This window comes from Hemiscyllium ocellatum, chromosome 4, assembly GCF_020745735.1.
Source record: "Hemiscyllium ocellatum isolate sHemOce1 chromosome 4, sHemOce1.pat.X.cur, whole genome shotgun sequence".
NCBI classification, from domain to species: domain Eukaryota; kingdom Metazoa; phylum Chordata; class Chondrichthyes; order Orectolobiformes; family Hemiscylliidae; genus Hemiscyllium; species Hemiscyllium ocellatum.
Genome location: NC_083404.1, coordinates 5,043,520 through 5,187,698, shown reverse-complemented (window position 1 = coordinate 5,187,698; position 144,179 = coordinate 5,043,520). Strand labels below are relative to the sequence as shown.

Genomic DNA, 144,179 nt, shown 5'->3' with positions numbered 1-144,179 from the left:
GATAGGATTTATAATCATCTAGAGAGGAATAAGTTGATTAGAGATCATCAATGCAGTTTCATGAAGGATAGAATGTGCCTCATAAACCTTATTGAGTTCTTTGAGAAGGTGACCAAACAGGTAAAGAGGTTGGTGTGGTATATATGGATTTCAGTAAGGTGTTTGATAAGGTTCCCCATGGTAGGCTATTGCACAAAACGCAAAGGCATGGGATTGTGGGTGATTTAGAGATTTGGATCAGAAATTGGCTAACTGAAAGAAGACAGAGGATGGTGGTTGATGGGAAATGTTCATCCTGGAGTTCAGTTACTAGTGGGGTACAACAAGGATCTGTTTTGGGTTGAGTGCTGTTTGTCGTTTTTATAAATGACCTGAATGAGGGCATAGAAGGATGGGTTAGTAATTTTGCAGATGACACTAAGGTCGGTGGAGGTGTGGACAATGCTGTAGGATGCTGCAGGCTATAGAGGGATATAGATAAGCTGCAGAGCTGGGCTGAGAGGTGGCAAATAGAGTTCAATGCAGAAAAGTGTGAGGTGATCCACTTTGAAAGGAGCAACAGGAATAAAGAGTATTGGGCTAATGGTAAGATTCTTGGCAGTATAGATGAGCAGAGAGATCTCGGTTTCCATGTATATAGATCCCTGAAAGTTGCCGCCCAGGTTGATAGGATTGTTAAGAAGGCATATGGTATGTTAGTTTTTGTTAGTAGAGGGATTGAGTTTCGGAGCCATGAGATCATGCTGCAGTTGTACAAAACTCTGGTGTGACCGCACTTGGAGTATTGTGTACAGTTCTGGTCACTGCATTATAGGAAGGTTGTGGAAGCTTTGAAAAGGGTTCGAAGGAGATTTACTAGGATGTTGCCTGGTATGGAAGGAAGGTCTTATGAGGAAAGGTTGAGGGGCTTTGGGCTGTTTTCGTTAGAGAGAAGAAGGTGACTTGATTGAGACAAATAAGATGATCAGAGGGTTAGATAGGGTGGACAGGGAGAGCCTTTTTCCTTGGATGGTGATGGCTAGCATGAGGGGACATAGCTTTAAATTAAGGGGTAATAGATATATGACAGATGTTAGAGGTAGTTTCTTTACTCAGGGAAGTAAAGTAGGGGTGTGGAATGACCTGTCTGCAACAGTAGACTCGTTAACTTTAAGGGCATTTAAATGGGCATTGGATAGACATATGGATGAAAATGGAATAGTGTAGGTTAGATGGGCTTCAGATTGGTTTCACAGGTCAGCCCAACATCGAGGGTGCTGGAATGTTCTATGTTCTATTAAAAACAGTAAATGTTGAAACACTCAGCAGGTCTGGCAGCTCCTGTAAAGAGAAAACAAAAAGAACCGTGGATGCTGAAGATCTGACTCAAAACAGGAAATGCCAGAGAAACTCAGTAGGACTGGTAAGATTTACGCGGGGAAAGCAGAGTTAATATTTCAGGTCTAGTGACCCTTCTTCAAGAGTTATTTGAAGAAGTGACATTTTCTATTCAAAATGTTAACACTGCTCCTCTCTGTAGCTGCTGTCAAATCTACTGCGTTTCTCCAGCATTTTCTGTTTTTATTCTACACGTTAATGTATTTGTTAAATTACTGCAACACTAATAGGAGAATGGAACAATATAGTGACAGCAGTATCTCACTTCAAGATGGTTTCCAATTAAAGTCATTATGATCTAATTCTGCATCCAGTTTAAAAATAAAAAATTCCAATCTATTATCAGAACAGGGAACAAAATAGGATATAAAGCAAAGATCTCTGGATGTTGAAGATCTGAAAGAAAAACAGAAATTGCTGGAGAAACTCAGCAGGTCTGGCAGCATCTGTGGATAGGAGATTAGGAAAAGCCATTGTAAAACAGACAGGTTAGTGAACAGGACATGAACTGTATGAGTACCATGTGCATGAGATTGAGGGAACAATTCCTACTAGGTCATTGTTATGTTCATCCTGGAATGAAGTTTGACTTATACTGACGACTTCATCTTACAAATATACTAAGAATTTACAAATTCATTATTGGGATGTTCCAAAGATGTTAGACTCTTCCAAGCAGCATTTGGCACATTCTAATGGTAATTGTCCACTCTACACTCACCTTTCTGAGCATGATGGGCACATTATTCAATCTGGATAAATGTGAGGTATTGCATTTTGGTGCAACACATAAAAGTAGGTATTGTACAGATAATGATAAGGTCTTGGGTAGTGTTGTAGAACAGAAAGACTTAGGAGTGCAGGTACATAATTTTTAAAGTTTGTGTCACATGTTGACGGAGTGGTCAAAAAGTTGTTTGGCACATTTGCCTTCATTGCTCAGTCCTTTTGCGTGTAGGAGTTGGGATGTCATGTTGAGGTTGTATTGGATATTGGTGAGGCCTCTTCTGGAGTATTGTGGCCAGTTCTGGTCGCCCAGTTATAGGAAGGATATTATTAAGCTGCAGAAGGTTCAGAAGAGATTTACCAGGATGTTGCCGGGTATGGAAGGTTTCAGTTATAAAGAAAGGTTGGATAGGCTGGGACTTTTTTCACTGGAGCGTAGGAGGTTGAGAGGTAACCTGATAGGAGTTTATAAAATAATGAGAGGTATTGATAGAAGTAATGGTGGGTGTCTTTTCCCTTGGATGGGGGATTTCCAGATTAGGGGGTACATTTTTAAGATGAGAGGAGGAAGATTTTGAAAAGACATAAGAAGCATTTTTTTTACACAGAGGGTGGTTTGTGTGTGAAATGAACTTCCTGAGGAAGGTGGTGGATGTGGGTACAATTACAATGTTTAACAGATATTTGGATAAACACATGACGAGGAAAGGTTTGGAAGATATGGACCGGGAGCAGGCAGATGGGACTAGTTTAGTTTGGGATTATGTTCAGCATGGACTGGATGGATCGAAGGGTCTGTTTCTGTGCTGTATGAATCTATGACTCTATTAACAGTACATGCTATCAACTTTTAGGAAATACTATTAATTTGTAGAAGAATGTAAATAAGTCATTATCAGTGAATGATGAAATTGCACATTAACACACAATCTGATAATTATTTTAGACTTTCTTCTGAATAATGAACATCTTTCCTCTTGTTTTGTACATTGTCAGAAACAAACCTAAGTATAAATACCATATATTATCAATGTAACCTAGACAGGATGTGAACCTATGTAGAAAAATTCTCAATTTCTCCGAATCACCCGAATATCTTTCTAAAAGAGATATGTTTCAGAACTAATCGACCATAGTTTTCCATTTGGAGACATCAGTCATTTTCATTTCATTCATTTTATTCATTTATATCAGATCAGAATGCTTTTAGAATTTTATGCACAACAAGTTTTTTTTTAATTCTGTCACTGGGACATGAAGAGCATTTCTCCTTTTACTCATTGTCAGGATGTAGTTGTCATTGACAGCTTTAACACACATTGCCCATGACTAGCTGCTCTGAGAAAATGCTAATACTATTAATGGTTTGATGGGTCAATTCATAGGGCAGCTAAGAGTTAACACATGTATCTGAAAAACAACTCAGACATACATTAGATCCTAAAGGCCATCCATGAACTAATTACGCATTTGTTACAATCCAAAAGCTCCACGATCACTGATGTGAGTTTTTTATTTTCAGATTTTTCTCAATTGCTTTTGAATATCTTCTGGAATAATTAATCCGAATCTCAGGATTTCTAGCCCTAATCACTGGACCTTTGTAAACTTCTTCTCTACTGGTGTAACTGGTTGGATATTTAATGTGTGCATTCATTACCTTGAATATGTTTCAACAACAAGTTGTATACATTTTTCAATATGACCTGTGCCTTTTTGATTTGTGTTTAGATAAGTTTCTGGAAAAAAAATTTTTGTGCATACCGTGACTGGGGAATGGAACATTATTTTATATTTGGTGTTCTATGTCAGCTTCAGTCCCTCTCTGCTCATGAATAGCATTGGTACATGTAGGATTGAGTTTCCTCTGTTTCTCTGCAAATAATGTAACTAACCACTTGCCGTGATTAGAACCAAGGGTCTAGATTAGAGTCATGCTGGAAAAGCACAGCAGTTCAGGCAGCATCTGAGGAGCAGTAAAATTGACGTTTCGGGCAAAAGCCCTTCATCAGGAATCCAGAGACCTGAAGGTTGGAGAGATAAGTGAGAGGAGGGTGGGGGTGGGGAGAAAGTAGCATAGAGTACAATGGGTGAGTGGGGAAGGGGATGAAGGTGATAGGTCAGGGGGAAGGTGGAGTGAATAGGTGGAAAAGAAGATAGGCAGGTAGGACAAGTCATGGGGACAGTGCTGAGCTGGAAGTTTGGAGCTGGGGTGAGGTGGGGGAAGGGGAAATGAGGAAACTGTTGAAGTCCACATTGATACCCTGGGGTTGAAGTGTTCTGAGGCGAAAGATGAAGCGTTCTTCCTCCAGGCGTCTGGTGGTGAGGGAGCGGTGGTGAAGGAGGCCCAGGACCTCCATGTCCTCGGCTGAGTGGGCGAGGAAGTTGAAATGTTGGGGAACAGGGCAGTGTGGTTGATTGGTGCGGGTGTCCCGGAGATGTTCCCTAAAGCGGTCTGCTAGGAGGCGTCCAGTCTCCCCAATGTAGAGGAGACAGCATAGGGAGCAACGGATGCAATAAATAATTAGAACCACTATCTACCCCCATCAGCTGCATAATTACAGACCCTTATTTTCGATGTAAGGAATTACCATGTGACATTATTCTTTCTTAAATAATCAGACTCATTTTATAGAGAGTAAATTTACATTTTGCAGGTGTAGATGACTGACTCTATACCTAGTGATATAACAATGTTTAAAAATATCCAAGCTCTCCTTTTAGATACCTGGATGTGTACATGTAGAGTTGACAAAGCGTAAAGCAAAGCAGATCAGGCAACATCCAAGGAGCAAGAGAGTCGACATTTCGGGGAGGACCCTCCTACAGGATCCTTGAGATCCTTGTTTGGGATTGTTAACCCAGGCCAATCAGGGGGCCCTGGCTGACAGATATAAACCAGAGATTCAGAAGATCTCCTCAGTCTAAGGATTGGCTTGGAGCTGGCTGTTCAGAGCCAGTGTGCCACGCACATGTAAATAAAGGGTGACTAGGTGATGGGATACCGTCCTCTGTGCAGTTATTTCATCACTGATTTCAGAAGAATATCACACAGTTTGACATTTTATAGTATCCAAGATTATAAGTTGCACAAATTATTGAAATATTGTAATAGAAAGAAGCCATTCCTTTGTTAGCTGTTACAGTTACACCATTTCAGGTGCATATTCATACTTTGTCTTCAGGTCTCTACCCTTTCACAAGGTTTGTTTCAGAACCCCAGCATCCTCCATGTGAAAGAATTCATCCTCTGCTCCCTTCTCATCTTCTGCCACTTTGTTCAAATCAAAGCTCTTGGAAATGAAAACAGATCTTTCCTAATCATTCCACCCCTCTGAGACTGTACCAAAGCGCATTCCATAAACCAAACAGAGAAGACATTATGAAATCGGACAATGTTTAAATGTGAGCATTTGAAGTGAAATACATTGCAGGGTGCCTAATTGTATGGCCATATTTATTTCTTGGCAAGCTTGCTGGAGATACACCACCTCCTCCTTCTCTCATCGTGGCAGTTTTTTTTACATTCTTCATAACTGGATGGTTATGGAGGATCTCCATCTGTACACAATTCAAACCAGGATTATGCATGCTCTTTGACACAAAACACCTTTTGGCACAATTGTTCAAAACATATCAAACACATAGCATCACTTCCAGATTATTTTCATAATTCAGCATCCTTGTGAGATCGAGCTCATTCCCAAGAAAAGTAGTGATCAGAGTTAGCTACAATCCACAAAGATTTAATCTTGAGGCTGTGTCATTTGTCAAACCATAATATTCCCATTATCCTTTCATGAACATGTATTTTGTCCTGACTGTCACCTGAGGCAAATATGAAGAGATTTTGGGCTACAGATCTGTTTTACTCTCCTATGCAATGTTCCAGTTTATAACTGTTATTGAAGAAATGCTTACAAAGAAGTTATCAGCAAGATAAACTCAATGAGATATTCAAAACTGATATTTTGGGTCGGTGTTGGAGATAACTAAAGCTAATTGGAAATGTAATTAACTTAATTAAATTATTTAATCTTCTCAACTTAATTAATGATCAACATATTTTGTATTCACTTCCTGGGCTTCCTGTGTTCCCATAGCACCTACCTCCAATCAGCTGCATAATTGCAGACCCTTATTCTCAATGTAAGGAATTTCCATGTGACATTATTTTTTTCTTAAGTAATTAGACTCATTTATAGACTGTAAGTTTACCTTGTTCATGTGCAAATGACTGACTTTATACCTAGTGAGATAACAATGTTTAAAAATATCCAAGTTTTATTTGTAGGTGCCTGGTCAGGTACATGTAGAGTTGATAAAGCGTGGTGCTGGAAAACACACAGCAGGTCAGGCAACATCTGAGAAGCAAGACAGTTGCTGGTTTGGGCAGGACCCTTCTTCAGGCTATGCTTCTACAAGCAACAAAGATAAAGACTATATGATTATGCTCACATTTACCCACATGTATTCATCTGAGCTGAATACTCCCACGTCTTTTTTTGGAAGTGTTTTTCCTACTTCAGCACAAGGACTTGTCAAAACCATTCATGATGACACATCTCGATTTTTCTCACACAATCTTCCCTTCTTCAGCTCATTATTGACATGACCCACCACAGATCCATAAAACCAGGAAGTAAGACGTGCTCTATTGTTTGCTGCTGCTGGGACTTTGAGATGTTGGTGTCGCAAGCATCTTATTTAAACCTTAGTTCCACTGCACTTCAGACACTGAAAGCCAGGACATGTAACTCACTTGATGCTTTAATGTTGTCGCTGAAGATGTGGCCCACAAAGGAAAGTTCACAATGATGATGGGGACCTGGAGGTACTGATGGATGAGGTGGTGGAAAGGAAGCCTATCCTTTTACCAGCTGACTGCCAATGGGGGTCCATACCCATCTGACACAGCCAGTGTTGTCAGAAATACCAGCCCAGTGTCAGCACAGTGTTCCCAGGAGAAACATAACACCCAACAGTGCAGAAAGAAGCTTAATGACCCAACTTTCACTACTGCTTGCAGCATTTCCACTCAATGGCCCAAATTCACCTCAACCACCCTTCCTGCCCTCTGCACTTCCTAAAAACACATTGGGAACACATCATCATTTCTCGTGCTCCTGCATCATCTGTAGCAGCTCTCCAACTCACTTTTATCATATTCAGTCACTCCTTTGTTTCGTTGCATAGACAAGTATCTTATAACTGGGCCAAGAGGGTGAACAATAAGTATAGAGTTGGGAGGTCATCTTGCAGCTGTTCAGCCACTTTTGGAATCTGCATTCAGTTCTGGTCTCCCTGCTATAGGAAAGATGTTGTTAACCTGAAGAGGTTTAGAAGGGATGTACAAGGATGTTACCAAGGTTTGAGCTAGAGGGAGAGGCTGAATAGGCTAGGGCTATTTTCAAGTGGAACATCAGAAGCTGAGGGGTGACTTTATAGGGATTTATAAAATCATAAAGGGCATGCATAGGGTAAATAACTAATGGCTTTTTTTCAGGTAGGGGAGTCCTAAACTGGAAGACATAGGTTTAGGGTGAAAGGGTTAAGATTTAAAAGGGACTTAAGGGACAATGTTTTCACACAGATAGTGGTGCATGGATGGAATGAGCCACCAGAGGAAGTGGTGCTGGCTAGTACAATTACAATATTTAATGCACCTGGGTGGGTACATGAATAGGAAAGGTTTAGAGGGATATGGGCCAGATGCTGGCAAATGGGACTAGAGTAATTTAGGATATCTGATCAGCATAGATGAGTTGGACCGAAGGGTCTGTTTCAGTGCTGGACAATTCATAGAATCCCTACAGTGTGGAAACGAGCCCTTCAGCTCAACAAGTCCACACCGACCCTCCAAAGAGTATCCCACCTAGACCCAGTCCCCTACCCTATTACTCTACATTTCCCTAACTAATGCACCTAACCAGAAAAACCCCTGAAAACTATGGGCAATTTAGCACGGCCAATTCATCCTAACCTGCACATCTTTGGATTGTGGGAGGAAACCAGACCACCCAGCGGAAACCTACACAGATACAGGGAGAATGGGCAAACTCCACACAGCCAGTCACCTGACACTGGAATAGAACCTAGGTCTCTGGCACTGTGAGGCAGCAGTGCTAACCACTGAGCCACCATGCCACCCAGATTATATGACTCTATGACTCTATAAAACCAGGAGTGGGCAATAGTCTCCTCATCCTAGATGAAGAGAAATGCTGAGTTTGGCTGGGGTGCAAGCATTGTATGTGGGGATACAGAGAGGTTCACAATGACCAGCTTTACTGGGCTGAATTGTGCTGCTTTTCCATTAAAACCAGAGCTAACGCGTCCATCACCTCTACAAGGTTCTCGTCCTTTCATAGACTCATACCCTCTCTACTCTTATGCAGGTCCTTGTCACACCTAGTGAGCCTCTGCCAAGTACAGACCAGCATCATCAGCCTGCACTGTCCCTGTTTTCTCCTGCAGCCTCCCCTAGATCAGCATCTTTCACCCTCTCAGTGAGGTCTCTTTCTAGGTGAGGCTCAGGAACACCATCCAGTCAGGATATCCCTGACACACCTTCGCAGCTGGTTAAGGAAGAAGTGCCCAGGTCCCTGTCACTCAGGGAGCTGCTGGATACCAGGCATCTGCTCAGCAAGAGGCAGAGCTAATCACCATAGTCTTGGCTATTAGTGACTTGTCTAAAATACAAATGCAGGCAAAATGAGACCAGGCAAGTTTCTCAAAGGCATCGATAGATTGGATTAAATGGTGGAGGAGTTCACCAGTGTTATCATGCCAACTCTGGCATGCATTCATCTGGATACTGGCATGGACAGGGTAGTGACCATCACATTAAGCCAAGCCTGGCACTCAGTATCTGCCAGTTATGTGCTTTGATTGATGTGCACTCCATTGCTGAAAACATCAGCATCAATGATAGGGCAAGATGGGTACAAGGGACCTTGACCTCACTCTAGGTGTCCCTTCCTTTCAGGAAGACAGGATGGTGTCAATGGCAGCCCAGAGGGAAGAGGAGCCTCCCACAGGACCTCCAGACAATTCCTCTCAGAACACTCCAGAAGTCCCTAGCCACTCCACCATTTCCCGCCTATGATACTACAGCCTGCAGATGTCCAAGACTGGACCTTGCAGAGGACAGGGTTTGAGATCCAAATTTCTCCAGGGATGACTAGCCAAGGCCAATATGGTCAACTACAGAATAAGCCCCTTCCACCACAGCAGCAGACATCAGGACGAATGGAAATGCAGAGTAGACAAAACTTGCGTATGGCACACAGGTGGCAAGTGACAGGTCATTGTAGGTAACTGTACAGTTATGTAAATCTATGTTCACTTACATTCTTAACATATGTTTACTTTTGTGGTATTGTCACTGTCAGACCTGATGAAGCTGAGATATGAACAGATTTGTTTAGACATCCCAAGGTTGAAATAATGACCAAGCACCTGTCGTCTCTCAGAACTGACTGATTCCTTGACTGCAGATAGCCTCCGACATCAGGGATTCTTGAATTTTAATATTATAGAGTCATAGCATCACAGAGATGTACAGCATGGAAATAGACCCTTCAGTCCAACTCACTCCAATATCCTAACCTAACTTAGTTCCATTTGTCAGCACTTGGTCCATATCCCTCTGAACTCTTCATCTACATATACCTATCCAGATGACTTTTAAATGTTGCAATTGTACCAGCCTCCACCACTTCCTCTGGCAGCTAATTCCATACATGCACCACCCTCTGTGTAGAAAGGTTGCCCCTAAGGTCCCTTTTGAATCTTTCCCCTCTCACCCCAAACTTCTGTCCCTCCAGTTCTGGACTCACCCACCCCAGGGAAGAGACTTTGTCTATTTACCCTATCCATGCCCCTCATGATTTTATAAGCCTCTATAAGGTCACCCCTCAGCCTCTGGCATTCCAGGGAAAACAGCCCCAAGCCTATTGACTTGCAGCATCTTTAATTTGGAAAATACTGATGCTAAAGGCAATGTTGGGCGATAGTGCCAGGCACTGACCTGTCCAACCATCTCCCACACTTGCACCAATCTTGTGACTGAGAAGATAGATTGATATAGAGTGATAATTCCAAACATCTTTGTAAGCAAACATCTATTCTATTTTCAAGAAAGTGAATGCCATTTAAGGCTAGGCGATAGATTTAGCTTATCATGCTGCTGAAGGCAATGACCATACCTGTCAGGTTCCTTCCTGCCTGGTGAAGACCTCCTGAGGTGACTTTTCTGCAACTTAGATGAGTCATTGCCATACACATCCAGGGAAACTATAAACTTGACAGCCACTGAGTTGGGAGAACCACCCAGCCTTTCTGAGCACAAGTCCTGCTCCAGTAGATGATACAGTTTAGTGATGAGGGTCAAGGAAATCCTTTCTGGTCTGATCACTCTCCTCTGCTTCCTTGGAGGATCCTTGCCCTGTTGTTTCTCCCTCTGCAGACTGTGCAGTAGCTGCTGGAGATTACTGGATCTGGCTAGGCTTTGAAATGATGGGATTGCTTTGACCTTTGACACTGTTGTCAGAGATGTACCAATGCCACAAGGAAACTTCCAACACCAGGGTCAATCTCAGATGCATGACCTGATAATCTGTGAGGAATTGAACATAGAACATAGAAAAATACAGCGCAGTACAGGCCCTTCGATGTTGCGCCGATCCAAGCCCACCTAACCTACACTAGCCCACTATCATCCATATGTCTATCCAATGCCCGTTTAAATGCCCATAAAGAGGGAGAGTCCACCACTGCTACTGGCAGGGCATTCCATGAACTCACAACTCGCTGAGTAAAGAATCTACCCCTAACATCTGTCCTATACCTACCACCCCTTAATTTAAAGCTATGCCCCCTCGTAATAGCTGATTTCATACGTGGAAAAAGGTTTTCATGGTCAACCCTATCTAAATGTCAGAGATAAAAGCACATCATCCTGATTACTCATGTCAATTGCAGTGAAACCCCATTTTACATCCTGACACAACCAATGTCATGCCTCAATAAGGAGTTCTGAGGTATATAACCTGTATTTTGCAGAATCAAAATGTTCATGCTTCATTGGGGCGTGACATTTAAGCATTCATCTACAGCGATGCTACCCTTTCCTAAAAAAAATGCCATCTTCCAACATTGCAGACCATGTCTTAGATTAGATTAGATTAGATTACTTACAGTGTGGAAACAGGCCCTTCGGCCCAACAAGTCCACACCGACCCGCCGAAGCGCAACCCACCCATACCTCTACATTTACCCCTTACCTAACACTACGGGCAATTTAGCATGGCCAATTCACCTGACCCGCACATCTTTGGACTATGGGAGGAAACTGGAGCACCCGGAGGAAACTCACGCAGACACGGGGAGAACGTGCAAACTCCACACAGTCACTCGCCAGAGTCGGGAATTGAACCCGGGTCTCAGGCGCTGTGAGGCAGCAGTGCTAACCACTGTGCCACCGTGCCGCCCCCTTGTAAGCATGTCCTGGCATGCTTACAATTCAATGTGAGAATATGGCAAGTCTCAAGTATTGTCTTCCTGTGTAAGGCATGAAAATGAGGCAGAATGGCAAACCAGACTAATATCTGCATAGGTCAGCTTCTCTAACATCTCATGTCCTTTAGGGAAGGAAATTGCCATCCTTACCTGGTCTGGCCTACATGTGACTCCAGACCCACAGCAATGTGGTTACCTCTAAACTACACTCTGGGCCATGAGGGTTGGGTAATAAATGCTGGCCGAGCCAGTGACGCCCACAGTCCATGAAGGCAAGAACGCAATTGAAGCAAATTATACATTGATTATGATTGCTTCATTAATTTTAATTTTCAATCTTGCAAAAAGAATAGCCTGCCAACAAATTGCATTCTGATACCAGGTGGGTAATGTCATGGAATTAGTGGGCGAATGATTAATACAATAGCCCCCAGCACAGACTCACATTCAAAGAATTGTACCCCACTCCCAAAGTGAAAACAGTACTCTCATCACTGTGTGTGCGGTGGAAGACATTTTCGCTAGTTATTGCACACTTGACTTTTGTTTGAAGATGGGAAGGTTTCAGCTTCTTTCCCCCTGAATGACTTGCAGTCAAGTTACAGAATGATTCTCCCACTCCTCATACGACATGTTCTCTTTTGTGTTGTTGTCCCTGCATCCCAGATGACCTTTCCACTCTTTAAATGTTCTTTAATGTCCCTAATTTACCTACTGAGACCATGTTTTTGAGAATTGCCAGAGTCTGGTTGACCCAGCAGTCTCCCCATGTAGATACCAGAGTGATTGAGACTTGTGAAAACCCCCTTTCAGCACCTCCCCGTTCCCTGCTATGCCCTGTAAAAGTTTATCCTTTGGTCCCTCCCTTTCAACATTGGCCTTCTCTTAGGAATCAGTCCAATGAACCCCATCATCAGATTTGAGTTTCCCATTTTCCCTCAGATGCCATTGTCTTCCCCCCATAAACACCTCCCACATTAATGTCCCCAACAGCTTCATCACTTCCCCCCCCCCTCCCCCACAAGACTGACCATGGGCCATATCCTACATTGACCTATAAAGATACTTGACTGAACATGGCTCAGCCCCCAGGCTGAGATCTCTACAGTACCCTGACCAATGTACCTGTAATCCCGAACTGCATGCTCTTTACCTGTAGCACTGAGTAAAAAGTGAGGTCTGCAGATGCTGGAGATCAGAGCTGAAAATGTGTTGCTGGTTAAAGCGCAGCAGGTCAGGCAGCATCCAAGGAACAGGAAATTCGACGTTTCGGGCCAGAGCCCTTCATCAGGATTCCTGATGAAGGGCTCTGGCCCGAAACGTCGAATTTCCTGTTCCTTGGATGCTGCCTGACCTGCTGTGCTTTAACCAGCAACACATTTTCAGACCTGTAGGACTGAGCAAAGTCTAATCCCCGGATTGCAAGGACACTGGAATCTGGCATGACCAAGCACTTCCTTAACCATGGCCAACTCCTTGGGATCATTATCAGACAAGCTCTTTGACTGAGTACGGTGGCACCCTCAAGTGAGCAAAGTCCACCTTGACCCCCCCCCTCTCCCCAGGATTAGTACCCTTTGCCTTTCAGACATGGTTATTTGGCTGAAGCACATTGCAACATTGATTGCTGTAGACATGACATTGATATAGCATCGAAGTTTACAACAGCATGTCCACCCTATTTCCTGTTCAGTGCTCTGTACCCTGACAAGCTGCCTGTTTCACCCTCTACATTAAAAATCAAAGTGAGTCACAAAGACTGGTAACCTCCATGTTGGCACAAAGTGAGTACACTGAAGAAGCAAGTTCAGATGCAGGTGAGGTATAAACACCATAGAATCCCTACAGTGTGCAAACAAGCCATTTGGCCCACCAAGTCCTCATCAACTCAGCCGTCTATCCTATCATCCTGAATTTTCTATGGTTAATCCACCTGACCTACACAATTCTGAACATTATGGGCAATTTAATATGGTCAATCCACCTAACCTGCACATCTTTGGACTATGGGAGGAAACTGGAGCACCGGAGGAAATCCACGAGGACACGAGGAGAAAGTGCAAACTCTGCACAGACAATCACCCAAGGGTGGAATTGAACCCGAGTCCCTGCTGCTGTGAGGCAGTAGTGCTAACCACTGAGCCAGCGAGCTGCCCAGGTGTCCCTGTATACACAGTGAGCTGGTGGAAGCATGCAAGTCATAAGTGACTCTGAGCTTCAAGATGAAATCCTGAAGGATCAAATTAGTGTTTGAGTTGATCACAGAGAAACCATGATAATGTGGTGAGGGTGGTGGTTTGGTGATACCCAAAAGAAGGATGGGCTGTTCTATGTATGGTGTCCATGGAACTAGTGGGACTAATGGTGATGGTAGAGTCTCAGAAATGCATGCAAGGAGCTGCTGTTGCCAGGTAACTGCTCTGCCTTTCATTTCAGGCATCGCTGCTGTCTAGTTTCTTGGGGAACGAGGGGAGAATTGGGAGTAGGGAATCGAAATGAGGCGAGATCAACTAATCATGAGATGCAAATGACTGGAAATAAGGTAATTGCTACTTATTAGTGAGATTCAGAACTTACTGTTTAAATCCGAAAGGGGAAATCAGAACTTTTTTCCTTAACATCAAGAATTGGATTTTTCCAATTTTCCCATCGGCATTGCTCACAACATTCAAAGGAGCAGAAAATATCACCCAACTTACTGTTAGAGGAGAAAGGGCAGAGTTGAATGACAGGGTGTACCATAGACGATATTTTACTGTATTGACTATATTTATGCTTGCTTGGCAGTCACTTATTTTCTACCTGGAATGACAAATAATAAAACACATAAAGAAATAGATATGTTTTTAAAGTAGAGAAATGTGTATCAACTTTCTGCCACCCACAAAACTATGCAGAAAGGATAATAGAAATCCCAGTTGTGAATAGATGGAGTGTTTCTGTCAACTTTCAGCAGTGAAGTGGGAGCAGTTCTGAGTAAATTCACAATCCAGAACACTCATCTAAATAACCTACAGTAAATGTAATGATGATGATGATGAAACTGAGAGTGAAAGAGCAGATTTTACTCCGTACAGTTAAAGCATGTCAGCAGAGTTTGACTGTTAGCTCTTTTTTGGGTTTTGAAGAACAAAGCAAATTGTATTGGAACTGTAAGCGTCCAGCTGAGAGCCACACTGTTTCGTGAGCCTGGTTCCTTAGCATACTACAGTCAGAATGCTGATGGTAACATATTCAAGGTTTATGAGTTACCATCTTCACCACACTGTTTATGAAGAGCACCTGGTACCTACCATCCTATCTAATGAGCTCACATCTGTGCCTGACACTCGTCTAATGACCAACTAATGACTGTTCTATTTGGACAAATTTATTTTTATTCCTTAATTTTGTGGGATGTGGGTGCCACTGGCTGGCCAGCATTTCTTGCCTGTCCCTAGTTGCCCCTTAAGAAGGTGGGGATGAGCTGCCTTCTTGAACTGTTGCAGTGCACCTGCTGTGCGTTGACCCACAATGCCATTAGGGAGGGAATTCTGGAATTCCGACCCAGCAACAGTGAAGGAATGGCGATATATTTCCAAGTCAAGATGGTGAATGGCTTGGAGGGGAATTCGAAGGTGGTGGTGATCGTGTATATCTGCTATTGGCCTTCTGGATGGACGTGGTCGTGGGTTTGGAAGGTGCTGGCTGAGGGTCTTTGGTGAGATTTGAGTGTTGACTGATGATTGGGATTGAGTTAGTTCCAAGATGGCATATGTCATGATGAAATATTTGAAAATAATTGACAGACTTGGTCATCCAAAACCTGGGGCATGTAGATCTGTACTATTTCAGGATAATATTGATAATTGATCAATGGATGTAATTAACGTGATTGAAAGAATAGATTTATTCTGGAGCCAGAGATTTTGCCCCTTGGCTTTACAGAATCTAATGTAATAAATGGGTAATGTTGTCCTAATTAAATATTATTTACAGTTTATACATTTTCGAGGCAAATTGCTTCATAACAGTGAAGATAAAAACATAGATTGGTCAGATGAGCAGATCGGTAGCAGATGGAATTTAACCCTGATCAATGTGAGCTGATAGACTTAGGGAGAAGGAATGAGATAAGGGAGCCACTCAATCAGTGGCCGGGTCACAGGAAGCTCAGAGGAACAGATAGTTTTTGGGGTGCTGTCCACAGATCCCTGTTAGTGCCAGGACAGGTTAATAGGGTAACTCAGACACATGGGACACTTGGGTTTTGATCAGTAGTTACACAGATTATGAGAGCAGGAAGGTTATATTGGAGTTGTACGGGATTTCGGTTCGGTCACAGCTGGAGTACTGTGTGTGATTCTGGTCATTGCACTACAGGAAGGATGTGACTGCACTGGAGGAGATGCAGAGGAGATTTGCCAGGATGCTGCCTGGGGGATAGAACTTTACAGCGATGAAGAAAAGCTGGATAAGCTCAGGTTGTTTTCTTTAAAGCTGAATAGGATGCTGACAGAGGTGTATAAGATTATGAGGGGCATGGACAGCATGGATAGAAAGCAGCTGTTCCCTTTAGTTGCAGGGTCAATAACAAGAGGCATAATTTTATGAGAGGTGTTTTTTCACCCAGAGGAAGGTGGAGGTCTGGAATCCACTACCTGGGAAAGTGACTGAGACGGAAAACCTCGCAACCTTTAAAAAATACTTGGAGGAGCACTTAAAGTGTCATAACATTCAAGGCTATGGATCTTGTGCTGGGAAATGAGAGTAGTGTAGGAAAGTGGGCGCAGTGTAGACAAGATGGAGTAGTAGCAAACTATTTTTGGCTATACGGACTCAATGGCCAACAGGCCTCTCCTGTATTATAAGATTCTATGATGGACCTGCAGGAATTTTGTCATTGATATAAATGATTTGGATGTAAGCTTAAGAGGCATAGTTAGTAAGTTTGCTGGTGACACCAAAATTGGAGGCATTGTGGATAATGAAGAAGTTTACCTCAGATTACAACGGGATCTTGATCAGATCGGCCAATGGGCTAAGGAGTGGCAGATGAAGTTTAATTTAGATAAATGTGAGGTGCTGCATTTTGGAAAGGCAAATCTTAGCAGGACTTATACACTTAATGGCAAGGTCCTGGGGAGTGTTGCTGAACAAAGAGACCTTGGAGTGCAGGTTCATAGCTCCTTGAAAGTAGAGTCGCAGGTAGATAGGATAGTGAAGAAGGCGTTTGCTATGCTTTCTTTTATTGATTTGGAGATGCTGGTGTTGGACTGGGGTGTATAAAGTTAAAAATCACAGAACACCAGGTTATAGTCCAACAGGTTTAATCAGAAGCACTAGCTTTCGGAGCGACGCTCCTTCATCAGGTGGAAGCTAGGATTCCTAATCCAACCTGGTGTTGTGTGATTTTTAACTTTCTTTTTGGTCAGAGTATTGAGTACAGGAGTTGGGAGGTCATGTTGCGGCTGTACTGTAATACTGCGTGCAATTCTGGTCTCCTTCCTATCAGAAATATGTTGTGAAACTTGGAAGGGTTCGGAAAAGATTTACAAGGATGTTGCCAGGGTTGGAGGGTTTGAGCTATAGGGAGAGGCTGAACAGGCTGGGGCTGTTTTCCCTGGAGCATCGGAGGCTGAGGGGTGACCTTATAGAGATTTATGAAATCATGAGGGGCATGGATAGGGTCAATAGACAAGTCTTTTCGCTATAGCGGTGGGGGGTGGGCAGGGTCCAGAACTAGCGGGCATAGGTTTAGGGTGAGAGGGGAAAGATATAAAAGAAACCTAAGGGGCAACTTTTTCATGCAGAAAGTAGTGCATGTGTCGAATGAGCTGCCAGAGGATGTGGGGGAGGCTGGTACAATTACAGCATTTAAAAGGGATCTGGATGGAAATATGAATAGGAAGGGTTTGGAGGGATATGTGGCAGGTGCTGGCAGGTGGGACTAGATTGGGTTGAGGACAAGTTGGACCGAAGGTTCTGTTTCCATATTGTACGTCTCTATGACTCTATGAATTATCAGCCATGCTCCATCAGGTAAACTATACAGTTTTGACAATTAAACACCAGCCAACATTACACATACTTGGGAAGTCACTTGAATTTTGACTAAGTTCCCTGTAAAATAACCTGAGCACTTGGCAGCAGGCAAACAGAAGCCGGTGATATGGATTCATCAGTAGTTTGGGTGTGAGGCTTTGATATATGGCTTCTGAAAGTATCAGACTGTTGCAAAAGGTTCCTCTATCCTTTTTCTTATAGCTCAATTCTTTCAACTAGAAATTCACACTGTTTAAGTCATCACTTTTCTATGCTCAAGTCTTTTTTTTTAGATTAGGATTACACAAGTATAAACTCAGGCTTGTTTCAAATATTCAATTGTGTAAAGTAATGTAAATAGACATAAAATGCGATAGAGTTTCCCTTGTCCTCCCTTCCCCCCCTACCTCGAAGGGTCATCATCTGCCATTTCTGCCACCTCCTTCTGAATGCCACCAAAAACAATCTTCCCCTTCAATCCTACGTCAACTTTCTCTCTGTAACACTCTGGTCCACTCCTCCATTATTCCCAACCCTTCCCCACTCCCCTGACACCTTTCCAAGCAATCTTGACATCAAGGGGTTATTTGGCCGGGTGTGGCATGAAGAAGTTCTGGCAAAGCTGATGGCAATGGGTATCAAGAGAACATCGCTCCACTGGTTGGGGTCATACTTGCTATATAGAAAAATGGTTGTGGTTGTTGGAGGTCAGCCTTCTCAGCCCCAGGACATCTCTGCAGGAATTTCTCAGGGTAGTGTCCTTTGCCCAGTCATCTTCAGCTGCATTGTCAATGACCTTTCCTCCATCATAAATAGGGATGGTTGCTCTGCAGTCCATATGCAAATGCAGCAAGACCTGATAATACCCAGCTTGGGCTGAAAAGTGGAAAGTAACTTCATGTTACACAAATGCCAGGCAATGACCATCTCCAATAAGAAACAAATTAGCCATTGCCCTTTAAGATCCAGTGGTGTTACCATTGCTGAATCCCCCACGAACTGATTGCCATACAGTGGCTGCAGAAACAATCCACATGTTAGGAATACTGTGGCAAGTAGCTCACCTCCTGACTCCCCAAAGCCTGCTCACCATCCACATGTCAGGAATGTATTGGACCACTCCTCACTTGCCCTGGATGGGGGCAGCTCCAACAACACTCAAGAAGCTTGACACCATCCAGGGCAAAGCAACTGCTTGATTGGCACCACATCCACAAACACCCACTCCCTCCAACACCAATGCTCAGTAGCAGCAGTGTGCACTATCTACTAAATGCTCTGCAGAAATTTATCAACAATCTTTAAACTGACCCTTTTAAACCCAGGATCACTATCATCTCGAAAGATGAGCAGAAATGTGCAAAAACCACTGTCTGCAATTTCCTCGCCAAGCCACTTACCGTCCTGACTTGGAAATATATCACTTTTCCTTCACTACCATTGGCTCAAAATCCTAGACTTCCCTCCCTAATGGCATTATGGCTCAACCTGCAGTTTATCAAAAAGACAGCTCACCACCACCTTCTCAAGGACAATTAGGGATGGGCAGTAAGTACTGGCCCAGCCAGTGAAGCCCATCTCTCACTAATGAATATAAAAATACAATGGCAGACGATGTAACGCTTGTCCACTCACCTCCCCCCTCACTCTCCAAGGCCCCAAACATTCCTTACAGACGGTTTCGTTTATACTTCTTTCAATCTAGTCTAGTATATTCACTGCTGCCTCCTCTACGCCAGAGATGACCATCTCCAATTAGACCATCTCCTTGCCATAGGAAAGATATTATTAAACTGGAGATGTTTCAAGAGAGATTTACCGGGATGTTGTTGCTGGGACTGAAGGGCTTGAGTTATAAGGAGAGGTGGTATTGGCTGGGATATTTTTCATTGGAGAATAGAAGGCTGAGAGGTGACTTTGTAGAGGTTTATAAAATCATGAGGGGTATAGATAAGGTGAATAACAAGTGTTTTTTTTCTTTAGTGTGGGGGACTAGGAGCATATTTTAAAGGTGAAAGGAGAAAGATTTGAAAAGGACATGAGGGGCAATTTTTTTTTACACAGAGAATAGTTCGTGTGTGGAATGAACTTCCAGAGGAAGTGGTGCACGTGCGTACAGTTCCAATGTTTAAAATACATTTACATAAGTACATGAACAAGAAAGGTTGGAAGGGAAAGGGGCCAAGTGCAGGCAGATGGGACTAGTTTAGTTTGGGGTTATAGTCAGCATGGACAGGTTGGATCGAAAGGTCTGTTTCCATGCTGTATGACTCCATGACTCCAAGAAACAACCTAACAATTGTCCCTTAACATTCGGTAGTGTTACCATCGCTGAATCATGCACGATCAACAGCCTGGGGGTCATCACTGACCAGACGACTAATGACCCTGACTTTCCCATTGCTTGCCATTTCAAAACAAAACCATCTTGCTCTCAATCTAACATTTTTGTTGCTGGGCCTACTGCGATGCTCCGGCAAACAAGCTCAGCGAACAACACTGTACCTCATCGTTTTCACTTCAGCACCTTACAGCTTCACTGACCCAGTACTGAATTCCACAACTTTAGAGCCTGGCCCCATAGCATCTTTCCCCATTTTACTTACATGCTTCACCACCCCATGCTCCACCCCCCACCCCCCATCTGTCATCAGTTTGTTAATGTGCCTTTACTTTGCTGATTGCTTAGACATCTCATTTTCATCTTTCTGCACCTTAATTTACACCAGTTTTTACATCTCTATTTCTCTTTCACCATAATTAGCAATTCTTTTGAGTTTTGCACTGGGCCTCTGTAGTAATTGTTACATTGGCTCCTGATCCACCTCTGTCTGTCGTATAAAAAAACCCCTTTTTCCATTCCTTTCAGTTCTGAAGAACTCTGAACATTAATTTTATTTCTCTCTCTACAAATGCAGCCAGATGTGGTGAGCCTCTCCAGCTTTTTTTCTGTAAAATAAAACAAAGGACTACAGATACTGGAAATCTGAAACATAAACAGAAATCCTTCAGCAATGACTTCTGACAAGTCAAAATGACTTCTGAAATGGGCAAAGTCTACTCAGGCTGATGCCAGTGTCTGTATTATACTCATAACTGCTTTATTTTGCCCACTTACCCATTGAATATATTTATGAATCATTATTTTTTGTAATCGTATTGATGTTATCATCTTAGTAAACATTCAGTAAAAAGCATACTTTAACAAAAATCATTTGATTTAAGCACCTAGAGTATAATTTCTTTGTTTTGACAATAATATATTGTGTTTTTTTTTGATCAGGGTTAATTTGGAAGATATTCCAGCTTGAATTTATGTAGTATTTTGGAGATCCATATCAAAATTCCAGAGCTTTTATGTACCTGACAAATGAAACGTTCTGCCACAGATAGGAATCGGACATTTTAACTGCAAATAAACTGCTGGGAGTGAGTATTGAACGACACAGAATGAATGAATATTTAAAAAATTGTGAGTAAAAAGTGTTATATGAACCAATTCAACTAGATTGGAGCAGGAAATATTTCTTTGCAACCTTCCTTAACTAGCAACAAATACCCTCAATAGATTTTTTTTGTACAAACACAAAGGAACATACGGAACCAATTACTTCAGTCTTTTTCTGTTATATCATCTTCAAATATTTACATTGTATAACAAATGTTATAATAGTATGTTGATGCCGTAAAGTTGTGTTGTGTTAGAGGAACATAACACTGAGATAGCCATCATGTGAAATTATAAATGAATAATGATGGATTACAATATTTTGTGAAATATTCAAGGTGTGTCAAGGAGCTAGCTTACAAACCTGTGATTAGTGAAAAATTATAGCATTTGCTGTCCTAAATTTAATAACAGAATTGCTAACCATTATTAGCCAGTATATGCTATTAACTGATAAAATAAGGCCTGTGCTTGTAAGACTATTTAACCAGTTTAAGTCCAATCTTTAACTGTACTTGGTAATTGGTTATAGATCTATAGCTGTAATGATTCATTTTATGCTTCAGTGAACCAATAGTTTTAGAAATTGTTACAGGGATTTGACTATTTAGGAGACTTGACAGAGATAGTTTTTTCATGTAAGTTAATAAGTGGTTATTACTGGCCCTATTAATGAACTGAATTAAAATATCATATAATGTTACTTTGAACGTATTATCTAAATATCTACATCACTTGTGCTACATTCTGTGTTTGAGCGAGGCGTGTTCGATTATCAAGTATCTAATTTTAAAAATGTCACAATAAAATGCTTGCCACAGATCATAAACTTCAGCTTTGTATTTCCCATAACGTGTCAGCCTTTCTGATTGGCTATTAATAAAAAGAATTAACAGATGTAAGACTGACTGGGTACATGTGAATGTATATTTGGCGGGCTAACAACGGTTCATAATACAGTGGTTAAGACTGAAATGGAACTGGGGGAAATAGACATATTGTACAGTCAGAATGACAGCAACTAGAGTAATCTCTCTATCATTCCAGTAAACGAAAACCGGTTGGCAAGTCATATGGCTTACCGAGAAATTAAAATCAATTGTAAATAATGTGAATGCAGTCTTTTCAGCCTTACTTTTAAAATGACACGATCTCAGTAGAATCTATGTTTTGTGTAGTGGCTGCAATAGTCTCTGGACATACTTCCTAAGCTGGTGTTTCAGATGCCTTCTTATTGAGAAATAATGTTTCTCAAGAAGAAACTTCTCTCCACTTGACATAAAATGTTACCCAATCTGTTTGGCTAAGGGATAGGATTTGTAGGCGGGGAAGTTTAAAAAAACCGTTTAGCCTTATGAAATGTATCATGCTTTAAGTAAATGTGTCCTTGAACGAACCCACAAATACAATGAGCGCCGTCTCACATATTCTACAGGAGCCTATACAACAGTTTAAAATGAGCTTTGCCCCAAAGAATTTTACCTGTGAGGTTATGTATCCTCTATTATATAATTCTAGAGGCAGACAGAAATGTACTTTTTGCACTGTCCAGTAAATGCACTGAATTGAATTAGCCTTTTTGTCCTGTGTGTGGAAGTCTATGGGAGTAAACAATGGTGTGTTATGTAGTCTGCTTTCATCTGGAGGTCATGAAGCCAATCTCCCATTCATTACCACAACATGAAAGTATATCCTCCAGGATATACACATTAACACCCGTTATCCTATCGTACAGTGTAAACCTAACACGGATGGTGGTAACTGTAGCTCGTGAATTCTGGTCATTATTTCTCAAAGTCTGAAAGTGCATTATCGCCTCTTTTTTTCCCCAGCAGTAGAGTAATTAGTTACCATAGCATCTAATACGTAAATGTGCCCTGAGCACACCATTAACAGTTAAACGGAGGATTCAATTTAACACATGATTATATCTTTCATAAGTCATTACATTATGAAAGTCAATGTCACTCACGCTGGGACATGCAAAGGATTACAGTTCCTCTCCGGCCAGGAATTCTATCGTATCCTCGAAGGAATAACAGGCTTAAATATTTTCGTGACTTAAATTAAATAGAAAAAAAGTGTTAAAAGTAATAAAGCACAACAGTAGAAAAATAAATATTGTCTAAGCCACATTTAGATGCAGCCGTTTTTTGGTGTAATGATCCGATAACCCAGTTGTGTCTCCTAAACACTCATTTGAAGCCCATTCATTGTTGCTGTCTTGATGAAGCAGTGAAGCGAGCGCTTGCGGACCTAACGCTCAGGAGAAAGTCAGTTTCAGATTATGAAAGGTCGCAAAATTTATCTAAAACTTGTTTTCTTTTTATTCCAGTTTGAAATCTAGCTCTATCCAAGCATCTGGTGCTTGAAACTTTAAGCTTGGCAGTTTTAACAGTTGAAGAGATAAATAATCGATTGACCTATGAGTTCTGTTGCAGTGTAATAGAATGTTCTGTATATTACTGCCCCCTCGTTACTTGTGCCAATTCTCCACGGTATTGGCTGAATCTACATGTAACGACTGCGGTCAAACACAAGGATCTTACCACAGTCCAATCAGCTGTGTTCAAACCTGTAACACACGCGACTGATGGTCGACCTACACAATCTGTATTGATTTGAAATGTTTTGAGGACTTGACACCACCCATTGTAATACAGTAATGCGGTTCTTCATGTATCGTTGAAGCCAAACTGTCCAGGGAGCGAATAAAGACACACGAATCCCCTTTCGAAGATTGATCCATTTTGACTCAACTGAAATTTCTAAAACAAAACGACAATTATTCAGGGTTGGGTACATCAATAAAATACTGGGTAGCAAATTTCACTATAATATTATCCAATTACGTTATTATGCGAAAGAAAAGTCTGGTGGCTGGGACTAATTCAGAGTGATGGACGGCAGAGTGAAGACAATACAATGTTGCTCCTCAGTATACCCCTTGATTAAAGACACCCAATTATAGCAGTGAACAGTGTAGCAATTATGTTCCTTAATCACATCCAGGAGGTTTAATTGCCTTAACGATGTGTTTCATTAAATGAATTTAGGTATTATAGTCGACAGTTTTCATACACAGTTGTTTTCAAATTAACATAATATTAGACATCGTCATGGAAATTGTTTTAATAATCATAATTAGGTGTACCGAGGCTTTGTAATCTAAATGCTGAGAGACATTTCATTTGGCCTTGGGCTAGTGAACCCTTCTGTGTCGGCTGCCGTGGCATTGTTGTGTGGTGGAGCTATGTTTCCTGAAAACTTACAGCTTCTGATTAATCTTTTGACAGTAAGCGGAGCAAACAAACAAAAAAAAATCATTCCAGTCCCACCACGTTAAGTGCTGTCTCAGGCATACAGCCGGGGACTGAGCACACACACTGCTACGCTGAATGTTCAAACAGTATTTCGAAGTACCATTTAAAAGCTAGTCAAGCCGACACTACTATCTGAAGCATATTCTCCAGTCTTTGTGTGGCGCCAGGGCAGTTTAAAGGGTTGTTACATTTCTAACGTAACTAGTTCTAAGCATTTATAAATAGCTGGGAAAATGGGAATTATGCAAATTTCCATCGAGAGGCAGAGTACAATTCAATACCACGCCATATGCCGTTATTCGAAATTTGGTTCAGCCACGCCATCCAATATTTCCCTTTTCAAGATGTTTCTTTTTTTGTTAGAAGTGAGAGATTTAAAGGGATAGCCTGCCCTCGATAATCTTTAAGTATGTCTTGGTTTTGTACTAGTGATGACCATTCTGTCCTGACTTACCCCTTCCAGTCACCGTTTCAATCAGAAAGACTTTAAAAACCTTTCACGTGACTTGTGTCAGTTCTGTTACCTTCTTAAATTAGTTATGGGACAAAAAAAAATGACTAGGTGCCGTTTGTTCAAAATATGTTTAATAAATTTGTTTTCCAACACGGATGACACATAGAAATGGTTATATATTATAATCTGGGGCAGGCTGGTACATAATCACCTTCATACATCATCAGCTGCCAACAGACCCTTTAAAGAGGCAGTGCTACCAACTTATCAGCAGAGTTCACACAAACTGCAAATCAAACACACCACATCAGTAAAAACATGGCAAGTCCCTTTTATACATACTTTATATGAGATTTATATATTTATATATTGCAGATGGACAGATGCTGCCGCCATGCAAACTAAAAACTCACTTTGGGTAAATAGCGTTTTTTTTGTCATAAGAAACGTAACAAAAATATTTGAACACATCTTAATCTGTACAGTAACCTGAAACACAAAGAAAACCGCGTCATGTTAAACAGTTTCATAAACTCCTTCTCCTATAAAGCCCAACTCTGAAGGAACAAATTGACATCTAATTGCATTGTCACAATAACCGATTTCCGGCTCTCCTCTACCCTTTGCATTCTGATGATCGTGTCTAGAAAACACACACAAAAAAAGGGAACAAGTTTATGGCCATTTGTAGCTTGATCTTTACCTCTGGAGGACACTTTAGAGAGAGGTTAACGGACGCAGTCTGTAACGCAGTCGCAATCACAGAAGACAAGAGTTTTTGTTTTTAAAAAAGCATCAGATGAAACTAATATGAATAATCCATAGTAGCTAGTGACACTGATGGAATCTCTGAGATCACAAATATCGCCGGGGCTGGACAGCTGCTCAAAAACAGAAAGATACATTTCTCCAAAAAGAAAACAAAAAATAAACTTTCTTTTGTTGATCGTCTCCCCCGGTTCCTGGCCCAGGGAAAAAAAACTTTTCCAACGATAGTTACGCACAAACCATCAGTTCTTAGACACAACTTCCAAACAAAAAATAAACACAACAAAGTCCATTCCTGGGGTCGTGTTCAGATTTTGATTTTGTTTGTCGATGTTGTTTTGTCACTTGCCCTGGGTGGGTTATTATTATTATTGTGTCTGTGTGTGTGTCGGTTGGCTTAAGGCTTGTCGCTACACTGTTTGCAGAGACTGGATGTGACATTGTTGTAGAGGGAGCCGCTGTTGCTGGCGGTACACTTGTCCGGACAGTTCGCTCCGGCCGCCGCCGCCGCCGCTGCCGCCGCCGCCGCCAAGCCTCCGGCGGGGAACGGGTAGCCTCCCGCCGCTGTTGGGTCGTAGGCTCCCAGGCTGGGGGTGAGGGAGGCGGCGGCTGAGGGCAGGGCAGTGGGGAGGCTTTGCCCCTGGTTGAGGTAGGCTACCAGCCTCCGCATCTCATCCAGAGCCTGGGCTTGCATCAGGATGTAGTTCTTGGCGAGCAGCAGCGTGGCGATTTTGGAGAGTTTCCTGACCGACGGACTGTGGGCGTAAGGGATGACGGACCTCAGCTCGTCCAGGGCATCGTTGAGGTCGTGCATTCTCCTCCTCTCCCGGGCGTTGATGCTGAGCCGGAGGGCCCGCTGCTCCTTGTTCTTCTTGCTGCTGGAGTGACCCTCCGCCCGGGCGCTGGTGCTGAGAGAGACCGCTCTGTCCGCAGCTCCCTGCCGGACCAGCATTAACTCACAGCGCTCGTCGCTGTCATCATCCAAGCTCTGGTCCCCGCCGCTGCCCTCCCGGTGCTGCTTCCCTTCTGCTCCCGCCTGCTGGGCCACTCCGTCCGGCTCGCCGGCGGCCCCCTCGAAGCAGCCCAGCGGCGAGCGGGGCTCGGCCAGCGAGAGTTCGAGAGCGGCCGCCGCTGCCGCCGCCGCCGGACGGAAGGTGCTGTCCAGCCTTTTGGCCGGAGCGCTGAGAGCCGGGTGTAACAGCTCCTGCTCCTGGTGCGGTCCATTCAGGTGGACGCTGCTCCTTTCCATTCTCGCGATTCCCTCCTCCTCCTCTTCCTTCTCGTCGTTGTGGCATAAACTATTTGGTAATTTCTCAACTTGTCCCTCACTTTGATTTTCGCCGCTGGATGGTGATGCCTGCTCTCCCTCTCTCTCTCTCTCTCTCTCTGTTTTTGTGTGTGTGTGTGAACCCCCTTGCTCTGTCCTGATGATGGTGAACACCCCCGTTCGCGTTTATCTGGTTGGATTCACCTTCAAGATATTTCCGTGCCGATCAGCAGACGGGAATGTTTTTTACATCATTATATCAGAGCAGGTTATTATGAAGGGTTGCCTATTGGGACCGTGCGTCCACCAATCAGGTTAACGTTTTAATTAATAGGATTAAAACGGTAACAAACAATTCCAGCCGGCCAGATCCCCCACCCACCCCCAACAACCCACCCTCTCTCCCTAACTGCAGGGCTCCCCAGCCGTGTATCACTGAATATATACATCCACTTTCTACAGATAAGAAAACACAGCTCTTGCTCAGAGACGTGGCGCCTGCTCTATTATTCCTCCAGCCATCTGTACACACAACTTAACGCATATGTTTTCCAGGGCTTTTATTTTAGCTCCCGTTAGAAATCGAACAAACGCCCTTTGCTGACATGTGTGGCGACTTGAACGCACTTAATGCTCCAGCTCTCTGCTCCCCCTCTCTCAGCCCAGGGAAGGCAGAGGCGGCCAGTATAAAACCGGAGGAGGATACATGTCGATGTGTATTTATGTCGCACCCCACCCTCCCTCCCGTGTGAACAGAAGCAGTGCAAAACCATTTCACATTTCGGGTTTATTCTGTTTGACTTTCATATTCCTTGATGGAACTGAAAGTTTAGTAACTGGTTTCCCTTCTTGTGACATCAGTCGCAACCAATATCCTACTACACCTTACAGCAAATCAATCTGTATCAGAGGTACCAGTGTATTTGTTCCCCCCGCTTTCATTAAAACCCTTTTAATTGTGTCTTTCAGAGTTGGCCCCAGGTGTTCGACTCTTTTCATTACATTTTGCGCTAATGTGATGAAATTCTAATTCTCGCCTTCCATATGGTTAAATTTTTCCGCTGAGAATTGGAGGAAAAGAGAGAATTTATTAATCTTCCTAATCTATTCCATAACGCGGAATTCTTGCCTGTTGTTGGAAGATACGGTAACTGTTTGATATATCACTGATCTGAGTAACCAGCAAGAATATTGAAAGTTTGTCATTTGAAGTTGCAAATGGCTATTGTAACCTGTATGAGTTCAAACCAGACACAAATATAATATTTGCACGATTTGAATATTAAACATCGAAATCATTAACTATCCATCTGTCTATCTGTGCAGGAACTTATTTAATTGTCTTCATTTATAGGAACTTGCTATTTTATATCAATATGTTGATTAATCAGTGACAGTTATTGAGACATTTGAAGCACACTATACAATGATCCATTAAATCCCAGAATTAAATCTTTTTGCAATGTATGGCGCTATTTTTCTGTACTATTTAAAAAAATGTCTTTTTTTGTCTCTGGATTTCACTGTCCCACTCCCTGTACTTAAATGCTTGCTGTCCCAGAGCGACCGAGACAGATCCTACAATTATTTCCAGTCATCATGAGCTTTGATGGGCTGATTATATAAATAATAAAAAACTAAAGCATCGGGGGCAAACCTTGGTTATAAAGAAGGAGAAACTGCGTGCCAGCTCTTGCGGGGCAATACCTGCAGAAAATTCTAGAATCGAGTGAGCATTTGTTCAGGATTAATCACAGCAGAAACTCCTCTGAATTTTGATGTCAAGTGGCTAATTCATCAGTAATAAGAGATCAGGAGAAAAACAAACAAAACGTGGAAGAGGGCAACAATACAATAAAAATTATTTTACAAACAACAGTGTAGTCTCCATATTGTGAAATAATTGGAGAGATTCTCCTAGCAACTTTGAGAAAAAGTTGGATTGGATTTTGAAGAAAGTGCAAGGAAATGTATAGGAGAAGTCGAGGAGTTTTTTAAAATGCTTTTATGTTTTTCCTTACTCATGTCTGTTTAAGTCAGTCGGGATCGGTGATGCAATTCGATATTTTCAACAGATTTGTTCTCTAGATTCTTCCCTTTTGATTTTTATCTCAGGTTTCCAGCCTTTTCACTTGTTTTAGCTTATTGTTTGATTAATGTACTCTTCTATATTAACCAGTGTCTCTGACTGGGACAGACCTGTTTGCTGCTAAAGAGTGCCATAGTCCAATAAAAATGTGACAGCTGCTATTGTGATTGATTTGCAGATATTTGGCCATTTCCGTTCGGTTCAGCGGGAACTTTCCATCGTGATATTTGTTCTCTCATTCGGCTGAAACAGAAGTTGCCCCCTGTGTTCCGTATGAGTCTGAAGATGAGAAGATATGTCACTAAATGAAATTAATTGAGAACATAATCGGAAGAAGATGTGCTGTCTGTTAACCAGATCTAATTGCCAGCTAGTTATCACGTTATCTTTGATCTTTGCTTAAACTGAAATAGTTGCGAGTTAACCGACCTTGCACATCGTAGTGACAATGGATTAAAATTGTTATTGATTCACTTAAACTTCGTTATTATTCGTCATTAATACAAGGACATTTTGTAATATTGGGTAGTTTCCTTCCATGTTCCAGATGTCTCAAACAATACCTTTTATCTTCCTCGCATGGAATGCAGTAGTTGAACAGTTTTTTTGAATCTTTATTTTCGTGTGCCCTATGATTATTTCCAAAACAACGCGGTAGCGTTTTATAATTATAATCAGTTGTTGCTCTAATTTAAAGTCAAGTGATGTAACCTTTGGGACTGTGATAGCCAACATGGAAAATAGGCCGATTTGAGTTAAAGGGGTGGACCTGACGCCCCGAGCTGGATTGTGAAATGACCGTGTACTTTAACAATTCTTCAGGAACACAGGGAATTCCAGGGGAACTCTCACCCCGCGTAATATAAACGACTTACTTAAATTTGCGCTACATCCCTTGTACCATTGACAACTTGTCTCGAATTTGTGCATTTGGATAAAAACGGGGAAAAAATCTATCCCATCATAGAATGCCTACGAATGCAAATATCATGAATACTAAGCTATTAACTCTTTACTAATTCTCTGCTTTTTTGTATCTATTCTATGGTAACATTCTGTAACAATCATTACATGTTGTCTAAACATCAAGTTCTAATGAGAACCTTTAGCCTGTAGTAATTGGGAAGTAGATTTGAACAGTACTGTTAGTGTTTATAGTCTTCTGACATGCAATGCAGGAAAGACCATGTTTAAATAAGTCCCCCAGGAAAGCAACAGTAATCAGCTCAAGTTTGGCCACCATTCCTGGATATATTTGCACGAAGGAGTTTATACTTCACTAAGCAGCCCCTAAGTTAACACCTGATGAAGGAACACCGCTCCGAAAGCTAGTGCTTCCAAATAAACCTGTTGGCTTATAACCTGGTGTTGTGTGATTTTTAATTTTGTACATCCCAGTCCAACACCGGCTCCTCCAAGTCTAAGTTAACAGGTTGCCACGTAAAGAAGCATGATCATTAGTCCAATTCTGCGCATAATCATGCCAACAACAAGTTAATCTATTCAGTTAAAAAAAACCCACCTCCTTCAGCAATAGACTCCCTGCTGTAGTGAAGCTGCAGTAATGTCGCCTCAGTGGGAGTTCTATATTTCTGGTGCATGTCTATATTTATATCCAAACAACTGAGGACACTTTGTATCTAATAACATCCTATAATACCACAATCTCTATCAAATTAACAACCCGCCCGGAATTGTTTTTTTAATAAATGCAATAATCCACATTAACAAATGTTTCTCACATACACTGACCAATTATTTTATTAAGATAAGAGTTTTAGGATATGCTGGTTCACAATGAGGCTGATGAAAAGCAAAATCTAATTTTCAATCAAAAGAGAAATATTGAGATGATCCTTAGGGACCTACTAATCGGATCACTCACTGTCTCTGAGGAAAACTCTTTATTGGATTAGATCAGCAGGTATTAAACAGTAAGAACAAAGTAGGTATTTAATACACACATAAGAAAAACTTGTTTAATTGGTATTTTGCTGGAACTATTCATTCAAATCACATATGTGAGGTTGAACAAGATAGAGGAATGTAAATATTTGATTGATTTGTTTAACTTGTATCTTATTGATCACAAGGATGATTAATATATTTGTGACAAAGGCACATACATAAACACTGGGAATCTGAAATAAAAATAGAAAATATTGGATTTGAACAACACAACTGAATGCTTTTGAAAAGAGATAAAATAGAGATCTATTCAGAGTTTGGAGGTTTTTTTTTAAAGTCTCCACAAGACACGTCAACCTATATCTCACTTTGCAGATGTTAATGGACTTGTTTACTTCCAACATTTTCCATTTTGTTCAGCTTTAATGTGCTTGTGAAGCACCATGCAGTTTTGAAAAACTGGCAAAGAGTGGAAATGAATAATACCTGCACAGAAATGAGACCAATTTGGCTGTGCTTAAAGAAAATGTGTTTCAAGGAGCTGGGACATGGAAGTGTGAATTTAGTTGCATGTTATAGTGCCATGGTGATGTCCCGTAGAGATCAGTGTATTTGTAAAGACAACCTGGGGCTATGTGAGTGGTGTTGACAATAAGTGTGTGAAATCTGATGAGTGTTAACTGGGGTGTCATAACAGCTACAAATTAGCCAAAAAGTTCCTTCCATTTTCAGCACTATTTCTGTTGTTCTGACAGGTCAAAGAAGATTCTTGTAATTCAAATGTTTGTGACTGGATGAAGGAGATAGGTTAAAATGTTGTTGAGGGAGAATGGGTGTGATCAATCCAGATCAAGCTGTAAGGAATAACAGGCAGCTCATCTGGCACCTTGGGATGAGGGTAAGACATGCCCAGGAAAAAAAAGAGCAGGCAGATTTAATACTGCTAAATGGCACTTTCTTGGAGGTAAACATAGATCATTGACAGCCTGAGAGAAGCAATTTATTACCAGCTAACAATCATTATTAATGGCTTAACTCATGTGCTAAAGTGTTTGGAACACAGCATTATTTGCTTATTGATTTTTTAAAATGCTACTTTCCACCTTTCTCCAGTTTTGACTAACAATTTTCCTAATTTCTTCTATTGTTTTCTGTCGTTATCTTTGTCCACACCAAACTTTCTGCCCATTCTCATTTTTACCTATTGCATGAATTCCCACTGTGTTAAAATGAAGTATAGTGTACTATGCATTATTGCAGATTAATATATATTGATGCATTTACAGTCCAAACATGGACAAAATAATTGGAGAAAAGCAAATGAATGATTGGTTTTGAGTGTATTGTATTCCATATATTTAACATTCAGAACTAGTTGAATTGCCAGCATGGAATATATTTGTTATAACAAATGCAACAGCATTGGAAATACATAATTTACTCTTTAGTTTCCTTTAATTTACTCTATGACGAGTGGTGACATTGATTGTGCTAATTGCTATTTAGGCAGAAGATATACAGTTGACACAAAAATCTAGAATTAGTTCCTTTCAGAACAGGGTACAAATTGCATCTTGCTGTTTGGTTTCTCATTTCAATGTAGCAAATGGAGTGCGAACCCTATGCTTCCATTGTGGTGCGTATTAAAATTCATTCATAGAATTCCTGTAGAGTGGAAGCAGGCCATTCAGCTCAAACTGACCTCCTGAAGAGCATCCCACCCAATCCCTGTAACCCTGCATTTCCCATCACTAACCCACCTAGCCTGCACATCCCTGAACACTATGGAACAATTTAGCATGGCCAACCCACCCTAACCTGCACATCTTTGGACTGTAGGAGGAAACTGGAGCACCCAGAGGAAATGCACATGGACACAGGGAGAATGTGCAAACTCCGCACAGACAGTTGCCTGAGGATGGAATTGAACCCAGGTCCCTAGCACATGAGGTAACAGTGCTAACCCCTGAGCCAACATGCTGCCCCAAAATAGTTGCACGAAGTTAGAGATTTCCCATTTACATGTGAACATCCTTTTCAGTGATGCATAAGCCTTAGTTCCTGCTAAATAACAAACAACAAGAACAGCTTTTACAAATATGTAGTCTAATTCCTCAGATATTAATTGTTAAAGTTTTAAAAGGAAATCATAAATTGCATTTTTTCCTTTCTGTCATCTTTCTCTTGCCTTTAATCTAACCTTGCTTTCCAACTCCTTGTTTTCCTTTCTGCACTTGCTTTCATCTTGAAAATATTATTGGAACTCACAAGCTGTAATTCAGACTCTTCTTGTTATTCGTAATCAATTATTATTGGAAATATACAGTTACTGGTCCTGTTCCTTCTGTACCTGGATGTCTCCCCCCCCCCCCCCCCCCCCCTCCACTCATATAGCACTGTGTCATTTGGATATCTAACTTACAGAAACTTCATTTAAAAGGCATTTGGATAAATACTTGGATAGGAAAAGTTTAGAACAGTATGGGCCAAGTGCAGGGAAATGGTGTTAGCCTAGGTGGACATTTTGGTTAGCATGGACCAGTTTGGGGCCAAAGGGCCTGTCTCAGTGTTGTAGGACTCTGTGACTCTTCAATGAAAAGGTCAGAGAAATTAAATGATTGAAATCTAATGAACAGTGGATGCTCATTATTCACCAGCTTAAATTCTGAACCAGTCTATCACACTATTTAATTGTCTGTGATTCATGATAAAGTTTCTTTCAGTTGATTGTTTGTATGGTATAGGTACCAGATAATTCCAGCATTTCCTGTGCTTATTTATTAAAGCTGCTCATCCCTTCATTTATGTTAAAGAAAACAAGATTAATCATCTGGATAAACAGTGCCTGCACCACCCAGAAACAAATACACCAGCAGGAAGCCATTGATATACAAAAAAAATTGAAGCAGAGTTTTTTTTTGTATTAAGCATGGAACACTGCACTCTTTTTAATTTTTATGGTCCCTTCATCATCAGCGGTCCCTCACACGTGAGAATGACTCTCTTCCACTCTCAGGATTAATCCATAAGTGGCAGTACAGACCAATGCAGCTACTTACCATAGCTCTCTTACTGCAGGCCTCTCTCTTGGGGCAGGTGTGGGAAAGGGGTGGGTGAGGCTTTGGTGTGACAGTGCAGTCTTTGGGCTGTTTTCCCCTGATTTCCATCTTTTCCTGATGGCAAGTCTTGAGGTGTTCGACACCTTTCCCAATCCCCCCCTCCTCCACTTTGGACGGTCTGGGGCTAGTGATTCCCAGGTGTCGGTGGGAATGTTGCACCTCCCCAGTGAGGCATTGAGGGTATCCCTGAGGCACTTCCTCTGTTTCACCTGGGGGCTCACCTGCCGTTTCGGAGCTAGGAGGAGAGCACCTGCTCAGGGAGCCTCGTGTCGGTCATGGGGATGACAGGCTGAGCCTATCGCAGCCGATCAAGTGGAAAGTCAGTGCCTTGATGCTGGGGCTGTTGACCTGGTCAAGGATGCTGGAGTTGGTGCATCTGTTTTCCCAGTGGATTCATAGGATCTTGCACAGGGAGCGTTGGTGGGACTGCCCCAACATCATGAGGTGTCTGTTGTAGACTCTCCACATCAATGGTGCAATTGTATACATCAGGATCAAGTCTGTTAAGCCAGAAGCTGAACGAAGACCAAGAAGGAGAGAAACACATAATGTAACATTTTTAGGCATGAGTCTACAGGAGTCTGGCCCACTTAGGTGAAACTGGAATCTTTCGTGTCTCTGTTGTCTTAACTTCAGCAAAGCAGCTGCAGAGAAACAAAATAAAAATACCTCACTTAAAAGCAGAATCAAAATTCAACTGAAACTTTCTAATAAATGATTTGCATATGCCCCCAAATGACTGACTAACTATAGTTTTGACAATATCAGACAGTAAATTCCTCCCCATGTATGTAAAATATGGGTGGGTAAGTGGAATTATTTAGGGGGTAAAAAATAACTGGGAACAAAAAGCTAGTTGAGCTCAGTGGTTAGCATTGCTGCCTCACAGCTCCAGGGACCTGAGTTTGATTCCACCCTCGGGTAACTATCTGTGTAGATTTTGTACATTCTCCCTGTGTCTACATAGGCTTCCGGGTGCTCTGGTTTCCTCCCACAATCCAAAGGTGTGTAAGTTAGGGTGGATTGGTCCTGGGAAATTGCCCATTGTGTCTACGGATGTGTAGATTAGGTGGATAAGACATCGGAAATGCATAGTAATGGGGTAGGGGGAATGAGTCTGGGTTAGAAGCTCTTCAGTGAGTGAGTGTAGACTCATTGGGCTGAATAGCCTATCTCAAATCTGTAGGGATTCTATGATAATTGTTCTTAAAGAACAATAAGATTCCCACTCTGCTGTAGCAATTGTACCTCCCCAAACTCAGCAAATAATTAAGAAAAGTTATTATATTGTGGCAATTGCTCTTTTCTATCTTTAAGAATATTCAGTGGTTATGGAAGAACAGCTACCAGGATGAAAGCAGATCAGTTGTAGCTATAAAGCAATATTTATGAAACCTTCAGAGAATAACTGCTCATATGGTGCTCACGGTGATTCTGGTTTGTGCTGAGTTGGTTGATCATAGCTAAGATGGTCACAGATATACTGTATTGGCTTTTAGCAACCCTGTGCCTGCTGGTGTACAATTCAGCCTTGTTGCTTTTAAAATTCTGACCCTTGCTTTGAAATTCTTGCATCACCTGATCTCTCCCAATTTCTGGAACTTTCTGCTCTCCAATGCTTCAAGGTCTCTGAGCACTTCCAATTCTGACTCCCTGAGTTCCTCAATTTTAACAGCTCAGTCAGTGATGTCTGTGTCTTTAGCTGTCTGCACCTGTCTGGAATTCACTGCCTAAACCCTTCCACTTCTCTAGCTCTTCTCTTTTTAGGTTCTCCTTAAAACTTACCTTGTCGATTTTATATTTTTGGCCAGCTGTCCTAATATTTCCTTACATGGCTTTGTGTTGAATTTTGTTTCATGATAGTGTACCTTGATATGTTTTACCGTGTTAAATGCATGATATAATTGCAAGTTGGTGAGGAGGGGAGAAAATTCTCTGATGAAGATTCAGTAATCCAATTGGAAAATGTGCATGATGAGATATGGGATTGGGCACAGTTTAGCTGCAAAAAAACTCTTACAGTGCCCACTGATATTCATTAGTTAGTGTCCAATAGGAAGATTGATCATGAGACGACCTTTGGGATTCAACTACAGTGTGAGAATTTTCCCATGAGGAGTGATGAGAAAGATGAAGCATGAAGCATATTTTGAATTGGAACCCTTAATTAAATGCTGTGGACTTAAATTGAGAACTAATTCTGGTAAAGGGTCATTATTCTGAAATTTAACTTGTTCTTTTCTCCATACATTTGCCACACATACTCATTTCACATGACCCTAATCACTCAGATGGTACATTGGTTTGACGTAAGATGAATAACCAACCTGACAACCGAAAGGAAAAACTGCAAGTTCAATATCCAACAAAACTGACCTTGATTCTCTTCAATAAAAGAAACTAACAGTTGTAAACTGATTTGAGGATTCTCAATCGCCAACTTGATCCTTTAGCAAAATTCCTTCTTCTATCAAAGGTTTATTTATAGCAAATTAACAGCAATTTTAGTGAAGGGAAGCAGCCAGCTCGTAGAAACTATTTTCAATTAAAGAAACAGACAGACATGCCTTAGAAGATGTTTTAACACATTTTATTAACCAGTTCACTACACCCACATTGTGATTTCACTTGTTACAGCCCATATTGACTCTACACAGTTGTAATAATGATGCCATCTGGTGTCTTCCCAGCTCTTGGGATTATATTGAAACATTGACAAATGGTGGCTTTAGTCATGAATGAGATTAAAAAGTCAGAACACACAAATATCACAAAGTGAGTTGGTAATATATGTTATGGATTTATATTTAATTGATATGAAAGTGAACCAAGAAATACATCTTCATTCACAAACCAAAAACATGACATTCAATAGTTTGCAGTTTACAGAGACAAATCAATGAGTGTCTGTGACAAAACAGATTGCACATAGTTTACTGAAATGGGAAAATTGAGAGCAAAATCGTGTCTTCTTGTTTTATATCATGAAGGCATTCATTAATTAGGACACTATTATTTAATGATAACATTGATACTACATATTTTTATGTCATAGTCAGGAGTTTTAGCTTAACAGAATTATGCCAAATTACTATTGCCAAATTGCTTTGGGTTTGGAAATGAATTAGAGGTGTTGAAAACTTTGAGAAGATAGACCTCAGGGGTAGACAACATTGTTCTGACTACACACAGGTTAGGAACTGAAATCATAGGAACACCAACTTGTTAAGGTAATCTTTCAGAGTGTGTTCACGTTTGTTATGCTGAATTAGAGAAAAGAGAATATCTGGATATTTAACTTAACAAAAACAAACACACAGTTGCAAAGCTCCAATGAATGGAACAGATCTTTGATCTCAAATCCAGCTTTCTACCTGATTCCCATATTCCTCAATTCTCCTGCAGTCCAATTATCTAACTATTTTCACATTACATGAATGATGATTCCTATGACACATAATTCTAATGATTCACAAGCCTTTCAGTCTAGTAGTTTCTCCTCAGCTCTCTCTTAAATGGCCAATTCTTTATTTTCAAACTGTGATTCCTAATTCAGGACTCCAGGCAAGAGAAAAATAAACTCAGAATCTACACTCTGGATTAGTGGTGCTGGAAGAGCACAGCAGTTCAGGCAGCACCCAAGGAGCAGCGAAATCAACGTTTCACCTTCCACCCTACCAACCTTTGCATAAATCAAATCATCCGCCGACATTTCCGCCACCTCCAAAAAGACCCCACCACCAGGGATATATTTCCCTTCCCACTCCTTTCCATCTTCTGCAAAGACCGTTCCCTCCGTGACTACCTGGTCAGGTCCACGCCCCCGACAACCCACTCTCCCGTCCTGGCACCTTCCCCTGCCACCGCAGGAACTGCAAGACCTGCGCCCACACCTCCACCCTCACCTCTATCCAAGACCCTAAAGGAACCTTCCACATCCATCAAAGTTTTACATGCACATCCAACAATATCATTTATTGTATCCGTTGCTCCCGATGCGGTCTCCTCTACATTGGGGAGACAGGGCGCCTCCTAGCAGACCGCTTTCGTGAACATCTCCAGGACACCCGCACAATCACCCACACCGTCCCGTGGCCCAACATTTCAACTCCCCCTCCCACTCTGCCGAGGACATGGAGGTCCTGGGCCTCCTTCACCGCCGCTCCCTCACCACCCGACGCCTGGAGGAAGAATACCTCATCTTCCGCCTTGGAACACTTCAACCCCAGGGCATCAATGTGGACTTCAACAGTTTCCTCATTTCCCCTTCCCCCACCTCACCCTAGCTCCAAACTTCCAGCTCAGCACTGTCCCCATGACTTATCCGGACTTGTCCTACCTGCCTATCTCCTTTTTCACCTGTCCACTTCCACCCTCTCCTCCCTGACCTATCACCTTCATCCCCTCCCCCACTCACCTATTGTACTCTATGCTACTTTCTCCCTACCCCCACCCTCCTCTAGCTTATCTCCCCACACTTCGGGCTCACTGCCTTTATTCCTGATGAAGGGCTTTTGCCCGAAACGTCGATTTCACTGCTCCTTGGATGCTGCCTGAACTGCTGTGCTCTTCCAGCACCACTGATCCAGAATCTGGTTTCCAGCATCTGCAGTCATTATTTTTACCTCAGAATCGACACTGTCAAGCCTTCTAAGGGTCTTTGAGGAGATAAGCCATCATTTTTCTGAGTTCCAGACTGAATAGACCCATTTTACTCAATTGTTCTTCTCAGGATAACTCTTGTGTTTCAGGTATCACTGCAGTGAACCTTCATTGCAACCTCACTAAGAGGAAAGTACATCTTTTTAGAGTTAGAGAGGCCAACACACACTCCAGGTGGGGGACAAGTTCGCAACAACTTACATTTTCATGATATGGAGGAGCTGGTGTTGGTCTGGGATGGACAAAGTTAAAAATCATACAACACCAGCTTATAGTCCAGCAGGTTTATTTGGAAGCAGTAGCTTTCAGAACACTGCTCCTTCATCAGATAGCTGTGAAGCAGGACCTTAAGACACAGAATTTTTAGCAAAAGATAATAGTGTCATGCAACTGAAATGATACATTGAATAAACCTGGATTGTTAAGTCTTTCATCTTTTAGAATGGATTGCAGCTTTCAGTTCTTTAATATATAAATCCCAGAACTTCTTTTAAGTCACATTCTCAAGGTTTATAAGAAAAGCTGATATCTCAGCTCAGACAATACATTAAAGATGTGAGGTCAGAGTCTGTCTGTATCCCAGTCTTGAGTCAGACTGATTCTATTTCCAGTGTGGAATTTATAAAATATTACATGGATTGACTGCCTGCAGATTGTGCATTTTTGAGCAAAACAGAACATATCTGCAAATATAATCCTGCAAGTACAAATTCACCCCATAAACGTATCTGTGTGTGTGCAGGAGAGATAGAGAGACAGACAGACAGATAGAGAGACAGAGAGACAGAGTGACTGTTGCATGTGAGTGTGAGTGCATTTGAGAGGTGTGTGGGTGCATGTGTGCAAGCTTGGTAAAGTGTATGTGTGAGTGTGATGGGGTATAAACCTGTGAGAGGGTACGTGTGTGGGTGTGAGTGTGGAGGGTAGCATATGTGTGTGTGTGTGTGTGTGTGTGTGTGTGTGTGTGATGCAATGGGGTCACCTGTAGTGTGACATGAATCCGTGGTCCCGGTTGAAGCCATCTCCATGGGTACCAAACTTGGCAAACAGCCTCTGCTCGCCCACTCTGCATTGTTATGTATCCTGAAGTCCGCATTGGAGGATGGTCACCTGATGGTCCACGGCCAAAGGTTCCTGGTTGCTGAAACGTTCCCCGACTGGGAGGAAACTCTTGGATTTCATGGCTGTTAATATAGACTCTAGAGTTTGAATTAGACACTCAGACCAATTGTCTTCCTAATTACTTTATGTTTTTGCATGCAAATTTAACATTTTTCATGTATGAGGACATCTAAACTATTCTGAACATCAACATTTAATACCTTAGTGCCATTTAATCAGAATTATTATTTCAGCTCTGTTATGGGGGAGGTGATGGTCTAGTGGTATCATTGGAGGAGTGTTAACCCAGGTAATGTTCTGAGGACCTGGGTTTGAATCCTGCCGTGGCAGGTGGTGGATTTTTAAATTCAATAAAAATTGTGATGATCATTGTTAGGAAAACCCATCTCGTTCATGAATGCTCTTGAGAGAAGGAAGCTGAACATCCTGGCTGACATGTGACTCCAGACCCACAGCAATATGGCTAAGTCTTAACTGCCCTCAGAAACGTTTGCAAAAGCAGGTAGATAGGATAGTGAAGAGGCGTTTGGTACGCTTTCCTTTACTGGTCAGAGTATGAGGTACAGGAGTTGGGAGGTCATGCTGCAACTGTACAGGACATTGGTTAGGCCACTGTTGGAATATTGTGTGCAATTCTGGTCTCCTTCCTATCGGAAAGATGTTGTAAAACTTGAAAGGGTTCAGAAAAGATTTACAAGGATGTTGCCAGGATTTGAGCTACAGGGAGAGGCTGAACAAGCTGAATCTGTTTTCTCTGGAGTGTCAGAGGCTGAGGGGTGACCTTATAGAGGTTTACAAAATTATGAGGGGCATGGATAGAGTAAATAGATAATGTCTTTTCCCTGGGGTCGGGGAGTCCAGAACTAGAGGGTGTAGGTTTAGGGGGAGAGGGGAAAGATATAAAAGAGACCTGAGGGACAACTTTTTCACGCAGAGGGTGGTACGTGTGTGAAATGAGCTGCCAGAGGATGTGGTGGAGGCTGGTACAATTGCAACATTTAAGCAGCATTTGGATGGGTATATGAATAGGAAGGGGTTGGAGAGATATGGGCTGTGTGCTGGCAGGTGGGACTAGATTGGGTTGGGATATCTGGTTGACATGGACGGGTTGGACTGAAGGGTCTGTTTCCATGCTGTACATCTCTATGACTCTATGACTCTAAGTCAGACAAATCTGGTACCAGGCATGAATCTGCAAATACTCAGCAACAAGAAAGATTTCAAAACAGATAAAGTTTTAAGATATGTGTACTGGATAGAAGGGGATTAGTACATTTATATCCTAAAATCCACCAGCAATTAAACATTTTGAGTGTACATTGGTGAATGTGCTTTCAGTGTTTCTACTAAGATAAACTTTCACTAAGAATAACAAATTGATGGTGCCTAGTAGGACACACACATAGAGAATATCTTATCAGAATACAATAAGCTTTACTTAGATGAACATATGAAAATAGAGAATGATTTACATCGCTTGTAGTCTAGAATAGTACTCTCCATCACATCCAAAGGGGAAAGTGATGCCATTCTGATATCATTGCTGGGCTATTAATCCAGGCACCCAGGTAATGTTCTAGGGACCTGGGTTCAAATCCCACTGTCGTGGAATTTGGGTTTAATTAAAAACCTGGAATTAGGAGTCTAATGATGGCCATCGTTGAGGGAAAAATAACCCTTCTGTTTCATTAATGCACTTTTGGGAAATCTGCCATCCTTTCCTAAAGGACGGTAACACCCGAAATGTCGACTTCTCCACCTCCTGATGCTGCCTGCCTTGCTGTGTTCTTCCAGCCCTCTGCCTGTCTACTTTAGATTCCAGCATCTGCAGGGTTTTTGTCTCCTTTCCTAGTCTAGCGTATATGTCACTCCAGTCCCACAGAGATGTGACTGACCCCTAGCTGCCCTCTAGGCAGTAAGAAGTGGTAATAAGTACAGGCCCAGCCAGTGATGCTCACATCCTACAAGTTAATATAGGAAAAAGATCGAGCCATTGCTCTGTACTAATGTTTGATGAGGAGCAAACTAGGAGCTGAACACACATGGATAGCTCTGGTTATAAATGTCAAAGAATTCATTTCTCAAAGATTGTATTTAGACTGTTTTAATATTTCTGTACATAGTTAAAAAAAACAGGCACATTAAACACTAAGGTCTTTAGTTAAAAGAGGAAATGAATTGTGTTTAATGATAATTGATTAAATTGATTATGTTTCTCTGATTGACATTATAAATTGAGTTTGGCCTCAGCAAGTGAGTGGAGCTAGAGTCAAGTGACTGGTTCAGACACAGAATCCAAAATAAAAAGACTATAAAGAACATGTCATAGAGTCATAGAGATGTACAACATGGAAACAGGCCCTTTGGTCCATCCTGTCCATGCCGACCAGATATCCCAACCCAATCTAGTCCCACCTGCCAGCACCCGGCCCATATCCCTCCAAACCCTACCTATTCACCTACCCATCCAAAGTGTTGAAACTTCTTCAAGTTCTAAGTCAAATTAAAGCTCATAAATACCCTATTTGGATTTAGAAATTTCTTTACATTGCTCTGAGATTAATTAGAAAAGGAAACAACCCAGTGAATACATGAGTAGCAGCATGGGTAAGGTACTGGCTAAGGGACACAAGTGGTAAACTCTTGCTTTTCAGAGCAGAGGGTAGTGTAGAGTGATATTCCCCAAGTATCTCTGTTTTATTCATTAGTAGGATTGTGTTGGCCGGGCTAGTGTTTGTTGCCATTGAGAAGATGGGAGTGAACTGTCGTCTTGAATCACTGCTGTGACCCACAATGCCCAGAGGGAGGGAATTCCAGGATTTTGACCCAGTGACAATTAAAACAAACCTCTTTTTGATAATGTACTGGAGATCTATGCTTGGGCATGCAGGACGTAATTTCAAAGTTTCAAGTGATACCAAGCTTTGCTGTATTAATAAAGGAATGGAACATAAAAGCACAGAAGTTATGCAAAATCTCGTATAACTTCAGTTAGACCTCAGTTAGTTTATTATGTTTAATTCTCAGTGTAATACTTTAGGGAACATGAGAAAGTCTTGGAAAGGGTGCACAAGAGATTTCAAGAATGGAACTTGTACCAAGAATGGGGAATTCCATTTATGCACAGAGACTGGAGATGCAGGATTTATTCCTGTTACAGTACAGAAGGTCAAAAGCTGATTTCATTATGGTGTTGACATGATTTGGGTAAAGTAAGGAAAGAAAAAATGATTTGATGAGCAGAGAGGAGACAGATTTTACGTAATTGATGCTAGCCATGACATGAGGAAACATTTGTCTGCACAATAAGTTGTGATCTGGAATGCACTGCCACATAATGTGATGGAATCCAATTCAAATGGTAATTGGATAAATGAGGGCAAAAGACATAAACGTTTGAATACACGTACAAACAAATTCAAGAATAGCCTCCTTCCTGCTCTTATCAGACTTTTGAACAGAGCTCTCAAATGTTCTGAGGAAGGGTCATTGGACCTGAAAAGTTAACTCTGATTTCTCTCTACAGATAATGCCAGACCTGCTGTTTTTCCAGCAACTTCAGTTTTTGTTTCTGACTTCCAGCATCCGCAGTCTATCATTTTTACTTGCTTTGCTATCGATCCTGCTGGGGCTGTCTTGAACCATAATGGGTTGGAGATGTTCTTGTTTTTTTGGTTCATTTGGAGGGAATGCTGTTAAGAACCAATTGGGATGGAGGGAAGTTTTCTCTGACCAATCTGAGGCTGCTGCCTCTCATTTCTCATTGGCTGAAGTGTTTGGATTTTGAGAAAGCAGAGAAATACGTTTTGTTCCCTTTCTCTGAAAAGTGTTTGTGTGTTTTCAGGTATATGCTGAGGAGATTATAGGATTAAGCTTCTATATTTCTATATAACTGACTATGTACATTAATCAAGCATTGCATCTTTATTGAATATGTTTTGTTCTGATAATGTATTTGTAACTGTGTTAATGGCAATCTCTTGGAAGCTTGGCATGGCCCAAGCATGGACCTCCAGTCTTGAGGTGAAGCCAGGCATGGTCTGGAGTCTAGGTGTCAGTATGGATGGGGTTGGAAGGACTGTTATTCTGAACTTATATTTCTTTATTTTTCTAATTTATTCCTATGATACATAATTCTGGACTTCCATTTCTTTATGTTCCTAATTCTTCTTTCCCTAAGAATTTGTACTCAAGAATCTATACCAAGCTACATGTACCTAAGATGGTACCATAACTGGTGACTTGTAAACTTTTCACTGAACTCATTTGAGTACATGTGACAATAAAGCCAACTCTAATTTGATTCTAGATCTATTTATTTTAAGATTGATATAGATAACATTAGTTACTCATCTTAGTAACTATAATAAAGTAATTATTTGAAGTAAAGGTCGTTGTGCTATAATGCACATTTTGTTAATTCACTGCAATGTGAAAGATGAACACGGGACATTGTTTCTAAAGTGTGAACTTTTATCACATCTTTGTGCATGAATCACAGAAAGTGGGTGTTGGAGAGAGATGTCAAAGAGGAGTCTTGAGCTCCATGTTTCGAAGCACAATCAATCTTTGTTCAGAGCTCTTTTACACACGTGTGGGAGAGGCCAGAGATTGCTCCAAATCTGGCTTTCACTTGGGGCCCAGTTACCCTCTTAAATATGGCTCAGATCAGGGGAGAGGTCAGTGACTCTCTGGTTTCCCAGCTGAATACAGTATTATATACTCACACTAAAATAATTACATACAACACTGATGTAATTATTCCATTCCCCCTAATTTATACATCCAATATTGTAAAACACCCCATCAATGATGGACACCCCTCTGGACAGCCCTTGGTCATTGTTATCATCAGGACTTGGAATTTTACAATGTACCCTATTACTTTAAATTCTAATGTTAATAGTTATACGCTGTTAGACATTTCCCAGTCTTGCTTATCCCCTAGGACTGTGAATTCCATTATTCATTGTATTCATTGCTATCCCTATCAAATTCTGTTACTCATCTCGTATTTGCTACCCTAATCTGCCTGAAGCATATTCCCTTGGGTTTATCTTCTTCTCAAAGCTACCATTGTCCTAATTTATGATTTCACTTTAATATTGTACCAAACAAGCTAATTCCGTTACTTTTGCTAAAAACCTTCTCTGGCCATATTTAAAATCCACGTAAAGCTACCATGTGCCACCATGGGCTGCCCCAGCAGTGGGTATGCAGATACAGCATGTAATAAGAAAGGCAAATGGAATCCTGGCATTTATTGCAAATAGACTGGATTATAAAACTAATGGTGTGGAAGAACTGGTGTTGGACTGGGGTGGACAAAGTCAAAAATCTGCAACACCAGGTGATAGTCCAACAGATTTATTTGGAACCACTAGCTTTCAGAGCACTGTTCTTTCATTTACCTGATGAAGCATAACCACCTGATGAAGGAGCAGTGCTCAAAAAACTAGTGCTTCCAAATAAACCTGCTGGACTATAACCTGGTGTTGTGTGATTTTTAACTTTATAAAAGTAAAGAAATACTGTTACAAGTATATGAGGCTTTGATGAGACCACATCTGGAGTATTGTATCCAGTTTCGGTCTCCTTACTTGAGGAAGGATGTGGAGGCAGTTCAGAGGGAGGTCACCAGGTTGGTCTATGAGGAACGGTTGAATAGCTTGGGCTTGTACTCACTGGAGTTCCGAAGAATTTGGAGGAGGGGGGGAGATCTGACTGAGGTTTATAAAATACTAAAGGGGATCGATAAGGTGGACTATGATCAAGGGTTCTCCTTGTGGGACTGTCTCAAACAAGAGATTATAAATATGTGGTGAGAGGAGGTAGGTTCAAAACTGAGATGAGGAGAATCTACTCTCAGAGGGTTGTGAATCTGTGGAACTTACTGTCCCAGAGCGCAGTGGGGGCAGAATCAATCAACACATTCAAGGAAGAAAGAGATATGTTTCTGATGAGAAGTAGGATAAAGGACCATGGGGAGCAGGCAGGAAAATGGCATTGAGACCATGATGAGATCAGCCATGATCATGTTAAATACAGTGTGGGCTCAGAGGGTTGAATGGCCTACTTCCACTCCTAATTCCTTAGTTCCTACACTCCTCCTCTGGCCTCAGTTGTAACAATGTCACATTGCAAAACTCTGTTTTCCTCCCAGCTTGCATTCCCATTTAGCAATGAATTAACAAATACAAAAATACTCCTCTTGTGCACTTCATCTTATACATCTAAGTTATGAGTGAATGCAGCAACTTCAGGCGATGAGCAGACTGAAATAACTGGAAATTGCTGGCTGCGTGCGGCACTACAGTGCCCCAGAAGCTTTGTGATAATAGCACATACTGTCTGCTTCACCACTGAAATGCCTTGAGTGAAGCAAAGTTGCTGTACTTGCTTGCTGAAACATTAACTCTGCTTCCTCTCCCACAGATGCTGCCAGACTCGCTGAACTTCTCCAGCAATTTCTGCTTTTGTTTCAGATTTCCAGCATCCAGTTATTTGCCTTATCTCCCAACACTGAAAGTGATTTAAAAATAATATTGCATTTTACTTTTCCTGGATGTAGGTTTGCTCGCTGAGCTGGAAGGTTCATTTTCAGATGTTTTGTCTCCAAATTAGGTAACATCTTCAGCGAGCCTTCGGATGAAGCACTGCTGATGATTCCATTCTATTGATAGGTTTGGGTTTTTTGGGTTGGTGATATCATTTCCTGTGGTGACATAATTTCCTATGGTGATGTCATTTCCTGTTCCTTTTCTCAGGGTGTGGTAAATCAGATCCAAGTCAATGTGTTTGTTGATAGAGTTCTGGTTGGAATGCGATGCTTCTAGGAATTCTTGTGCATGGCTCTGTTTGGCCTGTCCTAGGATGGATGTGTTGGCTCAGTTGAACTGGTGTCCTTCCTCATTTATATGTGAGGATAACTGTGAGAGAGGGTCATGTTCTTTCACCCTACGAAACCCAAACCTATAAATAGAAAGCAGCAATCACCTGTCGTGCTTCATCTGGAGGCCCACGGAAGATGTTACCTATTAGATGAGATTACTTATAGTGTGGAAACAGGCCCTTCGGCCCAACAAGTCCACACCGACCCGCCGAAGCACAACACACCCAGACCCATTCCCCTACGTTTACCCCTGCACCTAACACTATGGGCAATTTAGCATGGCCAATTCACCTAACCTGCACATTGTTGGATTGTGGGAGGAAACCCACACAGACACAAGGAGAATGTGCAAACTCCACACAGTCAGTCGCCCGAGGCGGGAATTGAATCCGGGTCTCTGGCACTGTGAGGCAGCAGTGCTAACCGCTGTGTCACCATGCCACCCATATTATAGTGATGAAATGTCTGAATATGAACCTTCCAGCTCAGCGAGCAAACCTACATCCAGGACCTCAACCTGAGCTACAAATCTTCTCAAAACATATTTACTTTTCCTTCCTATTCCCAGTTCCTTTATTTATTTTCCTGCATTCTATTTAAAATGAATTCTCCCATTTCAGTTCCCTTACAGTTTTTACAATATTTATTTCACAACCTGATGGACTAAAGAGATACATAAACCTGTTCACTCAGTTCCAGATGCCCTCTTCCCTCACTGCAACAAGAAACTCAAAAAAAAAGCCCTAACAGTGCAAGGACAAAACTAATTAGTAGCTGACCTGTTACAACAAGATTTTCACCAGAGTCTGCCTGTCATTTGTTTACCATTGTCAGACTCATAGCGCCATCTATGGGCATAGAGTTTTAATTGCTTATCTCACATTAAACTGGCGTGGTCATTTAAACTTTTCACCCAACGCACTTGCAGAATTATTGATTGTTAACAGCAGGGAAAATTTTACATTCGGAGTGATACTGATGCCATTTCTCTATTTGGAATAGAAAAATAAAATATCTCTGCATGCACCTCTACGGCATGGTTAGCACTGCTGCCTCACAGCACCAGGGTCCCAGGTTCGATTCCAGCCTCGGGTGACTGTGTGGAGTTTGCACATTCTCTCTGTCTGTGAGGGTTTCCTCCAGGTGCTCCGGTTTCCTCCCACAGTCCAAAGATATGCAGGTCAGGTGAATTGTCCATGCTAAATTGCCCTTAGTGTTGGATGCATTAGTCAGAGGGAAATGGGTCTGGGTGGGTTACTCTTTGGAGGGTCGGTATGGACTGGTTGGGCCGAAGGGTCTGTTTCCACACTGTAGGGAATCTAATCTAATACTTGCCATCGGAGGATTGACAAATACTTAAGTGACACTATAAACAGTTTTATCATTATTTTGTCACAGAAAGTATACATCTATTGTGCAAATCTAATTGCAGGACATGAACCATTGCATTAGATTCTCTTTCACTGTGGCTTGACTAAAATTGTGGCGGCACGGTGGCACAGTGGTTAGCACTGCTGCCTCACAGCGCCAGAGACCTGGGTTCAATTCCTGCCTCAGGTGACCGACTGTGTGGAGTTTGCACGTTCTCCCTGTGCCTGTGTGGGTTTCCTCCAGGTGCTCTGGTTTCCTCCCACAGTCACAAAGATGTGTGGGTCAGGTGAATTGGCCATGCTAAATTGCCTGTAGTGTTAGGTAAGGGACAAATGTATGGGTGGGTTGTGGGTCGGTGTGAACTTGTTGGGTCTGTTTCCACACTGTAAGTAATCTAATCTAAAATAGCAGTACCTTGTGGAAATTTTGACTTTACTTTCCTCTTGTGTATTGCGTTTGCTACTCTCCACCTGCATGGGACAGTACTGTTTAATCTTTAGAGATAATTGGAACGGGTTGGCAAGGTAAGCATTAAAAACTGAAATTATCGGAGTCATTGACAGATTAAGCATTTATTGTCTATCTCTAATTGCCCTTCAGAACTATTCTATTTGTGGATTATTCTATTTTAATAATGGTTTTAATATAATTGAGTTATTGCTGAATCCTTTCAGAGGATTGATGAACGTCAAAGTAATGATGGGGGATGGAATCACACAAAAGCAAGGCTGTGTAAGGACTTCAACTCTTTTACGTAATGGTCTTAATGATTAAATGGTTTTTAATGTCAATCTGGTACTACCATGGTCACCATTACCAATGCTAGTTTGTTGTTCCAAATTTATTTAATGAAGTGAATTTTAAATAACTCAATTGCAAGGGTGGGGCTTAAACTCAGGTCTTCAAATTTCTCACACTCACTTTTGCATTATTGGTAATCTGTGGCTGCACAGTCATTCAGAAAGTACTGCACAAGGAAAAATAGACTAAAGTACTCTTTAAGATGAAAGCATTGTATAGCTATTTGGCAATTGTAAAGGTTGATGATGATGATTAGATTAGATCGCCTACAGTGTGAAAACAGGTCCTTCGGCCCAACAAGTCCACACCGACCCTCCGAAGAGTAATCTACCCAGACCCATTTCCCTCTGACTAATGCACCTAACACTACAGGCAATTTAGCATGGCCAACTCACCTGACCTGTACATCTTTGGGCTGTGGGAGGAAACCGGAGTACCCAGAGGAAATCCATGCAGACACAGGGAGAATGTGCAAATTCTACACAGACAGTCGCCCAAGGGGCAGAATCGAACCTGCAGCCCTGGTACTGTGAGGCAGCAGTGCTACCCATTAAACCACCGACATTTTTGGTTCTAAGTTGGTCGCCGGGAAGAGGTGGTTGTTCTATGATGAGAGGTTTAAGTGAATTGGGTCAAATGCAGAGAATGTTGGAGAAACTCAGCATGTCTGGCATCTTCTTCTTCAGAACTGGTGTGTCTCTCAAATAGTCTTTGTGTTTGCTTCAGGTTTCCAGCATCTGCAGGGTTTTGCCTTTATTTGAATAAATCGGGTCAATATTCATTTGAATTTAGAATAGTAAGAGGCAGACTCTTTGCAACAGACAAGATTCAAAGAGACCTAATGATGCAATGTTTCTGCAGGTGAGGGGATCAAAAGCATTAACCAACAGGATAAAGAGCTAATCATTGAGGATGCAATGATGAGAAATCTTTTTATTATAGAATCATCATCAAATAATGCCTACAGTGTGGAAGCTAGCCAGTTGGATCCACACTAACCATGCCTCCCAAACCTCTCCCTACCCTTGTAACCCGGCATTCCCCACAGCTAACATACAAATCCCTGGACAATATGGGCAATTTCCCATGGCCAATCCACCTAACCTGCACATCTTTGGGAGGAAACTGGAGCACCCGGAGGAAACCCACGCAGAGAATGTGCAAACCCCACACAGACAGTTGCCCGAGGGTGGAATCGAACATGGGTCCCTGGCACTGAGAGGCAGCTGTGTTAATTACTGAGCCACCATGCCAACCCTACACGAGTTGTGAATCTATAGATTTCTCTATCCCTGTTTGTAGTTGATGCTCCATTTATGATTGGAGTAGACATTTTTTTGTGTGTCAGGGAATAAATTGATCTATGGAGTGGGCAGTAAATGGAAGCTTGTGATGTTAGGTTGAGAGGAGTTGTCTGGTTTATAGTTACCCAGGAGGCCAACTCGGAGTTTTCTGTCTAACATTCCCGAACAACTATCCTGATAAGTAACTTGGAAATGTCTGATGTCACTGCCTCCACCTCAAGAGTCAGACACTTTTTTGGAAGATTTGAAAGGAGTAGAGGAACTATCTGTTTGAAGTCTCCATTTCCTGGGCTTTTCCCAGAGTCAGTGCATTAGAGTTACTTCCGCCCAATCCTGATTGGATCATGTATCCAATATCAAATATCTGGAGACCAGAAGATCTGGAACAATGTCTGGTTAATATCACATGTTCTTTGTGGGAGCTTCCTGTATGCAAATTAGCTGTTGTGTTTCCATTGTTACAACATAATTAACATAAAACATAATTAATTGTAAATAAAGCAGTTGAGACACCTACTGCTCCTCAATGGCACAATAACAAGTCTTGTTTTCCTTTTATACATGAAAACCCTGGCCCAGGGAAATTAATCTCAATGGGTACACTCTTTACATTTAACATTCTTTGCTCAAGTGAGTACATGGAATATAATAAACATCTGGAAATATTCAAAAACAGTCTCAGTATTTCATCTGTTAATTGAAAGAAACCATTATGCGTTCACTTGAATTTTCTTAATGGTGTAAATGGAATTGTTAAATGGGGCATCAAAGGTATTAATCTTGATTTGACCCTCATTTTTAAAAGAATGCACCAACAAAGCTTAAACATATGCTTGACTCGGGGCTGGGAGTTTTGCAAAGTAGAGCTATATTTAGAGGTTATATTTTGATCCTACAGAGTGTGAGTATTGCTGAAAAATGGAGACCTGCTGCACAAGATTTTCATCTTCCCCTGATCAGGTCAGAATTACAAGAATACCAAATCACAAGCCAACATTTGCACCACAGCATGACATCATGGTGACCTGCATTTAATGAATTTGAACTTAGCTACTGAGTTCAGTTTTAACAGCAGCATGTGGGGTTGAGGAGGCAATAGCTTTGTTGTAGTATTGCTGGGCTGTTAATCCAGAGCTGAAAATGTGTTGCTGGTTAAAGCGCAGCAGGTCAGGCAGCATCCAAGGAACAGGAAATTCGACGTTTCGGGCACAAGCCCTTCATCTCTGTTAATCCAGAGATCCAGATAATGTTCTGGGGATGGAGACTCAAATCTCCACCATGGCAGATGGTAGAATTTGAATTCAGTAAGAATCTGGAATGCTGAGTTGAATGATGGCCATGAAATCATTGCTAATTTTTGGAAAAACCCATCTGGGTCACTAATGTCCTTTAGGGAAGGAAACTGCTATTCTTACCTGGCCTGGCCTACATGTGACTCCAGATCCATAGCAATGTGGTTGACTTTTAACTGCTCTCTGAGTAATTAGGGATGGGCAGTAAATGCTGACCTAGCCAGTGATGCCCTCATCCGATGGGGAGTAAAAAATAATGTCTGCTCTGACAGATATTGGAATTGTGGGATTTTCTCTAGGGACAACTCTCATCAATTTCTTCATAGATTTCCATGAGAAATATATCTTTGATGGATTGACCCCCAATCCACTATTTTTGCATATGTCCTATGTGTGGATGATATGTTTGGTACATTTGAATCTGCAGCTGAATACAAGAATACCCTTATGTTTAATGGCTTCCATCCAGCACTCAAATTCACCTTCAAAATGTAGTTGTTAACTGTGCTGCCTTTCCTGGTGTGCTTGTTAACAAATCTGCTAATGAGTTCTCCACTACAGTTCCTGGTACCCAATGTTCACTGGTCATTATACATATTGGGTAGTTCCCATAGTTCCATGCACTGTAACGTTGCCACTATAGGAAAGCTTGTCAATAGGGCTCAAGCCATTTGTTCACCAGGCAAGTTGTTTATCACCATAGGATACATCGAATCTATCCAACAGGTTGGTTTGCTGCATGTTGTTCAAACTCATACAAAAGGGGCCAGTCTCAATTCTGAAAAGTACTCAGCTTATCTCATATTATCCTGGTAATATGAAGTAAGCTGAGTATGTGTCAGAAAATTTAGCAAAAGGTGGAACTAGTTTTTTTCACACTGTGACTATGCACTAGCAACATGAGGGGTGCTCTCCATGCAAAGTATAGTAATGTCAAGCACCCTGCCTACACACAAATGAATATGTGATATATGAACTTCAGTGCCAATGTGATGCCAGGCTGAATACCCCAGTGACTAGTGGATTGTATCAAAAAGGATGTCACTATACTCAATCAGCTCATTATTACACAACCCCAGAACATATTGGAAAGGCAAGGACTTTGCAAGGTTTGTGAAGGTTTATAGCTCAGGTTGAGGTTTAGGGTGTAGGTTTGCTCGCTGAGCTGTAGGTTTGATATCCAGACGTTTCATTACCTGGCTAGGTAACATCATCAGTGGTGACCTCCAAGTGAAGCGAAGCTGTTGTCTCCTGCTTTCTATTTATATCTTTCTCCTGGATGGGATTCCTGGAGTTTGTGGCGATGTCATTTCCTGTTCATTTTCTGAGGGGTTGATAGATGGCATCTAGATCTATGTGTTTGTTTATGGCGTTGTGGTTGGAGTGCCAGGCCTGTAGGAATTCTCTGGCATGTCTTTGCTTAGCCTGTCCCAGGATAGATGTGTTGTCCCAGTCGAAATGGTGTTTTTTTCCATCCATGTGTAGGGCTACGAGGGAGAGAGGGTTGTGTCTTTTTGTGGCTAGCTGGTGTTTGTGTATCCTGGTGGCTAACTTTCTTCCTGTTTGTCCCACGTAGTGTTTGTGACAGTCTTTGCATGGAATTTTATAGATGACATTGGTTTTGTCGATGGGTAGCACTGGGTCTTTTAAGTTTGTTAGTTTTTGTTTGAGCGTGTTGGTGGGTTTGTGTGCTACTAGGATTCCGAGGGGTCTTAGTAGTCTGGCTGTCATTTCTGAACCTTCTTTGATGTATGGTAAGGTGGTTAGGGTTTCTGGCTGTGTTTGGTCTGCTAGTTGTGGTTTGTTCTTGAGGAATCTGTGGACTGTATTTTTTGAGTATCCGTTCTTCTTGAATACGTTGTATCGGTGGTTCTCCTCTGTTTTCCGAAGTTTGTCTGTGCTGCAGTGTGTGTTGGCTCATTGGAGTAGTGTTCTGATACAGCTTTGTTTGTGTGTGTTGGGACGGTTGCTGGTGTAGTTAAGTATTTGGTCAGTGTTTGTCAGTTTTCTGTATACGCAGGTTTGTAGTTCTCTGTTGTCCTTTCTTTCGACTGTGAGGTCTAGGAATGTGAGTTTGTTATCGGTTTCTTCCTCCTTGGTGAACTTTATGCCTGCGAGGGTGTTGTTGATGATGTTAAATGTCTCTTCTATTTTGTTTCGTTTTGTGATGACAAAGGTGTCATCTACATAGCAGACCCAGATTTTTGGTTTGATGGTTGGTAGGGCTGTTTGTTCTAGTCTTTGCATTATTGCTTCTGCTATGAATCCTGATAGCGGAGATCCCATGGGTGTGCCGTTGGTTTGTTTGTAGATTATGTTGTTGAAGATGAAGTGGGTGGTGAGGCACAGGTCCACTAGCTTCATGATGTTTTTGTTGGTAATGTGATTGATGGTGGTTGGTGTGTGTGTGATGGTCTCTTCTAAAAGTGTGATAAGTGTTTCCTTTGCCAGGTCGATGTTGATGGAGGTGAACAGTGCTGTTACGTCAAATGAGATCATTGCTTTGTCTTCCTCTATTTTGGTGTTTTTGATGATTTTTTGGAATTCCTGGGTGGAGTGGATGGAGTGCTGTGACTCTTCTACTAGGTATTTCAGTCTTGCGTGTAGTTCTTTGGCGAGTCTGTAAGTTGGTGTTCCATGTAGTGAGACTATGGGTCTGAGGGGGGCTCCTGGTTTATGGATTTTTGGTAGTCCGTAGAATAGTGGGGTGTTGGTCCCATCTGGTTTCATTTTCTGTAATTCCATCTTGTTTAATTGTCCGAAATTGTGTAATTTTCTTAGGAGATATGTAATTTTGCTTCCTAGGACTGATTAGGGATAGTCAACATGGCTTTGTGCATAGGAAATCATGTCTCCCAAACTTGATTGAGTCTTTTGAAGAAGTAACAAAGGATTGATGAGGGCAGAGCGGTGGACATGATCTGTATAGACTTCAGTAAGGCTTTCGACAAGGTTCCCCATGGGAGACTGATTAGCAAGGTTAGATCTCATGGAATACAGGGAGAACTTGCCACTTGGAAACAGAACTGGCTCAAAGGTAGAAGACAGAGAGTGATGTTGGAGGGTTGTTTTTCAGACTGGAGGCCTGTGACCAGTGGAGTGCCACAAGGATCGGTGCTGGGTCCATTACTTTTTGTCATTTATATAAATGATTTGGATGCGAGCGTAAGAGGTATAGTTAGTAAGTTTGCAGCTGACACCAAACTTGGAGGTGTAGTGGACAGCGAAGAGGGTTATCTCAGAGTGCAACGGGATCTTGATCAGATCGGCCAGTGGGCTAAGGAGTGGCAGATGGAGTTTAATTTAGATAAATGTATGATGCTGCATTTTGGGAAAGCAAATCTTAGCAGGATTTATACATTTAATGGTAAGATCCTGGGGAGTGTTGCTGAACAAAGAGACCTTGGAGTGCAGGTTCATAGCTCCTTGAAAGTGGAGTTGCACATAGATACTATAGTCAAGAAGGCGTTTGGTATGCTTTCCTTTATTGGTCAGAGTATTGAGTATAGGAGTTGGGAGGTCATGTTGTGGCTGCACAGGACATTGGTTAGGCCACTGTTGGAATATTGCATGCAATTCTGGTCTCCTATCTATCAGAAAGATTTACAAGGATGTTGCCAGGGTTGGGGGATTTGCGCTATAGAGAGAGGTTGAACAGGCTGGGGCTGTTTTCCCTGATGTGTCAGAGGCTGAGAGGGGTGACCTTATAGAGACTTATAAAATCATGAGGGGCATAGGTAGGATAAATAGACAATGTCTTTTCCCTGTGGTGGGGAATCCAGGATTAGAGGGCATAGGTTTAGGATGAGAGGGGAAAGATATAAAAGAGACCTCAGGGGCAAGAGTTTTATGCAGAGGGTGGTACGTGTATGAAATGAACTGCCAGAGAAAGTGGTGGAGGCTGGTACGATTGCAACATTTAAGAGGCATTTGGATGGGTATATGAATAGGAAGAGTTTGGAGGGATATGGGCTGGGTGCTGGCAGGTGGGACTAAATTGGGTTGGGATATCTGCTCGGCATGGACGAGTTGGACCGAAGGGTCTGTTTCCATACTGTACATCTCTATGACTCTTTAACTCTGTATTGTCCAGCATTTGGTGCAATTCCATGATTGGAGCTCGTGCGTTAAACAATCCCAATTATGCCAACAAGTACAGAAACAACCAAATTAAGATCATCAGACAGGCTTGCAGTATAGCTCATGTATGTATCCTGGAAGCCATGTGTATTCACACCTTGGCCCTGTCAACTGCAAATAGAACATGCCCAGATAATGCACTGTTTGAAATGAACAACAGCTTGGGACACATCATTCCCTGGTGCATTCCACATGGAAATGTCTTGATCAATCAGAGTTAACTTGACTGATTTGAATTTGAACAAACTTTTGGTTGTTAACTGCTTGGTGGTGCATTCTCCCTGGCACCAACTCCTAAAGTCTATTCATAAATCTTTCAACATCCCCTTCTCTCGCAGAATAAACGACTATTCCCTTTGAGAGTTCATATTTTTACAACTCTGTTTTGATGAGGACAAAATGTAAAGTTTCAACTACATTTTCCTTTCAAATGAAAATGAAATTGACTACTAAATTGCGGCTAAATTATTAGGGCAAATGTTTGTTCTGGTACTAAACCTTTAAGAATAAGAAATGTTTATTTAATATAAACATTGTTACAAATGCCAATAGTGTTAAAGAGCAGAACTTTCCAAACTACCCCAATGGAATAAATCAAGGGCTAAGATTCCACATGTGTTTTTCTTCTGGAAATCCATTAACAACACTCAGCCCTGAGAAATGTTTCTCCTGGGATTCTTTTTGTTAAATATATTGGTTAATACTTATATATATTTGTTAAATACACATCAAGGGATAGTGTCACTTATTGTTATAGATAGCAACATATGGAAGCATATAGGATTCTTAAGGGGTTTGACAGAGTAAGCACTGAGAGGGTGCTTCCCCTCATGGGTAGAGTCTGGGACTAGAGGGTACAGTCTCAGAATAAAGGGACACCAATTGAGATGAGGAGGAATTTCTTCTCTCAGAGGATTGTGAGCTTTTGGAATTCCTTGCTACAGAAAGCAGTGGGCCAAGTCCTTGTCGATATTTCAGACCGAGATGGAAAGATTCTTGACCAGTCGGAGAATCGAGGGTCACAGGTCAAGGACAGGAAATTGGATACGTGGAATATCAGGATCAGCCATTGAATAGTGAAGCAGGCTCAAGGCGATGAACAGTCTTCCTCCTGTTCCAATCTTTTATGGTTGAATGGTCTTGCGATATCTCTAGTAAAGGACAGCCGAGATCATGAACTATTAATCAAAAAGGAATAAAGTTAAGTCTTTCCGTGATGCATCTAATTCTTCAAAATTAGCAATTTGGTAAACTTACTTTTGTTAAAGAAATCACACAACAATAAGAGTTATTAAAAACTTGGTAAAACATATACATTTAACTTTGAAATACATTATGATTTGGTATACATATTTTAAAACTCTCTAAGGAGATTTTATTATAAAGTATGACTAACTGTTCAGGAAATGAAAGTAAGTCATCGAGATATAATTTATGCACAAAGCATTGAACTACTTGGAATATAGCTCTATTAAGAATAAAAATGAAATATTGCTCTTACAACCTTCAGCTCTGCTGATGAAAGAAAGATTAAGACTGATGTAAAGAAGATAGACTACCATTTATGTCCTTTAAACCTTTGAATGTAAACTCTGAAAATATTGACACAGTCTCACCCATACTCTGTAAATGTTAACATTTTGCATGAGAGCTGTTTTCCTAACTCCTAAATAAAGTCAGAAGTCCCACAAAACCAAATAATAGGCCAGTGGGTTTGTTTAAAACTACAAGCTTTCAGAGCGCCGGTCCTTCATCAGGTGAAGTCATCTGAGGAAGGAGCAGAGCTCTGAAAGCTTGTGATTTCAGATAAACCCTTTGGTCTATAACTGATGCTGTATGACTTCTGACTTTGCCCACCCAGATCCAATGCCTGCACCTCCACATTATGGTGAATTCATGAGTGACAGTGTTAGCTGCTGAATGGAAATTGAAGGTACAATTGCAAGATACTACTTATTTGAATCTTTTGGAATTGGGTTTCAATTTAGTAATTACTTTTGACGGGGTTCAGCAGAATTTAAATCCTTAAATGCATTGCACAATATATCATCTTGGACACATATTCTTTAAAATAATGAAGCCTATTGTTTTTGCTCACTTCTCCTACCACCTTCCGTCACCCCACCTACCAGATGTCAGTACAACTTAGATTTTTGTTTAGATTAGATTTCCTACAGTGTGGAAACAGACCCTTCAGCCCAACAAGTCCACACTGACCCTCTGAAGAGTAACCCACTCAGACCCATTTCCTTCTGACTAATACTATGGGCGATTTAGCATGGCCAATTCACCTGACCTGCACATCTTTGGACTGTGAGAGGAAACCGGAGCACCCGAAGGAAACCCACACAGATGCAGGGAGAATGTGCAAACTCCACACAGACAGTCACCCAATGCTGGAATCAAACCTGGGTCTCTGATGCTGTGAGACAGCAGTGCTAACCACTGAGCCAACCTGCCACCCCAATTTAGGAGGAATCAACTGAAATAGCATGAATGATTACAGATCTTCAAGTGTAAATAAGTTATACAAATGCCACATACACTTCCATAATCTTTGACTGATTTATTCAATTTGGATGTAGGCTTGCTCACTGAGCTGCAAGGTTCATTTCCAGACATTTTGTTACCCTACTAGGTAACATCTTCAGTGGGCCTCAGGTAAAGCAATGCTGAAAATTCCTGTTCTTTATATGTTTGGGTTTCTTTGGGTTGGTGGTGTTATTTCCTGTGGTGATGTTATTTCCTGTGGTGAAGTCACTTCCTGTTCCTTTTCTCAAATGGTGGTAAATGGGGTCTAACTCGATGTGTTTGTTGATAGAGTTCCAGTTGGAATGCCATGCTTTTAGGAATCAACAAATACATCGAGTTAGACCCCATCCACCACCCCCTGAGAAAAGGAACAGGAATTGACTTCACCACAGGAAAGAACATCACTGCAGGAAATGACATCACCAACCCAAAGAAACCCAAACATATAAATAGAAAGCAGGAATTTTCAGCATTGCTTTGCCTGAGGCCCACTGAAGATGTTACCTAGTAGGGTAATGAAACGTCTGGAAATGAACCTTCCAGCTCAGTGAACAAACCCACATCCAAAGCCTTAACAAATCTTCTCAAAACTCGCTATTATTCAATTTATTTGAAGTAATTCCTGTGCATAACACTGACCTTCCCCCCCAGGGTGACATGCTCGGTTCCACTAATTGCACCTACCTCAGACTGTTCATTATGGGCTATAGGCCTCCTCAATGCTGTTAATCCTTTGTGAACGGTCTTCAGAAGCAGTGACTAGCAGCTCTCTTTATTTCATTAATGCCACAATTGTCTTAAATTACTTAAACTTAAATTGAAATCAGTCCCAATTCAATTAATGGACCTCTTTTTCTGGCATATGGCCTGTGACCAACTGTCAGTTGAAACCTGGAATAGCTAGCAGGCAATTGACTGATTCCACTCCTGTGTGTGTGTGCTTTAAGAATTTTGAGCATCCTATCCTGTAAAACATATCACTGGAATAAGGCACCATCCTTAATATCGACCAAGTGGCAAAGTACATGTGATTAAGTTCTGGTGTTCACCAGCTATATCAACGGTAGCTTCCAAACATTTGATTACAGACACATACTAACGGACTGATAGCTGCTTATGAGACAATGTGGCACAACGGCCGGCATGTAAAACTGTCCAGAATGCTCTCAGTGTGGGTGGGGATGGTTGTTGAAACACAACAGATGACTCAGGGTCCACTTCGAACAATGGACAAGAGCAGCCAATTGACTAATATAAGGCTCAGGACCACCCTTACCTCTGTTCAACACACATCCAACTGACTTGCCAAAACCACATCCCACAGGTCCATCAATGCTGGTGACATACACTACACCACCCAATCTTACCTTCGTCATCTTGGACCAGGCTTTGAGCAAAGACATCACCAATTTGATGGACTACACGGTGTCTCACATTGAATCCCTGTAAAGTCAAGCCTAGTGTATTCCACCTTCCCAGGGCCATTGCCATAAAGGAATTGCAGAGTCAGAGACTGAAGCATGATTCCAACTCATCACTCTTGGCAGTGACTCTAGTTTCCCATTACATCTGAAGACAATAACAGCAAACTTCCAAACCAGGAATAACCTAAACCAACTTAGTCAGCATGGTTTAGTGATGGGCAGGTCATGCCTCACAAACCTTACTGAATTCTTTGAGAAGGTGACTAAGGAGGTGGACGAGGGTAAAGCGGTAGATGTGGTGTATATGGATTTTAGTAAGGCATTTGAGAAGGTTCCCCATGGTAGGCTACTGCAAAAAATGCAGAGGTATGGCATTGAGGGTGAGTTGGAGGTTTGGATTAGGAATTGGCTGGCTGGAAGAAGACAGAGGGTAGTAGTTGATGGAAAAGGTTCATCTTGGAGTGCAGTTACTAGCGGTGTTCCGCAAGGATCTGTTTTGGGACCATTGCTGTTTGTCATTTTTATAAACGACCTGGAGGGGGGGGGGCTAGAAGGTTGGGTGAGCAAGTTTGCGGATGATACGAAAGTTGGTGGAGTTGTTGACAGTGAGGAAGGATGTGGCAGGTTACAGTGGGATATAGATAAGCTGCAGAGCTGGGCAGAAAGGTGGCAAATGGAGTTCAATGTAGCTAAGTGTGAAGTGATTCATTTTGGTAAGAGTAACAAGAAGATGGGGTACTGGGCTAATGGTCAGATACTTGGTAGTGTGGATGAGCAGAGGGATCTTGATGTCCATGTACACAGATCTCTGAAAGTTGCCACCCAGGTAAATAATGCTGTGAGGAAGGCATATGGCGTACTGGCTTTTATTGGTAGAGGAATTGAGTTCCGGAACCCTGAGGTCATGTCGCAGTTGTATAAGACTCTGGTGCAGCCTCATCTGGTGTGCAGTTTTGGTCGCCATACTATAGGAAGGATACTATAGGAGGAACTGGAACGGGTGCAGAGGAGGTTTACCAGGATGTTGCCTGGTATGGTAGGAAGATCGTATGAGGAAAGGCTGAGGCACTTGGGGCTGTTTTCATTGGAGAAAAGAAGGTTTAGGGGTGACTTGATAGAGGTGTACAAGATGATTAGGGGTTTAGATAGGGTTGACCATGAGAACCTTTTTCCACGTATGGAGTCAGCTATTACGAGGGGGCATAGCTTTAAATTAAGGGGTGGTAGGTATAGGACAGATGTTAGGGGTAGATTCTTTACTCAGCGAGTCGTGAGTTCATGGAATGCCCTGCCAGTAACAGTGGTGGACTCTCCCTCTTTATGGGCATTTAAACAGGCATTGGATAGGCATATGGAGGATAGTGGACTAGTGTAGGTTAGGTGGGCTTGGATCGGCGCAACATCGAGGGCCGAAGGGCCTGTACTGCGCTGTATTTTTTCTATTTTTCTATGTTCAACTTGCTGCATTGACACGGACCTCCACTGCCACAGCACTCCAGGCCTCAGCAGTTACCCGATTCAGCAGAATACTGTGTCCCTGATCCTCACACACATACCTTCTTGATAATGGGTGGCACGTTGGCTCAGTGGTTAGCACTGCTGCCTCACAGCACCAGGGTCCCAGGTTTGATTCCAGCCTCAGGCAACTGTCTATGTGGAGTTTGCACATTCTCCCCGTGTCTGTGTGGGTTTCCTCTGGGTGCTCTGGTTTCAACCAACCCAACCTCCACTCCTGGCACCTTCCCCTGTAACCGCAAGAAAGGCAAAACTTGCGCCCACACCTCCTCCCTTACTTCCCTCCAAGGCCCAAAGGGATCCTTCCATGTCCGCCACAAATTCACCTGCACCTCCACACACATCATTTACTGCATCCGCTGCACCCGATGTGGCCTCCTCTATATTGGGGAGACAGGCCGCCTACTTGCGGAACATTTCTGGGACACCCGGACCAACCAACCCAACCACCCCGTGGCTCAACACTTCGACTCCCCCTCCCACTCCACCAAGGACATGCAGGTCCTTGGACTCTTCCATGACCAGATCATGGCAACATGACGGCTGAAGGAAGAGTGCCTCATCTTCTGCCTAGGAACCCTCGAACCACAAGGGATGACCTCAGATTTCTACAGTTCCCTCATTTCCCCTCCCCCCACTTTGTCTCAGACCCAACCCTCGAACTCAGCACCACCTTCCTAACCTGCAATCTTCTTCCTGACCTCTCCGCCCCCACCCCCCACTCCGGCCTATCACCCTCACCTGAGCCTCCTTCCACCTATCACATTTCCAATGCCCCTCCCCCAAGTCCCGCCTCCCTACCTTTTATCTTAGCCTGCTTGGCACACTTTCCTCATTCCTGAAGAAGGGCTCATGCCCGAAACGTCGATTCTCCTGCTCCTTGGATGCTGCCTGACCTGCTGCGCTTTTCCAGCAACACATTTTCAGCCCAGAGGGAAATGGGTCTGGGTGGGTTAATCTTCAGAGAGCCTGTTTCCACACTGTAGGGAATCTAATCTAATCTAATCTACTCCATTGAAGAATGTGCATCTTACGTAGAACCCTCCACTCATCACCTCTCTCCTGGTTTCATCTTCACAAACGTCATTCCCCTACATACCAGCCAACTGTTGAAATCCCACAAGCTTCAAACCATCCATGTTGTACCTCACTTATCACTGCATGATGACCACTTCAACCCACCTTCCATCTCCATGGCCCATATAGCACAATCTTCCTGAGCAAGATCTGCCAATTGACATCTTGGAAGCACAAGAAATCATCAACAAGTTTCCTGGAACAGAACCGGTCTGTCAAATGGCCGGCTTTGGACACAGAATGAGAGTGGTCCTTTCCAAACAGCTTCAGGACAGGCCAGTGCCCCTGCACTGCAAACCTCAACTAGTGGGATCTCAGTATAAACCCCTTGTGCACTTGTGGAGAGATACAAACTATGCAAGGACTGCTGCCCTCTACAAAGAAAGTGACGTACAAATCACACTCAATTCCACAAATGAGGAGGATATCGCATGTAATAGTAAATAAAACTGGGAAGGTGGCTCAATCCTGGCTAATAAGGAAAATCAAGGATAGTGTTTAAACCAAAGAGGAGGTGTATAAATTGGCCAGAAAAAGCAGCAAATATGAGGACTGGGAGAAATTTAAAATTCAGCAGAAGAGGACAAAGGGTTTGATTTGGAAGGGAAAGATAGAATATGAAAGCTAGCTTGCAGAAAACATAGAAACTGACGGCAAAAACTTCTATCAAAATGTGAAGCGAAAAAGACTGGTGAAGGCAAATGTGGGTTCTTTATAATTATAATCAGGTGAATTCATAATTGACAACAAAGAGATGGCAGGACCAGCTGAAGAAATACTTTGGGTCTGTCTTCAATGAGAACAGCAGAAATAACCTTCAGGAAATGCTCAGGGATAGAGGGTCAGGCATGAAGGGGGAACTGAAGGAAATCTTTATCACTCAGGAAATGGTATTGGGGAAATTGATGGGATTAAAACCCGATAAGGCCCCAGAGCCTGATGCTCTGTATCCCAGAGTGCTTAAGGAAGTGGCCCCAGCAATATTAGTGATCATTTTCTAGCATTCTGTAGACTCTGGAGGAGTTCCAATGGACTAGAGGGGAGCTAATGTAACCTTACTCTTTAAAAAAGGAGGGAGAGAGAAAATGAGGAATTATAGTTCGGTTAGCCTGACATCGGTGGTGGGGAAAATGCTGGAGTCAATTATTAAGGATGTAATAACTGAGCATTTGGAAAGCGGTAACAGAATTGGTCATAATCAGCATGGATTCACTAAAGGGAAACTATGCTTGACAAATCTTCTGGAATTGTTTGAGGATGTGAGTGGACAAGGGTGGATCAGTGGATGTTGTGTATCTGGACTTTCAAAAGGCTTTTGACAAAGTCCCACACATGAGATTAGTAAGGAACATTAAAGTTCACCGTATCAGAGGTAATGTATTGATGTGGATAGAGAACTGGTTGGCAGACAGGAAGCAGAGAGTTGGAATAAAGGGTCCTTTTCAGAGCAGTAGGCAGTGACGAATGGGGTGCTGCAGGGTTCAGTGCTGGGATCCCAGCTGTTCACAATATACATTAACAATCTGGACAAAAAAAATTGAATGCAATATCTCCAAATGTGCAGATGACACTGAGCTGATTGGCAGGGTGTGCTGTGAGGAGGATGCTAAGAGGCTGCAGGGTGACTTGGACAGACTGGCTGAGTGGGCCATACTTGGCAAATGCAATATAATGTGGATAAATGTGAAGTTAACCACTTTGGTTACAAAAACAGGAAGGCAGATTATTCTCTGAATGGGGGCAGTTTAGGAAAAGGTGAGGTGAAACGAGACCTGGGTGTTATGGTGGAACAGTCGCTGAACACTGGCATGCAGGTACAGCAGGCAGTGAGGAAAGCTAATGGCATGTTGGCCTTCATAGTGAGAGGTTTGGAGTGTTGGAGTAAGGATGTCTTGCTGCAGTTATACAGGGCCTTGGTGATTGGTGAGGCCCCATCCTGAGTATTGTGTGCAGTTTCAATCTGCTAGTCTGTGCAAAGACATTCCTGCTATTGAGGGAGGTTCACCAGACTGATTCCCGGGATGGCAGGACTGACATATGAGGAAAGACTGGATCGACTGGGCTTATACTCACTGGAATTTAGAAGAGTAAGGGGGAATCTCATAGAAATATATAAAATCCTGATGGGACTGGACAGACTAGATGCAGGAAGAATGTTCCCAATATTAGGGAAGACCAGAACTAGAGGTCACAGTCTAAGAATAAAGAGTAAGCCATTCAGGACTGAGATGAGGAAGAATTTCTTCCCTCAGAGAGTTGTGAACCTGTGGAATTCTCTCCCACAGGAAGCTGTTGGGGCCAGTCCATTAGATAGATTCAAGAGGGAGCTGGGCATGGTCCTTGCTGTTAAAGGAGTCAGGGGGGAGATGGGGAGAGAGAGAGAGAGAGAGAGAGAGGGAATGGGATACTGAGATTGCACGATCAGCCATGATCATATTGAATAGTAGGGCAGGCTTGAAGGGCCGAATGGCTATTTTCTGTGTTTCTATGTGCTAGGAACTTGCATTTGATAAATAAGTAATTGAAATCATAGATAAGAGATCATCAACCAGAATGGTTAAGTCTATTGTTTCCTTTGAGGTGCTGTCTGATCAGTTCAGTATTTTCTGTTTCCTTTGTCCAGCTTCTGACATATTTTGCCTGTGAAACTGCTGATAGACCTGCTTCTTCAGCTGCATTTCTTATTTGAGCATAATTTCAGTGTAATGACCATGTCAACAACTGGGAGTTTGCACCTGGGTACCTGTGTACCCAAAGATTGGATCAGGAATGGCGAACATTGTACACTTTTCAGTGTATACCTGCATCCCTGCACCTGAGTACACGTGACAGTAAAATCAGATTCTAATGTTGTTTAATTGCTTTGATATATGTGAGTTTTGTGGCTGAACTTCTGTGAAAGACTTTGAGCAGTAAGTTGAGTCAAAATTTACTTTGGAAAAAGCTGGGCAATGCACTACACATTCCAGACCATCTTCCTGTTCAGAAACTCCAACCTTCATCTTTATAAAAAGAATTGCTTCCTTTCACTGGTGTATTTATTCCACTTTTAAGATTCATGACTCTTTAAATAAGATTATCTGAAATTTTGTAGATTGATGTTATCCTCTTTAATTTTTATTTCCTAATCTGATGATATCCTGATAGTTACCACTCTATTTTAGCACTAAATTTTCTGTCACCTCAGTCTAATTGCTGAGTACAAGAGTACAGAGAAAAATCTAACTTTTTAACATACTTCATTTTAACTTGTTCAGTCAAAAATGAAGTCTGCTTCAGGTCTATGAACTCAATGCATCATTTTGAAGAACTCTTTCATGTAAATTAAAGCAGAAAATGTGTGAAATAATCAGTAAGAAACAGTATGAGACATTAATACTGCGAGCTATTATCAATTTATGAACTATTCCTGTAATTTAACAGCAAAAGTTAAATTGCGAAGTCCTGGATGATTTGTGCCACTCTGCCATTAGCTTCACTAAAGCTGATGAAAGTTTGTTCTCTTTGTGAGGTTCCCAGCTGAATTAAAGGTAATTTTGAAATTACTGGATTTAACACGTTATCATGAATTACTCTCACAGCAGCCACTTAAGGTGGGTAATTAATGTTTTACTGAACTTGACAATGACGTGAGTTATGGTCCTACCTTGACTCTCAACCTTGGAGGTCCATAATGTAAGCACTGGAGCCATGGAATCACACTACAGCAGGTTATGAATTGAGAGGGCTTTTCAAAACGTTTTTTAAAATACCTGTTTTAGCAGTCATTTTGTGCTAATCATACCATCTATATTTTCGTTAGGGTCAGAAGACAATCATTTTTAGGGTATAAATCTGTTTCAACACCCAGATGAGGGTCACTCAATCAAATGGTCATTATATTGATTTATTTCTGAAAAGATAATTTTGGGAAGCTGTGTTTGAGTAATTTAAGACATGATGTGCTATGTATAATATGCTTTGAAGGAAAGAGGTGGTCTTGGACAATTGGATTTTCCTGCATGTGTTATTATTGAATAATTTAGAATGGTTCCAATATAGCAGGAGATTATTCAGCCCATCATGTCCATACTAGCACTCTGATGGAGCAGCTCAGCTATTTCCATCCCTCCTTCCTTTCCTCATAGACCTTTCTACTTCAGGAATGATACAGTTTCTTTTGGGAAGTTTTGACAGAATCTCCTCATCTACAGTAGTGCAGCAGAGTATTCCCGATTCCACCCACTTGATGAGTTCATTTACAATCTCTTTAAAATCGTATTATCTCATTCTCACTCTTTCTGCCAATGGAACAGTTTGTCTCTCTTCTGTCTAGACCTCGCATGTGAGACTGAACATCTCAGTGAAATCAACCCCCAGCCTTCTCTTCTCAAGCCCAGTCTCTCTAACATATAATTGAACATCCTCATCCCTTTTTGCAATCTTTTCGGTAAAATTCCTAAAACCTTCATACCCTTCCGAAAGTGTAGTGTTCAGATTTGGACATGATTCTCCTGTTGAGACCTAACCAGAGTTTTATAAATATTCACCATAAATTTCTGCTTTTATTCTCTATGCTTTTGGTTCAAAACTTAAAAGCCCATTTACATTTCAAACCATTGTCTCAACCCAACCTGCCACTGCCAACAATTTGTGCATGTATACCCCAGGTCCTTCTGTTCCTACACCCACTTTAGAATTGTGTCTTTGTCTAATTATGCCTCTTTCATTCTTCCTATCGAAATGCATCACTTTACATTTCTCCACGTTACATCTTATTATCTGCTATGTCTCCACTGTTCCACCAACGTGTTTTAGACCTTTGAAAGTCAATTATCACCCACCTCAGAGTCCCAAGTGTCGTGCAATCTGTACATTTTGAAATTATAGCTTTTACATACAGGTCAGTGGCATGTATCTGAAAAAGCAGCTGTCTTCTGAGGAACCACCCTGCGTAGTTCGCAAAACAACCTTTCGTAAATAATCTGTCTTCTGACATTTAGCCAACCTCATATCCACGCTGCTACTATCTCCTTTATCCTATGAGCTTCAAATTTGGTAAGTCAGTGGTCAGCACTGCTGTGTTACATGCCAGGGCCTGCGTTCGGGAAACTGTATCGAGTTCAGAAATTCTCCCCATTTGGTTTTCCTCCGAGTGTTCTGGTTTCCTCTCACAGTTGGAAGATGTATAGGCTAGGTGGATTGGCTGTGGGAAACTGTGGGTAGAGGGTGTGTTTGGGTGGGATGCTCTTTGAATGGGCCAAGTGGTTTGTTTTCATGCTGTAAGGATTCTACGATTCAGCCTTTTGCTCCACAATTGAATAAGATCTTGGCTGATCATCCAACTCAGTCCCCTGTTCCTGTTTTCTCCCCCACTTCACTGAGATGTTCAGTCTCGCATGCGAGGTCAAGACAGAAGAGAGACAAACTGTTCCATTGGCAGAAAGAGTGAGAATGAGAGAACACTATTTTAAAGAAGAACAAGATCCAACTCTTTCTTGAAAACATTCCACAGGCTCACCACTTTCTGAATGAAGAAATTCCTCCTCAGCTCAGTCCTAAATGAGGTGGGCGGCACGGTGGCACAGTGGTTAGCACTGCTGCCGCATAGCGCCTGAGACCCGGGTTCAATTCCCGACTCAGGCGACTGACTGTGTGGAGTTTGCACGTTCTCCCCGAGTCTGCGTGGGTTTCCTCCGGGTGCTCCGGTTTCCTCCCACAGTCCAAAGATGTGCGGGTCAGGTGAATTGGCCATGCTAAAGTGCCCGTAGTGTTAGGTAAGGGGTAAATGTAGAGGTATGGGTGGGTTGCGCTTCGGTGGGTCGGTGTGGACTTGTTGGGCCGAAGGGCCTGTTTCCACACTGTAAGTAATCTAATCTAAATGAGTACCTCATATCCTTAAGCTGTAACCTCTGATTCTGCACTTTCTGGTCATTAAGAAAGTCCTTCTTGTACTTACCCTGTTGAGTTTGGTTAGAATTTTATAGGTTACTATGAGATCACCTCACATTCTTCTAAACCCCAGTGAATATAATAATAAATAATCCAGTCATTCATCATATTTCAGCACGGCCATCCCAGGAGTCTGTAAACCTTTGCTGCACTCCCTCCATTAGCAGAATATCGTTCCACAGATAAGGAGATTAAAACTGCACACAATACTCCAAGTGTTGTCTCTCCAAGGCTCTATACAATTGGAGTTAGACATCCCTGCTCTTATACTCCAATCCTCTCGCTGTCAAGGCCAACACACCATATGCCTCTTTCACCGCCTCCTGCACCTACAGTGCTTAGTTTGAGCGACTCATTTATGTTCTTATTGAACATGCCCCTTTTCTCAATCTGTCGGCGTTCAGATAATAAAAAGAGAAAATGCTGGAAAATCTCAGCAGGTCTGGCAGCATCTGTAAGGAGAGAAAACAGAGCTGATGTTTCGAGTCTAGCTGACCCTTTGTCAAAGCTGTCAGCTAGACTCGAAACATCAACTCTTTTCTCTCCTTACATACGCTGGCAGACCTGCTGAGATTTTCCAGCATTTTCTCTTTTAGTTTCAGATTCCGGCATCTGCAGTAATTTGCTTTTAACCATTCAGATAATAATGTGCCTTCCTGCTTCTGCTCCCAAAGTGAATAACTGCACATTTATCTACATTATTCGGCATCTGCCATGAATCTGTCCATTCAGTCCTCCTGTCCAAAACCCACTGAGGCATCTGTTCATCTGCTTCACCGTCCCACTCAGCTTTGTATCATCTGCAAATGTAGAGATATTACATTTAGTTCCCTCATCTACATCATTAATGTGAATAGTGGGGGTCCTAGCACTGAGTTCTGCAATACCTCTCTAGTCATTGGCTGCCATACCTTTTGTTCCCTGCCAATCAGTTCTCTATCCATGTCAGCACATCACCCCCAATCCCATGTGCTTTGATTGTACACAATTATCTCGTGAAAGTCCAAGTTAACCACATCCATTGCATCCCGCTCATCAACTCTTCCAGTCAACAGCAGAGGAGTAATGTCTTGGAGCTGGTGTTTCTGCCAGAAATGTTTCAATGACCTTCCCTTAACCAGGTAAATGAATCCAGAGAAGATGAAGATTACATTGCCAACAATTACCAGCCTAGACAAGTGAAGGACATGATGGGAGCCATAAGGATAACATTTTGTTGTTTCTCAGCAGGGTACCTGACCTGGAATGTTTGCTCCACTGACTCCAGCCCCTACCTTTAATAAAGCCAAGTGAAGCATGTTGCAGCCAATTAGCTGCTTCCTTGTGTCCTATCATTATCTGCATAGGAAGCTGATTTCATGACCACACACCCTTCCCCTTGTTCCATTCTAAACAATGTTAATATTAAGTCCATTCCTTATGCTGTGATATTATGAAGATGCAAAAAATATTTTTAAGAACTATTAAAAATGACACAGGCTTTGCCACTTTTCCTAATAGAATCTTCTGGTACACCCAACCAAGATCCCAATGATTGGCTTGTATATTATCTACAGCGTGTATATTACCTTGTTTCACTGACGTGAAAGACCCCCACCCCCCCACCCCCAAAACATTTTAGATTTGTGCAATGATTGGGCAGTTAATTAGGTTTGTAAAAATGGCCGACAGATTGCTAATTTTAATACCCATCTCACTTCCACATTATTGGAGAGCAGCGCGATGATATCAGATTGGGGAACAACCATCTTTGCACTGAGTTCTATGCAAACACAAGAGGCAGCACATCCAATTCCTCAACATCTCATTCACCCTATTGTGTTCTTCTAACCATAGGAGAGAGCTTTACTCAGCTTCTGCTACAGTCCATAAGTACTGGTCAAAAATCCGAACACTGCAGTCTCCGAGGTTGGATTTGTGGACAGTAGCAGCATACACAAACAAAAAGCTGCAAACTGTGAAATAGAAAGCCATTGCCCTCATGGTATCTTTCTTCATTTTGAACACCAAGCAGAATTGGATACTAGGATGAGAGATAAGGCTGGAGGAGAAAGTGAGGTCTGCAGATGCTGGAGATCAGAGCTGAAAATGTGTTGCTGGAAAAGCACAGCAGGTCAGGCAGCATCCAAGGAACAGGAGATTCGACGTTTCGGGCATAAACCTGAAGAAGGGTTTATGCCCGAAACTTGAATTTCCTGTTCCTTGGATGCTGCCTGACCTGCTGTGCTTTTCCAGCAACACATTTTCAGCAGTGAGAGATATGGCTGCACTGTGGAGCACCGTGAGCAGTTCTGGTCCCACCATTAAAGAAGGATATCTCTTCATTGGCAGTTCAGAGAAGGTTCGCAAGGATGATCTCCAGTAAAGAGAGACTGTCTTATGAGCAAAGTTAAACAGTTTGGGACACAACTCACTGGAGTTTAGAAGAATGAGAATCATAGAATCCCTACACTTGAAACACGCAACATTCTTAAGAGTCTTGATAAGGTCAATGCTGAGAGGATGTTTCCCCTCATGAGAGAGTCTAGGATCAGTGGGCATAGTCTCCAAATTAAGGGGTGTCAATTTCAGACTGAGGTGAGGAGGTATTTCTCCTCTCAGAAGGTTGAGAGTCTTTGGAACTCCTTACCACAGAGAGTTGGGGGTGAGCAGAGTCCTGGTCACATTTAAGGAAGAGATACATTCTTGATCAATTGGAGAATCAAAGGCTCCAGGGCAAGGGCAGGAAAATTGATGTGAGGAATATCAGATTAGCCATGATTCTATGGGCAGAAGTGTCTGTTCCTATTTCTTATGGTCTGATGGTCTGTTGGCAACCAGGGCATTGGAGTTCCAAAGCTAACAGGACTGACACACTTCAAGGAACAGGAGCTGATTTAGCCAGAGTGTTAAATGGCAGAGATGCTGAAGATAGAAAAGCATAGAAACTAGAAACACAGGAACAGGACAAGGTCATTCAGCCCCTCGAGCCTGGTCCCATTTGGACAGAGAATGAAGCTCCACTCCAGGCAAGGCAAAAACGGCTTCAACATTTGTACATTCATTGAATGGATTGTAATACTTCACATGGAGTGAACCGACCTAATCCCAGGAATGGTAAGATTCCCCAGAGGACAGCATGAGGAGATGAGCTCATATCCTGTTTTGAAGAATGAGATGTGATCTCATTGAAACTTATAAAATTCTGATTGGGTGAATGCAGAAAGGACGTTTTTCCTGGCTGGAAGATCGAGAAACAAGGACACAGTCTCAGAATGAGGAGCAAACCATTTAGGATAAGGATGAGTAGCAGTGCAAGGTGTTTTTCTGACTGGAGATCTGTGACTAGTGCTGTTCCGCAGGGATCAGTGCTGGGACCCCTGTTATTTGTAATATATATAAATGATATGGAGGAGAGAGTAGGTGATCTGATTAATAGGTTTGCTGAGAACACAAAGGTTGGAGAACCTGTGGATAGTGAGGAGGATTGCCAAAGGATATAGCAGGATATAGAGAGACTGGAGACTTCGGCAGAGAAATGGCAGGTGGACTTTAATCTGGGTAAATGGGAGATGATGCATTTTGGAAGCTCTAATGTAGTAGGGAAGCACAGAGTAATATGCAGAACCCTTGGAAACATTAACCTACAGAGGGATTTCAACATCAAGATCCACAGCTCCCTGGAAGTGGCAACGCAAGTGGATAAGGTGGTCAAGAAGACATTTGGCATTCTTGCCTTCACTGGCTGGATCAGAAAGTATAACATTGGCAAGTCATGTTGCAGCTGTATCGAATGTTAGTTAGGCTACATTTGGAGAATTGTGTACAGTTCTGGTCGCCACACTACCAGAAGAATGTGGAGGCTTTGGTACAGAAATGATTCCTGAAGAAGGGCTCATGCCTGAAGCGTCGATTCTCCTGTTTCTTGGATGCTGCCTGACCTGCTGTGCTTTTCCAGCAACACATTTTCACCTCTGATCTCCAGCATCTACATTCCTCACTTTCTCCTCCTACAGAAATGATTTACCAGGATGTTGCCTGGTTTGGAAGACATTAGCTATGAGGTGAGATCGCAAAGCCTAGGTCTGTTTTCACTTGAATATCGAAGGCTGAGAGATAATCTGGTAGAAGTTTACAAAATTTTGAGTGGCAAGGATAGAATGGATATCCAGAGTCTTTCCCATGGTAGAAATGTCAATTACCAGGGGACATAGATTTAAAGTAAAAGGGGGTAAGTTGAAAGGAGATGTGAGAGACAAGTTTTTTTTAAGCAGGGTGATATGTGCTTGGAATGCACTGCCAGAAGAGGTGGTGGAGGTGGATACAATAGCAACATTTAACAGGCATCTTGACAGCTATATGAATAGGCAGCAAATGAGGGATACAGACCGCATAGAAGTTAGGAAGCCACCATGTGTTGGTGCAAGCCTGCTAGGCTGAAGGGCCTATTCCTGTGCAGTATTGTTCTGTGTTCCCAAGGAGCAAAGGCAACAGGTGCATGAGAATGCCACTAGCTGCAACATCCCCCCCCAAGCTACACCCCATCCTGATTTGGAAATCACTGCTCTTTCATCATTCTGGGATCTCACTCCAACAACGTTGTGCTGGAACTTTATCATGTGGACTGCAACAATTTAAGACAATGTCTTCCCACCAGCTCCTGAAGAACGATGCAGGAAGATTACCAACTGCCTTGCCTTAACGTTGGCACTGACATCCCAGCAATGAAGATGAAATAAATGGAAGTGACTGTGATGTTTGAAGCAATGGGTCTGAGAAATGCTAAGGGCCAGCCATTTAAATTAGAAAAGCAAAGAGTGTGTTTGATTGTGTGGGTCTTTCAATTTTCCCAGAAGTTCATTGGTGTATGAAACAGTTAATAGAAGCAGTAATGAGCTCTGATCCTTTGCAGTTGTGTAAACTTCCCGCTCCGCCCTTGAGCCCCGCTCCTCCAACCGCCACCAAGACAGAACCCCACTGGTTCTCACCTACCACCCCACCAACCTGCGCATACAACGTATTATCCGCCGCCATTTCCGCCACCTCCAAACGGACCCCACCACCAAGGATATATTTCCCTCCCCTCCCCTATCAGCGTTCCGCAAGGACCACTCCCTTCGTGACTCCCTTGTCAGATCCACACCCCCCACCAACCCAACCTCCACCCCCGGCACCTTCCCCTGCAACCGCAGGAAATGTAAAACTTGCGCCCACACCTCCACACTCACTTCCCTCCAAGGCCCCAAGGGATCCTTCCATATCCGCCACAAGTTCACCTGTACCTCCACACACATCATCTATTGCATCCGCTGCACCCGATGTGGCCTCCTCTATATTGGTGAGACAGGCCGCTTACTTGCGGAACGCTTCAGAGAACACCTCTGGGCCGCCCGAACCAACCAACCCAATCACCCCGTGGCTCAACACTTTAACTCCCCCTCCCACTCCACCGAGGACATGCAGGTCCTTGGACTCCTCCACCGGCAGAACACAACTACACGACGGCTGGAGGAGGAGCGCCTCATCTTCCGCCTGGGAACCCTCCAACCACAAGGTATGAATTCAGATTTCTCCAGCTTCCTCATTTCCCCTCCCCCCACCTCGTCTCAGTCGGTTTCCTCTAACTCAGCACCGCCCTCCTAACCTGCAATCCTCTTCCTGACCTCTCCGCCCCCACCCCACTCCGGCCTATCACCCTCACCTTGACCTCCTTCCACCTATCCCACCTCCATCGCCCCTCCCCCTAGTCCCTCCTCCCTACCTTTTATCTCAGCCTGCTTGGCTCTCTCTCTCTTATTCCTGATGAAGGGCTTATGCTCGAAACGTCGAATTCTCTATTCCTGAGATGCTGCCTAACCTGCTGTGCTTTGACCAGCAACACATTTGCAGCTGTGATCTCCAGCATCTGCAGACCTCATTTTTTACTAAAAGATATTAGATACAATTGTGAAGAAAAACAAAATTGTAAAGGAAGGAAGTTAAGATTGTGATTAATAATTGATGGTTTGGGGCCTCTGGGTGTTTATCTTTGAGGAGGGAATCAGTAATATGAACAGAAACTCCTTGAATTGTTTACAGATTTTTTTATTACCTTGATCCAAGAGACAGCTATACAAGAATAAATCCAATAATCAGTTTGCTGAATATGTTTGGGCCCGATTCTGATTGTCTCCATTTTAAGTCTTTGAATCATCTATCCCACAGTTTAGTAAGTTATTGTTGGTTAGAATGTAATTAGAGATGTCGTCTTGATCATGTTTAAAATAGTCATCTTGTTTTTGCTAGTTAGTCTCCTGTTCATTTTATCTTCATGGTGAACGGCAAATGCTACAACAGACATTTTCTGATATTGGCATCTGCTTAAAATTTCCATTAATCCTGTGTGAGACTTGGTTCTGCATGTGGGCAGAAAGTTTAATATTGAGGGCAAGTCACTATTAAGGGTTGCCTGATGCCCGAACTATCTGGTGTAGGGGTGAACATTCCCAGGTGGGATATCGTATAAAACAGCTTCAGAACAAAGTTTACTCTCCATTGGATTGATTATAAGCTTTTGTTTCAATCACAGAAGAACTCCACAACCTCATTAAAGTATCTGCTTGAATTTCTCACACTTTGAAGACTTTCCAAGTGAAATTCCAAATCAAGTGACAAACTACGACCAGTTTTGTTTCGGTTTAAGTTAAAGTCAATGTGGACTTGAATGGAGACTGATGTAATTTATTTCAGGTTAGGGGTATATTGTATTACAGAGCTCTGAACGGATGGTAAGATTTTGGCACAGTGTCTTATGCTTTGAAAAAATGCTCTTCATGTGCAGCAGCTTGGGTTAAGGTTAGGGTTAGGGTTAGAGACAGTGTTCAGGTTAGGAATAGGGTTAGTGTTAGAGTTAAGGATAGGGTTAGTGTTAGGTTTAGGGTTAGGGATAGGGATAGGGATAGGGATAGAGTTAGGGTTGGGGCTGGGGTTAGGTTAGAGATAGGTTTAGAGTTAGGGTTCAGGTTAGGGTTAGGATCATGAATTGGGATAGGGTTAGGGTTAGGGCTGGTATTTGGGTTAGGGTTATTGTAGGATTAGGATAGGATGAGGGTTAGGGTCAGGATTAGAATAGGGTTAGGGTCAGGGTTACGTTTAGTGTTAGGGATCGTGTTAAGGTTAGGGTTAGGGTTAAGGTTACATTTCGGGTTGGGGTTGGTATTAGGGCTCGGGTTAGGTTTAGTGTTAGGTTTAGATTAGGGTTTGGGTTAGGGTTAGGGTTAGGGATAGAGTTATTGCTGGAGTTAGGTTTTGGATTAGGGTTAGGTTTAGGGTTAGGATTAGGTTTAGGGTTAGGGTTAGGTTCAGGTTTAGGATTAGAGTTAGGTTTAGGGTTAGGTTTAGGGTTAGGATTAAGTTTAGGGTTAGGGTTAGTTTTAGGGTTAACCCTCTGTCCACACTGTTGCCTGATTCCATTTTTTACAAGCAGCAATTCAAAACGGGACTTCTTTTGAATACTTTTCACATGTACAAGTATTCAGGTGGTCACTTCCAAAGGACTGTTTTACACAAAACTGTGCTGTATGTCACTCTGTGTAGAATCCTTAGAATGAACATCAGAAGCTTCTATCCATCAAGCTTCTGTTGTTTACAAATCCATGTTCCAGAAATGTAAAGGGGTTTCAATATGGAAGAAAATGATATGCTCAGTGAAGTGGGATTCTCTCTGCATTTAGTGGTTTTATAAACTATTAACTATTTTTCTAACAATTTGGAAAAAAAAATTTCCACAGTCCCCTCCCACTGTCACAGAGGGTAAAACCCTGAGAATCTCTGCTGTACCATCACATGTTCTGCAGGAGAATACCGTACTCCAGTGTGATAACAAATGACCCACACCACACCTATCGATCTGCATTTCAACTCAGCATTGCAAATGATTAGATTAGATTAGATTCCCTACAGTGTGGAAACAGGCCCTTCGGCCCAACCAGCCCACACCAACCCTCCAAGGAGTAACCCACCCAGACCCATTCCCCCTCTGACTAATGCACCTAACACTATGGGCAATTTAGCATGGCCAATTCACCTGACTTGCACATCTTTGGACTGTGGGAGGAAACCAGAGCACCCAGAGGAAACATACGCAGACACGGAGAGAATGTGCAAACTCCACACATTTCTCTCTGAATCACATCACAGGTACTCTTTGGCCAACTCACCTTGCCTGCTCCCAGTCCAGTGCAACACTGTTCCCCACCCAGTTCACATCAGGGGGTTAGTGTGGCAGGCAAGCTACCACAGAAGGTCTACTCTAGCCCAAGCTTACCCTTATTCAGTGACCCTTTTAATCAGCCTTCTGCATGTCTTCAATCTCAGCACCCCATCTGTATTAAATTATCAAACCAAGGAGCAACAGCTGAGACTGGAAGTTTAGCAACATCCACCAAACACCAGTCCATTATCACAGAACTTATTGCTTGTGCACCCGGCTTTCCCAGTTGTAATAATAGACCTTTCTGTCCTGACTCAGGATTGGCCCACGACCTCTAAACAGCCAACCAACAATAATGCGGAATCCAAGCCTTGCACTAGCACTCTGCGTTAGCATTATGCATTCCTGCTTATGTACTGTCTTTTCTCTGTAACCCTGCATGTTGTTTCTATTTAAGTTAACATCTAATAGTCTTCTGAATGCCTCCAAGCAGTGCATTCTAGACGTTCTAGTGCAGGCAGGTGGGACTAGTTTAATATGGGACTCGACAGAGACTGGTTGGACTGAAGACTCTGTTTCTGTGCTGCATGACTCTATGACTACTCACGGTGTGAGGCTTTCTCTCATACTGTAGTCACTAACTTTGTAAATTTATTTTAAATCTATGTCCTCTTGATTTTTATTCTTTTAAGTTCCCCTTTTGAGACCACTCATGGTTTTGAAAACTTCTATAGCCCTTTCCTCTCCAAAGAAAACAGTCCCAACTTTTCCAAACTGTCTTCATAACAGATGTTTCTCATCCCTTCGCCCTGTACACACCTTCCAACGTGTACACATCCCTCTTACTGTGCAGTGGTCAGAATTCTACAAAATATTCTGACTAGAGTCTAACTAAGATCTTTTACAAGTTTAACATAAACTTCTTGTATTTATACTTTTCTCATCTATTCATAAAATCTTGGCTGCCGTTTGCTTTGTTAACTGCCATTCACTTGTTATCATTAGTGACCTATGCACCTATACGTATTGGTCTCTCCTCTACTGTCTTTAGAAGTTCTATTTTATTCTGTCTTATCATGTTCTTTCTGCCAAAATATTTTAACTCACACTTCTCTGAATTGAGCTTCATCTGCCACATATCTGTCTACTTTATCAACTTCGCAATGTCCTTTTGAAGTTCCACAGCTCATTGTATGATGTGGAAGTTTTGAATTGCCCGCTGCACACCAAAGTCTTGATCATTAACATAAATCTGGTAAAGCACGGGCCCAATACCAACTCCTCTGCAAACACTCCTTCAGCCGGAAAAGTAAACATTATCCATTTCTCTCTGAATCACATTGCTCAGCCAATCTTGTATCTGTGGTATAAATGTCACTTTTATTCCACGTATTCACAAGTCTGTTGTGTGGCACAATGTCCAATATCTTTTCGAAGTCAATGTACATTACATCAATGGCATTACCCTCATTAATAGTCTATTGCCTCTTCAAAAAGACTCTAACAAGTTAGAAATATTGGATTTTCTCTTTAAGAGATCCATGCTGGCTCTCTTTAATTAACTTACATTTGTCCATATGATGATTAATTCTATTCTGAATTATTGCTTCTAGAAGTTCCAAAGTTAAACTGGACAGCAATTTCTGGGTGTATCATTGAATAGTTTTTGAAAAAAAGTGTAATATTTGCAATTTTCCAATTGTCTGACAGCAGCTCTGACACTAAGGAAGACTGAAACATTCTGGTCACTGCCTCCGCAATTTCCACTCTCACTGAATTTCTTCCGTATCCTTGGATGTATCTCATGCAGTCCCAATGCCTTGCCACCTTCAAGTACAGAGGATCTATCCAATACTTTGCCTTTTCAAGTTTGAATCCTTCTTAGTGGCTGAATTTCCTATTCTGTCACCGTGGTTTCTCTTGGTAAAGACAAATGCAAACTATACATTTAATATCTCAGCCAATCCTGTGCTTTCAAAGTGTATACACCTTTTTTGGTCCCAAATCAGCTCTACATTACTTTTTATCATCCTATTACCATTTATGTGCCTCTATAAAACTTTGGGATTCCCTTTTGTGTTAGTTTCCAGTCTCTTTTCATAATCTCTCTTTGCTTATTTTATTTGCCGTTCACCTCCCTTCAGAGTGTTCAATATTCAGCTTGGATTTTAATTGCATTTTCCACTCAACACCTGGTATAAGTGTATAAAAACTTTTAAAGCTGCACCTGCTAGGGATCTGAAATAAAAACAGAAAGTGTTGGAGAACTCTATGGAGTGAGGAACATGATTAACATTTTGAGTCCAATAACTCTTCAGAATCTGTCACAAGCACACTTGTATTTTTCTTTATCTTAACTTTTATTTCCATTTTCACCCAGGGAGACCTAGATTTGTTTATCCTGCCTTACCCTTTTGAGGGAATATATTTTGACTGTATCTGACACGTCTCATATTTATTGGCAGCCCACTGTTCAACTGTGGGTTTTCTTGCCAATTTCTGGCTCCAGCCTATTTGGCCCAGTTTTGTCCTTGTCCTATTGAAGTCAGCCCTTCCCACTTACTTTTACTCTGAATTGTTCACTGTTTTCCTGAGCTTTATGATACAGTGATCATTGTCCCCTAAACCTTCCCCCAATGTTAATAGATCTACTTGGACCAATTCATTATCAAGAACCAGATCTAGCATTTGTCTCCTTTCTCATTGGACTTGACACATACTGCTGTTGAAAATTCTCCTGGACACAATCCAGGGTTGCTTGCCATTCTCTGCCCTTTACACTAAACGTATCCCAGCCTGTATTTGGATAATTAAAGACCCCATCATAACTGCATTATGATGTTTACACCTCTCTGTAATTTCGCTGCAGTTTTGGCACTCTACATCCTTTCCACCAGCTGATAGCTTGTAGACACTGAACAATGTAAGTTAGCTTCTTTTTAGCTTCTTAGTTCTGTCCAATTGATTCTGTCCTCAGACCCTGCGGCATCCTCTTTCTCTAGCACTTCAATGCTTTCCTTAAGCATGACCACCACCTCTTTTGCTTTGCTTTCTATCTTTCCTGAACACTTGCATCCAGAATATTTAATCCCATTTTGCTTTTCCGTGAGCCAATTCTCTCTTATAACCACAACATCATCATTCCAAGTGGTAATCTGTGCCTGTAACTTACCAACCTTATTTGTCCATGTTGTGTATTCACATCTATGTAACATAATACCAGATTCTTAATTTCTCCCTTATCCCAATTCCACTCACCAGCTTGTTCTACAGTTAACTGTTGCTCCCTGTATTTCTGATATTAATGTCTAGTATTCTCTCCTGGTTCTTATTACCCCGTCAATTTAATTTAAAATATCTCCAACAGTATTAGCAAAACACCACACAACATACTCAATCAAGATGCTGATCGTTTACAATCCATTTGTTTTCTCCATGTGCTACCTTACCAAGTCTCATTGTCCCAGGAATCAAAAGTCCCTCCCTCCTGCACTGTCATTCCTGTAAATATTTACCTGCTTTATCCTACATTTTCACTACTCACTTGCCATGGTGCTGCAAGTAACCCAGAGATTATTAAATTTGAGGTCCTGCTTGCCCATCTCCTACTTCGGTTCCATTGTTGCAATTGCACCATGATCCTATTTACCAATGTCGGTGGTACCAATGGGGACTATAAACTACAACTAATCACCCTCCCTCACATCAATGTCCTGCAGCCATTCAATATTAGGTAGGTAAAAACAATGACTGCAGATGTTGGAAACCAGATTCTGGATCAGTGGTGCTGGAAGAGCACAGCAGTTCAGGCAGCATCCAACGAGCAGCAAAATTGACGGTTCGGGCAAAAGCCCTTCATCAGGAATAAAGGCCTGAAGCGTGGAGAGATAAGCTAGGGGAGGGTGGGGTGGGGAGAAAGTAGCATAGAGTACAATGGGTGAGTGGGGGAGGGGATGAAGGTGATAGGTCAGGGAGGAGAGGGTGGAGTGGATAGGTGGAAAAGGAGATAGGCAGGTAGGACAAGTCTGGACAAGTCATGGGGACAGCGCTGAGCTGGAAGTTTGGAGCTAGGGTGAGGTGGGGGAAGGGGAAATGAGGAAACTGTTGAAGTCCACATTGATGCCCTGGGGTTGAAGTGTTCCGAGGTGGAAGATGAGGCGTTCTTCCTCCAGGTGTCTGGTGGTGAGGGAGCGACAGTGAAGGAGGCCCAGGACCTCCATGTCATTCAATATTAGCCTTGATAAAAACTGCAAACACTGCAGATGCTGTAAATTAGAAACAAAAATAGGAATTTCTGGAAAATCTCAGTGGGTCTGGCAGCATCTGTGAAGCAAAATCATAGTTAACGTTTCAGGTCGAGTGACCCTTTCTCAGAATGGAGGAAACTTACCAGAATGTCACCAGGAATGGAGGGTTTTAGATTTTAAAAATGGACTGGAAAGACTGGGTCTTCTTTCACCAGAGCTTAGAAGGTTGAGGGATGATCTATGGATTCATGAGGGGCATAGATAAGGTAAATGACAAAGGTCTTTTCCCTAGGCTGGGGGAGTTCCAAACCAGGGGCACAGTTTTAAGGTGAGAAGTAAAAGAGTTATGAAGAGCAGGTGGGTCAGCTTTTTTACGCAGAGGGTTATCCGTGTGTGCAATGAACCTCCAGAAAAGCTGGTGGATGTGGATATTTGAATAAGTTCATGATGAGGAAATGTTTAGAGGAATATGGGCCAAGAGCAGGCAGGTGGGACTAGTTTAGTTTGGGAACATGGTCATCGTGGATTGGTTGGTCTGAAAGGCTTGTTTCCGTGCTATATAACTCTATGAGTTGTGTAATTAATCCTGGCCATGCAAAAGCTCCTACTGGCACTGTCATGATATCCTTCCAATGCATCTTCAGGCAGGGATCAGGATACACTTTGAGTTATAAAACTCTTTTTCTGTTAACCACTTAACAAAATATGATTTAGAAGAGAACAGATGTTACTGAAAACATCAAGAAGAACTGAGAACAAAATCCAAAATCAACCTCATTAAAAGTACTGTATAATTAAAAGTCTGTCACTATTTACACTGATATGCAAGAAGTGCATTGCAGAAACAGGATTAGGAACAATTCCTTGTGTTATTTATTACAATTCAAATGAACAACTTTAGATTAGCTAGAAATTCTTGCTTGCCTAAACTATACAGCACTTACAACCTAAACATAATCAATACAAACATAAAATCCTTAAATGAATAAGTCATGAGTAGTCACAAGAATTCAGGAATAATATGATGCTTCCAAAAATACATTTTTAACTTCTAATAGATCATTTCAAAGCTGCATATTTGCAGTTAATTGATGTTTCAGAATAAATTTGAAAATTACACTGGTGATGATTAATTTACCACTGTTTCTATATATTACACATTAGGTTAATGATGTGTGTTGTTAAATTAGCATATTGAATTAATTGGGTATCATTCCCTCAGCACAGATGATAGGTGCGCTTGCACAGAATAGACAAGAGGAATTCAGAATCAGTGAGAAGACAAGAAAGGAGTGCCCACTTTATCAACTGACAAGCGAAGAACACCTTCATGCTCAGTCAGTCCTTACTAATAAGACAAAATGGGACAAGTTGTTTGAAACAGCAGTCCTAAGCAACTTGTCAACGTTAACTTAATGTTCTATGAGCTGGAAGAAAAATAAGGTCTCTTTAAGGCTAGCAACAAAAATGAATTCTTGCTGTTACTATTTAAGGATAGATCATCTTGAGGGGAGAAGCATACTTTATTTCTTACCTCCAGATATCAGCCTTGAAGTCAGGTATTTGGGGAGAACTGCATGGTGTAATGGGTTAGAACACAGCGTCTTCACCTCTGGGAGCCTGGACTCAAACAGATGGGCTGCGTGCCTTTTCTCTCTAACAGCTGTTAAGGGTACTAAATGAAATCGTTGTGGGGCACCTTATGTTACTTGGCAAGGCACATGTTTCAATGGCTTCACAATCCACAAATGACACAAAAATATGAATAAAACAAGATTTGGACAGATGACTGCTGAACTGAATGTAAGACCTGCATTGAACCACTTCAGATCTTTTAAAAGGACACAGAAGTGTCCCCATATGTAGGCCAATTTCAGTAATCTGGAAAGAAAATACAAGTTCATACATACAGGATCAAATATTGACAGGCTAGAAATGACTTGGCACGGCTGGTGAACAGAAAGTTTAACATCTTTATCTTTAACATCCTTTGTCTCCTGTTTTTGAAAGGGTTATTTAAACGAAATAGATAAAATACCAGAACTATGTTAAATGTTGTTCTTAATAATTGTTTCTGCATCAGTGTATACTCTCTGCTATTATTCAATATAACAAGATTAAAGAATTTTTTGCTATTTCATTTTAGATTTACATCTTAGAGCTTGATGGATCTTAGAAGTGAGTTTAATTATCTGTCATTTTGTACAGGCATGCTGATTTAAACAAAAACATTCTTATTTTATGTGATTTTGGGGTCCCTGGCAAAGCCAGCATTCTGTTGCCTGTTCTTAATTACTCTTGAACTGAGTGGTCTGCGGGATCATTGCAGAAGGCTATTAAGAGTCAACCACATTGCTATGAATCTAGAGACACATTGGTCAGATTAAATAAGGGTGGCAGATTTCCTTCTCAAAACAACATTAGTGAACCAGATGAAAGGTTCTCACCTGAAACATGACTCCCCTGCTCCTCTGATGCTGCCTGACCTGCTGTGCTTTTTCCAGCTCCACTCTTTATCCATGCTGACTCTCCAACATCTGCAGTTCTTGCTCTTTCCTAGTTGCTGAAAACCGTACTGCGAAGCCTCTACCAAGCATACCAAACATGAAGAAATCTTCCTCCTCCCTCTGCAAAGATCTCAGTGGGTCTCTCTCTCTCACTGCAAGCCCCGGTCATCTCTTCTGCCCTGAAGCTGTTTGACCACGTTCTGAAACAATCCCACTCCTAAAGCAGTCCTGCTGAAAGGTTCTGATCTGAAACATCTACTTCCCTCCTCCTTTGATGCTGTTTGACCGGTTGTGCTTTTTGCAGCTCCACAGTACTTTCTCCCCACCCCCCACCCTCCTCCCATTTATCTCTCCACCCTTCAGGCTCTTTGCCTCTATTCCTGATGAAGGGCTTTTGCCCGAAACGTTGATTTCCCTGGTCCTCGGATGCTGCCTGAACTGCTGTGCTTTTCCAGCACCACTCTAATCCACACTTTGTCCACTCTGACTCTCTGAAGTTCTCTGAATCTAAAGTTCGAACTATCAACCAGGTAAGTTTTTACAGCAATCAATGATATTTGGCATTGTTGCCATCACTGAGATTATCTTTCTATTTTGATTTATTTGTTACATTTAAATTCCACCATATGTCATGCTGAGATTGAAGCCATGTCCCAGAGCATTAGGATGTGCCTATGAATTGGTAATCCAGTGACTTGACTAACTCACCACCACATCTAATGAACCAGCCTCTCATACCTTCTCAAATCTCTCCTCCAAGAACAAATGTAAGGACTTCAAGGATTCCTTTGTCACAAGGATTGAGATCATCCAGTCAGCCACCTTAGCTGCACCCTTTCCTTTCTTCGTGGCCTCTTGGTCAAACTTCTCCTAATGTACTCCTCAGTCCAAGACTGAAAGTCACATCTTTCTCAGGATCCATTCTCCCACTAAGCTCGGCTGGCCCTTTGTTCTCAATATTGCTAACAGATTCCCCCCCACTAGATTACCATCCACCTCTCCTTCTAATCTGGTGATCGCCTGACTCTGCCCTTAAAATCTATAGCTCCATCTCCAACTTAACTCTCTCAAGGTTTCCTCCAATTCCATTTATGATTCATTTTGATCTGGTATCTGCTCTTACTGAAGGATTGAAATGATCCTGAGCAAAATCACAACTGACACCTGCTAGGACAATGACCTTGAAAAACTATTTTTCTCTTCCTTTGATTTACGTGCAGCAATTAGCACAGTTGACTTTACTGTCCTCCAACAATTCCATTACCCTTTTTTCCATCTGATTGGAACTGCTTTTGACACATACCATTGATGGATCACCTGCAATTGCTCCCCTTTTCAGTTCCTCACCATTATCTCTCATGTCCCTCATTGCCCTTGTCTATCATCTCAACTGAACAGTGCACCTTGATGACATTATCTGAAAGCAGCACACTTAGTTCCACAGGAGGATTGACAACACTCTGAATGCTTTTGGCCTCATTCTGAGGCTGATGATTTGCAATCTTGATATAATGTTTGACCAACCAAAGTCCTTGCCACCATCCAGAATGTATGACCACAAGGATCAGCATGAGCTATACGCAAAACTAGATACTGACACAGGTTCTGAAGAAGGGTCACTGAACCTGAAACATTAGCTCTGATTTCTCTCCACAGATGCTAGCAGACCTGCCGAGCTTTCCCAGAAATTTCTATTTTTACATAGGAACATAAGAACTAGGGGCAGGAGTAGGCCATCTGGCCCCTTGAGCCTACTCCATCATTCAAAAAGATCATGGCTGATCATTTCATGGACCCAGCTCCACTTACCCATTCACCCGCTCACCACAACCTTTAATTCCTTTACTGTTCAATAATCTTTGTCTTTGTCTTAAAAGCGTTCGACAAGGTAGCCTCAACTGCTTCCCTGGGCAGGGAATTCCACAGATTCACAACCCTCTGGGTGAAGAATTTTCTCCTCAAATCAATCCTAAATCTGCTCCCCATTATTTTGAGGCTCTGCCCCCGAGTTCTAGTTTCACCTACCAGTGGAAACAACGTCCCTGTTTGTATCTTATCTATTCCCTTCATAATTTTATATGTTTCTGTAAAATCCCCACTCATTCTTCGAAATTCTAATGAGTATAGTCTCAGTCTATCCAATCTGTCCTCACAAGCTAACCCCACGGGAAAACCTTCTGGCTGTAGCAGCTGCTCCTTTTTTGAGGTATTTTAGGTGCTGGAGGTGATTTCCTCGAATTCCAGAAGCAGCAATTACTGTTTTATATGCTGTTGCATTGTTTTGGAACTTCGAAAACAAAAAGTCAAAACAACAGCAGTTTTAAAAGGGAGAAGAACAGGCAAAGGAAGCACATGGTGAGGTCAGTGCAGGAGAGAGAGAAAGAAACTGACACTGCCTTTGATGTTTGTATTGCTGGACATCGGAGTGTGTCTGGGAAAATTAACAAACAGTGAATTTCACAACTGATCTTGGAGGATCCTGTTTGGGTGAAGTTCACAGCACAGAATCAGATAAATTAATTGCTTTAAGTGGACTACAGAAAGGCTGCAGTAGTGAGTAGAGTGGGTTCTTTCTTGATTATATGTTTTTGAAGATAAGTCTCTTGATTAAACTTAAAATATAAGCCATAACAATTCATTTAACCTGGGTCAGTGTTTGTAGAGGAATAAGATGGTGATATTTTCTGGGTCTGTAGATTGTGAAGGAGCAAAAATGGCCTTTGCAGTGATATGTGCTTCTTGTCAGACGTGGGAGTTTAAAGAGGGTTTAAGGGTTACTGTGGATTATATCTGCCACAAATGTTGTTGGTTGCAAATCTTATCAGATCGAATGGGTCGGTTGGAGAGACAGTAAGAAGCAATGAGGAATTTGCATGGATGGATGGCAGTTATAGGAAGGGGGGAACATCTCAGATACAGTCACGTAGATGGGTTAACTCCAGGAAGGGTAAGAGAGGTAGGCAGCTAGTGCAGGAGTCTTTTATGGCTATACCCATTTCAAACAGGTATGCTGTTTTGGAAAATGTAGGGGGTGATGGATTCTCAGGGGAGCGTAACATGAACAGCCAAGCATATGGTATTGAGACTGGCTCTAATGCAATGAGGGGTACGTCGGGTTCCAAGAGATCAATTGTGTTAGGGGATTCTCTAGTTCAAGATACAGACAGACGTTTCTGTGGCCAGCAGAGAAAAACCAGAATGGTGTGTTGCTTCCCTGGTGCCAGGATCAAGGGTGTCTCAGAGAGGGTGCAGAATGTTCTCACAGGGAAGAGGGGCCAGCAAGAGGTCATTGTCCAAGTTGGAACCAACGACATAGGAAGGGAAATGGTTGAGATTCTAAAGGGAGATTACAGAGAGTTAGGCAGTATTTTAAAAAGGAAGTCCTCAAGGGTAGTAATATCTGGATTACTCTCATTGCTACAAGCTGATGAGGGCAGGGATAGGAGGATAGAGCAGATGAATGCATGGCTGAGGAGCTGGTGTATGGGAGAAGGATTCCCATTTATGGATCATTGGAATCTCTTTTGGGTAGAAGTGACCTGTACAAGAAGGACAGACTAAATTGGAAGGGGACTAATATATTGGCAGAGAGATTTGCTAGAGCTGCTCAGGAGGATTTAAACTAGTAAAGGGGGGGTGGGGGGGGGGGACACCTAGGGAGATAGTGAGGAAAGAGATTGATCTGAGATGGGTACAGCTGAGAACAGAAGCGAGTCAAACAATCAGGGCAGGCAGGGACAAGGTAGGACTAATAAATTAAACTGCATTTATTTCAATGCAAGGGGCGTAACAGGGAAGGCAGATGAACTCAGGGCATGGTTAGGAACATGGGACTGGGATATCATAGCAATCACAGAAACATGGCTCAGGGATGGGCAGGACTGGCAGCTTAATGTTCCAGGATACAAATGTTACAGGAAGGATAGAAAGGGAGGCAAGAGAAGAGGGGGAGTGGCATTTTTGATAAGGGATAGCATTACAGCTGTATGAGGGAGGATATTCCTGGAAATACATCCAGGGAAGTTATTTGGGTGGAACTGAGAAATAAGAAAGGGATGATCACGTTATTGGGATTGTATTATAGACCCCATAATAGTCAGAGGTAAATTGAGAAACAAACTTGTAAGGAGATCTCAGCTATCTGTAAGAATAACAGGGTGGTTATGGTAGGGGATTTTAACTTTCCAAACATAGACTGGGACTGTCATAGTGTTAAGGGTTTTAGATGGAGGGGAATTTATTGTGCGTACAAGGCAATTTTCTGATTCAGTATGTGGATGTACCTACCAGAGGAGGTGCAAAACTTGACATACTCTTGGGAAATAAGGCAGGGCAGGTGACTGAGGTGTCAGTGGGGGAGCACTTTGGGGCCAGTGACCATAATTCTATTAGATTTAAAATAGTGATGGAAAAGGATAGACCAGATCTAAAAGCTGAAGTTCTAAATTGGAGAAAGGCCAATTTTGACAGTATTAGGCAAGAACTTTCGAAAGCTGATTGAGAGCAGATGTTCGCATGTAAAGGGATGGCTGGAAAATGGGAAGCCTTCAAAAATGAGATAACAAGAATCTAAAGAAAGTATATTCCTGTCAGGGTGAATGGAAAGGCTGGGAGGTGTACGGAATGCTGGATGATTAAACAAATTGAGGGTTTGGTTAAGAAAAAGAAGGAAGCATGTGAGAGGTATAGACAGGATAGATCGAGTGAATCCCTAGAAGCGTATAAAGGAAGTAGGAATATACTTAAGACGGAAATCAGGAGGGCAAAACGGGGACATGAGATAGCTTTGGCAAATAGAATTAAGGAGAATCCAAAGGGTTTTTACAAATACATGAAGGACAAAAGGGTAACTAGGCAAAGAATAGGGCCCGAAAATGTGTTGCTGGAAAAGCGCAGCAGGTCAGGCAGCATCCAAGGAACAGGAAATTCGACGTTTCGGGCATAAGCCCTTCATCAGGACCTTAATGGTAAGGTCCTAGAGAGTGTTGCTGAACAAAGAGACCTTGGAGTGCAGGTTCATAGCTCCTTGAAAGAGAATAGGGCCCCTCAAAGATCAGCAAGGCGGCCTTTGTGTGGTGCCACAGAAAATGGGGGATATACTAAATGAATATTTTGCATCAGTATTTACTGTGGAAAAAGATATGGAAGATATAGACTGTAGGGAAATATTTGGTGACACCTTGCAAAATGTCCAGATTACAGATGAGGAAGTGCTGGATATCTTGGAATGCATAAAGGTGAATAAATCCCCAGGACCTGATCAGGTGTACCCTAGAACTCTGTGGGAAGCTCAAGAAGTGATTACTGGGCCTCTTGCTGAGATATTTGTATTGCCGATAGTCACAGGTGAGGTGCTGGAAGACTGAAGGTTGGCTAACGTGGTGCCAATGTTTAAGAAGGGTGGTAAAGACAAGCCAGGGAACTATAGACCGGTCAGTCTGACCTCGGTGGTGGGCAAGTTGTTGGAGGGAATCCTGAGGGACAGGATGTACATGTAATTAGAAAGGCAAGGACTGATTCAGGATAGTCAACATGGCTTTGTGCGTGGGAAATCATGTCTCACAAACTTGATTGAGTTTTTGAAGAAGTAACAAAGAGGATTGATGAGGGCAGAGCAGTAGATGTGATCTATATGGACTTCAGTAAGGCGTTCGACAAGGTTCCCTATGGGAGACTGATTACCAAGGTTAGACCTCATGGAATACAGGGAGAACCAGCCATTTGTATACAGAACTGGCTCATAGATAGAAGACAGATCAGGGTTGTTTTTCAGACTGGAGGCCTGTGATCAGTGGAGTGCCACGAGGATCGGTGCTGGGTCCTCTACTTTTTGTTATTTACATAAATGATTTGAATGCAAGCATAAGACGTACAGTTAGTAAGTTTGCAGATGACATCAAAATTACAGGTGTAGTGGACAGCGAAGAGAGTTACCTCAGATTACAACAGGATCTGGACCAGATGGGCCAATGGGCTGAGAAGTGACAGATGGAGTTTAATTTAGATAAATGCGAGGTGCTGCATTTTGGGAAAGCAAATCTTTGCAGGACTTATACACTTAATGGTAAAGTCCTAGAGAGTGTTGCTGAACAAAGAGCCCTTGGAGTGCAGGTTCATTGCTCCTTGAAAGTGGACTCGCAGATAGGTAGGATAGTGAAGAAGACATTTGGTATGCTTTCCTTTATTGGTCAGAGTATTGAGTATAGGAGTTGAGAGGTCATGTTGTGGCTGCATAGGACATTGGTTAGGCCACTGTTAGAATATTGCGTGCAATTCTGGTCTCCTTCCTATCGGAAAGATGTTGCGAAACTTGAAAGGGTTCAGAAAAGATTTACAAGGATGTTGCCAGAGTTGGAGGACTTGAGCTATAGGGTGAGGCTGAACAGGCTGGGGCTGTTTTCCCTGGATAGTTGGGGGCTGAGGGGTGACCTTATAGAGGTTCACAAAATTATGAGGGGCATGGATAGGATAAATAGACAAAGTCTTTTCCCTGGGGTCAGGGAGTCCAGAACTAGAGGATATAGGTTTAGGGTGAGAGGGGAAAGATATAAAACAGACCGAAGGGTCAACTTTTTCACAAAGAGGGTGGTACGTGTATGGAATGAGCTGCCAGAGGATGTGGTGGAGGCTGGTACAATTGCAACATTTAAAAGGCATTTGGATGGGTATATGAATAGGAAGGGTTTGGAGGGATATGGGCCGGGTGTTGGCAGGTGGGACCAGATTGGGTTGGGATATCTGGTCAGCATGGACAGGTTGGACCGAAGGGTCTGTTTCCATGCTGTACATCTCTATGACTCTCTGACTCTCTACTCCATAATCCCTTGTGAACCTCCCCTGCACCCCATCCAGTGCCAGTACATTCTTTCACTTATTATTCCTTCCAAAGTGGATGACCTCACATTTACATTGTACTCCATCTGCCTCTTAACCTAACCTATCTATATTCCTCTGCAGACCTTCAGTCTATCCTGAGCACACTTTGTTCTACCACTTATTTTAGTGTCATCTGTGAACTTTGACACACTACATTTGGTCCCCAATTCTAATTAATCTTTTGTTACTGAATTACGGTCCTTCCACTTAGTATACTAAAAATCATGTAGTACATACAGAAGAGGAAGGTGATGATTTGATCAACTCACACTAAATTCACCACCTCTAATGGCTTCAATGGGCACACCAGCTTTCCTTCTGACATGCCCTCCCCTTCTGATTAGATTCCCTACAGTGTGGAAACAGGTCTTTCTGCCCAACAAGTCCACACCGATCCTCCGAAGACTCATTTCCTTCTGACTAATGCACCTAACACATGGCCAATTCACCTGACCTGCACACCCTTAGACTGTGGGAGGAAACCGCAGCAAACCCAAGCAGAAGCAGGGAGAATGTGCAAACTCCAAACAGACAGTTGCCCGAGGTTGGAATCGAACCTGGGACCCTGGTGCTGTGAGGCATCAGTGCTAACCACTGAGCCACCATGCCGCCCTTCTTTTTATTCCAATCACAGCAAAAATATACCATTTAAACCTCCTGCTGCTTCTCCCTGTTATAGACTGTATTGGCCAATGTTCTCACAGTGGCATCTCTCAGTTTCTCACACCAGAAATGTGATTCTACCTTTATCAATGATATCGATACCAGAGAGAGAGAGCTCAGTCCCTAAGTGAGGCAAGTGTGTGTGTTTGAGACCAATGTGGGGGACTTGAGGGATGACTTTTCAATTTGGTATAGAATGAGCTGCCAGAGGAAGTGGTACAATTGCAGCAATTAAAAGGCATCTGGATGGGTATGTGAATAGCAAGGGTTTACAGAGATATGGGCCAGGTGCTGGCAAATGGGACTAGATTAGGTTAGGATATTTGGTTGGCATGGATGAGTTGGACCGAAGAGTCTGTTTCCGTGCTGTACAGCTCAATTACTCTATGATTGCGTGTTGTCTTGTCAGAGGAACAGTAAAGTCACCATAAGCTTAGCAGCCGAGGAGAAAGCGAGGACTGCAGATGCTGGAGATCAGAGTCGAAGAGTGTGGTGCTGGTAAAGCACAGCCGGTCAGGCAGTGTCTGAGGAGCAGGAGAGTCAACGCTTCGATCTTAAGCTGATGAAGAGCTTCCTGATGAAGAGCATATGCTTGAAGCTTTGATTCTCCCGCTCCTCCAATGCTGCCTGACCAGCTGTGCTTTTCCAGCACCACTCTCTTCGACGATAATCTGAGCACCCACCATGTAAGCAGCAGGTACTCAAGTGACTCAGCCAACATTGCCTACCTCATACACTGCAGGCAAGGTTGCCACAAGGCATGGTACATTGGTGAGACTGAACAGAGGCTACGGCAACAGACCAATGGACACTGCACAGCAATCGCCAGACAGGAGTGTTCCCTCCCAATCAGAGAACACTTCAGCGGTCCAGGAATTCACCCTCGAACCTTTGGGTTACCATCTTCTAAGACGGGCATCGGGACAGGCAACAACGCTTAGTCACACACACACACACACACACACACACACTCTCACAGGGTTATACTCCATCACACTCTCACACAGGCTTTACCAAGCTTTCACACACGTAAACACACATTGTCACACACATTCACATTCACACGCACACACTCACATGTACACATTCACAATCTCTCTCTCTCTGTCTCATGCATGCACACACACATATAAATCTATGGTGTAAAATTGTAGTTGCAGAATTATACTTGTAGATACATTGTATTTTGCTCAAAAAATGCACAATCTGCAGGCAGTCGATGCAGGCAGTACATGTAATATTTTATAAATTCCACTTTGGAAAAAGAACCAGTCTGACTCAAGATTGGGATGCAGACAGACTCTAACCTTACACCTCTCATGCATTGTCTGAGCTGAGGTGTCACTTTTCTTTTAAAAATAAAACCTTAAGTTATCACGAGAATGTGACTTCAAAGAAATCCTGGGATTTACATATTAATGAATCGAAATCTGCAACTCATTCCAAAAGATAAAAGAGTTAACAGTAATGTAGGTTTGTTCAATATATCATTTCAACTGCGTGACACTGTAATCTTATGCTATAAATTCTGTGTCTAATGATCCTGCTCCACAGCTACCTGACAAAGGAGCAGTGCTCCAAAAGCCTGTACTTCCAAATAAACCTGTTAAAGTATAACCTGGCGTTGCATGTTTTTTTTTAACTTTGTCCACCCCAGTCCAACACTGGCACCTCCACATCATCATCTTAGCGACTATTGGGCTGCTCTCTCTTAGAGAGAGAGAGAGATGGCTGGTAATGATTTTAGCCTGAGGGTCTGGGTGGATTGGTCTTTGGAGGGTCGATGTGGACTTGTTGGGCAGAAAGGCCTGTTTCCACATTGTAGGGAAGCTAATCTAATCTTAATCCTCAGATCCTTGGGCACAGATTGACCAATGAGGTTGTGAAAGCCAGAGTGTGTATGATTTGCTTCATTCTCTGTCCATGAAACTATAAGGTATAGGAGCTGAGTCAATCCATTCACCCCACTGAGTGATTCAATCATGGCTGATACATCACTGCACTGACTCATCATGAAAACATTGGAAGACTGAGCCTGACATATTCCGATGGGACAAGTTGTCCACTTCGACAAATCCTCTCAATCATGATTGTTAAAACTGCCATGCTCAAGGAGAATTTCAAAGAGGCTTTGAAACATTTTCTTTGTTCCTTCCCAGTATGTAGTCCATTTGAGAATTGAGGAAATAGGACCCAGTGGGAGAAATGGCTTTCCGCGATTGGACAATGTCCTGTTTTATTTGAATGCTTGTGGAGTTGGTTTCAGTGAGATGTTATCATTTCTCGAATAACTCTTTCACTGAATCTCAAGAATGTGACGGAGCCCTGGCTGATGAACTCTCTTGTACGTCCCTGGTAGCCATGATGTGGAGGTGTCGGTGTTGGACTGGGGTAGACAAAATCAGAAGTCACACAACACCAGGTTAAAGTCCATCAGGTTTATTTGAAACCACAAGTTTTTGGAACACTGATCCTTCATCAGGTGAAGTGGAGGGAAATGCACAGACACAGAATTTATAGACGGAGAGCTCATTGAAAGATAATTCTGGGTAATTAAGAGCATCAAATGATAGTACAAATGATGCTAGTGTAGTTTCGACAAGTCTTTGCTGATGATAAAAAGTGTCAAACAGTCTGAGTAAAGTGTCAACAGCTGAAGAGCAAGTGGAGAGATGACCGATGAACCCATTAATTGAGGCATAGAGATAACTACAAAAAATCATGATATAAAGTTGTGACTCTTCGACCTATCATGTTATTCCAGCCATTTGGCTTGTCTCCAGCATCATTTTTAAAATTTTTTTGTACTTATCTCTCTACCTCAGTTAATCAGGAATATTAGGTAAAAACAATGACTGCAGATGCTGGAAACCAGATTCTGGATTAGTGGTCCTGGAAGAGCACAATAGTTCAGGCAGCATCCAACGAGCAACGAAACCGACGTTTCGGGCAAAAGCCCTTCATCAGGAATAAAGGCAGTGAGCTGGAAGTATGGAGAGATAAGCTAGGGGAGGGTGGGGGTGGGGAGAGAGTGCATAGAGTACAATGGGTGAGTGGGGGAGGAGATGAAGGTGATAGGTCAGGGAGGAGAGGGTGGAGTGGATAGGTGGAAAAGGAGCTAGGCAGGTCGGACAAGTCCGGACAAGTCGTGGGGACAGTGTTGAGCTGGAAGTTTGAAACTAGGATGAGGTGGGGGAAGGGGAAATGAGGTTTCACGACATGGTTGAAGAGCTTCAGGGCAGAGGAAACGACCTGGGAGTTGCAGTGGGAGAGGGACTCCCTGCGATTCTTGTAGAGAGAGGAGGAAAACTTCTTCAAGGCAGGCATCCTTGCAAGAGGATTCACAGTCGGGTTAAAATCAACGAGGCAAAATCAATGACTGCAGATGTTGGAAACCAGATTCTGGATCAGTGGTGCTGGAAGAGCACAGCAGTTCAGGCAGCATCCAATGAGCAGCGAAATCGACGTTTTGGGCAAAAGCCCTTCATCAGGAATAAAGGCAGTGAGCTGGAAGCGTGGAGAGATAAGCTAGAGGAGGGTGGGGCAGTGGGCAGTGTTTCTGACTGTGCCACACCCCTCAGAACTGCATCATGCAATTATAGAATCACAGAATTGCTAGCACTAACATCATGATTTACTGTTGTTTCCCCTAACACTACACATTATTTCTATTTAAATAATCATCTAATGTCCTTAGGCCTGCCTTGATTGGACTTGCCACCCCAATGTTTCCTGGCAGTGCACTACAGTCTCAAGCCTCTCGCTGTGAGAAAAAGACTTTTTGCAAATCACTTGTTTTGCAAATCACTTTACCCTTTCAATCTTGATCTTTTTTATGAATGGGGTGTTTCGTTCTGGCTATTCTGTCCGGACCTCTCATAATTTTGGAAACTTTGATCAAATCACCCCATCTCCAAGAAAAATTTCCAATCCTTCACCATAAATGGATTTCTAATTCTTTTTAAAAAAACTCTCCCACACTCCCTCCAGTGTTAATACACATGCTAACCAGAGTGTGGTGCTCAGAACTATATCCAGCTGAGATCTAACCAACATCTTATCGAGGGGCATCATAACCTTCTTGCTCTATGTCCTTTAAGTAAAGCTGACCATACAGCATGTTTAATTAAGCACACTGACAACCTGTTATGCCTTATTTTCATTTATTCTTGTCTGAGATGTGGCCATCGCTGGCAAGGCTGGTATTTGCTGACCTTGAACTGATTAGGTGTCTAGATCAGTTAAGAGTCAATCACACATCTGTGGGACTGCAGTCACATTTATGGCAGATTTCCTGCCCTAAAGGACATTAGTGAAGCAGATGGAGTTTGAGAACTCGTTATGGTTATTGGTCACTGTTAGGCTATCTTCGCTTTGCACTTCTAACTCTCCTCCTTCAGAATGCTCTTTCAAACCCATCTTTTTGATCAAACATTTGCTCATTTTTTTCTAACAGAGCCTTACATAGAAACAGAGAGGATAGGATCAGGAGGAGGCTATTAGGCCCTTCAAGTCTTCCCCACCATTCATCATGGCCATGGCTGATTGTCCAACTCAATAGTGTAATCCTGCTTTCCCCCCATAACCTTTGATCCCACTCGCTCCATGTGCTATATCTGGCCACCTCTTGAATACATTCCATGCTTTGGCATCAACTCCTTCCTGTGGTAATGAATTCCACAGGCTCCCACACTCTTGGGGTGGAGAAATGTCTCCTCATCTCCATCCTAAATGGTCCATCCCGAATCCTCAGACTGTGACCCGTGGTTCTGGACACACCCACCATCGGGAACATCTTCCCTGCATCCACCCTGTCTAGTCCTGTTAGAATTTTATAAGCCTTTATGAGACCCCCTTCATTCATCTGAACTCCAGAGAAAACAATCCTAACCTTATCAATCCCTCCTCATACATCAGTCATAGCTCAGTCATTACATGACGCAGGATCAATTTTTATTGGATTATGTACATTAACTGCCTTGCAACATTTTCCCACGGTTAAAAGGACCATCCAAAATGTGAAATTGAATGATATGGAATACAAGTACACCAAGATCATTAGAATCTAGCAAGACTTCCTTAACTGGGAATTCCCAGCTGATGCCTCGAAGAGAAATCACTTTTAGTTCCAGCATTGCCTTCTTTGTGATGTGGCTCTTTTCAATTTATTTAAGATACACAACAAACCCTTAACTGAAAGTCTAAGCATTAGGACTCCTAATGATATAGAAGAAAAAACAGATTGCTCCAAACTGTGAGTATTCTCATTCTAATTTTTCACACAACCGCTATTGAGTTTTTCACAGGCAATTATATACAAGGGCTAAGATATCACAGGCAATTATATACAAGGGCTAAGATATCACAGGCAATTATATACAAGGGCTAAGATAAGTCTCAGCCCTCAGCCAAAACCCACATGAACATATTTATATAGCAGTCAGGAAGTTAAGCCATCTGTAGCACCCTTTTCTCTGACACATCACTTGAGATCAACTAACTGCACAGACAATGGACTGATTCTAGAATCGTTTTGTTTTATGCAAAAACACAGCTGATTATCTGAATGCATTGGGCCATTCAAGGAGCAGTAAAACATATCTTTGAATTGGATTAGAAGTAACAGAAGGAAGGTTACATGGGATGTCCTTCAAAATATTAGATTACATCAATTATAATAATTAATACATGCGGTGAATATTAATGAATCTAATTTCCTTCTCCTCAGCAGATGTGATCACAGCCACGAGTGCATCATCATTCTGGAAGGTGAACAGTTGCACTGTTCCAGAAATTCACAGATCAACAATGTTATTGGACTGTACATGTTATCTTCACTAGCCTTACCATCTTTATTTTCATCATGAATGAAGTTGCCCCAATAAAGCAGAATGAACCCCATTTGATCCCGGTATAACAAAGATTATGCCTTGCATAGCCAGTACAGACAGGCCCAAGTGCTTTGATTCCCTTGAAACTTGCATTGCAGCTTATTAGAATTATTTTGCAGCTTTGTATAGTTGGATAGTTCATTCAAAGAGCTACCACAGAGCAGACCCCACCCCTCCAACCGTAACAAGGACAGAACGCTCCTGGTGCTCACCTTCCATCCTACCAACATTCGCATAAACCAAATCATCGGCCGACATTTCCGCCACCTCCAAAAAGACCCCACCGCCAGGGATATATTTCCCTCCCCACCCCTTTCCGCCTTCCACAAAGACCGTTCTCTCCGTGACTACCTGGTCAGGTCCACGCCCCCCTACAACCCACCCTCCCATCCTGGCACCTTCCCCTGCCACCGCAGGAACTGTAAAACCTGCGCCCACACCTCCTCCCTCACCTCTATCCAAGGCCCTAAAGGAGCCTTCCACATCCATTAAAGTTTTACCTGCACATTCACTAATATCATCCATTGTATCCGTTGCTCCCGATGTGGTCTCCTCTACATTGGGGAGACTGGACGCCTCCTAGCAGAGCGCTTTAGGGAGCATCTCTGGGACAGTCGCACCAATCAACCACACCACCCCGTGGCCCAACATTTCAACTCCCCCTCCCTTTCTGCCGAGGACATGGAGGTCCTGGGCCTCCTTCACCGCCGCTCCCTCACCGCCAGACGCCTGGAGGAAGAACACCTCATCTTCCGCCTCGGAACACTTCAACCCCAGGGCATCAATGTGGACTTCAACAGTTTCCTCATTTCCCCTTCCCCCACCTCACTCTAGTTCCAAACTTCCAGCTCAGCACTGTCCCCATGACTTGTCCGGACTTGTCCTACCTGCCTATCTCCTTTTCCACCTATCCACTCCACCCTCTCCTCCCTGACCTATCACTTTCATCCCTTCCCCCACTCACCCATTGTACTCTATGCTATTTTCTTCCCACCCCACCCTCCTCTAGCTTATCTCTCCACCCTTCAGGCTCTCTGCCTTTATTCCTGATCAAGGGCTTTTGCCCGAAACGTCGATTTCGCTGCTCCTTGGATGCTGCCTGAACTGCTGTGCTCTTCCAGCACCACGAATCCAGAATCTGGTTTCCAGCATCTGCAGTCATTGTTTTTACCTCTGAGAAATACACTCCTTCTGTGCTGTATGATTCCCTGAGTGATTCTGGGGCACTCTAGCAGAGTACCTCTTAACTGTTGCTGACTCAGAATAGCTCAATGTGGAAAAATAATTCCTGGGTGATTCCTGATCTTTGACGCTCCCACAATGTGGCATTAAATGGGAAAGTTGGCGGAATTCCTCATTAGTTTCTCGATGGTCTGCTCAAAGTGTCCATCAAGGTGTTCAGGAGGGGTTAACTATTAAGGATGGTTGGCCTAGTTATTTTTAAAAAAATAAAGAACTGCAGATGCTATAAATCAGAAGCAAAAACAGAAATTGCAGAAAAAATTCAGCAGGTCTCATCTGTGGAGATGAACGTTTTCCACCATTTCTGTATTTTTAGTCTGGCTATTTAGGTTCTTCTTGCCCATGCCTTGATGATAGAACAATGAAAAGTATGGTTCGTATTCACCCTGAGACAAAATGATACTTCCACCTGAACCACAAACTACACAAATTAACCCAATTTCCCTTGAATAGAAGTCATGTATTTGATCAAACCCTTGCTTAGATAACTTGGAAAATTACTAATTGGATGATGCAAACAATCCTTTTATTTCACAAATGTTGCACCTAAGCACAGATTAAATATATTTTTCAAAACCTTCAATGTGCCCTAAGTGAAGACATATTCCAATTAAATTCTTCTCTTTTGTTGTTCAGATAACAAAGGTAAAGTAAACAATCACACCAAGGCCTCCTGTAAGATTCTTGAAATCAAACTTGTTAATTCATTACTTTCATGATCAGCTATGTTAAATGAAATGATTAATCAATTTTTCACAGTCAGGGTTTACTCATCAGCAGTGGTATGCATTAATTTTCAAAACACACGCAATATGTAATTAACCAGAGGTGGTACAAGTGAGCTGAGCTCAATCATGTTACATATTTTAACAAATAAATATGTAACTAATCTTGTTAATTAATTGAGGATTTCAGTCTTTGTTTGCTTATTGCAATGAAAACTAAAACTTGATTGTTGAAAAATTGGATCTGGTGTGTGAAAAGCTGTTGATTGTGAACATGACTTGTTGGGCAAGATGATCAGTCAATTAGCATCGCTTCCTGTTCAGAATCTTTCAAATACAGCCTTAGCTCTTAGCCTTTGAACTTACACATTGTCAAGGAGCACAGCTTGTACAAAACAATGCTTTACAAATGTCTTGTGGGTGAATTTTGTTCACAAATCTCTGTTATACAGTTCTGCAATAATTCTCCATGGGCAGGTTATGTTGTGGGCCGTTACCTGATCAGCTTGTGTGTTATTTTCAATTATATCAATCATTGAATCATTCATCTTAGAATAGAATTGAATTCGTTTTATTGTTACATGTACTCACAGGAGTACAGTGAAAGGTTTACAAGTCACCATTTATTGTGCCATATAAGTTAACCTAGATACAGATTCCTAAGTACAAATCCGTAGGGAAAAAAAATAGAAAAATAAAGACATAACAAGCCCAGCATTATAGAAAATAGGAATAAATTAGAAATGTCAAGAAATAAAAAGCTCAGGACTGTAGTCCTGTGAACCCAGTCCATGGCAGCACCTAGCCTACAGTCAGCACTGGGCCTTGACTCTACATGCAGCAGTATTCATCTCAAGGTTATCAGCCCCGAGAGATCACTCTGGAATCATCTCCAGGCTGGACGTCTACACTGAGGCCACATCGGCCTGTAACAATGCCATGTTGGGCCGCTGAGAGATATCCATGCTGGGCTGAGAGACGAGGTAAAAACAATGACTGCAGATGCTGGAAACCAGATTCGGGATCAGTGGTGCTGGAAGAGCACAGCAGTTCAGGCAATATCCAACGAGCAGCGAAATGGGCTGAGAGACGGCCATGCCAAATCCACACTTAGGCCAAGAGTCCGAGTCTGCACTGAAGCTGGAAGTTCAGGATATCGCTGAGAAGAAAGAAGAGAAAAAAACACAAAAGAGATTTAAAAAAAAGAAAAGAAATGGATGGAACAGCCAAGGTCTGGCTGAGGAGTCATATTCCACTGCCACCTGAATATAGTGGTACACAATGTTCTCCTCCATTTCTGTTTTTGAAGAGGACAGATACTCAAGATCTTTGTATTTGTGCTGTGATAAGTTTAAAACAAATTATATCATTGTATTGTGCCTCTACAAACAAGCTGAATAATTTTTCATGATATCAGCATCTTTTTAGTATATTCGATTAGTAGTTTTATAACAGTCTCTTTGATATAACGAAACAGTTCTATTCTCTTGTGATCTTGCCTTATAAGAAAATTGAGTAATAACATTCACCATTTAAACTAATGAGACTAGAGTCAGAGCCAATATAGATAGGAGGTTTTGGGCTATAGGGACAGGCTCAATAGGCTGAGGCTGTTGTCCCTGGAGCAGCGGAGGCTGAGGGGTAACCTTATAGAGGTTTATAAAATCATGAGGGGCATGGATAGGGTAAATAAACAAAGTCTCTTCCCTGGGGTGGGGGAGTCCAGAACAAGAGGACATAGGTTTAGGGTGAGGGGGGAAAGATATAAAAGAGATCTAGGGGGTAGATTTTTCACACAGAAGGTGATGCATGTATAGAATGAGCTGCCAGAGGATGTGGTGGAGGCTGGTACAATTGCAGCATTTAAAAGGCATCTGGATGGGGATATGAATAGGAAGGGTTTAGAGGGATATGGGCCAGGTGCTGGCAAATGGGACTAGATTAGGTTGGGATATTTGGTTGGCATGGAAGAGTTGGACTGACGTGTCTATGACTATGAAAATTTGTGTTCTACAAATAACAGTCTAAATTCGTCAATGGCTTTATAGCCAATTCAATTTGAATAAAGACGCGTTATAGCAGAACCAATTGTAATATAAATACATGATGCTACCTCCAAAATAAATGAATTTTATGGATACTAAAAGCATACTTTACCTACTTGTTAACATTATTCTTAATTTAAAAGTGCTTTGAAATGTATGATGGTGCCATTTTCATACAAAAAATAAAAGCTGACACTTTCTGCTGTGGCACGTGTTATCTACTCTGAGATTGTAATCCTTAGTAATAGGGGAAGGATAGTTTGAGCTGGGAAGTAGGGCGGTTGCCAAACGACTTGGAGAGGCTAGGCGAGTGGACAAAGAAGTGACAGATGGAGTACAATATGGCAAAGTGTGACATTATTCATTTGGCAGGAAGAGGTCAACAAGGAGAAAGTGAGGGACTGCAGATGCTGGAGATCAGAGTCGAGAGTGTGGTGCTGGAATGGCACAGCAGGTCAGGCAGCATCCGAGGAGCAGGGGAATCAACGTTTCAGGCAAAAGCCCTTCATCGGGATTCCTGATGAAGAGCTTTTGCCTGAAACGTTGATTCTGCTACCCCTCGGTTGCTGCCTGACCTGCTGTGCCATTCCAGCACCACACTCTCAACTTGGTAGGAAGCGTAGAGGCATAGATAATTTTCTAAGTGAGGAAGGTCTTCAGAAATCTGAAGCACAAAGTGACTTAGGAATCCTAGTTCAGGATTCCGTTAAGGTTAAGGTGCTGGTTCAGCTGGCAGTGAGGAAGGCAAATGCAATGCTAGAATTCATTTCAAGAGGGCAAGAATACAAGAGCAGAGACGTACCACTGAGGCTGGTCAGACTGCATTCAGAATATTGTGAGCAGTTTTGGGCCCAATATCAAAAGAAGGATGTGCTGGCATTGGATGGGGTCCAGAGGAGGGTTACAAAAATGACCCCACAGATGAAAGGCTTTCATATGAGGAGCACATGGGGATTCTGGGTCTATACTTGATGGACTTTAGAAGGATGAGGGGCGTCTCATTGAAACTTGCAGAATACTGAGCAGTCTGGACAGAGCAGATGTGGAGAAGATGTCTCCACTAGTAGGAAAGACTAGGGCCGGAAGGCACAGCCTCAGAGTGAAGGGACAACCCTTTAGAACTGAAATCAGGTGGAATTTCTTCAGCCAGAGGTTGGGAATCTGTGGAACTCATTGCGAGAGAAGACTGTTGAGGTCAAGTCGTTAAATGTATTTAAGACAGAGATAAATGGATTCTTGATTAGTAATGGGATCAAAGGTCATGGGGTGAAGGCAAGAGAATGGGGTTGAGAAATATTTCACTTATGATCAAAAGGTGGAACAGACTCAATGGGCCAAATGGCCTAATTCTGCTCCTAAATCTTATGTTTTTATGGTGTAAAATAAAATGAATGAAAGAGAATACAAGATTAGTGAGCACAGAAAAGAGGAAAGGAAATGATCAGATGTAAATCTCCAGAATATTTTACACAGGACAGATCTTCAAGACTATGTGTTGACAGGGATTAATAACAAGCGACATGATGACAGTGGGAATCACAATGTAGCCTGATCCTGTCCTGATCCAATGACCACATACACATTTACTCCTGGGAGATGTCACTGAACATCAGTCGAACAGTAGGAATGCTAATGATCAACATATTTCGAGGAATTTGGCCTCATGGAAAAACCAACACAATATTTTTTGTAACCTAAGGAGAAAGCCCTGAAATACTTGCAAACTGGTATAAACAAAACATGTGAAGGCTTGTCCAAACACAATGTTTCATTGAACTAAGAGAAAATTTGCTCTTTGCAGCAGTCTCTTTTAGAAAGCAGTATCCTTTATCAGACATTCTCAACTCTCCTCATATGCTCTCATGACAGATAAATATCAGACCCTCTAAAAGTGAGTTTGTTGTGCCTTGTTTCCAGATAAAATTAGTGATTAAATTAAGGTTGCCTATTTTTACAAAAATACGTCTCAGAAAGAATGTTACCTGGACATATGAACAAGGAACAGGAGTGAGCCATTCAGTCCCTAAAATCTGTTCCGCTATTTAATTAGATCCTGGCTGCTCTAGTTGTAACCTCAAATCTACAATCCCACTTACTTCTGATAGTCTTTCACTCCTTTGCCTGGCTACAATCTATCTTCCTCAACACAGAGCCGAGAACAAAGAACCTAGAATATAGAACCTAGAACCTAGAACACAGAGCCTGGAATATAGAACCTAGAACTTAGAATATAGAACCTAGAACCTAGAACACAGCGCCTGGGATATTGAACCTAGAACTTAGAATATAGAACCTAGAACTTAGAATATAGAACCTAGAACCTAGAACACAGCGCCTGGGATATTGAACCTAGAACTTAGAATATAGAACCTAGAACCTAGAACTTAGAATATAGAACCTAGAACCTAGAACACAGCGCCTGGAATATAGAACCTAGAACTTAGAATATAGAACCTAGAACTTAGAATATAGAACCTAGAACCTAGAACTTAGAATATAGAACATAGAACAGTACAGCACAGGAACAGGCCCTTCGGCCCACAATGTTGTGATGAACATGACACCAAATTAAACTAATATCTCTGCTTGTCCTTGGTCCCTATCCCTCCATTCCTTGCATAACCATATGCTTATCAAAAAGTCATTTAATGTCCTTATGGTATCTGCCTCCTCCACCACCCCTGGCTGTGCATTCCAGACTCCTACCACTCTCTGTGTAAAGAAACTTGCCTCTCACACCTCTACTGAAATTTCTCCCTGTCACTTTAAATACATGCCCCCTAGTATTAAACATTTCAACTCTGGGAATAAGATTCTGACCATCAACTCCACCTATGCATCCCACAATTTTATAGACTTTTAATAAATCTCCCCTCAGCCTCCCCGCTCCAGAGAAAACAATCTGAATATTTCTAGCCTCTCATCATAGCTTATACTCTCTAAGCCAGGCAGCATCCTGATAAACCTCTTCTGCACTCTCTCCACATCTCTTCAGTAATGTAGCGACCAGAATTAAATGCAATACTCTAAGTGTGGTCAAACCAAAACCTTATGAGACCCTGCCTTACAAAAGTATCCAAGGATTCTGCTTTCAATACCTTTTCAGGGAAACAGTTCCAATGGTTTTCAATCCTTTGTGAGAAGTTGCTTTGCCTAATCTCTATCTTAAATGGGTTGAACTCTTATTTTTAAACAATGACACCTTGTTCTAGATTCTGTCACAACAGGAAACATCCTCTCCATATCTACCCTGCCAAGACCTCTGAGGATCCTCTATGTTTCAATCAGTTCACCTCTCGCTCTTTTCCAACAACTTGCTTTTCCAACTTTTCCTGATAAGACAATCCACCCTTTCTTGGTATTAGTCTGACAAACTTTCTCTGAATTGCTTCCGAGGCATTTACATCCTTCCTTAAGGAATGTAACCAATACTGTACACATTACTGCAGAGGTCTGTCGCTGAGTCAAAATCCTGGAATTCCCTCCGTAAGGGCATTGTGGGTCAACCCACAGCACATGGACTGCAGCGGTTCAAGTAGGCAGATCACCCCCACCTTCTCAAGGAGTACTTAGGGACGGGCAATAAATGCTGGGCCCAGACAGCGACACCTATATCCCACAAAATGAATAAATAAAACAAAAGTGGCCCCTTTTTTTACTGAAGCATAATGTCCCTGCTTTCATATTCAATTCCCGTCATAATAAGTTATAACAGCGTTAGCTTTCTAAATTATTTGGTCGATCTGCATACTAGGTTTTTATAATTCATTCACTTGGACACCCGGATTCTCCTGCAGCTTGAAGCTCTGCAATCTCTCACCATTTAGGTAACATGCTACTGATTGCTGCCAAATGGATAATTTCTAATTTTCCCACAGTGTATTCTAAGAGTCAGATCTTTGCCATTCACTTAACCAATCTATAATTCTGCAACATTTTGTGTCCTCTTCACTTTCCTACCTACCTTGGTGCTATCAGCAAATTTGGCAACCATACTGTGTGTCCCTTCACCCATATTATTCATATAATTTACGAGGAGTTGAAATCCCAGCACCACTCGTCTGTCTTGTCAATCAGTAAAGCTTCTTCTGTGCTCCCTGTTGGCCAGCTAACACACCAATATGTTACACCCTACATCATGAGCATTTAGCTTCTACAAGACCCTTTGATGTGGGAGTTTATCAAATGTTTTTTGAAAATGTAAATGCAGGACATCCATTTGTTCTAGATCCAGAGTGTGCATTATGAGGAGAATGAGCAAACTGGCCATGGTACTATATTCAAGAGGGGAGGCAATACCAGTGCATGATGTTAAGGTGCCAGTGTTGGACTGGGGTGGACAAAGTTATAAGTCACATAACTCCAGGTTATAGTCCAATAGGTTTATTTGGAAGTACTAGCTTTCAGAGGAGTGCTCCTTCATCAGGTGGTACCTGTAATACAAATGTAGTAACAGCAGGAGAAAGTTTCATTAAAAGGATACCGTGTTCTGCAGCAGTGAGTATCCGTCCTGAAGGCTGTATTGCCTGCCCTGTCACCAATCTCAGGGCATCTTTTTTGGGGTCAGAGGGGTACTTGGAGTGGGAAGGGAGGGAACCAGTTTTCATCACGCACCTGGTATGAACATCATTGACAGGACAGTTTGAGGCGAAATTACAAGAAGACTTTCCAAGCTAATATCAGGTTTACTGGCTCAACCGCATGCAAGCTAACATAAAGCAAGTAAAGTCATGGCACTAAATGCATGGCTTAAGGATTGCTGTATGTGAAATGGGTTTTAGTTTGGGGAGCACTAATGCTTAACTTCCCTGGAAGCTGTGCCGTGGGAAGACAAAACCTGTGCACACCCCACGATTGTCCATGCACCTCATGGTCACGCATGGACAGACAATGATGGAATCCTCTTCGGGTGTTTATGCAGTACCTTCCTGACAACCAGATACAGGATCCCAGGATACCCAGTGTGCCAGGCGTTAGGAAATCAGGAATCAGCCATGCAACCACTTCCAGCTCTGGACAAAATGTAAAAACCTGCGATTGTCAAAGCAAGCACTTGGAAGGTAAGAAGGCGGGTCCCATCTCCTTCAGCCAGGGACTGGCATCAAAAGCTGTAGCAACAAGACTAGGGAGTCCTGGGGAGTTGGTCTTCTCAGCAATAAATGGGAGTTCGCTCCAGGCACATGGTTCAGGAAACAGGCAGTCATTTCAGAAGGAAATAGCACAACGCAAGTAGGAATTACATTTAAATTTAAATTTAATATTTTAAAGGTTTATTTTCTCAATAATAATCTGTCCGAAAGCACAGCAAATGCCAACCAAAACGAAGGTGGAACTTGATGAGTGGTCACTGAAACATCAGGGGATAAAGGTGGAGCAAAAAGACCAGTTCCCTGGATGGTGAAAGTTCTCACTGATAGTGTCAGACTTGCAGGAAAGATGATTGTGTGCATGCTTTCCGTGCAAAACTTTGGTGGTCGTGTGTTGCAGTGCACAGTAAATACAGAGAGCCAGTGCAACAAGGGAAGGGTCTGAGGAAGGGTCACCAGACCCGATACGTTAACTCTGATTTCTCTCCACAGATGCTGCCAGACCTGCTGAGCTTTTCCACTAATTTCTGTTTTTGTTTCTGATTGATAGAATGGGCAGTTCTTTCAGTTTTATGCCTTAGGATTTGTAGGCTTCATCATATCGAGACGGTATCTGGCTGAATTGTGCAAATCGAATTTGATACTTTAATATTGGATGAAAGTAGACATTTCATTACAAAAAATATTGGCTTTGAACAGAATCTGAACTTGCCCAAAATGTCCATTCTCCTGCTCCTCAGATACTGACTGACCTAGTGTGCTTTTCCAGCACCACACTCTCGACTTATACACTTAATGGTAAGGTCCTAGGGAGTGTTGCTAAACAAAGAGACCTTGGAGTGCAGGTTCATAGCTCCTTGAACGTGGAGTCACAGGTAGACAGGATAGTGAAGAAGGCGTTTGGTATGTTTTCCATTATTGGTCAGAGTAGTGAGTATTAGAGTTGGGAGGTCAGTTGCATCTGTACAGGACATTGGTTAGGCCACTTTCGGAATATTGCGTGCAATTCTGGTCTCCTTCCTATTGGAAGGATGTTGTGAAAATTGAAAGGGTTCAGAAAAGATTTACAAGGATGTTGCCAGGGTTGGAGGTTTGAGCTATAAGGAGAGGCTGAACAGGCTGAGGCGGTTTCCCCTGGAGTGTCGGAGGCTGAGGGTTGGCCTTATAGAGGTTCATAAAACCATGAGGGGCATAGATAGGATAAATAGACAAAGTCCTTTCCCTGGGATGGGGGAGTCCAGAACTGAGGGCATAGGTTTTGGGTGAGAAGGGAAAAGTTTAAAAGGGACCTAAGGGGCAACATTTTCACACAGTGGATGATGCATGTATGGAATGAGCTGCCAGAGGAAGTGATGGACGCTGGTACAATTACAACATTTAAAAGGTATTTGGATGGATATATGAATAGGAAGGGTTTCGAGGGATATGGACCAAGTGCTGGCAAATGGGACTGGATTAGGTTGGGATATCTGGTCAACATGTACGAGTTGGACCGAAGGGTCTGTTTCCATGTTGTACATCTCTATGACTCTATGCTTACATCAGACTGGAAAAGAAAAGTGCTGTAGCTGCAATCCTGTGACACAAAATCAAATAGTTGTTGGGTCAGGACTGCATTGCTCATGGGGAAAATCTGGGAAGAGAAGCTGTTTGAATGCAAGCGTCAATTATAAAAGATATTGAAACACTTCTAAGAACAGTGTAGACAACGTTCAGCAAGTCAACTATGAAAAAGATCTATTTGAAGATTTCCAAAGCCACAGAGTGTGTTCTAGCAGCACCTTGAACTTTGAATAAAGTGTAGTGGCTGTTTGAGACATCTCGCAATGAGTGCACTGAAACATCAATGTCTTCATCAAGAGAGCAGCCCTCTGGTCTGGTGAAACAGTGGCAGCTCCCAGGTCAACATTCCAAACATTGAAGCACTGGCTCTGGTTGATCAGTCCCATTGGGTAGGCAGCTTTCTCTTGACTCCCAGAATAATCTCTCTACTCTGAGCTTCACTGTGGCATGTGCTACCAGGAAGAGAGAGAAAACATTGTAAGGACGTCCTCAATGAAGCCCATAAAAAGAAACAACATCCCCATCATTTCACGGGAATCTCTTTCCCAAGACCATCCATTCCAGAGAAGAAACCGACCATTTTGACAGGACCAGGAGCAGGCCAAGGAAACACAATGGAAGGAGCGCATGACAATCCAATCATCCCACTCGTCTTTCTCAGTGAACTCTACCTGACCTACCTATGGCAGAGTGTGCAAATCCAGCACTGGACCAGTCAGTCACTGCAGAAGCAATAAATGCAGAGGGGAAAAGGGTCTTTCTCAGCCCTGAGGGGCTGTCTAAGAAGAAGACAGATGAAAATGGTGTCAAGAGTTGTGACAGTGCTATCTAAGTTTGATTAACATACATTCATGAGGTTTCACCTCTGTCTTTATGTAAAATTTGGCTGCTGCCCAGATTGCAGTCTCCTTCGAGATTGGAATAAGAGAACGATTAATGTCATACACAGGAGCCAAGAAGTGCCAGACTGCCCAAAATTATTTTGTTGATAATCCAGATGATATGCTGAAGAAATCTTTTGGACGTTGTAGGGCAAATAATAATTAAGGCAGCCAGTTTTTTAAAAAAAATTGGAACAAATGCATTGTCCATCACACAGACTAGAAATCATGATAATGGCATGATACAATTTGATAATGATGAGTCTGTTTGCAGTTGTATCACAGAGGGTGACAATTCTGATAACAATATCCAAAGCATTGCCAGCCTTGTTTATCTATCCTTTCCAATCACTCCTGTATTTCCTCTTGCATTCCCAATGGAAATCCTTCAACAATAAAAAGGAGTAGTCAACAATGTAACGTTCTCTGGAGTCCAAGACAAATTGCCCTCCAACCATCCAGGTTATTCCAGGATGACCCAACTGAGAAGGTGCAGTGGGGCTCCACCTCTAACTATGTTGCTGCTCATTGGAATGGGATAAGAATTTGTTTTGAATTATTTGCATTCCAATGGCTGGGAAATTCCTTTGAGATGTTAATTCACAAGAACATGACAGAAGTTCAGTTTCTGGTGAAATACTACATAGGGCCAGTAGCAGCCAATGTTCTATATAGATCTGAACTGACAGAGTTAACTCATTAACCAAGCAAGCAATGGAAAGGGAAAAACTATTAAAAGATGCAGCTGGAAGCTCATCAAAGCAGGGAATGAAGGATTCTTTTTTTAATTCATTCACAGGATGTGGGCATCACTGACTCAACCAGTTTTTTTTTTATTGCTGTTATCCCTAATTACCCAGAGGGCAGTTACAAGTCAACAACATCACTGTGGGTCTGGAGTCACATGGAGGCCAGACCAGGTAAGGATAGCAGTTTCCTTTCCTAAAGGACATTAGTGAATGAGATAGGTATTTTTCCCCCAACAAACGACAATGGTTTTATCATCATCATTAGACTCTTAATACCAGATTTTTGTTGAATCCAAATTCCACCATATGCAGTAGAGGCATTTGAACTCACATCCACAGAGCAATACCTGAGTCACTGGGTTAATAGTTCAGTGATAATACAATCATATCACTATAATAATATCAAAAGTACCAACAGGTGATTACCTCTTCTTAGGATGTATGCAGTAAATTCAGCTCGGTTGGAAGATTTGATTTGATTTATTATTGTCACGTGTACTGAGGTACAGTGAAAAGTGTTGTCTTACATATTTTACAGGAGAAAGTGAGGACTGCAAATGCTGGAGATCAGAGCTGAAAATGTGTTGCTGGAAAAACGCAGCAGGTCAGGCAGCATCCAAGGAACAGGAGAATCGACGTTTTGGGCGTGAGCCTTTCTTCAGGAATGAGCCTAAAGAAGGGCTCATGCTCAAAACATCGATTCTCCTGCTTCTTTGGATGCTGCCAGACCTGCTGCGTTTTTCCAGCAACACATTTTCAGCTTACATATTTTACAGCCAGATTGTACAATAGAAGTGCATTAGGGTAACAGAACAGAACGCAGGAACCAGTGTTACAGCTGCCAAAAAGGTGCAGAAAGGGATCAACATTAACCATTAAAAGTGCCACAAAACTGCTCCCTTTTTTCTAAAAGCTGTTCCTTTTCTCAAGGATACAGTGTCCTTGGTTTTTCATTTCAGAGGTGGGGGGGGGATCATAAAACACTCTGGGCTCCGAAACGGCTCAGCTTGGTACAGAAATAAAAGGTTATTGGAGGCCTTTTTGTTCATACATAAACAGATGAGACTTTAGGTCAAAGCTTTTATGTGTTTAGAAGTAACCTGTATAATTGAAGGGAGTGTGACTAGCTCTCCAGCTGAGCAGTTCAGATCAGAACTTTAGTTAGGGAGTTCAGCAGTGGGCTGTGTGGAAACAGAGTGCTAGACTCTCTCTCTCCTTCTGCCCTTCTAACTTTGACCTGTAAACCTTTGTTTCATTCTTTGCTCTGTGTTTATTGGGACAGCATATATTTGGAAAGGCATAATTAAGTCTAGTTTGGATAGACTGAGTTCTGTAGATGTTCTTTATTCTGTTCTTTTTGTTTCATTCTGTAATTTTGTGAATGATTTTTTGTCGGCTTTAAAACCTGGTAGTGAACCTAGCTGCTGTATTCTGGGCAATTTTCACTGTGCATTTACCGAAATAAATTGCAAAGTTACGGTCTGGGCTGCCTGTTTAAGAATGTTTTGAGTGGTCTTGCCTGGTCCATAACAAGAGGTTGATTCAAAACAGCAGGGATGTTGAATCTGTTTGTACACGCATGCAAATTTTTATATCTTCTGCCTGACAGAAGAACATGGAAGAGATTATAACCGGGGTGTGAGGAGTCTTTGATGGTGTTGGTTGCTTTCCTGAGGCAGCAGGAAGTACAGACAGAGTCAGTGGGTGGAAGGCTGGTTTGTGTGATGGACTGGACTGTGTTCACAACTCTCTACCATTTCTGTCAGTCTTGGGAAGAGTCCTTGCCATACTATGCTTTCAGATAAGATGCATCTATAAAAATTTGTAAGCATCTTTATGGACGTGCCAAATTTCTTTATCCTCCTGAGGAAGTAGAGGCTTTCTTGACCATAATGTCAATGTGGGTGGATTGCTGGATAAGTGTGTCGAAAGAGCATGGCTGAATATTTTCTTTTTGCAGAGCAGTTCCTACTTTTCCTGGATAACAGACAGTGCTGTATGAGCCCTTTGCCTGCTGCACCCTGCACCTCCCATCTCTCCTGAGCTGCCAGCAATGTATCACAGTCAATAAACCTCTACAGGAATCAATGGTACATGGAATAACAACACAGTGAGTTAGATTCACTTGTGATCACAATTATTGTTTGCAATTCACTAAAGTTACTGTTAAGCTCACTCTTGCACTGATGTACATCTAACAGTATAACTAGGGAGCCTTAACTGACTAAAATAACTGACTAAACTGACCAAGCTAGTGCTTCCTATTAAACCTGTGTTGGACTAAAAGCTGGTGTTGTGTGATTTTTAACTTTGTACACCCCAGTCCAACACTGGCATCTCCAAATCAAAAATAAAACAAAGCATTGTGGATGCTGAAGATATCAGATGAAAACAGACATTTCTGGAGAAACTCAGCAAGTTTGGCAACATGTGGAAAGAAAACAGAGCTTTTTTTGTAACAAAGCATTTAATGCTCTAAATACCCCAAAGTCTGAGATCTGCCTATTGCTGAATGAATTGAATTGAATTGAACTGAATTGACTTTATTGTCACATGTACCAAGGCACAGTGAAAAGCTTTGTCTTGCGAACAATACAGGGAGATCACGTAATTAAATAGCATAGGTAGTAAATAGTAGGTAAACAGCAGCAAAAACAAAGTCACAGGTACAGGTGAATGTTAAGAGTTTGTGAGTCCATTTAGTATTCTAACAGCAGTAGGTTAGAAACTGTTCCAAAACCGGCTGGTGTGTGTTCAGGCTTCTGTACCTTCTCCCTGATGGTAGAGGTTGTAGAAAAACATTTGCCAGGGTGGGATGGATCTTTGAGAATACTGGTGGCCTTTCCTTGATAGCGGGCCTGGTAGATGGATTCTATAGATGGGAGGTTAGCCTTTGTGATTGTCTGGGCCGAGTTCACCACTCTCTGTAACCATCTCCGATCTAGAATGGTACAGTTACCATTCCAGGTAATGATACACCCAGATAGAATACTCTCGATGGCGCACCTATAAAAGTTGGCAAAGGTATTCACCGTCATGCCAAATTTCCTCAGCTGACTGAGGGAGAAGAGATGTTGTTGGGCCTTTGTAACCAGTGCATTCACATGAACAGTCCAAAAAAGCTTGTTGTGGATGACCACTCCCAGGAGCTTGACACTCTCCACTCGTTTCACCTCTGTGCTGTTAATGTGTAGGGAGGCATGAGTAACATCCCACTGAAAGTCAATAATGAGTCCTTTGGTTTTACCGGCATTGAGAGCTAGATTGCTCTCTGCGCACCATTTCTCCAGGTCTTCTGCCTCCCGTCTATAGTCTGTTTCGTCAACATCTGAGATTCGACCGACTATGGTGGTGTCATCAGTGAACCTGTAAATGGCATTAGTCTGGTATTTGGTGATGGGTATACAGTGAGTACAGTAGGGGGCTGAGTACACACCCCTGGGGGCTCTAGTGTTGCGTGTTAGTGAGGATGAAATATTGTCCCCAATCTTCACTGATTGTGGCCTGTGGGTCAGGAAACTGAGGATCCAGTTACAGAGAGTGGGGCTTAGTCCGAGATCACTAAGTTTAGTAATCAGTCTCAAGGTGATGATGATGTTGAAGGCTGAACTGTAGTCAATGAGTAGAATTCTTACGTATCTGTTCTTGGTGTCAAGATGCTCTAGGGAGGATTAAAGGGCAAGTGATATGGCATCTGATGTGGATCGGTTGGTCCGATAGACAAATTGGAGTGGGTCAAAAGTAGTGGGGAGGTTGGAGTTGATTAATGCCGTGAGCAGCCTTTCAAAGCACTTTATGACACCGAAGTTAGGGCCACTGGGCAGTAGTCATTGAAACATGCTGCATGAGTCTTCTTAGGCACAGGGATGATGCTGAATGTTGAATGTGGATATGAACACTCAGGTCAAACTCCAAACTATCATTGATACTCTAAAGGAAAATGTGAACTCTGTTTCTCTTCACAGCTGCTGCAAGACCTGCTGAGTTCCTCCAGCGATTACAGTTTCTATTTGATCCTAATCTGACTGCAGTCTGCACAGAAACGAGAGAGAGGGATATCACAACTGGTCCAAAAACACTCTGCCTGTTCAGTGGGTGTTGTTTGGTTCCTATCCGTTGCAAAGGTACAGTTCATAAATGTACATGTGGTCCATTGGAAACCCTGGAGATTGAAAGTTTAGTGTGCTGTCTTTCTCACTCGCTCACTCACACACGCGCGCACACACTCTCACACAGATACATTCTTGCTCAGTCTTGCTTAATCTGTTTTATTCTTTCTCTCATCCTTTTTCCCTCTCTGTCTTAGCAAAGATGTTAAAAATAGGGTGACTGGGAAGTATTAACTGGCACACAAAATGAGGAGCAGCTAGTAATATATAATGTCAGACAACTGTAAATTCCATCCTCAAAGACTATAAATAAGCTTGAAGATCTGGACCAATCCAATTGTAGCTGGAAGCTTCCCAATCTGACAGTAGGATCTGTAGCATACAAGGTGTGATCTTGCTGATGAGATGGTAAACCAAATCCATATTACACTTCTAGGGTTGGTGTAAAAGATGCCATGGCACTAGTTTGAAGAAAAGTAGGACATAAGTTTTCCCCGGGAAATTGGCCAATATTTATCTTTCATGTTATCATCTCATAGGATAGTAATATTGGACAAGTCAGATTTTTATGTGAAAAATGGCTCAATAGTTTCATAGAGCACAATAGTACACTAATACAAGTGGTAACAAACATCAGAAAAATATTCAACCTTTAACATCAAAGACAGCCTTACAGATAATGTTGCCACTTCAAGGATCATTGTTCAGCTGCATAGTTGTGTTTGGGTTCTTTTCAGTAAACATTGTCATTCATTCAATGCTCACCCCTTTAGGTAATACCTCTTCCTGAGACCTTACACAGACTGCTAAAACAGCTCCCTAATTTCTTAATACAGATAAATTAAAGACATATATTCCACAGCTTTGGTTGAGCTTCTGCCTCTCTGACACCTCAAGGTCTTTCTGTTTCTTAAAATGTTTCTCTTACTCCCTGTACTTTTTTCGATGCCTGAACTGTTTTGGAGACTGCTAAACTGCATTGTCAATGTTATAAGTTTTTCCTGTCAAAAATAAGCTACTTCTCTCTGAAATAAACCTTAACTCCCCAACTTTCTGGATGAGACTCTTTCTTAAAGGAAACTTGTCTCTGTCTCCTCACAGGACACATCCCAATTTTGTTTTCTCTTCTCTTGTTTTCTAAAGCACTGAACTATTCACCTCAAGGGTTCCTTGTAAAAAGCCTTTTTAAATGCATTTTCAGAAACTAGCATCAATCACAAGACTCGAAAAGAAAACTGAAACTTTCTTTCTTAACACAAACAATATAAGCATGCAAGTCAAATTTAAAACTGTATGTGGTTTTGTCCAATTTAGAATCTAAGCTTCCAAATCATGATATCCTGTGAATCTCAATCAAAATCAATCAACACCACAAAGAGCAAATGATCTGATCATTATCACATCACTGTTTGTGAGTCATTACCAAATACAAATCAATTGCTTTATTTCCGACATTATGTGTCTAAAAGCAACTAATTGGTTGCAAAGTGCTTTGAGACATCTGGTGGTCATGAAAAGCACTGTATAAATCCAAGATCATTTTTTATCACATAAATGAAGGAATGTGGAGTTCAATGGTATAATAAGACAAGTCTATTATAAATGTATTGCCCCAGAATTTGGTATTGTCATCATAGAACTGTCAGCCCTCGTTATCTTAACTGTAAAACTGACCAACTTCTGGTGTCTGCATCCATATAGTCAAACATAATTTGGAGTGTAAATCTCCCTTCAATACTGGCAGGTTGCTATCAGTGGTACCCTCCTTTTACATTGATGCCGACACGCAACCGACATAGAATCAGTGACATGGTGGGAATTTAAATGTTTTTCTGCATTGTTATTATAAAGAAAGAAGGACTTGCATTTATAACGTGGTGTTATGTTCCCAATGCATGAGATAGGTGCCACATTAGATATGGTTACCATGAACCATTTCCACATGTGCTGTTAGACCTCACCAGCTCTTGATGGTAATTGAAAAAAAATAATATTTCTTCAAGCAAATTATTTCTGATTTGAAGAAAGCATTGTCGTAATTGCAGGCTCATTCAAGTCAAACATTCAATGATGTTCTTCTTTCCATTGTGACTAAATTGACTAATTTGTTGTTGGTTGAAAGTAAAATACATCATGACTCAGAAATGTAATTAAACTGTTGCAATTGGCAGAGCAGTGGTTAGTGCTGCTGCCTCACAACACCAGGAGTGGGGTTTGCACATTCTCCCCGCGTGTGCGTGGGTTTCCTCTGGGTGTTCCAGTCACCTCCCACAGTCCAAAGATGTATGAGTTTGACCATGCTCAATTGCCTGCAGTGTGCAGGTTAGGTAGGTTAGCCATGGGCATTACAGGGATGAGGTGGATCTGAGTGGGATGCTCATTGGAGAATTTGTGTAGATTCAATGGGTGGAATGGCTTGCTTCCACACTATAGGGATTCTATTCTATGATATTTTGAAGATGTTTTGTTGTTCAATCAAATATTTAGAGGGAGAATTTTGACAATTTCGTTTTTGAACAAACTGGGTCAAAAGCTATTTACTTAAGTTTTATCCCTAGAAGCATTCCTTCAAAGTTTACTGGGTCTTTTTGGCCATGGTGACTTTACTCCCATTAATTTACAATGTGCAGGACTTGGCTGTTGCATGGGTATTTTAAAGCTCAGGTTGATCATGAATACAGTCTTCATATAGTGCTTTCCGGAAACTCAGAAATTCTCAAAGCCTTTGTCAACTGATGGAATTCATTTCGTTTTAATCACTATTGTAAAATATGAGAAGCAGAAGCTAAATTATACACAGCAAACTCCCACAAACTGCAAGATGATTATGGCCAGATAATCTGTTTTTTAGAATATTGGTCAAAGGATAAATATTGGCAGGTCACCAAGCATATTTCCCCTCCTTTTTCTTAAAATAACACATGGGCTAAGATACATCTGGGGCCTTCATTTAGCATCTCATCTGGCAGACAATACGATCAACAGTGCAATGCTCCCTGCACTTTAGTATCAGACTCAATGCTGTTCCTCAAGCCCTGTTAGAGCGAGTTAAATCCAGAATTATATGACTTGAAGGTGAATGTGCTACCAAATAAAGCACTGCTGACTCATAATCAATGAAAATATTAAGTCCTTGATAAATGGGAGGTTTTTAATGGTATACTCATTCACAATTTTTGTTGAATAATGTTTCTGGAACTGATGAAGTTGGAAAAAGCACATTGTTCCTTAAAAAAAAATCCACAGAAACTGCCAGATCTGCTGAGCTTTTCCAGCAGTTTTTATTTCTGTTTAAAATACATTTGATTTGATTTTTTAACATGTGTTTGTAAAATTTAAGTGTTTCCCCCAATCCCAGGTGTATGTATCAATTCCTGTTTTGTGTTCTGACATTTGTACCCTACGTTTCTGCCAATGAGACTTCTTTATGCTCATCAGTTGATAAAACTTCTGTCATAGTTACCTGACAAAGGAATAGCACTCCGAAAGCTAGTACTTCCAAATAAACCCGTTGGACTATAACCTGGTGTTGTGTGATTTTTAACGTTGCTCTGGTATTGGAAGCCACAGATAATGTCAAATTCAAGGTCACACTGCAAAATAGAAAGTCTGTCAGTCATGCACCCACAAATGAATCAGGGCTGATGCTGTCCATGCAAGGTCATAGAGTCATAGAGATGTACAGCATGGAAACAGACCCCTCGGTCCAACACATCCACGCTGACCAGATATCCCAACTCAATCTAGTCCCACCTGCCAGCACACGCCCCATATCCCTCCAAACTCTTCCTATTCAAATGTTTTTAAATGTTGCAATTGTACCAGCCTCCACCACAACTTCTGGCAGCTCATTCCATACTCTGCACAAAAAAGTTGCCCCTTAGGTCGCTTTTAAGTCTTTCTCCTCTCACCCTAAACCTATGCCCTCTAGTTCTGGACTCCTCCACCCCAGGGAAAAGACCTTATCTATTTATCCTATCCGTACCCCTCATGATTTTATAAACCTCTATAAGGTCACCCCTCAGCCTCCGATGCTCCAGGGAAAACAGCCCCAGCTTGTTCAGCCTCTCCCTATAGCTCAGATCGTCCAACCCTGGCAACGTCCTTGTAAATCTTTTGTGAACCCTTTCAAGCTTCACAACATCTTTCCGATAGGAAAGAGACCAGAATTGCATACAATATTCCAAAAGTGGCCTAACCAATGTCCTGTACAGCCACAACATGACCACCCAACTCCTGTACTTAATACTCTGACCAATAAAGGAAAGAATACCAAACACCACCTTCACTATCCTATCTACCTGCGACTCCACTTTCAAGGAGCTATGAAGGTCTAAGGTCTCTTTGTTCAGCAACACACCCTTGGACCTTACCATTAAGTGTATAAGTCCTGCCAAGATTTGCTTTCCCAAAATTCAGCACCTCACATTTATTGAAATTAAACTCCATCTGCCACATCTCAGCCCATTGGCCCATCTGCTCAAGATCATGCTGTAATCTGAGGTAACCTTCTTTGCTGTCCACTACATCTTCAATTTTGGTTTCATCTGCAAACTTACTAACTGTACCTCTTATGTTCACATCCAAATTATTTATATAAATGATGAAAAGTAGTGGACCCAGCACCGATCCTTATGGCACTCCACTGGTCACAGGCCTCCAGTCCAAAAAACAACCCTCCAACACCCTCTGTCTTCTACCTTTGAGCCAGTTCTGTATCCAAATGGCTAGTTCTCCCTGTATTCCATGAGATCTGACCTTGCTAACCAGTCTCCCATGGGGAACCTTGTTGAATGCCTTACTGAAGTCCATAAAGATCATATTTACTGCTCTGCCCTCAGCAATCCTCTTTATTACTTAGAGTCATAGAGTCATAGAGATGTACAGCATGGAAACAGACACTTCTCAGCACATTGGCCCATCTGGTCAAGATCCTGTTGTAATCTGAGGTAACCCTCTTCGCTGCCCACTACACCTCCAATTTTGGTGTCAACTGCAAACATACTAACTGTACCTCTTATGCTCGCATCCAAATCATTTATGCAAATGACAAAAAATAGAGGACCCAGCACCGATCATTGTGGCACTCCACTGGTCACAGGCCTCCAGTCTGAAAAACAACCCTCCACCACCACCCTCTTCTGTTACCTTTGAGCCAGTTCTGTATCCAAATGGCTAGTTCTCCCTGTATTCCGTGAGATCTAACCTTGCTAATCAGTCTCCCATGGGGAACTTTGTCGAACACCTTACTGAAGTCCATATAGATCACATCTACTACTCTGCCCTCACCAGTCTTCTTTGTTACTTCTTCAAAAAACTCAATCAAGTTTGTGAGACATGATTCCCCAAGCACGAAGCCAAGCTAACTATTCCTAATCAGTCCTTGCCTTTCCAAATACATGTACATTCTGTCCCTCAGGATTCCCTCCAACAATTTGCCCACCACCGAGGTCAGGCTCACTGGTCTGTAGTTCTCTGGCTTGTCCTTACCACCCTTCTTAAAAGTGGCACCACGTTTGCCAATCTCCAGTCTTCTGGCACCTCACCTGTGACTATCAATAATACAAATATCTCAGCAAGAGGCCCAGCAATCATCCCTCGCTTCCCACAGAATTCTCGGGTACACCTGATCAGGTCTTGGGGATTTATCCTCTTCTATGTGTTTCAAGATATCCAGCACTTCATCCTCTGTAATATGGACATTTTGCAAGACGTCATCATCTATTCCCCTACATTCTACATCTTCCATGTCCTTTTCCACAGTAAATACTGATGCAAAATAATCGTTTAGTATCTCCCACATCTCCTGTGGTTCCACACAAAGGCAGCCTTGCTGATCTTTGAGGCTCCCTATTCTCTCCTGAGTTACCCTTTTGTCCTTAATGTATTTGTAAAATCCCTTTGGATTCTCCTTAACTCAATTTGGCAAAACTATCTCATGATCCCTTTTCACCTTCCTGATTTCCCTCTTATGTATACTCCTACTTTAACTCTTCTAAGGATGCCTTTATACTCTTCTATCTTGGAGGTAAAAACAATGACTGCAGATGCTGGAAACCAGATTCTAGATTAGTGGTGCTGGAAGAGCACAGCAGTTCAGGCAGCATCCAAAGTGCAGTGAAATCGACATTTCGGGCAAAAGCTCTTCATCAGGAATAAAGGCAGTGAGCCTGAAGCGTGGAGAGATAAGCTAGAGGAGGTTGGGATTGGGGAGTGGGAGGTGATAGGTCAGGGGGGAGGGTGGAGTGGACAGGTGGAAAAGGAGATAGGCAGGTAGGACAAGTCCAGACAAGTCATGGGGACAGTGCTGAGCTGGAAGTTTGGAACTAGAGTGAGGTGGGGGAAGGGGAAATGAGGAAACTGTTGAAGTCCACATTGATGCCCTGGGGTTGAAGTGTTCTGAGGCAGAAGATGAGGTGTTCTTCCTCCAGGCGTCTGGTGGTGAGGGAGCAGCGGTGAAGGAGGCCCAGGACCTCCATGTCCTTGGCAGACTGGGAGGGGGAGTTGAAATGTTAGGCCACGGGGCGGTGTGGTTGATTGGTACGGGTGTTCCAGAGATGTTCCCTAAAGCGCTCTGCTAGGAGGCGTCCAGTCTCCTCAATGTAGAGGAGATCGCATCGGGAGCAACGGATACAATAAATGATATTAGTGGATGTGCAGGTAAAACTTTGATGGATGTGGAAGGCTCCTTTAGGGCCTTGGATAGAGGTGAGGGAGGAGGTATGGGCACAGGTTTTACAGTTCCTGCGGTGGCAGGGGAAGGTGCCAGGATGGGAGGGTGTGTTCTGGGGGGCGGTGGACCTGACCAGGTAGTCACGGAGGGAACGGTCTTTGCAGAAGGCGGAAAGGGGTGAGGAGGGAAATATATCCCTGGTGGTGGGGTCTTTTTGAAGGTGGCTATCCACTACAACTATCCCTCAGGGCACCATTACTGAAGCAGAGCACAGATACGATGTCATGCATGCTTCATCTGAGGACTTGGTGGAGCAGTGTCGTGCTGCTGAAGATGTAGTGCTGTTGCTTCGGCCAATCTTGACAAGGTGTCTACAGACTGCCACATCATCCTCGTGTCAAAGAGCATGGTGCTGGAAAAGCACAGCTGGTCAGGCAGCATCCGAGAAGCAGGAGAATCGACGTTTTCAGGATGAAGAGTTTATGCTTGAAATGTCAATTCCCCTGCTTCTCGGACACTGCCTGACCTGCTGTGCACCACACTCTTCGACTCTGATCTCTCACATCTACAGTCCTCACTTTCTCCTCTGGTATGCTGAGCTGCACACAATTGGAGTAGGTATGAGATGATGTGCTAGACACTGAGGAACTTTACAGTCAGACAGTCATAAAGTCATACAGCATGGAAACAGACCCTTCATTCCAGCTAGTCCATGCCAACCACATTCGCAAACTAATCTAGTCCCATTTGCCAGCATTTGGCCCATATCCCTCTAAACCTTTCCTATTCATGTACTTACTTAAATGGTTTTTAAATGTTGCAACTGCACCTGCATCTACCACTTTCTGTGGCAGTTTATTCCACACATGAACCATTGTCTGTGTAAAAACAATTACCCCTCATGTCCTATTTAAAATGTCCTTCTCTCATCTCAAAAATATGCCTCTAGTTTTGAACTCCTCCAACCTTGGGAAAAGACCCTTACTATTCATCTTATCAATGTCACTCATAATTTTATAAAGGTCTATTAGGACATTTCTCAACTTTCTACACTCCATGATAAAAAGTCCAAGTCTATCCAATTTATTTTTATAACACAAACCCTCCATTGCCATCAAAATCCTCGTAAGTCTTTTCTGAACTCCCTCCAGCTTAGTAATATCCTTCCTATAACAGAGCGAATAGAATTGCACACCGTACTCCAGAAAAGGCCTCGCCAACGTCCTGTACAACTTCACCATGATATCCCACCGTCTATAATAAGAGGTGTGAGCAATGAAGACAAGCATGCTGAACGCCTTCTTAATCACCCTGTCTATATGTTACACAAATTTCAAAGAATGATGTACATTTGCGGGTGGCACGGTGGCACAGTGGTTAGCACTGCTGCCTCACAGCGCCAGAGACCTGGGTTCAATTCCCGACTCAGGCGAATGACTGTGTGGAGTTTGCACGTTCTCCCCGTGTCTGCATGGGTTTCCTCTGGGTGCTCCCATTTCCTCCCACAGTCCAAAGATGTGCAGGTCAGGTGAATTGGCCATGGCATTGGCCATGCTAAATTGCCTGTAGTGTGTTGGGTGAAGGGGTAAATGTAGGGAAATGGGTGGGTTGCACTTCAGCGGGTCAGTGTGGACTTGTTGGGCCGAAGGGCCTGTTTCCACACTGTAAGTAATCTAATCTAATCTGAATCTCTCAGCCTGTCTGTTCTAAAACACTAAATCTTAGCAGGACTTATACACTTAATGCTAAGGTCCTAGGGAGTGTTGCTGAACAAAGAGACCTTGGAGTGTAGTTTCATGGCTCCTTGAAAGTGGAGTCGCAGTTTGATAGGATAGTGAAGAAGGCACTTAGTATGCTTTCCTTTATTGGTCAGAGTATTGAGTACAGGAGTTGGAAGGTCATGTTGCAGCTGTACAGGACATTGGTTAGGCCACTTTTGGAATATTGTGTGCAGTTCTGGCCTCCTTCCTATTGGAAAGATGTTGTGGAACTTGAAAGGATTCAGAAAAGATTTACAAGGATCTTGCCAGGGTTGGAGGATTTGAGCTACAGGGAGAGGCTGAACAGGCTGTGGCTGTTTTCCCTGGAGCGTCGGAGGCTGAGAGGTGACCTTATAGAGGTTTACAAAATTATGAGGGGCATGGATAGGATAAATAGACAAAGTCTATTTGGGGTCGGGGAGTCCAGAACTAGAGGGCATAGGTTTAGGGTGAGAGGAGCAAGATATAAAAGAGACCAAAGGGGCAACTTTTTCACGCAGAGGGTGGTATGTGTATGGAATGAGCTGCCAGAGGATGTAGTGGAGGCTGTTACAATTGCAACATTTAAGAGGCGTTTGGATGGGTATGTGAATAGGAAGGGTTTGGAGGGATATGGGCCGGGCGCTGGCAGGTGGGACTAGATTGGGTTGGGATATCTGATCAGCATGGACGGGTTTCCATGCTGTACATCTCTATGACTCTATGACTACTCTGGGCCCTCACACAAATTGTATAAGACCTGCCCTTTTACCAAAATGCAACACTCCACATTTGTCCTAATTAAACTACATCTGCCGCTCCTCAGCCCATTGACTCAACTGAGCAAGATCTCTATAATCTTAGATAACCTTCTTCACTGTCCACTATACCACCAATTTTGGTGTCATCCACAAACTTACTAACCATGCCTCCTGTACGCTCATCCAAATCATTTACATAAATGACAAACAAAAGTGGTTCCTGTACTGATTCCTGTGGATCACTGCTGGTCACAGGCCTTCAGTCTGAAAAACAACCCTCCACCACAGCTCTCTGGTTCCCACCATAAAGCCAATTTTGTATCCAATGGGCAAGCTCCCATATTACCTAACTTTACTAATTAGTCTATCATACGGAACATTGTCAAAGGCCTTATTAAAGTCCATGTAAACAACATCTAATTCTTAGCCCACATCAACATTTTTGGTTACTTCCTCAAAAAACACAAATACGTTTGTAAAATATAATTTCCCTCGCACAAAACCATGCTGACTGTCCCTAATCAGTCCTTCACAGGAGTAATCTTCCGCGGAGGACACTGGGGAAGAGGAAGCTGTCATTGTCTGTGACAGCTTAGCTACAAGCCAGTGAGGAGCTGATGGCACCCAATTCTATGCAGTGCAGGATCATGGACTGTAAAATAAACCTTAGATCATAAGACATTAGAGCAGAATTCAGACCATTCAGCCCATTGAGTCTGCTCCGCCATTCAATCATGGCTGGTAGGTTTCTCAACTGCATTCTCCTGCCTTCTCCCCATAACCCTTGATTCTTTAATATTCAAGAAAACTTATCTATCTCAGTCTTAGGTATACTCAGTGACCTGGCCTCCATAGCCTTCTGTGGCAATGACTTCCATAGATTCACCATTGAGGATGGTTCTTTTTATCTCTGTTCTAAAATGTCATCCCTTTACTCTAAGGCCCTTTGGATCCTAATCTCTCCTACCAATGGAAACATCTTCCCAACATTTACTCTGTCCAGGCCATTTGGTATTCGGTATGTTTCAATTAGATTCCCCCCTCACCCTTCTAAACTCCATTGAGTATAGATCCAGAATCCTCAAACATTCCTCTTATGTTAATCTTTTCATTCCTGGGACCATTCTTATGAACCTCCTCTGAACATGCTCCAGGGCCTATACATCCTTCCTGAGATTTAGGGCCCTAAACTGTGCACTATACTCCTAATGTGATCGTCCAGAGCTTTACAGAGCTTCAGAAGTACATCTCTGCTTTTATATTCAAGCCCTCTCAAAGTAAATGCCGTCAATGCATTTCCCTTCCCAACTACTGACTCATTCTGCAAGTTTACCTTGAGAGAATCCTGGATGAGAACTCCCAAGTCTCTTTGCCCTTCAAACTTGTCCGTTTTCTCCCGATTTAGAAAATAGTTTGCACCTCCAGTCTTCCTACTGAAGTGCATGAGCTCACACTTGCCCCTGTTGTACTCCACCAACCTCCTCTTTGCCAACTGTCCTAACCTGTCCAAATCTTTCTGCAGCCGGAAACCTCCTCCCCCCACCCGCTGCTGCAATGCTACCTCCCCCTCTACCTATCTTTGTATCATCTGGAAACTTAGCCAGGATGTCCTCAGTTTCTTCATCTAGATTGTTAATGTACAAAGTGAAAAGTTGTGGTCTGAACACTGAGCCTTGTGGAATAGCTGTCCTGAGAGAGACCCTTTTATCCCCATTCTCTGCTTTCTGCCATTCAGCCAAGCTTCTATCCATGCTAGCACCTTGCCTCTAACACCATGGACCCTTACCTTGGGCCTCTTATGTGTCACCTTGTCAAAGGTTTTCTTGAAGTCCAGGTAGATATATCTGTCCTTGATTTAGCCTGCTTGTTACCTCCTCAAAGAATTCTCGAAGATTTGTCAGGCATGACCTCTCTTAGATGAAGCCATGCAGAGTTTGCCCTATTTTACCATAGACCTCCTAGTATTCAGAAGTCTCATTCTTCACAATGGATTCTAGGATGTTATTGATGACCGAGATTGGTTAATTGGTCTGTTTCTTTTTCTGTCTTTTGCCTTACTCCCACTTAAACAGGGGTGTCATGTTAGTGATATTCCAGTCCTCTGGGACCCTTCTTGATTCTTGCAATTCCTGAAAGCTCACCACTAATGCCTCCAGTATCTCTTCAGTTAGCTCCCTTAGAACTCTAGGGTGTAGTCCATCTGGTCCAGGTGATTTATCCACCTTCAGGCCATTCAGTTTTTCTAGCACCTTCTCTTTGGTGATGGCCACCATACACAGCTCTGTTCCCTCACTATCTGGACTTTTTGGGATATTACTTGTGTCTTCCACTGTGAAGACTGACACAAAGTATTTAGCTCCTCAGCCATTTCCTTGTTTCCCACTACTATCTCTCCAGCATCATTTACCAGCAGCCCAATGTCCATTTTACCCTCTTTGTTCTTTAAATATCTAAGACAGTCTTCCTTTATATTGCTGGCTAGCTTACCCTCATATTTATTCTTCTCCCTCTGTTTTTCTTTCCTTGTTGCCCTCTGTTGGTCTTTGTAAGCTTCCCAATCCTCTAGTTTCCCACTGCCCTTCACGACGTTATATCCTTGGTGACAGTGCTAACATTTGGTTGGCCTTTTGGGATGAACCTGAGCCTCTGTTGGTTTTGTTTCCTTTCACTGGCTGCTAATAAAGCTAATGTTTGGATTGTTAAATTACTTGTCTGTATGTTTGAATAAGAGAGCTTCACATAACCTAGAAGCTAAAATCATTGAGAATAAAAACCATATGACCATAAGAAATTAGGGCAATATTAGGCCATTTGGTCCAATGAATCTGCTCCACCATTCGATCATGACTGATACGTTTCTCAACTCCATTCTCCTGCCTTCTCTGCGTAACCTTTGATTTCAATATTAAGCAAAGGCCAAGTTATCTCTGTATTAAATGCACTCAATGACTTGGCCTCCACAGCCTTCGACAGCGATGAGTTTTATGGATTCACCATCCTCTGCCTGAGGAAATTCCTCTTTATTTCAGTTCTAAAGGGCCATCCCTTCACTCTAAGGCTGTGCCCTTGGGTCCTAGTGAATCCAACTAGTGGAAACATCTCTATGTCCACTCAATCCAGGCCTATCAGTATTTTATAAATTTCAATGAGGTTCCTCTTCATCCTTATCAACTCCATCGAGGACATACCCAGAGTCCTCAACCACTCCTCATACGACAAGTACTTAATTCCCAGAATCATCCTTGTGAACCTCCTCTATACCCCCTCCAACACAGCCTTCCTTAGATACTGAGACCCAAACTGCTCACTATATTTCGGTTATGGTTTGACTGGAGTCTCATACAGCCTCATCAATACATCTCTGCTCTTGTATTCTAGTCTCCTGAAATGAACGGTAACAATGTATATTTTGCCCCAACTGCTAAATGAACCCACTTGTTAATCTCAAGAGAATCCTGAACAAGGACTGCCATGCCTCTTTGTGCTTCAGATTTCCAAAGCCTTTACCTGTTTAGAAAACTGTCTATACCCCTATTCTTCCTACTAAAGTTCATAGCCTCCCACTTTCCCACATTGTATTGCACCTGTCATTACTTTACCCATTCCCCTAGCCTGCCCAAGTCCTTGTGTAGCCTCCCTGCTTCCTCAACACTACCCATCCCCCACCAATCTTTGTACCATCTGCATACGTAGCAACAATGCCCTCGGTTACTTCACCCAGAGCATGAATGTATAATGTGAATCTTTGTGGTTGCAATGCTGCTCCATGGGGAACTCCACCATTCACTTGCTGCCAACCCGAAAAAGAACCCTTTATCCCTACTCTCTGCCTTCTACCAGTCAGCCAATCCTCTATCCATACCAGTACCTTGCCCCTAATGCCGTGGAGTCTTATTTCACAACCTCCTGTGTGACACCTTGTCAAAGGCTTTCTGAAAATCCCAATAGATATAATCTATTGGCTCTCCTTTGTCTAACCTGCTCATTAACTCCTCAAAAAACTCTATCAGATTTGTCAGACATGACCTCCCCTTAACAAAGCTGTGCTGACTCAGTCCTATTTTACTATCTACTTTCAAGAACTCAGCAATCTCATTCTTAACAATCGATGGTAAAATTCTATCAATGACAGAGTGGATTCTCTTGCAAGGAAAGTTGGGACAGGCTTAGGTGTGAATCTTCTGGATTTTTGAAAGTAAGAGGTGACTTATTTGAAATAGGTAAGATCATGAGGGGGAGCGACAGGGTAGATGTCAAGATGATATTTGATTTTGTGGGAGAATCTAGAAGATTGAGCTGTCAGAGGAAGTGGTGGAGGTTGGTACAATTACAACATTTAAGAGGCAGCTGGATGTGTACATGAATAGGAAGAGTTTGGAGGGATATGGGCCAAGTGCTGGGAAATGGGACGAGATTAATTTAGAATATCTAGTCAGCATGGATGTGTTGGACTGAAGGGTCTGTTTCCATGCTGTACATTTCTATGTCTATATAGCTAGGGATCACAGTTAAAAACTCAGGGCCACACAGAGATTAGGTGAAGTTGTTTCTCATAGAGATTCATGAGGCTTTAAAACTCAATTCCTGAAAACGTAGTGGAAGCAGAGTCCTTGAATATTTTTAAGATTCTTGTTAAGCCAAGGAGTGAAAATTGAATTTGATCACCCATGATCTTTTGAATGGTGACGTACCCTCAAAGGGCTGATAAGAACGCTCCTGTTCCTTATCCAAATGCTTGTATTATCACATAAAGAAACAACAGCTCTGTCTCAATTAAGAACAGACATGAAAACAAGGTAAAGTCTGGTATACGGCAAAAATACCAAACTGGAAATGAAAATTTTAATTTGTTGAATGCAATGTTGATCCCTGAATCAATGTGAACAGTATTCTAACCGGTAAAATCTCCTGTGTATTTTAGAGCAATCTTCTGATCGTGTCCAAAGACTTATTTTTCTCTGGTATTTTCTAACTTTTAAATTTCAATAAGTGATCACATGGACTATGCAATTTGCATTTTTTAAAAAGTGATCAGGGTGAAGCATTTTCTTGGTGGAGCATGTTGCATCAATTAGTATTCAGTTATAACCAGCGGGGTACAACTCATCTGAGATGCAGTAGTCCCAGGTTACCACAGTGTGGCAGAAGATACACAAGTTTGGAATAATGCATTAACTTCTTCAGCTGCTCATTCAGTGAAACCAAAATTTCTCTTAATTGGTTTTCATTATTGTGAAGTAAAGTTTTATTCTCTAATTTTAAATTCTGAATTATAATGCTTGAAATCACTTAAGGCATATGCTCAATGCGCTGCAACACGAAATATTGGGAAATGAATTCACAGCACCGAATTACTGATCCAAACTCTGACATTATAGAAAAGAAATGGAAGTTAAAGAGGACAAGTTTGAGTGAAAGCTATCGAAATATAAATTATATATTGATTGATTGATGTATTGATGTCACATGTACCAAGATACAGTGAAAAGCGTTATTTTGCGTGATATACAGGCAGGTTGTAACATACAAAGTGCATTAGAGTAACAGAATAAAGTGCAGAATACAGTGTTACAGCTGCACAGAAGGTACAGAGAGAGAAAGAGATCAATATTAACATTTGAGATGTCTGCTTAAAAGTCTGATAACAGTGGGGAAGAAGCTGTTCTTGAATCTGTTTGAACATGTATTCAAACTTTTATATCTTCTTCCCGAAGGGAGAGAGTATAACCAGGGTGGGAGGGGTCTTTGATGATGTTGGTTGCTTTCCTAAGGCAGCAGCAAGTATAGATGGAGTCAGTGGATGGAAGGCTGGTTTGTGGGATAGACTGGGCTGTGTTCACATCTCTCTGTAGTTTCTTACTGTCCTAGGTTTTGTTTTGTGAGCAGTACAGGCAGATCATAGGGTAAACTGAGCAAGGCATACAAGGTTATAGCTCCACAGGAGGTCCACAAAGCAAGTCAACATTAGCAAGATCAGCAATTATTTGAGAATAGACAGTCCATTCATCAGTCTAATAACTGCTGGGAAGAAGCTGTTCCTGAACCTGCTGGTGTGTGTGTTCATGCGTCTGTATCTTCCACCTGATGGAAGAGGCTGTGGGAGAGCATTACTGGGGTGGGAGGGGTCTTTGATAATGTTAGCAGCCTTTCCACAGCAGCAAGCTGTGTAAAGGGAGTCCGTGGATGGAAGGTTGGCTTCTGTCATACTCTGAGTTGTGCACACAACCTTCTCTTGTTTTGTTATGTTCTTGGGCAGAGCAGTTGTCGTACCTGGCATTTATGCACCTGGATAGCCCTGAACTCCACTTTCCTGTTTTTTTCCCTAAACCTTATGATGCCCTCACTGTTTAAAAATCTGTCTATCTTAGCCTTGAACATACTTAATGACTCACTTCAACGGCATTTTGTGGTAAAGAATTTCACAGATTCATTACCCTCTGGAGAATAAATTCTTCCTCATTGTTGTTTTAAAAGGACAAGCCCTTTTTCTGTGATGTTGCCCTTTGGCTCTAGACTCTCTCTCAAGGAAATCAGTGTTCATTCTGTCGAGTCCCATCTGCATCTTGTATATTTCAATCAAGTTGCCTCTCAGTCTTCCAAATTCCAATGAATCCAGGTCCAGTTGACTCAATCTGTCCGCATGAGGCAGTCCCTCCATAGCTGGGATCAGCTGAGTGATCCTTTGGACTGTCTTCAGTACCAGTATATTTTTCCTTAAATAATGGACCTAAAGCCATTCATGGTATTCCAGCTGTGATCTGACTGGTGCCTTGTATAGTTTTGGCAAAACTTTCCCATATATATGAATAAAAGGCTTTCCTTAACCCTGCTCGTAAGGATATCTCATGACCCCTTTTAGCCCTCTTAATTCCTCGTTTCAGATTGGTCCTTCACTCCCGATATTCTTCCAAAGCTTTGTCTGTCTTTAGTTGCCTAAACCTTATGTACGCATCCTTTTTTTCTTTTAGCTAGTTTCACAATTTCACCTGTCACTCATGGTTCCCTAATCTTGCCACTTCTTTCCTTCACTTTCACAAGAACATATCTCTCCTGAACTCTAATCAACATCTCTTTAAAAGCCTCCCACATATTGAATGTGGATTTCCCTTTAAACAGCTGCTCCCAATCTACATTCCCCAGCTCCTGCCAAATTTTGGTCCAGTTGGCCTTCCCCCAGTTTAGCGGTCTTCCTTTAGGGCCACTCTCATCTTTGTCCATGAGTATTCTAAAACATATGGAATTGTGATCACTGTTCCTAAAGTAATATCATGCTCCATGCTCCAGGGACATGAATACTAAGGACAGAGGGATGAAACTGTTATGTTAACGGTTGATTCCAAGAGGGCAAGCATTCAGTGTTTATAGAGGATGGGATACAACGTGCTGAGGATGTTATAGGACATGGAATTCCCTCAAGATAGGAAAAGCAGGATAAAAACCCAGCAGTAACTTCGACAATTGCTCAAATAGAAATCAAACAACTATCTAGTGCAATTTGTTCACAGATCCTTATTTTAAAGCACAGGTTTGGTCAATTAAACCCAGCAACTGAATCGACACTGTGCACTGGCTAGTAAAGGTTAGGTCACATGGGATCGAGGGAGGGCTAGCCAACTGGATACAAAATTGGCTTGAAAGTAGGTGGCAGAGGGTGGTGGTAGAGGATTGTTGTTTTGATTGGAGGCCTGTGACCAGTGGTGTGTCACAAGGTTTGGTACTGGGTCAGCTGCTCATCGTTTATATCAATGATTTGGATGAGAATATAGGAGGCATGGTTAGTAAGTTTGCGAATGATACCAAAATTGGTGGGCATAGTGGACAGTGACAAAGGTCATCTAAGAGTACAATGGGATCTTGATCAAAGAGGCCAGTGGGCCAAGGAATGGCAGATGGAGTTTACTTCAGATAAATGCAAGGTACTGCATTTTGGTAAGACAAACCAGGGCAGGACTTACACAGTTAATGGTAGGCTCCTGGAGAGTGTTGTTGAACAGAGAGACCTCAGGGTGCAGGTAGATAGTTCCTTGAAAGTGGCATCATAAGGAAACAGGGTGGTGGAGAAGGTATTGCTTTTTTTGGTCAGAGCACTGAATGCAACATCTGGGACATCATGTTACCATTGTGCAAGACAATGGTAAGACCACATTTGGATGACTGCATACAATTCTGGTTGCCTTGCTGTAGGAAGAGTGTTATTAAACTAGAAATGGTGCAAAGGTTTATGAAGGGAGGCTGGATAGTCATACAGTCATACAACACTGAAACAGACCCTTCGGTCCAACTAGTCCATGCTGAACATAATCCCAAACTAAACTAGTCCCATCTGCCTGCTCCTGGCCCATTGTTCCCACTGCCACCACTTCTCAGGAAGTTCATTCCGCATGCAAACCACCCTCTGCGTAAAGAAATTGCCACCCATGACTTTGTTTTTTAATTCTCTCTCCCACCATCTTAAAAATGTGCCCCCCAATTCCTGAAACCACCCCCCCCCCCACCCATCCTAGGGAAAAGACAATTATCATCAACTCTATCTATACCCCTCATTATTTTGTAAACTTCTGAAAGATCAAACTTCTACACTCCAATGAAAAAAGTCCCAGCCTATCTAGCCTTTCTTTGTAACTCAGACCTTCTATACCCGGCAATGTCCTGGTAAATCTATTATTAAGCTGGAGAGGGTTCAGAAGACCTTTACCAGGATGTTGCCGAGTATGGAAGGTTTATTTTGCTTAATTACTTGCAGTTTGTTTTGCAATACTTTATTAAAATATATTTGTGGAAGTGTGTGTAATTACCAATAAATAAGATATAGCTGAAGCCATAACAGTTTATTTGTCACATGATGAATATTTTCCAAAACTGATAGCAATACTTTTTTACTGCATCCTTGGATTTTTCAAAAATAGTGATGCATTTTGCATGCTATTTAAGACGATAATTATATGTCAAGTACATAATTGTTATCTTTATTTTATTATTAAAGCTTATTATCATCCTTAGGTACTTGTATTAATGAATAATTAAAAAATGCTGTTTGCACATGATCTATTTTATTATTTAATTAGACTTTAGAGAAAATTATGTTGATATAAAATGTGTGGACGTGCTTGACAAGTAGCAGAGAATCACATAGTAATAGATGGAGGTTAATTGCTCGATCATATTTATTATCATTTTATACTAAATTGGAAACTGCCCGTTACTTGTTCTTAATTGATGTGGAATGAAACCTTCAAGGAAATACCATTCTGTTCATTTTGTATTGACTTAATTACTGGGAATAATTCTCAACTCTTTTTAGAACATCATAGTACAAAATGTTTATTCACTAAACTCACTTCTCTACTCTTCTGTCTAAGAACGTTGGGTATGTTCTGCTCCATGATTTCATCCCAAAATTAAGGGGTGAATGTTGCATAGTTATGGGGTGTTTGCCTTCCAAAGAACTAGCTGCTAATATATGTACTGAGAACAAAGTCAATATGTTACATTGTGAAGTGTACGTACTTTCCAAAACTCTGTCATCGACTATTTGGATGAGCAAGGACAGCAGATGGATGGGACCACCACCACTTGCAAGTTCTCCTCAAAGCCACACACCAACCTGACCTGGCAAAGTCATTTCTTCACCATCACGGGACACTGGCCAAGAGAACACCTCCTTGGAACACGGATCGCATTTCACAATCAGATTGCATAAGAGAAGGCTGTGACTAGAAGACAGAAGGTTGTTGTATCAGCCATGGTTCTATTGAATGAAACAGGCTCAAGGGGCCAAATGGCCTACTTTGGTTCCCATTTGTAATGGTCTTATGGATTTAGGATTAGTTATTCCAGCTTCCCATCAGGCACATGTCCTAGAAAGTGTATATCAGGGAGTCAGTGATGTCACTGGACTAGTAATCAAGAACTCTAGGTTTATGGGGTTATTGTTCAAACCCCACAATCGCAGATGGCGAAATTTGTATTCAATAAAAATCTGGAATTAAAAGTTAGTGTAATTTCCTGTTACTCTTAAAAACCTATCAGGTTCATCAATGTATTTAAAGAAAGGAAACCTGCTACCCTTTCCTGGCCTGGCCTACATGTGACATCATTCATACAGCAATGTGGCTGACTCTTAACTCCTCTCTGAGATAGGCAATAAATGCTGGGTCTAGCCAGGGGTCCTCACATCACTTGAACTCATAATGAAAAGAAAGGCACAATTAGAGGTTGAAGAGCAGAGATCTAAAAAAAAGTTGATGATTCCAAAACTTATTATGAAATCTGTTATTATACAGAAGTGTCAGATCTGAAAAATACTCCTAGCATCACTGAAGACAGATCAGAAGTCAAAAACCAGCAAAGCTTTGTCAGAAGACGAAAATACTGTGAACAAGAATGAGTTGTATTACACATTCATGCTCATTCAGGGATCTTTAGCTGAATTCATTCAGACTACAAGACCATCAGCTGAACAAAATGTCTAAGAAACCTTGCCGTGTGTCGATGCCTAATGCCCATATTCACCTGTAAAGTTCACTTTGCATTACATAGAATCCCTATAGTGTAGAAGCAGGCCATTCAGCCCATCCAGAATCCTCCAGAGAGCAACCCACCCAGACCCACAATGTCAGGTGATGTGGCAATGCAAGTTCAAGAGGAACATCTCAAGTCTTTATGTTCCAAACTAAAATTATCAATATCAATGACAGAGATAATGCTTTAGTAAGGCGATCCTCTGTGAGCACACTTGAAGACAAGAAAATTGCTGATGCACCAATGCAACATCCATGCGAGACAAATAAAGGTGTCCAATTTTTATCAACAAGTTGAGGTAAAGCATTTACATACTTCAACTTCACAAATGAAGGTTTTACAATTTGAAGATGGGTTTTTACAATTTGAAGATGGGTTTTACAATTTGAAGATGGGTTGCATACAACACTGTTGGGAGCCAACACTCGGACAACCAAGATTCACAATCCAGAACATGGTCAAGAACAAATTAAAGAACACAGATATGCAGAAGCTTGTGAAAAGTAAGTAGATGTTTCAATATAGTAGCTACTTTTAGAGGATTCCATGAGATTGAGGGCTCCCAAGATGTTGCTATGACTCAGTTGCTATGGTTTATCAAGGAACAGTACCATTAATAGAAATTTAGGAGATTTAGTGTTCTCCAGATTAAGTGATAAATTGACCATCTGATTTAGCAGGAACAATGTCTTCAGTAAATCACATGCAAGAGATAAAGGTCCTCCAGTACAGTAAGGTTTTACAGTCCCCACAGGGACATGGACATAATCAAAATCAACTTCCTCAAGCCAAAGGCTGACTTATCTTCGAAGTCTGAAAAGAGCATTCTGGGAGAATTGTGAAGACTGTTCTGCCTGAATTTCTGAAGTCTGAGCCTTGGGGGTGTGGAGGTGGGGAGAAGGTAGAGGGATGGATACGTGTTAACTCTGATAAATGGAATTATTTGGGAGGAAATGCTGTTTAAGATAAAGGCTCTGAGGGGATTAATATCAGAGATTGCAGTTGAAGATGTCAAACAAGCTTCAGTGGGGTTCAGGTAAAAGATTTTATAATCTTACAGAATACCTCCAGAGGTTCCTCATAATCTTAGTAACATAATGTCTATCATACAACAAACTGCATCTTGTTATTTATTGCTTGATTTGATTTATTATTATCATGAATCGAGGTACAGTGAAGAGCACTGTTTCGCAAACTATCCAGACAAATTTTACACTACATAAATAACAGAACAGAATGTAGAATATAGTGCTAGAGTTACAAAGTAGTTGCCATACCAAACTGTGCTGCATCCGGATAGGATGCATTTTTTTGTACATCTATATAAATTGAGATGAGTTGCTGTGGACATGCTGAATTTCCTTAGCCTCCTGAGGAAGTAAAGCCGTTGGTGTGCTTTCATGACTGTAGCATCAATGTGGATGGATCAGGACAGATTGTTGGTGAGATTTATTCCAGGGAACTTGAAGCTCTCAACCACTTCCACCTCAGCCCCATTGCTACAGACAGGAGCGTGGCCTTCCTGAAGATGATGACCAACTTCTCTGGTTTGTTGACATTGAGGGAGTTCAATAGCTTGGGCATTTACCAGCAGTGCGCTGGAGAGGGGGAGATCTTGAAAGCATGGCCAGTGCATCTTCCACGTTTCCTGGGTAAGTGGCAGCTTCTGCTTGGGTATGGAAGTCAGTGTGGGTAGCTGGAAGTTATGTGGGTGTGTCCAACAAGGTCCTGGACACAGATCACAGCCTTGGGCACTCCAGAGGGTCTTGTTCTCCATCTGGTCGGGCCTTCATGTCGAGTTTCCACGAGAACAGGCAAGAACAGATTTCTAATCAGTATGCAGGTCAGGCCTTCAAAGAACAAAGAAGGTTCCAGTAAATGAACAGGCCCTTTGCCCCTCCAAGCCTGCGCCTGTCCAGATCCTCTATCTAAACATGTCTCCTCTTTTCGAAGAAACCAATAAGTGACTGGTGCCCCTGGATGCGATTCCACAAATATCTCTTCTTGTTCCATGTCAATAGTAGATGATCCTCAACTACTTAAGTCAATGAGGGCCTTAGACCCAGTCAAATGATAGACAATAGATAGCAGAATCGTCCTGCCCAGAAATATCACACTAACGTGCAATGTCTTAGCTATGACAGCCCTTTATTTAATGGCCAGACAGCATCTGCAAGAACAATTCTCAAGGAAGCTCACTGCTCTCATATAAAATAAATAGATAATATATTGCCGACGCATTACCCTTTGTATTTTAAAATTGAAATTAAGATTCTACAATCCCGTGGGACTGGTTTTGTAAACTTAAGTGGATTTCTACTTGAATCAGACAGAATCGTATGTGCTTGAGACCAAAAGACTGTATTAAATAAGGAATATAATTCAGTGGAACATAGGCTATTCTGAAGATAAGGACACATTTTCTGTCTCTCTAATTGATTCCCACTGCTGTGAACACTCTTCCCTGCTTCCCTCATGAATTGTCTTCAGTCCATTACTCGTGGCCTGAAATGAATTAAAAAGAAATTACTGGAGAAACTCAGCAGGTCTGACAGCATCCGTAGTGAGAAAGCAGAGTTAACATTTCGAGTCCAATGACACTTTTTCAGAACTGTCAAGTTGAATTCCGATGAAATGAATTCTGAGATGGATTCTTTCAAACAGAAACCACCTGTGGAGACCTTCATGAAAGTGGGACTCACTCAGATAAGACAAATAAGATCCAATGTTATGTTGCCTTAACCGCTTCAAGTTAGAGTACACTCTCTACACATGGGACTGGGGTAAGCATGTTGCTCTATGCCAAGCGGCTGAGTAATTTGGTTTTGATTAGATTAGATTCCCTACAGTGTGGAAACAGACCCTTTGGCCCAACCAGTCCACACCGACCCTCCGAAGAGTAACCCATCCAGACCCATTTCCCTCTGACTAATGCACCTAACACTAAGGGCAATTTAGCATGGCCAATCACCTGACCTGCAGACCTTTGGAGTGTGGGAGGAAACCGGAGCACACGGGGGAATCCCACGCAGACACGGGGAGAATGTGCAAACTCCACAGTCAGTCGCCCGAGGCTGGAATTGAACCTGGGACCCTGGTGCTGTGAGGCAGCAATGCAAACCACTGAGCCACTACATTGTCTGGAGTTTAAAATAAGAGGTGATCTCATTGAAATATTCAAGATTGTGAGGGAGATTGATATGAAAGGTGTTTCATTTGATTGGGGCATCCAGACTTCAGAGGCACAATTAATGGAAGATCTTTTAGGATTAAAATGAGAGGAAATTTTGAGTAGTGAATCAATGAAATTCTAGAGGGTCTTGAAGTTCCATCAATTAATACATTTCAGACCGAGATGGGCAGATTGTTGGTTTCTCAGGGAATTGAGGGAGATGGGGAACAGATGGAAAAGTGAAATTGAAGCTAAAGAGCAGCACTTACCGTAATTAATTACAGAGCAGTCTTGAACAGCCATATACCTTATTCCTTGTCCTGTTTCTTATGCTCCTCTGTCCCTGAAAATGGGTCTAAAGCAATTTCCATTTCTGCATGAGAGGATGAAATCTTCATTTGTTTGTTAATATTTTCTGTTATCATTTATTCTCCATAAATCAACATCTTTTGTTTCAGTTGCTAACAATAGATCAATGTTGTAGGGTATTTTGATCCATCCTATCTCACCTGCACAGAAAATGCCATCATCCAATATCCCTATCCCAGCTATTGGTCATTGATTCCAAAGGTTTCTACATAAGAAAGCATCATAGATTCATACAATATAAAAGAGACCCACCAGCCCATTGATTCTATACTACTGTAAATGCACTACTACCTACAGTAGTCCCACTTCTCTACACTAAGCCAAAGCCTTGAATGTTATGACACCTTGAATGTTTATCCACGTACATTGTAAAGGCTGTGAGTTTCCCATGACCTCCCTAAATTCCAGACCGCCACCACAATCTGGGTTTTTCCTCGATTCCCCTCTAAATCTCCTGCCTTCTATTTAAAATTATGCCCCTTTTGTTACTGACCCTTGAACCAAGGGGAACAGCTGCTTTCTATTCACTTTATCCATGTCCCTAATCATCTCCCAAAATCATAAGAAGTCACACGACACCAGGTTATAATCCAATAGATTAGTTCGAAACCACAACCTTTCGGAGTGCCGCTCCTTTGTCAGGTCAAGTGAAACTATAACCTGGTGTTGTGCGACTTCTGACCTTGTCTATCTCAGTCCAACACCTGCATCTCCACATCGTGACGATCACAAGATAATAAGACATTGGAGCGGAAGCAAAGTATTCATCCCATCGAGTCTTTCATTCCATAAGATCATGGCTTATTCCTGATGAAGGGCTCATGCTCGAAACGTCGAATTCTCTATTCCTGAGATGCTGCCTAACCTGCTGTGCTTTGACCAGCAACACATTTGCAGCTGTGATCTCCAGCATCTGCAGACCTCATTTTTTACTTACTGATCTGATAATCCTCAACTCCACTTTCCTACCTTTCCCACCTTACCACGTGGTGCCTCTACTTCCTACATCCTTGGAATTCAATTTTACATTTTGTGACGTATATTTTTAATGACGTTTTTATTAATATCTGAAATTTAAATTTGCCTGGCAAAGATTAATTACATTACATCATTGTCGCTGTTTAATTTGAAATCATGCATAGAATTTATCCAAGGTCTGATCTAACTCCAGATAAAGCGCAGCTTCCTCCACATGTATTGTGCTGTTTCTGGTCTGTACACTTGAGTATTATATTTGCTTTGTTACATGATGCTCCTCATTACACCTTGATCACAAAGCTTACTGATTGGGTGGTATCTCTTTCAAATTCATCCTTAACTTCTTATATCAATTACAAATGACACTCTCTTTTCATTTCCTTTATTCTTACCCAAGATGGGTTTCAGCTGCCTGAGACATCATGTAGATATTACATCTTTGAAATAGTGGGAACTAAGTAAATAGTGAAACATGAATATAGCCATCTAGATTTTTCAGATATGGAGATGTGACACAAATGTTGGTGTCCAATGCAAGAGAACATAGACAATGTCTCTGCAGAGGGCACCATACTGATTTATACACCCATCGACAGCACATTGATATGATTTTGGATTTGTTTTTTGATTTTATTGTTATGTGTACTCAAGTACAAAAGGCAGGAGGATAGTGAAAAGTGTATAATGTCACCACACAAGGCACCATCTGAGGTACAATACCTAAGTACAGAATTTTAATAACAACTTAAAAAGAAAGAGCAAAGTTAAAAGTCAAACACTGCACAAATTGGAGCATAATGTAAACATACGAAACAAGGTTAAAGATTGCAAATCTTCTTAGGTTTAAGTAGGAAGTAAAGAAATAAAGCTGAAAGTTCAAAGGATGTTGCCAGGGTTGGAGGATTTGAGCTATAAGGAAAGGCTGAATAGGCTGGGGCTGTTTTCCCTGGAGTGACAGAGGCTGAGGGGTGACCTTATAGAGGTTTATAAAATCATGAGGAGCATGGATAGGATAAATAGCCAAGGTCTATTCCCTGGGGTGGGGGAGTTCAGAACTAGAGGGCATAGGTTTAAGGTGAGAGGGGAAAGATATAAAAAGGACTTAAGGGGCAACGTTTTCACAAAGAGGGTGATGCATGTATGGAATGAGCTGCCAGAGGAAGTGATGGAAGCTGGTACAATTACAACATTTAAAAGGCATCTGGGTGGGCATATGAATAGGAAGGGCTTAGAGGGATATGGGCCAAGTGGTGGCAAATGGGACAGGATTGGGTTAGGATATCTCGTCGACATGGACGAGTTTGACTGAAGAGTGTGTTTCTCTGTTGTACATCTCCATGACTCTATAACTCTATTACAGTCTTTCTTCGGTGCTTGACCATGGTAGGATCACACTTCAAGGAATTATCTGGAGACTGGAGGTTCACATCGAGGTCATGCTGGGCCAAGAGACTGCCATGTTCCACCAAATGACCACCACACCAGGCCACTGAGATATCACCACACTGACCCAACAGTCTACCACAGACTTTAAACTGTTTGTGATTTGTTTGAAATGTGGTGAATGATGACTGCTGAGCCTTTGCTGCTGACTGCAAAATCAAGGTCATTCTTTGAAAAATATTCTCTTTATGTTGATGTGCAATCCATATTAACCTTTACTGGTTTGTAATGGTGCGAAGCAAGCATTTTCATGTTGATTGATAAGGAGCGTGAAGGTTTGGCCATTATTGGATTAGCCATGTATCTGTTGAACAATGGAATAAGTTTAAAGGGACAAATGGCCCACTACAGCTTCCACTTCTTACATTCCACGTTCTTTAGATTTTCAGATTACATAAAGGAAGGATAAAAACATAGCTAAATCATCATCTGATCATATTCAGATGTCTTTGATGGCTAATATTTGCAAGTAATAAAAAGTCGCTTCTGGTCCTTAAGTATAACATCATATTTTGGTGCTCCGATCATAAAAACATAAGCTATTTAATGGTAAATTAAATTGAATTGTGCATACTTACTAATCTGACAATTGTAAATGAACCAATTGGGTTTTGTTAATGAGCTTTAATGAGTTTCAAGTGGTAAATGCTGTGCAAATGGCATTGACAAGGAAAACATATTTCAGGAGAGTTTAATTACAATTTTGGAGGAAGAATTTGATGAACACCAGGAAAGCAAATAAATATTGTATAAATGTTCTTTAGGATACATTGTGTCATCTGAAATGATTTTAAAGTAACCAAGTAATTAAGATGGAAAGGGATACAGAACAGTGCAAACAAGTATTTTAACAATGAGGTGTGTTAGACCTCATGTGGTATAAAAATGACAAAGGGAAAAATAAATAATACAGGTTGAAAATAAAACCTGTACTGTTCTGCACTTCAAAATGTCTCTGTGTATCAATGCTTCTAAGAATCCTGCCATTTACTGGATGAATGTTTATTTTTTCCATTTTTTTTGTGCATTAACCAAATGAGAGACTCTGATTACTGAACTGAAGGTAACTCTAAATCTATCTAGTTATCCAAAGCACATCTTCAGCATGATGACGGCATGTTTAATCAAATACCTGGTGGCCGTATGGCATTAGTTTCAGCCATGTTGCATCCATTAGAAGACGGTTCACTGGACACGAAACATTAACTCTGCTTTCTCTCTGTAGATGCTACCAGGCCTGCTGAGTTTCTCCAGCAATTTCTAATTCTGTATTCCATTCGTCACGTTTCTAACAAGTGTCATCAGCCAGGTTTAAAGTGGGTAATCCTTCTCTCTAGCAGCCACATTTTAAGTCTGCTTGCAAACATCAGGGAGCTTGTACTGCCAATGAATGGAAGCCTCATAATAACAGTCCATCAGCCTGGCACACACATGATGAAATATCTTTTTCTTTTGAACACATTGACCAAGTGGAAGTTTTCATGGTTAACAAATGCTCCTACTGGCTCTTGGTGTAACTGGATTGCCTCTTGTGTGTAATCAATGATAACATAGGAAACCATATAGTGCAAGAATTCACTCTGACTGGCATTATTACAGACAGGATAAATGCTAGCCCAGGCAAACCATCAGTATCGGTCTTACACATTTGTGGGTGACTACCTACCAGATTCTGGATATGTGTCTGAGAGAGGGCTAGACATATCTGGGGACAAACAGTTGAAGGAAAGAGTAACTTTAACAACTACTTTCTCATACAACCGCCCAGTGTTTTCTTTCAATTGAAGGTTACTCCCACATTCTAACAGTCTTAATTTTTCCAATGTTGCTGAGTTGTAATATCTGATAGCCCTGTTCCTCAGTCTGCTGCGAATTATGTACCAGCTGGAAGGCTGACTCTGACCATTCTTCCTTGCGATTTCTCTCTGTCAGCTTTATACTCGGGAATACATGAACTAAAAATTGTACTGAATTAGAAACAAAAACAGAAGTTGCTGGAAAGCCTCAGCAGGTCTGACAGCATCTGTGAAGTGAAATCAAAGTTAATGCTTTGGATCCGGTGATCCTTCCTCTGAACGGAGAATAGGGCCCCTCAATGTGTGGAACTGCAGGAGATGGGGGAGATACTAAACGAGTATTTAGCATCAGTGTTTACTGTGGAGAAGAATATGCAAATTAGAGAACTTGGGAAAATAAATAGTGACATCTTGACAAATATCCATATTAGAGAGAAGCAAGTGCTGGATGTCTTCAAATGCATAAAGGTGGATAAATCCCTGGGATCTGATCTGACGTACCCTAGAATTCTATGGGAAGTGACTGCTGGGCCTCTTGCTGAGATATTTGTATCATCGATAGTCACAGGTGAGGTGCTGAAAGACTGGAGGTTGGTTAATGTGGTGCCACTATTTAACAAAGGTGTTAAGGACAAGCCAGGGAACTATAGACCAGTGAGCCTGATGTCGGTGGTGGGCAAGTTGTTGGAGGGAATCCTGAGGGATAGGCTGTACACGTATTTGGAAAGGCAGGGATTGATTAGGGATAAGTCAGCATGACTTTGTGCATGGGAAATCGTGTTTCACAAACTTGATTGAGTTTTGTGAAGAAGTAACAAAGAGGATTGGTGGGGATAGAGCAGTGGATGTGATCTATATGGACTTCAGTAAGTCATCCAACAAGGCTAGTCATGGGAGACTGGTTAGCAAGGTGAGATCTCATGGAATACAGGCAGAACTAGCCATTTGGATACAGTAAAAAATGAGGTCTGCAGATGCTGGAGATCACAGCTGAAAATGTGTTGCTGGTCAAAGCACAGCAGGCCAGGCAGCATCTCAGGAATAGGGAATTCGACGTTTCGAGCATAAGCCCTTCATGATGAAGGTCTTATGCTCGAAATGTCGAATTCCCTATTCCTGAGATGCTGCCTGGCCTGCTGTGCTTTTACCAGCAACACATTTTCATTTGGATACAGAACTAGCTCGAAGGTAGAAGACAGAGGGTGGTGGTAGAGGGTTGTTTTTCAGACTGGAGGCCTATGACCAGTGGAGTTCCACAAGGTTCAGTGCTGGGTCCATTAGTTTTTGTCATTTATATAAATGATTTGGATGTGAGAATAAGAGGTTAGTTAGCAAGTTTGCAGATGACACCAAAATTGGAGGTGTATTGGACAGCGAAGAGGGTTACCTCAGATTACAACAAACCTTGATCAGAAGGGAAAATGGGCTGAGATGTGGCAGATGGAGTTTAATTTAGGTAAATGTGAGGTGTTGCATTTTGGAAAGACAAATCAGAGCAGAACTTATACACTTTGTGGTAAGGTCCTAGGAAGTATTGCTAAACAAAGAGATCTTGGAGTGCAGGTTCATAGCTCCTTTAAAATAGCATTGTAGGGAGACAGGATACTGAAGAAGGCATTTGGTATGCTGGCATTTATTGGTCAGAGAATTGAATATATGAATTAGGAGGTCAAGCTGAGGCTGTGCAGGACATTGGTTAGGCCACCGTTGGAACATTGTGTACAATTCTGTTTTGCCTGCTTTAGGAACGATGTAGTGAAACTTGAAAGGGTTCAGGAAAGATTTAAAAGGATGTTGCCAGGGTTGGAAAGGTTGAATAGGCTAGTGCTGTTTTCCCTGGAGCATTGGAGGCTGAGGGGTGACCTCATAGAGGTTTATAAAATCATGAGGAGCATGGATAGGGTAAATAGACAAGATGTTTTCCCTGGGGTTGGGGAGTCCATGACTAGAGGTCATAGGTTTAAGGTGAGAGGGGAAAGATTTAAAAGAGACCTAAGGGGAAACTTTTTCATGCACAAGGTGGTGTGTGTATGGTTGAGCTGCCAGAGGAAGTGGTGGAGGCTGGTACAATTACAGCATTTTAAAAGCATCTGGAATGGAAGGGTTTAGAGAGATATAGGCCAAATGCTGGCAAGTGGGACTAATTTATTTCAGGATTCCTGGTCGCCATGGATTAGTTAGTCCAGGTGTCTGTTTCCGTGCTGCACATTTCTATGAGTCTGTGCCTATGAGTATAACCTGACCTTATCCAGTCTCTCTTCATCACTGGAATGCTCCATCCCAGGCAACATCCTGGTGAGTGTCCTCCCACCCACTCTGCCCTCCTTGGAAAGAGACAGTAGGTGGGCTCAATGGATAGTGGTTGGCTCTCTTATCGTCTCCACAAGATGTTAACTATTTAATTAACAACAGTCACACCATAACCCTTGTCTTTGTAACTGCTACCCGTTATATAGGTCCCTGTTTGTTTCAAGTGTCACACCCCTTGTTCTGCCTCCCATCCAGTCCACTACAGCTAGAAGTTCTTTAAAGCTTTGGGTGCACAGTCTTTGTGTATATTTAAGATGGAGATTCTAGAGAATCAAGGGTTACAGGGAAACGGCAGGAAAGTGAGTGTGAGTAAGGGAAAGAGAGTATGTTGGATCAGCCATGATCCTATAGAATGATGGAGAAGGCTGGAGGGGCTGAATGGCCTAGTCCTGTTCCTATTGCATCTGATCTTACGAACAAAAGTTAAAAGCACACACATTTTGGTCAGATCTTTAAAGTTACACAACTACACGACGGCTGGAGGAGGAGCGCCTCATCTTCCGCCTGGGAACCCTCCAACCACAAGGTATGAATTCAGATTTCTCCAGCTTCCTCATTTCCCCTCCCCCCACCTTGTCTCAGTCGGTTCCCTCAACTCAGCACCGCCCTCCTAACCTGCAATCCTCTTCCTGACCTCTCCGCCCCCACCCCACTCCGGCCTATCACCCTCACCTTGACCTCCTTCCACCTATCCCACCTCCATCGCCCCTCCCCCTAGTCCCTCCTCCCTACCTTTTATCTCAGCCGGCTTGGCTCTCTCTCTCTTATTCCTGATGAAGGGCTTATGCTCGAAACGTCGAATTCTCTATTCCTGAGATGCTGCCTGGCCTGCTGTGCTTTGACCAGCAACACATTTGCAGCTGTGATCTCCAGCATCTGCAGACCTCATTTTTTACTTTAAAGTTATTGCAGAGATAATCAAATTGCAGCTTTCAGTACAATTAGATTAGGTTCACCAAACAAATGACACAGATTTAATACAAATGCCCACTAGTGACCGTGTGAACAGGATCCACAGACATAGGCAACTAAGATGAACTGAGTTGTATGTGTATGTGTGTATGTGGGTTAGGAAAAAGGCAAACAGCAGCTGGACTATTTATAAAAGGAAAGAAGCAATTAGGGAAACAGAACAGCTGAGTTTAATAGTGCACTTCTCTATTCAAAGCCCAATTAAATATTCCCCATTTAACTTACAATTAAAAGCTATACACTAATTAGCTAAACCAACGATGCATTTTGTTTTAATACCAGGAATTTCTTCTTTTGGAAGGCGGTATTTTGTTCACATGACTCTTGCTTTTATTTAAACTTTACTCATTTATTTAAAAATCTAATAAAGCAATAATATAAACAGCAGTTACAATCAGTTTTTAAAAAAGTTCAGGTTTGAAAGATTTGTTGTCGTTTTCACCTGGTTTAGGATTACTTCTTTTACCATTTGCAAAGATGTCCGTCAACTAGTTCTCTGTTTTATTGTGGTAAAAACAATGACTGCAGATGCTGGAAACCAGATTCTGGATCAGTGGTGCTGGAAGAGCACAGCAGTTCAGGCAGCATCCAACGAGCAGCGA

The 144,179-nt window shown here is 42.1% G+C and overlaps 1 protein-coding gene across 1 annotated transcript; it reads right to left on the bottom strand.

The window, feature by feature from the left end:
* Positions 1-26,039: 26,039 nt before the first annotated feature.
* bhlhe22 (basic helix-loop-helix family, member e22) lies at positions 26,040-26,891 on the bottom strand. Its single transcript, XM_060823972.1, has one exon. It carries the CDS (start codon positions 26,889-26,891, stop codon positions 26,040-26,042), a length of 852 nt encoding a protein of 283 aa, XP_060679955.1.
* Between the last annotated feature and the right edge of the window lie 117,288 nt (positions 26,892-144,179).

Bases quoted from the DNA above. Each gene is read 5' to 3' on its own strand.
- bhlhe22 (XM_060823972.1), bottom strand. From the start codon at position 26,891: ATGGAAAGGAGCAGCGTCCACCTGAATGGACCGCACCAGGAGCAGGAG.